Consider the following 144,179-nt stretch of genomic DNA (forward strand, 5'->3'; position numbering starts at 1 on the left):
AACCTTTCACATTGCTATAGTGACTTTGCACAGAGCTCAGGGGTGATTCTAGCCTCTCTGCTGCCCGGTCAATCCGCCCACATTATAATCCAAAACTGCCCCCCCCCCCCAATGCTGTCCCCAGTAAACATAATGTTTGGTCCCTTGCTGCACAGAGGATGTCAGGAGAGGAAGGGGTCTGATCTTATAGGGGAGGTCACAGCAGCACAGAGGAGGTCAGGAGAGGAGGGTGCTGATCTTATAGGGGAGGTCACAGCAGCACAGAGGAGGTCATGAGAGGAGGGTGCTGATCTTATAGGGGAGGTCACAGCAGCACAGAGGAGGTCAGGAGAGGAGGGTGCTAATCCTATAGGATAGGTCCCAGCAGCACAGAGGATTTCAGGAGAGGAGGGTGCTAATCCTATAGAAGTCCCAGCAGCACAGAGGATGTCAGGAGAGGAGGGTGCTGATCTTTTAGGAGATGGTCCCCCTCTTCCCCCCTTATAGATGGTCCCCCTCTTCCCCCCTTATAGATGGTCCCCTCTCCCTTATAGATGGTCCCCCTCTCCCCCCCCCCCTTATAGATGGTCCCCATCTCCCCCCTCCCTTATAGATGGTCCCCCCCTCCCCCCTCCCTTATAGATGGTCCCCCTCTCCCCCCTCCCTTATAGATGGTCCCCCTCTTCCCTCTCCCCCCTTATAGATGGTCCCCCTCTCCCCCCTCCCTTATAGATGGTCCCCCTCTCCCCCCTCCCTTATAGATGGTCCCCCTCTCCCCCCTCCCTTATAGATGGTCCCCTCTCCCCCCTCCCTTATAGATGGTCCCCTCTCCCCCCTCCCTTATAGATGGTCCCCCTCTCCCCCCTCCCTTATAGATGGTCCCCCTCTTCCACTCATTTAAAGATGGTCCCCCTCTTCCCCCCTCCCTTATAGATGGTCCCCCTCTCCCCCCCCCCTTTTTGATGGTCCCCCTCTTCCCCCCTTATAGATGGTCCCCCCTCTCCCCCCCCCTTATAGATGGTCCCCCTCTCCCCCCCCCTTATAGATGGTCCCCCTCTCCCCCCCCTTATAAATGGTCCCCCTCTCCCCCCCCCTTATAGATGGTCCCCCTCTTTCCCCCCCCCTTATAGATGGCCCCCCCTCTTCCCCCCCCCCCTTATAGATGGTCCCCCTCTTCCCTCTCCCCCCTCCCTTATAGATGCCCCCCCCCCCCTGCACAGCAGATAAAACAAAAACAAAAAACAGCACACAACTCACCTGCCATCCATTCCCCCATCGAGCCTCTCTGGTCTGGTCCCCGGCTGATGCGCGGCTGCCGGAGGTGTCCCGTCCTGTCCCCGGCAGCACGCGCGTCGGAGAGCTCCCCGTGCGCCTGCAGCTGTGACTTCCGGCGCACGGGGAGCTCTCTGATGTGCGAGCTGCCGGGGACAGGATGGGACACCTCCGGCAGCCGCGCATCACCCGGGGGACTAAGGCTGCATTCCCACGTTCCGTGAACCTCACAGATGACGGACGTGGAATGCCGGTATCGGAGACCCCCGCGCCCGGACAGCATCTGTAATTAGATGCTAGGATTCATAAGTGCCGCGCTGTAGTATCAGCACCGCGCGGCTGATTCAGTACAGCGCGGCGCTTATGAATACAGTCTCCCCCGCTCCCAGCATCTAATTACAGATACTGCCCGGGCGCGGGGGGACTCCGATACATGCATACCGGGAATGCAGCTAATCAGTGGCAGATTATAATGTGGGCGGTGGGGCATGGGCCCTCCGGAGCCTCGGGCGGCCGCCCAAACCGCCCATGTTATAATCCGCCATATGCCGCCCCCATGATGACAGCTGGTGGCGCCGCCTGAGGAAGACGACTCAGGTCGCCTCATCATTGCGGCGTCACTGACAGAGCTGTGTATGTGACCATTAATGCTAGCTCACTACTAGTAACTTGTCAGTCACTCTATGCAAACAGTATAACGTGCCACATAAGTTTCTTGAAAGGAGAAGTCCCGTTAAACTGATAAATCTCAGGCAGGCAGGGGTGTGTGGGAACATAATAACAAAAGTATACTTTCAATTTTCATTTTTCATTTACCGCCAAATACCGCCTGGAAAATGGGGATACAGCCTATTACTTAGAATGTATCCTTGTTTTCCAGGCAGTACTCGGGCTGTCTCCACCTTCCCCACGGAACGGGAAGGAGGCGGGAGTCAAATGCCGATGGTTCGGGTTTGTACGAACCTGAACATCTGCCCTGTTCGATCATCTCTAGTAGCTCATCCCCATAGAAAACCTCTTCTGCTCTGGACAGTTCATGTCATGAACAGAGGTAGCAGCAGAGAGCACTGTGTCAGACTGGAAAGAATACACCACTTCCTGCAGGACATACAGCAGCTGATAAGTACTGGATTTTTAAATAAAAGTGAAATACAAATCTTTATAACTTTCGGACACCAGCTGATTTGAAAGAAAAAAATTCGCCGGAGTACCCATTTAATTTACTATAAATCTGAACCAAGAATAAGACTGTTGCACATTTTCTTGCTGTTTGGTGTTTTTTCAGGCACTTTTTTCCCATTTTAGTGTAAATTACTATTAGCGTAAATTACTCTGTTTTTTGTTTTTGTTTTTTTCAGTACAAGTCATGTGATTCTTTATCATGTGATTCCAGGTTTGCTGTCGAAGAACTGGGGAAAAATACAATAATTTCAATATAGACATGACAATAGTCCCCCCTATAGAAGTCTGTGTAAAATTTAGACTGGTGCAAACTGCCCCCAGCAACCAATCACAGCTCAGCTTTAAGCTCTGCTGGAAGGAAAGAGGAGCTGTGATTGGTTGCTGTGGGCATTTTGCACCAGTCTAAATTTTACACCCTTTGATAAATCTCCCCCATAGCCTGCTATGATTTCACAAAAAAAACCAACCCAAAACGTAGCAGAAAAATGTCCTATGGGTATTGCGTTTAGCTTTTCCCCATCAGCTAACATCTGTTCTCTGCGTTTTTGAACCCCAAAAAATGCCATATGCCATATTTCTGAAGAAAAGCCTAGACTGGGTCCAGCCGTATACTACATGAGAACCTACCCCTCTCCCAAAATTATTCACAGGATAAGGGAAAACAAGACCTATAAAGAATTAATGGAGCCCTGTCCCTACTGTTTATTTGAGGGGGACACGTTCCCCACATTCTGGTGACCACTGGGACCCCTACCAATCAGCTTAATATCCCCTATCCTATGGATTTTGCAGGGGGAGGGGGCAGCTACCTAGCCCACACCTGGATGTATGGTTGTGGGGGCGCAATACTTTGCCTTGCCCCTCATGCTGTCCACACATAAGAGCCACTAGGTTGTGTATATATGATGTATATGTACAGTTGTGTCCATGTTGCTATGATTGGTGTGACCCTGTTTTTTCTTGAGTGAGTTGAGTGTTCCTTCAAATTAGGGATATGCACATACATGCAGTTCTACTATCTACTGCTCCATCCTACTTGCTCTCATTGTGCAGCTTTATGACTCTGCTATATGTGATGGATCCCCAACTGCCAAGCAAAATAAGTTAAACCAAAGAACGCAAAATAAAGACACAACACATTGTAATCAGATGTCAAAGGGGCCCAATTTTATTTAAAATTACATTACTCTGAAAATGGCAGACCCCCGACTCACAAAGAGTCACTCTCCAGCACTCAGGCGAGGAAAAACCCCCTGTGGGGGAAACCTCGAGGGAGCTATGGCTGGAGAGTTGCCCCTCCCCTGGGCTTAGAGGGTAAAACCATATTATAAATATAATAAACTGGATGTGAGAGAGATCTGGCTGCAATATCTGTCACCTTATCGATGGCGGCTGTATCCTTTCTCCTTCACAGATCCAGGTCCACTTCTCAAGAAGGTGTAGACTTGATAAAGGAGTAGTCTAAAGCAGACCACCCCTTTTCCCCTGCTAGAACCTCCAAATTACATCAAGAGTAGGGGGCAGTAAAGTATACAAGCTCAAGGTCCTCTGGCGCATCCAAGATGGCACTGATCAGGGCGCAGTGCTATTGCTTTATGGAACCTTCTTTATGACATAAGCGCTTGTCATCACAGTGCACGGTTGCCATGGTTACTGAAGGTAAACACAATGTGAAGCATTAACCCATTAATGACTGGTGATGCGCTTTACTGCAGAGGTCACTAAACATACTTGTGACCAAGCAAAGAGCTTATGGTTAGGCCACACTAAGAACACTAAATAATATGGTTTCATGTGGCCCATAGCAACAAATCACAGCTCAGCTTTCATTTCTCAAATTACTCTGGTAAAATAAAAGCTGAACTGTGATTGGTTGCCATACACAATTTAGACAGTCTAACTTGCCCATAGCAACCAATCAAATATCAGCTTTAATTTTATAAGAGCTTGTTAAGATATGAAAGGTGAGCTGTGATTGGTTGCTAGGGGCAAATTAGACCGTGTTTTGTCTCTGGCAGATTGATAAAGCTGCTCCATTACTGTAAAGCTTATGGTGATGATGATGATGATGATGATGATGACTGAAAACACATGACATCCCCTATAATGCTTTGCAGTCAGTCCTTCCTTCATTCATACCTCCCAACTTCACAGATATTTCTATACACTACAGTTCCCAGCATTTCCAGTCAGTTTAGAATCCACTGGTATACGGTTATATACGGCGGATTTGTTTACATGAAGGAGACTGCTGACAATCTGATGTAACTGTATGTGGAAAGGGCGGCCAAAGAGTATTATACATCAAGCTGCTGAAAAGAATAGAGAAGGAGGGAATCCCTACCTGGAAATCCTCTAGAGTAAAGACAGTATGGGTGCCATGTAAAAGTATATTATCCAGGCTTTTATAGGAAATCGGTCATCACCTGATTAGTTAATCAACGGAGAAACTGCATTGACTGTACAAAAGGGGTGATGAAGCTGTTTAAGGGTGCGTTCACACGTACAGGATCTGTAGCAGATCTGCAGCATATTTGATGCTGCAGATTTGATGCTGTGTTCAATTATTTAGATAAAATCTGCTGCGGATCTGCAGCAGTAAATCCGCTGCGATATGGTGTGTGTGAAGCTACCCTAAAAGTAAAATAGTCCACAGTATTAAAGGGGTACTGCAGAAAAAAAATTATTTCAAATAAACTGGTGACAAATTTGTAATTTACTTCTATCAAAAAAATCTCCAGTCTCCAGCCTCACAGATATCACGGTGTCAGACTGAAAAGAATACACCACTTCCTGCAGGGACATACAGCTGCTGATAAGTACTGGAAAGCTTGAGGGTTTTTAATAGAAGTAAATTAAGAATCTATATAACTTTCTGACACCAGTTGATTTAAAATAATTTTTTTTAGCTTGATATCCCCTATCCTATGGATTTTAGGGGAAGCACCAGCTGGCCAGTGTCAGACTGAGGAACCTTGGGCCCACCTGGGAATGTGATTCTTGGGCCCACCTTACTTACACCAGATATAACAAGCACCAAACCTTTCACATTACTATAGTGACTTTGCACAGCGCTGTGTATGTGACCAGCAATGCTAGCTCACTACTAGTAACTTGTCAGTCACTCTATGTAAACAGCATAACATGGCACTTAAAGGGAACCATTCACCCCGTGGCCCCCGGCAGAAACTGACATACAGTGACATAAAGGTCAATATACTTACCACATCGCTCCCGGTCCCGTCCCGAAGCCCGTTGTTGACACGGAGAAATCGACGATTCTTCTTCTCGCGCCCATTATGGTAATGAGCGCCGCCGGGTCCGAAGTCCAGCCTACTCCCCGCCTCCGACACTTGATTGACGCCAGGTCCTCTTCCTCCTCGTCTTCTTTCTTCTCGCCGGATCCCGCGCAGGCGCCGTGACAGTCGTTTTCGGCGCATGCGCAGTTCACAATTGAAGCCGCTCCGCAGCTTCACTGTTTACTGCGCGAGCGCCGATTTGCTCGAACACCGTATCCTGTTTACCGCGCAGGCGCAGAAGAGGTGACGAGACCATCACAGCGGCGCCTGCGCGGGAATTCGGCAGAAGACTGAAGACTGAAGACGTCAATCAAGTTCCAGGAGGCGTGGATGGGCGGCGACGAGAAGAGGACCTCATGAATAAGTTGGACTCGTCCGTCGTTTCCTATGGACGTTGGACTCATCTCAGCTCATTACCATAATGGGCGGGAGAAGAAGAATCGGCGATTTCTCCGTGTCAACAACGGGATCCGGGACGGGACCGGGAGCGATGTGGTAAGTATATTGACCTTTATGTCACTGTATGTCAGTTTCTGCCGGGGGCCACAGGGTGAATGGTTCCCTTTAAGTTTCTTGAAAGAAGAAGTCCCATGAAACTAACAAATCTCAGGTAGGCTGGGAGGTGCAGGAACATAATAAAGGAAATATACTTACCCATCCCTCTGCCCCCAAAGCTCTACCTTAATGATATCCAGTAGTCACCAGCCCCCTACAGCTCCTTCATCTAGAACATCACATACTTGGCTGATGGATCGCCCTGCTCAGCCAATCACTGACTGAGGATGGACACTGCTGCAGTCACTGACTGGCTGAGCAGGCAATCCATCAGCCAAGTATGTGACATTGAGCTGGGGCCATGACATACACGGGACCCCGTCAAAAATGACTGAAAATGACTTCCAGCGGCTGAGGGAGAGAGCGATCCAGGGGCACGGGGACTGGTGAGTATAGTTTCTTTATTATCTTCCCTCACTCCACTGCCTGCCTATCATTTGTTACGAGACTTCTGTCAGCTGTAATTCGGTGTTCCAAACTACTGACACTATTAGATGCTGTTAGGTCAAGAAGAGTCAGACTAGGAGGCCCATCTCCTGCCAAGGGCCCACCAAGGGGTAGGGCCCACAGGGGGATTCCCCTGTTCCCCTGTGGGCCAGTCCGAGCCTGACCTATGGCTGTATCCATGTTTTCCAGGCAGCCCTAGGGCTGCATCCACCTTCTTCAGCCACCGGTAATCAAATACCGAGAGTCCAGACGAACCCAAACATACTCCAACTTAGCTTATCTCTATTGGTGACTTATCTCCATGAGAACAAAATGACTAGGCATTTAAAATGCAACATTCCTGGTCCTTCCCTACCCTGACATCTGCTATTGAACAAATTAGGTGTCCAGTCCCACCATTTCTGTGATCTGAGAGGGTCTCCTCCGGGGCGAATGAAATACCAGCATTGCCACCCCTTCACTTCAGTATGGGCACAGTGACACACTTAGCCATAGAGCTGTGGCTGGTACTACAAACCAGCCCCATCCACTGATAATACAATGAGGGGGTGCACCTCTGAGTTTCCCTGCCACTTGTTCTGCTGGCCATTAAGGTTATCAAGGTCACACAAGTCGTTAAATCATGAAATAACCCTAGTTAAGATATAATAAATGTAATCTGATTATATTTAATATTTGTATTAATCTACTAAAGGTAACTCCAGCAATACTGCATTATAAAATACACATATACTATATAATCACAATTACTGTATAATGTACAGTTATTTTAAACACAGAAAATAAAATAGTACACGGTAACTATATCAATGCTATATGAACACTTGCCATAAACTAGCTTATACACAGGATGTAAGCCACATGTCGAACTAAAGAAAGCAGAAGTCCTATCTGCTGTAGCCAATTATAACATGTGTGGTTCCGCATCGTAATCAATAATCACAACTTACACACTGATTTCATGCTTTAGGTTCGTAGGGGATATGTCACATGTATAAATGCCATATAGATATTTATACGTCATATAAAACCTAACACTAAAAAAAGCAAAAAAAAAACATTCTACAAACAGCAAACTATGGCTTAAAGAGGTATTCCAGGAAAAATTCACTTGTGGATAGGGGAAAAGTAGGAGATAACAGGGGGTCCAACCTCTGTTCATCACAACGCCCCCCTCCCCCCGCGCGCTGATATCCATATCAGGCCCCAATGGCTCTGTTCATTCCTATGGAACTGATGGAAAGAGCCGAGTACAGCACTCAACATACTCGCCCTTTCCGTCACTGCATAGGAATGAATGGAGCCAGTAGGGCCTGATATGGAGATCGGCAGGGGGTACAGAGGTTGGACTCCCTGTGGATCTCCAACTGTGAATAAAAATGGGACATGCCAACAGGGTCAGAGGAAAAAATAACAATCAAGCATTGCTTACCTCTCCCTGTGCTCGCGATGCACCACATGACAGGCCCCGGGACCCCTGCTGGAAGGCATTTTTCCCTGAATTGTGATGATGTCACGACTCGGGGGAAATTGTCCATCCCGGCTAATGGAGTGCATGCTCAGCCAATCCGTGACTGCAGCAGCATCCATCCCATCACTGACTGGCTGAGCGGGCAGTCCATCAGCCAGGTTGTGATGTCGGCTCTGAAGAGGCTGTGATCCAGTGCTGAAAAGGCACGGGGAGAGGTGACTTAGTATAGATTTCTAAGTTCCCGCCTGCAGTTTGGAAAAAATTCCTGTGGCCGAACTTCTTTAGTAAACTGTCCCTAACCTTAAAAAGTAACACTGTTCCTAACCATTATATAATTGTGTAATATATCTATCTAAACATTTATAAAGGCCTGTTGCAGTTGCTGAAAGTTCTAGAAAATGAAGCAGCTAGAACTAGATAAGAGATAGGGCTGCATATGTTTCTACACATTTCCCAAGCACCTTGTCATCACAAACCCATTCCCGCTCCACATTCCAACCACACAACCTCCTCTTCATCATCTTCTTGCTCCCCTTCTCTCGGCCTTAGCTCCTGCATACTTTATCAATCATAATAAGCCATTTCTAGGAATATGAATTTGCTCACGTGCAACATCTTTCATAAAGAGAAAGGATCCGAGGATCTAGATAGACTCTTTCACCCAAACTATTTTTCACCTTTTTTTTTTACTTTATGAACATTGCCTCATAAATAACTCAGCGGTATATTCCCTGACCTACAAAATCCCATCGTGCTGTAACTGGGTCACTGTAGTTACTGCTTATGTGTAAAGTTCGGGCCAGGATACGGAAGAAATACTTGAGAAATACTGGCTAATTGTTAAGCTCCAGAAGTGCAACTTTGAGAGTCAGATGCATTTAAGCGCAGCCTTCCATAGCCCGCTTAATCCCTGGATCCATTTACTTAGTCTTGGTAAATGTGTGAAATTTTCAAACCGGGGAACAAACTGGTGATAGTCAGACAAGTGTTCACAGCTGCTCATTGGTGAGTTGCAGCTGTCTGGAAAAAAGTAAACCTAGTTACAAGTATTGCAATGAGCTGTTGACTGTATCCGTCACTATTGCACTTAGAGATAGAGTTCTTATGTACGTCACATATTAGCTTCATGGACTTTAATATTGACTTTTTTGTCATCACTGCAATATCTGCACGCCTTTCCAAGATACAGTTTTCCTTCGTATATTTGCCACTCTAACATTAGTATTATGTGCACACCTATTAATTCATTTAATAGCAAACTCTTGTGTGTTACTCAGTAACAATCCCCACAGGACCACAGTGGGCTGACAGTCATCAATGTCTTTATTATGTTATAACTGCCTGCTAGATAAGGGCTGGATTAGAATTACAAGCTGATATGGTGCACACTTCAACAAGAATAAAAAGTGACAATAATTCTCTATATCCCGATTTACATGATGTGTGCGTTTAAGAGTTTAGGTCAAATTGGTGGATTAAAGCAAAACAGATAAATCCCAGCACTCACCAAGAAAATTATGCTTCTTTATTTAGTGCAATTCAAGCAGATATATAAAGAACGCGTTTCGGCCCATAGCCTTCATCAGCTGCTGTTTATCAGTTGGGTTGATGAAGTCTATAGGCCGAAACACATCTTCTGTATACCTGCTTGACTTGCATTAAATAAAGAAGCATAATCTAGCTGGTGAGTGCCGGGATTTATCTGTTCTATTGTCTGCTATACCATATACCTGGTGGATTTAAGCAAACCTGTCAAATAGAAAATGCAGACATCATGTTATAGAGCAAAAAGGACCAAGTAGAATGATATATAGTTTTGTTATAAGTATGATGTAATTTAGAGCTTTGGAGTCTGGTGGGTGGTCCTATCAGTGATAGCTATTTCTGTATGTATAGTCATATAGGGAAGCCTGTCAATCACTGAGTAGGACAGCCCACTGGACTTCTAAGCCCAAATGAGCATTTAAGTGACTAAAGGACAAGTTCTAATAAAACGCGTTTAACAAAACTATATGGAATTTCCCTCAGGATCAGTAAAGTGTTTGGTATTGTATATATCAATCTGCTTACACTGTGCAGACTGGACTGCTTTTTCAACATGAAAGGTTATTTAAAATGGGTTATCCAGCATTTGAAAAACATGTCCACTTTCTTCCAGAGACAGCCCCATTCTTGTCTTCATTTTGCAGTGTTTTTGCAACTCAGATCTAATGAAGTGAATGGAGCTTAATTGCAAACCACACCGGAACTGGAGAAAAGAGTGGTGCTGTCACTGAAAGAAAGTTGTCATGTTTTCCTAACGCTGGATAACCCCTTTAATGCCACAATCTTCAACTATCAAGTCGTTTTGTCCAGAGTCCTGGTGCCAAAGACTGATGTCAAAACCCCTACTATTGTATTCACCAGTCTCTTACCAGAACATTATGGGGGGCTGTCCCAGTGAGCCCCCAATATTGGTAAAGAGCTTTACTCTACATGGCTGCTTACCCTGCTCTATGCCATTCTGGGCAAGGTTCTAACAGCAATGTGATATCTCACTATTTTCTAGTCTTTCGCTGGGAATGATTTCCCTTTGTCGATAATTGTATGTTTGAATGTTTAGGCTTCAGCACAGAACACTGGAAGCTACAGAAACACCTTTGTCATTCTCCCAGATTCTATATTTTGCATTGCACCATAAAGTAGTGTAGGTAACACATAATGAAAAGCTTTAGAACATATATACCCAGTGGTTTCTCAGCAGTTTGTACAAACCAACAAAGAGAGGACTTTGTTCTCAGCTCCTATTTGTTTGCCTGGTGTAGTCCTTATGTACAGCTCATTTACTTACATCATTCTATGGTGGTTTGTTTGTTAATATTTTCCCATAGATTCTTTACAAAACTCTGTTCTTCACACTTTGCACTTCTTTCACAAATTATAAAAAAAAGTCCTAAGCATGCCTATTGTTGGTAAGTTGTGGAAACGAAATGTGATCCCACAAGTATAGGCATGCGTCCATTCACCAGGCTAACTGTTTTACCCTCAAGAAGTGTTCATTTATATTAATGTACTTTTTATTTGGCTTTATATTGAGCATTCTATGTAATCTATCATTTTATTAATTCTCTTTAACTATCCAGCTGTTGTGAAGCCACAACTCATAGCATTAGGAATTTTAAGTAGAATCTGTGCTTAATTTCCTGCGGATTCCGCTTGAAATTCTGCTTGTGTTGAATGGGATTTTCACTCTGTTGTTCACACGGCAGAATTTTTAAGCAGAATGTTCTGCCGTGGATCCGCTTTCCACCCTAAGGGCCGGTTCACACTAAGCAAACACGGCTCAATTCCGCGGCGGGGCTCTCCGCCGTGGAATCCCGCCATGCTCAGTGTGCTGCTTTGAGCGAATGGGATAGCACGCGCCTGTCCGCTCCCTCTCCTCTCCACTCAAAGAATGAACATGTTCATTCTCTGAGCGGAGAGCAGCGGCAGCGGACAGGCGCGCGCTCTCCCATTTACTTTAAGCAGCACACTGAGCGCGGCGGGATTCCGCAAATTGCGCCATGTTTGCTCAGTGTGAACCGGCCCTAAGGGTGGGTTCACACTGAGGAATTTGCGTGGATTTCCTTGCTCGCCCCAGCTCGCACCTGTGCGATTCTCCATTCTATGCACAGGCGGATTCCGCCATAAGAATTGACATGCAATTCTTTCAGTGGATGGCGGAATTTGCCCAACCATAGAATGGAGTCTATAGGACGGGTGGAAAAGAGCACAGGCACGAGCGGGGGCGAACAAGGGAATCCGCGGGAACTTCTTAGTGCGGATTCCTCAGTGTGAACCCACCCAAAGGATTGACATATCAATTCTTTGAACGGATTCCGCTAGAGAAATCTTCAATGGGGCTTTAATTCTGCTTGAATTCTGCTCGAATTCAGCACCTATTTTGCCAGAGCTGAATATTCAAGAAATTTCAAGCAAAAACCTTCCTTTTCAATTCCTTGCCTATTCATCATTCTGAACATACCGTAACATAGGACTTCTACAATCCTTCTGGAATCAATACACTTAGAGGACAGTCACCCAGCTTTACAGATATGACATAATATCATAATAGTATACTATGCTGGCTTCATGAAACCTCTCCCAAACAAATAAAAATAAATCACTTTAATAAATGGATATGTTTATCCTAGTTAAATAAAGGAGGAAAATATGGAATCCCTCAAGGTTGTGAAAAAGAGGAGGGCATCACATTGTAATTTTCATTTCTAAAAATCTAAAACCAGGACATGTCTAAAAACGTGGAAAGGAAAAGTACTTACAGGCCTTTCCAAATAGTTGGACAGGGATAATTGAAAGGAAACAACAAGAGAGCTGTCAGTTTAAGCAATGGATAGCATTAGAAGATGTCTTCAAGATAGAAAACCAACTAAAGATATAGCAAAAGATATAAGTTGTTCCCAGTCAGCAAATGTGAAATGTAAAATTTGATGCAAGTAAAACCAAAGGAAAGCAAATGAGAAGTCCTAGGAAGTCCATGGGAGCATTTCATTTTTGAGCTCTTTAATACCCCTTTAATTGTGCAGACTACTATACGTCTACATGGCCATAGCTCCATTCATTGGGTTGAGTTCAGCTCTCAGAAACACTAGGGGGCACTTAGATGCATTATTCATTTTAAGGACAAGTATTTTCTCATGATCGTCAGGAGTCCCAGCAGTCAGACTCCCAATGATCTGCTTGTTATCGCCTATCCAACGGGATAGGGGATAGCTTACTATGATGGGAATACCCCTATAAGAAGTCGGCTAAGGTTCCTCAGGAACGATGTTAGAAGCTGGTGTCTGGCTATGTATCCCGTTTGCAGCAGGTTATAACAGCAAAAGGGTAATCAACTAAGTGCTAAAGACCCTAGTCATGAAGAGGATGAATGCAGTGGCGAGTAAAAGTGACATTTTGGGTTGAAGTTGAAAGAATCACTTGTTATATTAGTTGTGTATCACTTGTTATATTAGTTGTGTGTGTATCACTTGTTATATTAGTTGTGTATCACTTGTTATATTAGTTGTGTGTGTATCACTTGTTATATTAGTTGTGTATAACTTATTATATTAGTTGTGTGTGTATCACTTGTTATATTAGTTGTGTATAACTTGTTATATTAGGTGTGTGTGTGTGTGTGTATCATTTGTTATATTAGTTGTGTATCACTTGTTATATTAGTTGTGTGTCTATTACTTGTTATTAGTTGTGTGTGTATCACTTGTTATATTAGTTGTGTGTGTATCACTTGTTATTAGTTGTGTCTGTATCACTTGTTATATTAGTTGTGTGTGTATCATTTGTTATATTAGTTGTGTGTGTGCGTGTGTGTGTATCACTTGTTATATTAGTTGTGTGTATCACTTATTAGTTGTGTGTGTATCACTTGTTATATTAGTTGTGTGTGTGTATCATTTGTTATATTAGTTGTGTGTGTGTATCACTTGTTATATTAGTTGTATCACTTGTTATATTAGTTGTGTGTGTATAACTTATTAGTTGTGTGTGTATCATTTGTTATATTAGTTGTGTGTGTGTATCACTTGTTATATTAGTTGTATCACTTGTTATATTAGTTGTGTGTGTATAACTTATTAGTTGTGTGTGTATCTCTTGTTATATTAGTTGTGTGTGTGTATCATTTGTTATATTAGTTGTGTGTGTATCACTTGTTATATTAGTTGTGTGTGTGCGTGTGTGTGTGTGTGTGTGTATCATTGTTATATTAGTTGTATTGATTGACTTAAATTATTCTTGTTTATTTGTTGTTTTTATTTATTTGGAAAATAAGACTAATTTGTAATGGGGGGTTAATTTTCAATGCAAGTGTGTGTGTGTGTCTGTTTGTGTGTTAAGCAACAGGATCCATAACCTATTGTTGACCTACATATGAGTTTGCAGCTACACTGAACTATTTTCTTGAGAATTTTCCTGGTATCTGTTTTTGTGTGCGTTCAACAAAGTTCATTACTGGTGTTAGTATAATAAAGTCATTGATCATCTTTAGGGCTAAAGTTTCTCCATCCCTGATAAAAATGGTGTCAATGGTGGAGCTGTCATCATGCCGATCAGCACCCCATGATGCAACGCTGAGTAACAAATGGTTGCCATGACAGCCACAAGTCTTCTGAAGGCCTCCATAGCTGCCATGTCAGCTCTATTATTATAGCCTGGGGGGAGTAAAAAGGTGTGAAAAAAAAAAGCTGAAAGCAGAAGAAGAACTCTAATATTACTGCCTATAGAAATGCCTAAACTGTTAAAATCTAATATTATAGATTCCACAACATAATACTAGTAAAAACTTCCCCACACAACTTCCATAGCTGAAAGGAGTCATAGGAGTCAGAATATGGTGATGCAGAGCATTTTAATTCTTTATGTATATAATAATGAATACTTCTTTTATTTATAGAGTGCCAACTTATTCCCCCATTTTGTCGTAACTTGTCGTAACTCCCTGACCCCTTTAGGGCTCACAATCTAAGTTGACCTACTTGTATGTTTTGGAGTATGAGGGGAAACCGGAGTACCCGGAAGAAACCCACGTAAACACAGGGAGAACATACATATTTTGGGTATTTTTTGCAGCTCTTTAGATGACAACAAAAAAGACTTGTGGATCTTAGAAGGCCAGGAGGTAAAAGACAGAACACAAAAATGAACATTTTCTTGATTCCATCATTCCTGAATGTGAACAACTCAAAGTATTGAGAATCACCTTTTAACCTGTGCATTCCCTTAAGTGAGCCCCTGCAATATAGGACTAGAAGTACAAAGGTAAGAGTTCATCTTCATGTGACAACAAGCCTCCCAACGTTTTGGATGGCCAAAGAGGGACACTTATGGATCAGCTTAGAAAAATTTTATAGACAGTTCTCTACTTCAAGTTCTTTAGTTCTATATTTCTAGGATGCATTCACATATTCAGGATCTGCTGCAGATTGATGCATGCCTTCAGTTATATTGATATCTGCAAATCTGCAGCAGGTGACAAAGTCCCTTTAATCATTTCTTGCGGCACGGATCATGGCCCCAAAACGGATCTGTAACACCTACAGATCTGTGGATGGGGCCATATGGACTGCATGTGTGAAATGGGCCATAATGTAACATGATTCATCTCAATATAACAATTTTTAGGATCTGACTAGCACCACATGATGGAATAATGTGCACGTTTGGGTCTATTATACAGTAAGAAACCAGACACTTTCTAGAGCAACATAGAAAGTTTATTAATGCAAATCTAATTCCTAGGTCAAAAAGAACGACATATAAAGGGCAAAGAGGGACAGAGGGACGGGGGTCAAAAGTAGGGACTGTCCCTCCAAAAGAGGGCCCCTTGGGAGGTATGTGTAATGATTCTTGTAATACCAAAAAAGATATACACTGCACATCTGTAAGTTGTTCTCTATGTGTGTCTATAAGGCTGGGACTGCATACTTGATTGGTGTGACTTGCTGTTGATTTTCTGTGCAAACTAGATAAATTTAAAATACAGCCAAGTTTAAAAATACAGCCATGTTTCCAGCAGGTCATTTTTTTAGGTCAATGCCGGCCAAATTGCAACTTACGACCAATGATACATCTGGCCTTGACTTCTGTGACAATGCTACAATTACATTAGGCCAGGGGTGAGGAACCTCTGGGCCGCGGGCCACATCAGGCCCCTGAGACCTCCAGATGCGTCCCGCAGCTCTCCTGTGACGTGCGCTGCTCTGGTGGGGCCCGAGCCAGCATACATAGCATCCTCCTGGGATAGGGGGGTTAACTATGACCAGCAGAGACATCGCTGGGGGTTAACTATGACCAGCAGGGACATCGCTGGAGAGTTAACTATCACTAGCAGGGGCATCACTGTGGGGTTAACAATGACTAGCAGGGGCATCACTAGGGGGTTGACAATGACTACCAGGGGCATCACTGGGGGTTAACTATGATTACCAGGGCATCATTGGGGTTACCTATGACTACCAGGGGCATCACTGGGGGTTTAACTAGACTACCAGGGGCATCACTGGGGGGGGTTAACTAGACTACCAGGGGCATCACTGGGGGGTTAACTAGACTACCAGGGGCATCACTTGGGGGTTAACTAGACTACCAGGGGCATCACTGGGGGGTTAACTAGACTACCAGGGGCATCACTTGGGGGTTAACTAGACTACCAGGGGCATCACTGGGTGGTTAACTAAACTATCAGGGGCATCACTTGGGGGTTAACTAGACTACCAGGGGTATCACTTGGGGGTCTAGACTACCAGGGACATCAATAAGGGGTTATCTACAGCTACCAGGGGCATCACTGGGGGTTAACTCTGGCTACGGGGCATCACTAAGGATTCACATCAGGTACAAGTGGCATCACAGAGGGTTAACTACAATAGCAGGGGCATTAGGGAAACAATACTTTGCCTTGCCCCGGGTGCTGTGCACCCACGCTACCCCGCTGCCACGCACAGTATAACATTGAGTGCGGCCTTCAAATGATTTTATTAATTCCCGAATGGCCCTCGACAGGAAAAAGGTTCCCCACCCCTGCATTAGGCCAAGGGTTGCATTGTGATGGTGGTGACAATCATTAGATGCAATGTTGCAATGTGACATTGGGATCTTCATGTTGTACATTCAAAGTTACTGGATAGCACTAGCTTAAATAGAAATACATAGTCAAACCGTAGACATTAAATAGAGAGAAAAGAATTATTTAAAATCTATAACAGATCTGTAAATTACTTCTATTAGAAAAAAAATTCAAGTCTTTCAGTACCTTTCAGCTGCAGGAAGTGATGTATTCTTTCCAGTCTGACACAGCGCTCTCTGCTGCCACCTCTGTCCCTGTCTGGAACTGTTTAGAGTAGTAGAGGTTTTCTATGGAGATTTGCTACTGCTCTGGACAGTTTCTGACATGGACAAAGGTGGCAGCAGAGAGCACTGTGTCAGACTGGACAGAACACACCACTTACCACAGGACATACAGCAGCTGATAAGTACTGGAAGACTGGGTATTTTTAAATACAAGTAACTTAAAAAGTAACAAGTAATTAAAAAAATCTATATATCTTTCTGACACGAGTAGATTTGGAATTCACCATTTCACAATATCTGTTGTTCAAGGAATTCATTGTAGATTTTTAACTAATCCATAGCAGAAACCAGCAGCTGCAGATTGACTAGTTGATCGTCCAACCTCTGTGACCCTCACCTATTAGATATTGTTGTCTTATCCTGTGGCTGCACCATAAATGTCCAGATAGGAATAATGGGTCTTATAGAGAATCTTATGGATAAAAGAGCAAAAAAAACAACAACATATCCAGAGCATACTACATTGGAAAATAATATTCTGTTATAGACTTCTGAATACTTTTTTTTACTTTTTATATGTCGATTTTTTCCCCCAATGGCTGTGTTCACACAATGTTTTTTCAGCTCTGTTTAAAATGAAGTCCGTTATTTTGAGTCTAAAATAACAGACGTCATTTAGCTGTCTGGCCTCCCCTTAGTGCAATGACGGCTGTTAGTACATTATTTTAGTCTGGAGTTACTAATTTCCCTTTGGGTGTGGCTAAATTGAAACGTCCATTGAATTTAATAGTAAAAACGGAGAAAGAACGGTGACAAAAGAAAAACTGTGTGTGAACAACTAATAAAAAACGTCCGCTGTTTGAAAAAGGTGTCCAAAAAGAATTGTCATGATCATTATTTTGATGACCACCGCGAAAACATCCGTTATTCAATACATTGTGTGCATTGGACATCCGTCTTTCCATTGACTTCAACACATTGCCATTGCAGTCAGTTAAATTGCGGCAATAACGGATGTTATTTTAAATTCCAAAAGCGGACGCCTTTTCTCTATTTTTGACATTGTGTGAACATAGCCAATCCAAGATCTTGAAGACTGCTGGGTATGGACATCTGTGTTCTTTACACATAGACAACAGTACAATGATTTTATTAGGGCCTATATTTTAGGTATTCACACTAATAATATTACAGTCATTACTGTATTTTACCCTATTAATCTGATGTGTTTTATTTCATAGCACTGTTGAGTTTTAGATCTGAACTCACCAACTGTTGTTTATACTGATCACAATTTTACAGCTGTTTATTTTACAATTTTCATAATAAAAACAACATTAAACATAGGAGATTTCTCAAAGGGTGTGAATATACACTGGTGTAAACCGCCCACAGCAACCAATCACAACTCAGCTTTCAACTCTGGTAAAATGAAAGCTGAGCTGTGATTGGTTGTTGTCGGCACCGGTGTATATTTTATACCCTTTAAAAATCTGGGCCTATGGAGTATATTGTCACATATATACTAGAAAACACCACATCCATATTGAGTCTAGGTGTGTAAATGCAGGAGCATGATCCAATTCTAGGAACTGAGAATCCAAACATAATAACAGAAGGTCATCCATTATCTCAAGATGACCAAGAAAAAAGGGAAACCAGTTCAACCCACTCGTGCATAGACATCAACCCCTTTGGTCAAATCAAGACCCCCGTCAGTAATCTATATAGGGGATACTGATCTCATCTTTATAGAGGTGAATATGGAATATTGTGAACCTACATAAATCTGACAGATTATTCTGCACATCTTATTTCTGTGTTTTTTTCTTTCAAATAGAAATCATCACCACCTGGTTCACCATCCCTTTTTTATTTATTTATTCAGAATTAGATCTATTTTATAGACTATTTCCCTCTTGCTTCATCAGCTTCCCACTATGGTGCAGTGGTAAGTGACAGGTTTACCATGCACACTGACCAGGGTTCACATCCCATCAGTGAACTTTTTTTTTTTTTTTTCCAATTATGACTTGTGCTAGATATTATGGTGATTGTAGTTCCTCTGCAAACAAGAAACACTGAGGGTAATATACAAACAAGATGAATTCTCAAGTCTTCCCATCCTTATAAGCTACTATATATCTTGCAGGAAGTGGTGTTTGTTTACATTCAGAAACAGTGCTCTCTACTGACATCTCTGGCGGAGTCAGGAACTGTCTAGAGCAGCAGCAAGTGCCCATAGAAAACCTCTCCTGCTCAGGACAGTTCCTGACTCCGCCAGAGATGTCAGTAGAGAAAATAATCAGGGATTTCAAAATGATTAATATTTTGGACTATACACTGATGAGTCATAAAAGAAAATCCATAGATATCATTGACACGTGCAACTACCCAAACCTGTTGGTTTGGATATGAATTTCTTCTGTGACATTTCGAGGCTGCAAGATGTTTACACCTTAATGTATGTGTAAGGTCAATATTTAATTTTTTTCACTTTTCATTGGATAAAAGGGGGGGGGGGGGGTTAACAATTTACAGTACTGGACCTCAGCGGTTGGTTCAAACTGACCATTACATTGTTCCAAAAGAATCAAGCCCAGAAACACGATAGTACAGCTGTTGTTCCATAAGTAAAGCTAAGTTGACATCTGAAAAGTAGTCTATGTTTAGAGTACATGTTGGCATACCAACAAGGCACTATTCTTTAAATTGATCCAATGCAGTGTACTAGTCACTACATTCTGTCAATCTATGAATAAGCAAAAAAAAAGGAGCCTGTGGAGCTTCATTTAAGAGTCTCAAAACACAGGACTAGCCAGATATCCCCCTGGGAAGGACTCAGCCAAGGGGTGGCTCCTGTAGGGAAACCACCAAAGCCAAAATATTAAGTGGCCCTATAAGTCAATGTAATGACAGGGGAAAAACCAAGGCTGGGTATCCATCCACAGACAGCTGTTTCGAGGTGTTGCCCCTCATCAGTGTGGAGCAGGATTCTGGCTAGGTGAGAGCAATGTCTAGTAGAGCCATAAGAGAAACAGATCACTGATCTCAGGGAGATCAGCCAAAGATAACACTCGACTGCTAGTTAAAGCGCTCAATGTGGTGAAAGTCTTAAACAACGCCCCGAAACAGCTGTCTGTGGATGGATCCCTGGCCTTGTCATTACATTGACTTATAGGGCCACTTAATATTTTGGCTTTGGTGGTTTCCCTACAGAAGCAACCCCGTGGCTGAGTCCTTCCCGGAGGGATATCCGGCTAGTCCTATGTTTCGAGACTCTTAAATGAGGCTCCATGGGCTCCCTTTTTTTGTATATTTGTATTTCCCAGGGAGCAATGCACCTAGAATTTTACTGCATTGAGCACTTTAAACAGCAGCCGGCAGTGTTATCTTTGGCTGGTCTCCCTGAGATCAGTGATCTGTTTCATCTATGAATGTATCTTGTTTTCTTATAGGACACCAAAGAACAAGCAGCCACACTTTTGATTTCCACAAAAAATAGCATATACTTGGAAAGTGACCAAGCATAGTCACTTGAAGACCCCATTTGGTTCACCGAATTTAATGGACTCAGAATACGTATCTTGTAGTATACATCAGCATATTATTTTACCAGGATGCTATCTTTATACCATGTAACATGGCCCTGAAAAAGCTGTTCCTATCTGAGGGTTGTCATAGAAATTATAAATAATAAGTAATCTCACTGAGGAGCTGAGAGGATATCGAGAAGACCCTGTCATAAGAAATGGTGATCTATTAGACAGGTACCATTAGTTTTACAATACTGATTTGTATACTGTTTGCACGAAACACCCAGATCATGTTTTCGCTGCTACCCTGACCGCCATTAGTGCAAAACAGTTTCTATTAATTTCCCCCACTACTCTATACAGTGCCATACGCATCCTCATAGCCAGGGCCGTATTACCAGCTGCTGCTGCCCTAGGCACTGAACCTGGAGATGCCTCATCCTCACTCACCAATTAGCATCAAGATTTTCAAGTTTCTGAACATGATATTGATATCTGACCAGTCGTAGGCCGCGTTTGCACATTTACTGTACGTCACCACATGCAGCCGAAACCAGACCCTGATGTGGTAATCAATAGTTGTATGGCCAATAATCCGGGTAACAGCACAGGACTACTGGGGAAGAAATGGGAGAGTGGTTTCGGCCACATGCATTTCTCTACATGGAGAAACATTGTCTGAATCGAATTTTTCATGGTTTTTAATGGTTTAAAACATAAACAAATTTCCACATTGAATCAATGATTAGAGAAGTCTGCATATTGTCTGAGGGAATTCTCACCACAGGATTGATAGATTGGAACGTAATAGCTCCAGGCGTCACATTTACCACCGCCACAAAGGACCTGACCAATACAGCCATACTGTGACTGGATAACACCACCATACCATACCTGACCAATACCGCCATACTGTGACTGGATAACACTAACATACCAGAACTGACCAATACCGCCATACTGTGACTGGATATCACTGCCATACCATACCTGACCAATACCGCCATACTGTGACTGGATAACACCAACATACCAGAACTGACCAATACAGCCATACTGTGACTGGATAACACCACCATACCATACCTGACCAATACCGCCATACTGTGACTGGATAACACCGCCATACCATACCTGACCAATACAGCCATACTGTGACTGGATAACACCACCATACCATACCTGACCAATACCGCCATACTGTGACTGGATAACACTGCCATACCATACCTGACCAATACCGCCATACTGTGACTGGATATCACTGCCACACCAGACCTGACCAATACCGCCATACTGTGACTGGATAACACCACCATACCATACCTGACCAATACCGCCATACTGTGACTGGATAACACCGCCATACCAGAACTGACCAATACAGCCATACTGTGACTGGATATCACTGCCACACCAGACCTGAACAGCACCATATTTTGCTAATTTTTAAGAATACTGTAATTTTCCAGGCATCTTATAGAAATGGGAGGTCATACTACTGCTCTGATTTGAGTCACTGTTGTATATATAGCACCACTGTCAGATTTTTTCATCTCTCCCTTTATAAAGTCATCTGCACTCTCATGCAATCTGCACCTAAAAAACACTGTCCTTTTATTATGTGGAAAAAATCTTCTTGTTGCTGTAAGGGTGAAAACACACAATGAGGTTGTGTGTATCGTGTCAGTTTCCACTTGTAAGTAATGGAAGAATTTCACTTCAGCAACGCAATGGCAACACAACCTGATCATGAAGCCGCCAGTCTCATCTTTATGTCCGGCCACTAATCTAACCATACCAGACCTGACCAATATCACTATACCCCCTCTTGAAAAGACACCATATTTACTGGCAAGTCTGAATGGGAGGTGGGAGACTAAAAAAATAACAAAAAAAGTGTTTCCTTCCCTCTGCTCCCTGGTGCTGCCCCCTGCAAGGTGCTGCCCCAGGCACCAGACCACGGGTGCCTAGTGGTAAATATGGCCTTGATCATAGGCCATATCTCTTCTTCTTCTGTATTTTCCAGCACTAACATTATGCTACATTTTACATTAAAGCCAAAAAGCTGTCTCTAAGAAAAGAACATAAATTGCGAAAGTAATAAGTATATCGCCTATCTGTCATTGCTCAGCTTTTTAATTTAACACTATTTCCTTATCTTTTTGCTGTGGAATGTTCCATGGTTTCCCAATCCACTATCCATAAAATTGCATTCCAGGATAGCTATCTAGCGTGCCTCACACGCATAAACACGCCAGTAGTCCACATAGATGGCATTCATATGTGTTCATCAGTACCAGATGGATATAAAATATGAAATGTGCACGGAACTGACAGTAAAACTCATGTCTAAGTCCTTTCAATATGATTTATAGTCAAAGATTTTAAGCCAGCAAATATATATTACTTATTTTTATGTTGTAGCTGCACCCACTTATTGTATATTGCTACTTTTTATTTGACAAAAAAATGTCGGTGTAGCTTTAGGGTACGTTCACACTTACCGGATCCGCAGCGTATTTTCTGCTGAGGATCCGCAGCAGATCCACAGCAGATTTCATTTAAATAACTGAACACAGCATCAAATCTGCACCATCAAATCTGCTGCGGATCCTGTAAGTGTGAACGCACCCTAAGTCTGGGTTCATACTACGTATATTTCAGTCAGTATTGTGGTCCTCATATTGCAACCAAAACCAGGAGTGGATTGAAAACACAGAAAAGCTCTGTTGAAATTGAGTGGATGGCCGCCATATAACAGTAAATAACGGCTATTATTTCAATATAACAGCCGTTGTTTTAAAATACCAGCAAATATTTGCCATTAAATGGCGGCCATCCACTTAATTTCAACATTCTGTGAACAGAGCCTTTCTGTGTTTTCAATCCACTCCTGGTTTTGGTTGCAATATGAGGACCACAATACTGACTGAAATATACGTAGTGTGAACCCAGCTAAGGGTGCGTTCACACCTACAGGATCTGCAGCAGATCTGCAGCAGATTTGATGCTGTGTTCAGTTATTTAAATGAAATCTGCTGCAGAAAATCAGCTGCAGATCCTGTAGGTGTGAACGCACCATTAAAGTGTTTTCTGGTATGAATAATTTGTGCCCATAACTACTTCATTCCTTCAGCTAGCCCAATATATTTCCATAATCCGCTATCTGAATAATCCATCAGTCAGCGTTTTTCTTATAAACTGAAAATGTATCTTAACAGGAGGAAGATAAGATTAGGCTAAACAACAGTTCTGCATTGCATACATTATTCTAACATGGTGGTAGACACCGACTTCTCACAACCCTTGAAGGACATCCACTTTTAAGATGTCATTTTTTGAAGTTCATTGTAACATGTTCCTGTGTTCCTGGGCATACATTTCCTCCAATCCCTTTGATACGTTTCTCGACATCCTCACTTCTTTTAGAATGACGTTCTACCTTTCATCATGAGTTTCCTTACATCCATTGATATCTTTAGGGACACGACCTCTCCTACCCCCTGCCATCTACCTTCTCATTTCAGAGGATACAATACTGTCTTGGTGTGATAGGTGTAGTTATGCTTTGTATTGTCCTTCGTAAACCTGTTTCCTTTTGTTTGCAACACTTCACATACAAGCCGCTCATCAAAAGAGTCATTCTAATAACTGGAGTCACTATTCACATTTGAATGGGATTTGATCTAACAGTTTGTTTAGAACTTTGGTAAATGTTCCTCTCCGATGTCATCGCAACATCTCTGAGTAAATGGAAAACTGAGCGGGAATACTGTCTCTGAATCATTGTTTTTCTTTGGAGATCTTGTCACATGGGTTAGGGCTGCTTTAAAATCCAGCGATCTCTTGCGGATTCCCCACCAATAGTTGGACACGTTTCCCACTTCTCTATGCTGCTCCTAGCCCCAGATTAATTTTTTTTTAAAATGATCTCAGTTTTAGGGTACAAACACACAAACCGGATCCGCAAAGCATTTCATGATGGAAATTTACAGAAAAATTCGCTGCGGACCCCATTTGGAATGAGAAGACGAATGAGAAGAGTATGTAAGTGGCAGCCCCATTAACCCCCCTGCCAGCCAGAGCATACATTACCTGCTCTACGCCCTGGCTTGCTTCGGGGGTTCCGGGTGTCTGGACGTCCTGTTCAGCCAATCAGTGGCTGCGGTGGGGCAACGCACTGATTGGTTAAGCACCAGGAGCCCCTGAAGCAAGGCGGAGCAGGGACCCAGTAAAGTATGTACCTGCCGGAGTAGGGACGCAGTGAATTATGTAGCTCCCAGTATGACATCATCCAGTTCCCCGCTAGACACTGCCCCTTCTTGCTTCTGTGATAAGCAGTCTGGGCAGGAACCCTCAGGAAGGGGAGCTCTTGTATAGTTGTATAATTTATTAGGTGTAGATTACCAAAAAAAATCCTTAAGAATTATTTGGCCTTACTTTATCATTTTTCCATGTTGGATAAATAAACATGACCTAAGGAGGAGAGTCGGAAATGACTTCTCAGTGCTGTCCATGGTTCCCCTCTGTTCGGCTTGTGCTAGCCATCTGTCTGTGTCTCTTTTGCATCACCACACTTTATCGGTGCTATGCAGAAAACCAAGTATTATACAGCAGATAGCCATTATTTCCTTTTTAATCTACGCTATTATCCCCTAAAAATCTTAGTAGGTGTGAAGGGTCGTAAATGCTATGTTAGGTTATTATCACAGTTTATTTTAACAGTAGGGATAATCATTTCTCACAAGGTTATAGTTTCCAGTCCAAGTGTAACGAAGAAGCGAGAGGATGGGGGGGGGGGGGGAGGTAGCCCCATATTTTGCAAATTTTAAGAATACTGTAATTTCCCAGGCATTTTATAGAAATGGGAGGTCATACTACTGCTCTGGTTTGAGTCACTGTTGTATATATAGCACCACTGTCAGATTTCTTCATTTCTCCCTTTATAAAGTCACCTGCACTCTCATGCAATCTGCACCTAAAAAACACTGCTCTTTTCTTATGTGGAAAAAAATTTCTTGTTGCTGTAAGGGTGAAAACACACAATCAGGTTGTGTTGAAGTTGATTTGATGTTTGTGACTGTATCGTGTCAGTTTCCAAACTTGTAGTAATGGAAGAATTTCACTTCAGCAACGCAACGGCAACACAACCTGATCATGAAGCAGCCAGTCTCATCTATATGTCCGTCCACTATTCTAATATTGGCCTCTCTACCCTGCGGCAGTAACTGCACTGGTTCTCTACAGCACAGCACCTCCCTACATCTACCACCCTTTTCTAGCACTGCATTCTGCCAGGGAAACTGCTGCAAGATACAAGCACCAATCTAACAGATCAGCTCTCAATAAAAGGAGCCTTTACACGGTTCAGTTAAAGGGGTTTTCCAGCGCTACAAAAACATGGCCACTTTTCCCCCTACTGTTGTCTCCATTTCAGGTGCAGTTTGCAATTAAGCTCCATTTACTTCAATGGAACTGAGTTTCAAAACCCCACCCAAACTGGAGACAACAGTAGGGGGAAAGTGGCCATGATTTTGTAGCACTGGATAACCCCTTTAATGGCAATGCAGGAATTGATCATGCGACCCTTCACTTCCATCACTGTCTGCCACATATCCCCTGTATACTAACAATAAATTTAACCCCTTCCCACATATGAAAGTGTCGGGACGTCCATTTTAACCCCCATTCCTGCATATGGGCGTGCCGGATGTGGACATGTCAGTATAACGCTCACAGACATAATACACTGCAGTGTAATAAATATGTCATCAGACAATCAAATTAAGTCCCCCTAGTGGGACAGTAAAATAAGATGTAACAGTAAAAAATACGTTAAAAAAAAGTAAATAAATGTGCAACAACACTGGCAGTAAAATTATCACGATTTAACCCCGAGGTGACGCCCAAAATTCAAAGTTAGAAGAATGTTCATTTTGCCATTTTTGAATTACATGTGGGTGTTTTTAACAAGAAAATTGTAAGGATATCAGCCAAAATTTACCAGTAACCTAAAGCACAATATATCACGAAAAGCAATCTCAGATTGGTTTGGAAAAGTTAAAGCATCATGGAGCTATTACCACATAAAGTGAGACAGGTCAGATTTAAAAAAAAACTACCACTCTTCTCAATCTACATATTTGCTTTATCAATGCAGATTAGGGCCCATTCACACTACGGAATTGGTGGCGAAATTCCGTATTGGAACCCCCCTGCATGGACTCGGTGCCAATTCCTGCCTTCTATCTGTGTGAATGGGAGGGCTCGTGCGCCTCCACTCCCGCTCAATGAATTGACATGTCAATTCTTTGAGAGGAGAGGTGCAGAGAGTAGAGACGCGCAAGCCCACCCATTCAAACAGATAGAAGGCAGGATTAGGCGCTGAATCCGTGCGGGGGGGGGGGGGGGGGGGTCCACACAGAATTTCGGTGCTGATTCTGTAGTCTGAACAGTTCCTTATGGTTTAGGAGATTTGAACATCTTTCCCTTTTGTTTCCCTTTTTTCCCAATGTTTCCAGAGTTAGCCAATCTATCAAAAAGCATGTGATATTACTTTGCTGTCAGTTTCTGTACATGTTCTGTTATATACAATAAGAACATGTGATATTGACAAATATAATGCAGACAGATAGTCTATTGCTTCTTCGAAATCTGAGATCAGGCCCTCCAGGAGTCACATGCATACAGTTAGTGTAATGGATGCAAAAAAACAACATAATCAGTAAAGTAAAACATTGTGAAAATTATTATTCAGACATTATAGTCAAAAATATGTGCAGAAGAGCAATATGGGAAATCTTGTCTGTATAAAAGCCAGTGTGTCTGCCCACATTTATGTAGTCAAACAATAAAGTAAAGTCTGTTTTAATGAAGATCCACAGCATGGATCTTTAAAGTGACTCTGTACCCACAATCTGAACCCCCCAAACCACTTGTACCTTCAGATAACTGCTTTTAATCTAGGATCTGTCCTGGGGTCCGTTCGGGAGGTGATGCAGTTATTTTCATACGGGCGTATCTGTGCCCTAACTTTGCACCACCCCCTCCGTCCCTCCTCCCCACCCTCTTCATCATTAGGAATGCCACTGAAACATTTACTTCTGTTTAAACATTGCACAGGTGTCTTAATGATCCAGCCCATGTGCTGTGGTAACACAGGTGGTGAATAATAGGCAATCTGCCTGGAGCATTCCTATTGATGAGGAGGGCGGGGAGGAGGGACGGAGGGGTGGTGCAAAGTTAGGGCACAGATACGCCCATAGGGCACGGAGCTGCAATTTTAAAATTTATTTTTTATGACAATAACTGCATCACCTGCCAAACGGACCGCAGGACAGATCTTGGATTAAAAGTAGCTATCTGAAGGGATAAGTGGTTTGGGGGGGGGGTGCAGATTGTGGGTACAGAGTCGCTTTAAAGGGGTAACTTTCCATATGTTGCTGCCCATGGTGAGACTAACAATTGATTCCATACTTATCTATTTAGTTTCCTTACCCCAGTTTTGAGCTACTGCTTTCTGCTGAAGACACAAAAACTGTATCTGAGCTGTTCAGTCCATCTCTTCTCTAACCCCCCCCCCCCCCCCTTCCAAGACATGTAAACAAGTCTCTATCTGCAACTTAGTAACAACTTTGTAATGATGGAAGGGATAATCAAAGTGAGTTCATCAGTAACTTGACCTCAGTTTAACCCTCCCAGTATTCTAGACCAAAATAACTTAAATGCATATGTATAGAACCTATCACCCCTCCACCTTCCCTGTATCTATCCCCTCCCTGGTTGAACTTGATGGACATGTGCCTTTTTTCAGCCGTATTAACTATGTAACTATGTAAGTATTACAAAGAAGCTATAAAGTTGCAGATACAGCCTGCCAGAGACTTGTTTACATCAGCTATGTCAGACGGTAGGGAGGAGAAGGGGAAGACGGAGAAAAAAAAGCTCACAGTTTTTGTGTCTTCAGCAGAAAGCAGCAGCTCAGAACTGGGGGAAGGAGACTAAATGGATAATAACAAGTATGAAATGAATTGTTAGTCTCACCATGGGCAGCAACATAAAAAAAGTTATGTTTGAGTGGAAAACCCTTTTTATGCTAAGTTCACACAACATATATTTTCAAGTAATCACAGCCTTTGTTGCTAATTGCAACAACAGACGTGATTAATTGAAAATACTGTATACACTGCATTAAAGTCTATAGAATCCTGGCCGAAGTGTATACACATAGTATACACACTGGCCAGGATTCCTTCCTACCGCACAAAAAACTGACATGTGAGTTTTGTGCGTCCGCTATTCATTGAATAGTGGCCGCACAAAACTGACAGAGCAGACAATGTAAAGTGCGGCTCCAGCCACACTTTACATTGTCGGCTATAGTGAATATGAATGCGGGCACACCTGGATGCGCCCGCATTTCAATTTAAAATAAATGAAGTTCATCCGGCCGAACCAACCAATCATACTGTAAGTGTGACTCTGGCTATGAGATTTTGGAGCTAAATAATGTAGTCAGTTAAGGAGTTGTCTGGTTTAGAAAGCCTACTCCACACACTCTGCTATAAAACTATCAGTTATAAAGGGGAGTCCCCTAGTTTGTATACTGACGCCTGTATACTGACTCCTTTTGGAAATCATGGGGTGGTCTCAGTGGTCTTACCCCCACAATAAGATATTTATATTCTATTCTCTAGATAGAGGGAAAGTGCCTATGGTGATAAAAAAAGATGTGTTACCAATACAGTGGTACCTTGCTTTAAGAGTAACTTGGATTGAGAGTGTTTTGCAAGAAGAGCTCACAGTTTTTCAAAATTGTAACTTGGATTAAGAGCATTGCTTTGGTTTAAGAGCTCCCTGTACTGGGTGGGAGGGGGAGTGAGGGAGGGGCATGGACTGCATAGCGGGGTCTACAGCACTGTACCCAGAAAGTCTCCCTCCCCTTCCAAATCATAGCAGATCCACCTCAGGCTGGGACTTGCATCAGGGGACTGTGGAGGTAATCTCTCCATAGCTGTAACCCCTCTCTCCCCGGACAGTGAGTGCTGCTATAATGTGCCCACATATGCCCTGCTAATTCTTCCATACTCACTGCAGGTTCTGTCAGCCCTTCTGTTTCCCATCCTCTCCATTCCTGCTATAATGTGCCTGCACTTACACTCAGATATATACACTGCCGCTATAATGTGCCTGCACTTACACTCAGCTAATTACACAGCCGCTACAATGTGCCTGCACTTACACTCAGCCATTCACACTGCTGTATAGAAAAGTTTCTGTCACTGTCCTCCTTCCTGATTGGTCCTTGCTGACCACACCCCTCTTCCCCATTGCTGTCATGTGACCACACAGCCCTTTGGCAGCAGCCCTGCTTCTCAATTCTAGCTTGTTGTACTACGCTACTGCATTATGGGGAATCTGCAGCTCCATCCTGTATCTTTAGGCTATGTTCACACTGCGTATGAGTCCGGCCACATTTCACACGCCGCCGTACATGTGCGGCTGAAACTACGGGCGTGGGAAAAGTAGACATGCGGCCGGATGCGTACGAACCGCGAACATACGCCCGTAGTACAGTTATGCTTCCCTAGCTTGTTTCGAAGCGATCTGAAGCAGGTAATTTACTTGGAAATCTTCGCCCAGCCCCGTAAACCATACAGAACCTTTTGGATCGAAAAATCAAGTTCAATTTGGCTGAAATAAGTACTTCGAACGGCCGTGAGTTTCAACATTTCCGTCCTCAAACAATGGTCTTGTTCGTTTTTCACGGCGCCGTATACGATCCGGCCGTAAGCTCATACGTAGTGTGCACTGTGCGGGCGTATATCGTATACTTTCAAGCGAACGCATCAACCTCAAAACTACGTGCGTATATTCGCGCTTCGCACTACGGACGGATTCATACGCAGTGTAAACATAGCCTAAAATTGCTGCTGTTTTTTCATTCTTATGTACTTACTATACATTATACACCACATGCTGAGTGCTATAATGTACAGAAAATTATAATATCACATATTCAGCTGTTTCTCATTGTTTGATTCATCTGTTCTACATGTTATTCAGAACATAAATTCATTATTTTGGGGTGTGGAACCAATTGTCTGCATTTCTGTGATTTCTTATGGGAAAATTTGCTTTGGTTTAAGAGTGGATTTGGATTACAAGCATGGTCCCGGAATGAATTATGCTCGTAATCCAAGGCACCACTGTATATGGATGACATGTCATGATGTACTGACACACAAAGGACCATTTAGGTTCTACTGTCAGCATTTACTGTGGCAGCTGACAAGTTTACAGGTCACGTTAAGCCTGTAACGGCCCAAGCCGTGCTGTAAATGCGGGCCGGTCTCCTAGAGCATGTTTACAGAGCCTATTACATGACTTTATGATCATGCAGCCACAGTTGTTTGATTTGACAGATAGTCATCCCATGTAATAGGGCCTATACATATTAGGAGGGGAAGGGTTAATATCCTGTATACAAAGCAAATGGAAGTGGGTAGACAAGTAATATATATTTTTCTAACAATATATTCTGCTACCCTATTCCTGCCACTGTGATTGTGTAATTAACACTGGGAGGGCCACCCCCACCCTAAATGCCAGGTGATCCCACCTGGAAAATAAGCTATTGTTTGTATCAAACATACTTTTAAGAATGAAAAAAAATCATGTAGTTTTTTTTAATATATTACGCTGAAACTTCCTGTTTTGTAAAGAAAACGCCTCCACAGTGATCTTCTTACTCATAGACCAGATTGCTATGCTACATATCTAGATGGCACAGGATCCACTTTTCACTCCTACCCCTCAGTAAGGTAAATACAGAGCATACCTGGGAGATAACTATAGAAGTTGATAAGTCAGATCCAAACAATTGTGTCTGTATGGTTTAAGCGGCTGCTGTACAGCATATCACTGAATGCTGTTAGGCAGCTTAAAACAATAAAGGAAGCCAGTCCATACGTGACGTGTGCAGTGCCGGAGATCTCAGAGCCTGGTGGGGGTCCCAGAGCGGCGATCTGGCACTGGAGAGGCACAGGGTCAGGTGAGTTATAATAGTTTATGTTCCTTCCCTGACTTAAAAAAATAGTTTCTAGCGCCGGACTTCTCCTTTAAAGTGTACCTGTCATCATAGTCAGAATGATGCTTCCCCCCCCCCCCCCCATATTCTTCAAACTGTGAAGGGAAATTCCCATCCCATTTAGTGTAGGCATCACTAGGATCTGCCATCATTTACGAGTGGTGGAGGTCCTCACAGATCCTGAGAATGAAGGGAATGCAGCACAAATTAAAGGGAATCTGTCAGCTGTAATTCACATTCCAAGCTGCATACACTATTAGATAGCTGTTAGGACAAGGAGACACATGGTACCTTTCATATATCCATCTGTGCTTCCAAAAGGTAGAAAAAAAATGTCATTCTCTGGTACAAAAAGTGAAAGAGGCTTTCCTAAGCTCGGGACTAGCTGTAAGCTGAAATGCCTCCTCTCTCCCCTCCCTGCTTCAGCTGAGTCCCAGGCCGGGTCAGGGATGGGAGGGGGAGTAAGGAGGAGTTACAGCTTGCTGCACTTCAGGAGCTCAGGAACGCCTCTTGGACTATTAGTACCAGAGAATAAAAAGCATTTTGTTAATGTTCTGATATATGAAAGGTACCCTGTGTCTCCTTGTCCTAAGAGCATCTAACAGTGTCAGCAGTTTGGAGTGTGAATTGCAGCTTACAGATTATTTTGTGCATCTTCATGTTGGCGCTTCTTTGCAGGCGTCACCTAAAGTGATACTGTCACCGTCCCTGACTCTCTCTTCATTTCATGGGTTAACAATGTCGACTAGGCGGGGCTTCATGGCAGTTGGCCCCCACCTCCTGGCCGGGTAGAGGCATGGGCGTATTTGCCACTAGGCACCCGTGGTCCGGTGCCTAGGGCGGCGTCCTGCGGGGGTCGGCACCCGCAGGGAACACTTTTTTATTATTAAAAAAAAAAAACAACCTCCGTAGGCACCGGCCCACGGGTGCCTAGTCCGCGGCAAGGGAGAAGGAGCAGGATGGGCAGGCAGGCTGGTTCCCTCACCCCCCAGCCTCTCTCCTGCCCCCCCAGCCTCTCCCCATGCCCCCCAGCCTCTCCCCCTGCCCCCCAGCCTCTCCCCCTGCCCCCCAGCCTCTCCCCTGCCCCCCAGCCTCTCCCCTGCCCGCCAGACTCTCCCCCACCCCCCAGACTCTCCCCTGCCCCCCCAGCCTCCACAGATCTATGTTTACTGATCTCCCACAAAGCCTCCAGTGTATAATGCACCTAGGACCCAACTACAACAGCTGCAGGTACTACAACACCCAGCATGTACTGACAGTCTGCAGCCCTCAGCATATGCTGGGAGTTGTAGTACAGTGTAGACAGATGTATTGCTGGACCTTCAGGGCTGATGGTTGTCACCCACAGATTGCAGCCACCAGGAGCCTCTGCACACAGTGATTTATTACAGGGTTGTCCTCTCAGAGACTACAACTCCCAGCATACCCTGAGAGCTGTATAAATGGAGGGTGTTCTGAGATTTGTCACAGATACAGATGAATTCAGGAAAGGAGCGGGTCAGCATGTCGTGTCTCACTGGTTGTATATTGGTGAGCCCCAGGTACCCCAGTCCAACACTGGACAGAACCAGTCCCCAAACTAAGACGTCCCCGGCCTCCTTCCTTCCTCCATCACGTCTGTTTAATGAGAACAGCGGGCATCAAGCAGAGCGACACCCAAGTGCCAGGGTATATACCATGCATGTACAGTAACGGGGGGGGGGGGGGGCGCGCCTCAGCGTGCAAAGTGCCTAGGGCAGCATAAACTCTAAATACAGGCCTGGGTAGAGGGCCCAAGTGTCATGAAGCCCCGCCTAGGTGACACTGTCCACTGATGAAATGAAGCGATTTTAGAGCAGAAAGATGACACAGACAAGTTTTATACAGGTATATGTCACATGTGCAGCATCTAAGCTTGTTGATGGTGCGGAGAACAGCACATAGAATAACTGGGGGTGACACTTTAAAAGAAGCTGTTCTGCAGAAGTCTAGCACAATAGGTGGATGAGTGCAAATGTGGAGGAGCTGCAGCACTGAACCAATGCTGTGGCCTCTTCATTCTCAGGATCTCAGTTTTGACCACAACTGATATGGAGGCTTCCCACTATCTCTTAATGTGACAGGAGTATACTTTTAAATCAATAAAAAATGAAAGCATATATGTACCACTAAATGGTATATCAGGTATAGAAACTACAAACTGCTCTGCAAAAGTCAAGACTTTCATATTGCTGCATAGAGTTGTTATCTATGGAAAATCTAGTGTATTCCAGAAGGCCAAAAATGTCCTTGATGGGTTAATAGCTGACAGTAAAATTGCTTCCCGTTACTACTTCATTAGTCATTACTCCACTGTAATGGTCCTTACTGCGCCTGTCAGCTTTAGAGGGTAGTTTGATGCTTGGATCAGTCATACAGCTCCCAACATTGACAGTCACCCCCCCTGCAGCCGCAGTCCTCACAATCACCTCTCAGGGTTACATCTTAATAGGAACTAAAATAATATTTATGTGATATACGTTGGTTTATTTCATACAGATTTGGTCTTGGATTATACTGGGGACAGTCCAGGGGATTTTTGTTCTCCAGTTTATAATGCCCCTAATGGGGGTACGGCCTTGGTTCTGGAAATACCCAGGTTGTGACCTGTGATGGTGACGGCTGCTGGTGTTTCCAGAGCTGGCTACCACAGTATTGGTTGTGTAAACCCTGGCTCAGTACACATTTCCTGGATTCTAGTAACATCTGACTATTTCGCAGCTTGTTAGGGTTGGACGTGACTGGAGATTTGGCGGGTCACACTGCACACTTCTCTCGTAATGGCACAATCCGTTCCAGGACTCTTCACGCATCACTTCTCCTTTCATTATTCCTCCTTTACAGACAGTCCTGGCATAATATTTCTCATTCTCCCTCCTTTTTGGTAGTGACTGGTTCTTTGCTGAGAGTTGGCTACTCTCTTGTGTACAGTATCCACAGGAAGGTGTTTTCTGATTGGGATAAGATAGTAAAGGGGGTTCGGCTTTTCTGTGTATGTAGAGATATCTGTATGTGGTTAGAATGATAACACTGGTTTATATCAGGATGATAAAAGCTGTAGAGACAGTATACAGTACTTTGTTGATAAAAGCTGTAGAGACAGTATACAGTACTTTGTTGATAAAAGCTGTAGAGACAGTATACAGTACTTTGTTGATAAAAGCTGTAGAGACAGTATACAGTACTTTGTTGATAAAAGCTGTAGAGACAGTATACAGTACTTTGTTGATAAAAGCTGTAGAGACAGTATACAGTACTTTGTTGATAAAAGCTGTAGAGACAGTATACAGTACTTTTTAGAGCTCAGGCTTGTGATCAGTCATATTAATTCTCTTTAAGCTAAAATGTGGTGAATCAAGGCTGATATATCTTACCTGTATTCTGTTGTTTCCCATTTAGGGTGCGTTCACACCTACAGGATCTGCAGCAGATCTGCAGCAGATTTGATGCTGTGTTCAGTTATTTAAATGAAATCTGCTGCAGAAAATCAGCTGCAGATCCTGTAGGTGTGAACGCACCATTAGGGTACATTAACATGCACTGAGAAAAAAGCACTGAAATCTGTTGCGTTCTCAAAAATTGGCGTACTCCCTTTGCCGATTTTCTGGCATTTCCTGCAGTGATGTTTCTTTGGTCCCCCCTTCTCTCTGTATACTAGCTCCCAGTGATACTATGTCATCCCATGAGACAACTCCGGCCATGATTGGCTGCAGCAGTCACTGCTGGATGCAATGGTAGATTAAAATGTGGACAGCTTGGGTGGCTGCCTGGAGCCCGAGGCTCCTGGGGGGCCGGTAGCTGTCTAAACCGCCCACATCATCAAACAAGGAGCAGCAATAGGGGAATGTGTGGGTGAGTCATCATGGGGGCCATCTACTATAGGGGGATTACTCACTGGGGGCAGCAGCACAGGGGGCGATTTACTATAGGGGGGGCTACTCAGTGGGGGAAGCAGCACAGGGGGGCCATCTACTATAGGGGATTACTCATTGTGGCAGCGGCACAGGGGGGCCATCTACTATAAGGGGACTACTCACAGGGGGCAGCAGCACAGGGGGACATCTACTATAGGGGAACTACTCACGGGGGGCAGCAGCACAGGGGGCCATCTACTATAGGGGATTACTCATTGTGGCAGCGGCACAGGGGGGCCATCTACTATAAGGGCACTACTCACAGGGGGCAGCAGCACAGGGGGACATCTATTATAGGGGGACTACTCACGGGGGGCAGCAGCACAGGTGGCAATCTACTATAGGGGGACTACTAACGGGGGGCAGCAGCACAGGGGGCACCTACTATAGGGGGACTACTCACAGGGGGAAGCAGAACGGGGGGCATCTACTATAGGGGGACTAGGGACTACTCACTGGGGGCAGCAGCACAGGGGGCATTTACTATAGGGGTACTACTAACGGGGCAGCAGCACAGGGGGGCCATCTACTATAGGGGGACAGCTCAAAGAGGGCAGCAACATGGGGCCATCTACTATAGGGGGACTACTCACAGGTGGACATCTACTATGGGGGGACTACTCACAGGGGAAGCAGTACAGGGGGACATCTACTATAGGGGGACTACTCACAGGGGGCATCTACTATAGGGGGACTACTCACAGGGGAAGCAGCACGGGGGGCATCTACTATAGGGTTGGGGGATAGGTGGTTGCAGTTTTCCTATCCTGGTACATGAGATGTCACTGGAAGAGTCTGCGATGTTCCAGGGTATGAAGAACATGCAGAATTTTGGGAGTGTAAATAAATGACCTATTTGATGTGTGCAAGGGAGGAGGGATTACTAATCCCCCCATATGGCTATACACTGCAACAACAGAAAAATCTCACTGCTTTCAAACTGCCCTTGGCAAATGAGAGCAGGAATCTAATAGGTTGCTCTAAGGACACTGCTATTTTTTAAGGGGCTGTCCATATTAATTATCTTTAAAGTTATGCTGTCATGGTGCCGTACACGGTGAGGCAGTGAAATCGCTGTCACTCTTCCCTCACCGCTGGGCCAGGTTGGGATGGGGCCATTGTAAACCATGGGCCAAGTTGGGATGGGGTGTGCACAAATCTCAAAAAGCCCCGCCTCCATGACACTGTCCCTAACATATAAACTGATTTATATTTCGTAGATAAAAAGACACAGAGGCCAGGTTGAGTCTGGTATTTTTTACATATATTTTATTACCAGCAATTTGATCCTGCAGAGAGAGAGAGACAGTATCACTTTTAAAATAATTAATATAGACAGCCCCTTTAAAAAGTTCAGTGTCCTTATGGCAACCAATCACATTCTCGCTCTCATTTGCCAAGGGCAGTTGGAGAAATGAAAGCAGGCAGCTGATTGGTCGCTGTATTCTTCACGTTAGTGCAGCGTACACCTGTATAACCATGGGGTTACGGAGGAGACCCGGCTCCTATACGGATGGGGGCACATTCCAGCAGTGTGCGGGATGTATAGGATTGTGAGCCCTTTGTGGCTGCTGTCTCCTCCCCGGCCGCTCGGAGCTCCCCTCCCCCCTCCTCCTCCATGTGACAGCCCCTCCCCCTCCTCAGCGCTGCTGCTGCTGGTGATGAGCCCGTGCTCCTCCATACTGCAGCCCGCACGGAGCGGACATCTCCCCGCGGCCACACGAGCAGGTAAGAGGCTGATGGAGCCGCTTCTCCTCCGCCCGCCCGCCCGCAGCTTCCTCTTTCTCAGCACTTCCCCCGTACACCGCAGAGCTGTGAGGGGGCGGGAGGTGAGCAGCTCCCGGTGCAGGGCGCTGCTGCCAGGTGCTATAGTGCACGGGGTACGGGGCTCAGCGATCGTTACACTGACCCCGGGGGCGTCACGTGACATCAGGTGCCGGGGGCCCGCCGTGTAGTGTCTGCTCCCCGGGCTGCGGCTGTTACACCTGTGTGAGAGGAAGAGCCGCTGCGGTCCCTGCACTGGCTGATAGCAGAGAACAATAGAGCACTGCAGGACGTTAGGTTTGAATTTCAGCCCCTTTAAGAGAGTCTGCTTCTGCTGAGTGTCCCTTTGGATCTGTTCACACAAGACTGTAATATCGCGTGTTTTGTTACAGATTTCACAACATCAGTAGGAAAGGCGCAACATTCACTGCAACAGTGTGAACATACCCCTAGTATACATTACCTTACACAGAACTACAACTCCCATCATGCCTTGACAGCTTTTCACTGACAAGACAGGGGGAGGGGGAGTCAGGGCTCTGCAACAGCTGGAGCGCCACAGGTTGGGCACTAATATATATATTGTATGTGTGTGTGTAATAATGATATCTATATAGCTATTCACATTATACAGCGGATATACCTATGTGTATATAGAAACACAAAGGGTCACAGTATATTGTGTACAGTATATCTGTGTGTGTATATAGGGCAATACACTATGGACATCTATGTGTGTATATATACTGGGTGCACTATACATGTGTGTATACTATGTGTGTCTGTGTGTATATATTATCTATGTGTATATATACAGGGTGCACTATACATAGTCACTGTACACTGGGAATATCTGTGTGTGTGTGTATATATATATATATATATATATATATATATATATATATATATATATGTGTGTGTATATATATATATATATATATATATATATATATATAAAACACACACTAAACATAGTAACTATACACTGGGAATATCTATGTGTGTATATACAGGGTGTACTATACACTGGGAATATCTGTGTGTATGTGTGTATATATATATATATATATATATATATACACACTATACATAGTAAGTATACACTGGGAATATCTATGTGTATATATATGCAGGGCTTAATATACATAGTCACTATACACTGGGAATTTGTGTGTGTATATACAGAGGGTGCACTATACATTTGGGATATCTCTCTCTCTCTCTCTCTCTCTCTCTCTCTCTCTATATATATCTATCTATATATATATATATATATATATATATATATATATATATATATATATATATATATATGAACCCTAGACAGTCACCATACACAGGGGCTATGTTCCTTGAGTTGTATACCCAGTATATAGGGTATTATTGCTGTATGCAGTGACTGTATGTTTGTGTAGCACTTGCCCTCCTTCCCACTCCTCCTTCCTTCATTGTCACTGGGGGGGTTAGCATATCTCCCTGCACTTTGTCGCCCACCTGATTCATTTGCCTATCTATTAGCAGTCAGCCCCCCTCCCTGCCTGGTGTTGTATTGTGAGATGCCCACTCCCCACCCTCCACAGTGGGGTACTGGTGAGAGCTCCTAGGCTAATCCTGCGGCAGGCGGGCTGGATTTTCTGGGTCTAGACTTCCATGCGGTTCTCAGCTGATGCTGCAGCAATATGCGGACCCACCAGTGACCTTCCAGCACATAATTGGTTACTGTAAATTACTTAATGGAATAATGGCATGGAGCAGAGCGCTGCCCGGCCGCCTCATGGACGACCTCTCCTGTCACCCAGGGCTGTGTGGCAGCCGGAGCCACAATCATAGTGAAGAATAATAACTAGTATTGTCTCTTATATAAGATCATGGGTTGTGGAGATAGATACGCCATTGGTTTTGCTAGACTCGCTCTGATTTATCAAGTATAAAATAAGCAAAGACTGTATTGTTGTATTGTGGTGTAGATGTGGCCTGCCGACAGATCCCATAGAAAGAGTCTGGGAAGTGGTGTCAGACTGACACGGTCCGGCAACGTTCTCCTAACTGAAGCGCTCAACGATTGATTCCCCGCGGCTGTAGAGGTTGGATGACACCCTAGGGAGTCCAGGAAAGCATGGATATAACTGGCAGCCCTATGGCTGCATCTGACTTCTCCAACCACAGGAATTCAAAGGTTGCCATACCCGAACCGCTTCCCAGCTACACTCAACCCTACTCAGAAGGAACCACCTAAACCACCTGGTTTCAAAAAGTTATATGGGTTTATAATTTACTTTGATTTAAAAATCTCCAGTCTTCCAGTACGTATCAACGGCTGTATGTCCTGCAGGAAGTGTTGTTTTTCTTTTTAGTCTGACACAGTGCTCTCTGCTGACATCTCTGGTTGAGACCAGAACTGTCCTGATCAGAGCAAATCCCCATAGAAAACCTCTCCTGCTCTGGACAGTTCCTGTTTGGGAAAGAGATGCCAGCAGAGAGCACTGTGTCAGACTGGAAAGAAAACACTTCCTGCAGGACATACAGCAGCTGATAAGTATGGAAAGACAAGAGATTTTCAAATAGAGGTAAATTTCAAATCTATATAACTTTCTGAAACCAGTTGATTTCAACGAAAAAGATTTTCACTGGATAACCCCTTTAAGCAGTCTAAAGCTGTCTTTACTCAATGTAAAATTATACCACAATACAGCTGTATTTTTGATATAGTAATGCACTCCATTAAAGTCAATGGGAAATTGGCCGGCAGTGCACACACCGTATACAGTATTGGACATCCCAACAATGAACATGCTTGTTATTTACCACCTACTTTTACAAAATACGGCTGTTTATTGTTCGTCTTTTGGTATTTTACTGTGTACATCCATAGCCTTATAGTAAGGTTCTCTTTGTGGCCTAGTGGCACAGTTCCTGTTGGGTTATGTGGGCACATCACAGGAAGCAGCATACTCACCTGTTCGTGACCGATTGCAGGAACTTTGTACCTGTGCTGTGTCTTTTTAATGGTGCTCAAGCCCAGACCCTCACAATAAACATGTATATGGTCATATTACACACAAAAAACAGTCATCAGGATTTTTATTTAGTAATTTCATATCTTGTAATAAGATAAAATCCACAACAAAAACCACATGTAATATGGTAAAAAAAAGGCGCGAAAACTCATAAAGAAAAGTGCCTGAAGTCGTAGTAATGCTCATATTACTGTACTACACTCAGCTTTTTTTTTTTTTTTTTTACACAACAATTTTCTAACTTATTTTGTACCCAAGAAATTTTTGATAACCGTAACGTAACTGCACCAGGCAGTAGTATACTGGTATGTTCACACAGGGCAGGTTATACTGCAAGTTTTCTGCACCAAAATTCACAGCAAAAAGTGTACATTTTTGTAAATTGGTGTGGAAAAATTATAAATTTTATTTTAAAAAAATCCTCAGCGTGAACAAACCCCAACTTGGAATCTGAATTGTTCATTAGGATTTGAGGACTATGGAAGACTTCAGTTTTTTCATGACTCGATATAGCAAATGATATACAAATGTGTTTGAAGGAAATGTTTGTTCACCAGTGTAATATGTAAGGGTGGGGGAATATTTATATGTAGATTTTATTCCACTGTAGGTTTGACACCTGCGGCACATGGTGTGGGTGAGATGCAGCTGGGGCTGTGCCAGCGTTGGCACAGTTTTCAGATTGGCAGCTTGTCAGTCACTGCCCAGTATTGGAGGTTAGAGAGTCACACCTGGGGCATTTGGGGTGAAAAATCAGTAGCTGCCAAGTGGATGAGAGTCTGATGGTGCGTTTACACAGGCAGATTTATCTGACAGATTTTTGAAGCCAAAGCCAGGAACAGACCATAAACGGGGAACGGGTCATAAAGGAAAGACTGAGATTTCTGGTTTTGGCTTTCAAAATCTGTCAGATAAATCTGTCTGTCTAAACGCACCATAAGGCAGCGTTCACACTACGTATATTTCAGTCAGTATTGTGGTCTTCATATTGCAACCAAAACCAGGAGTGGATTAAAAACACAGAAAGGATCTTTTCACACAATGTTGAAATTGAGTGGATGGCCGCCATTTAATGGCAAATATTTGCTGTTATTTTAAAACAGCTGTTATATTGAAATAATGGCCGTTATTTACTGTTATATGGCGGCCATCCACTCAATTTCAACATTGTGTGAAAAGATCCTTTCTGTGTTTTTAATCCACTCCTGGTTTTGGTTGCAATATGAGGACCACAATACTGACTGAAATATACGTAGTGTGAACCCAGCCTTTTGGTGCATTTACACAGACAGATTTATCTGACAGATTTTTGAAGCCAAAACCAGGAACAGACTATAAACAGAGAACAGGCCATATAGGAAAGATTGTGATTTCTCCTCTTTTCAAATCCATTCCTGGCTTTGGCTTCCGAAATTGGTCAGATAAATCTCTGTGTAAACGCACAATAAGAATAATCTTTTCATGCTGCAGAGAACAGATCTGTGTGGACATCATCCCGCAGTGTGAATTAGCAGTCTGTAACGTGTTAAATATCGTGTCATAAACACTGTAGATTTCGGGGGGGGGGGGGGGGGGGGGGGATCCACAATGGCAGATAGTGCTAGAAAACAATTAGCATAATAACACCAACATCTGCAACACAATCTCCACAATGTGGTGCGAATATTCCCGTGTAGAAATGCTGCAGATTTCCCTGTTTCACAAGTCTGCAGTTGTGGATCCGCAATTATGGATAGAAAATAGGGTCAATGTATTTCAATGGCCCCATTCACACATCTGTAGGGGTGTACAGGGTTGTGATCCATGCAGCACAAAAAAAGATAGGCCCTAGTGCGGGCTGAAATTCTCTGCCACGGAATCCCGCCTGCCGTCTGTTTCAATAGGAGGGCGACGTGTCAATTCTTTGAGCAGAGAGCTGCAGAAGCAGAGGCGTCCAGCCGTCCCATCGAAACAGATGGCAGGCAAGATTCCGCAGTGGAATTCCGCTGATTTTACTCTGTGTGAACTGGCCCTAAGGAGTCACAGAAAGAATTGTAAATATGTAAGAAAAAAACTCTTTTTGACCGGAGCAATGTGAAATATTCATGAAAAATGTTTGTAACACTGTACGTTTTTATAAAACCGCTTTAGGCCCTAGCTGACCTGCAATATATTAGCGTTTATAGGGACAGGAGTGGTGCTGGTGACCAGTGTAATGTTTCATGACTAGTGATAGAGGTGTCTTATACGCAGGCCTTATTCACACCTTCAGTAACTTTTCAGGACTGTTTATCATGTGCTCAATCTGCCAAAAATGTTTGCATCTACAATCTGTATTTTTTGCAGATCTGCAGAAAATGGGAAGGTGAGGGTTTAATGCAGGTTATGATTTGTTGCGCCCTAGAATGCGTCCATTTTTTTGCGGAATGTATTGCGGATCCGTGAAACTATTGTGTGAAAAAAATCTGTCAGATAATCTGTGTGTGTAAAAGGACCCTTAGGTGTCATAACTTTTGAAATGTAAGTCAGAGAGAAATAGATAAGTCTTCAATTGTAATGATTTTACTATTGACTTTAGCTAAAAGTAGTGTGAATGCTAAAGTTGTTCTTCGATTTAATTAAAAAGGGTGTGTTCACACTACGGAATCGGGGCAAATAACCCACCACGGATTCCGCAGCTTGCCCGCGCACATCTCTGCGCCCAAAGAATTGACTGGTCAATTCTTTGGGTGGACGGTGGAATCTGCCCGACCATAGAATGCAGTCTATGGCATGGGCGGAAATGCATGCAGCGGGTTATCCGCTCGGATTCCGTAGTGTGAACACATCCTTAGAGTGTAAAATTACAAATCAGAGCATTTACGTTTTTTTTTACCCGGTCTAATGTTGGTGACTGCCCCCATGTGTGTATGTATGTATGTACATATCTCCGTAGATCACATCCAGTGTCTCTTTTCTGTGTTTTCCATGAGAAATGCGCTGGGTCCTAAGGCTTAGTAGCAGCTCTGCACCTGTTAGATGTCCGGCGGAGTTTAGCATTTTGGGTCTGTGCCATTGTAAACTTGTCAGGACTGTTTGTCCTGGGCGACTCCATTATATTACACAGAATGCACTGGTTTTACTGGGGATGTAATCCAACTCCAAAAAATGGGACAAATGCTAACGTTCTCTAAACTTGTGGATTTCTATTACAGCAGGTGGATATACACAAATAACATACATCCATATACCAGCTGGTAGAGTTTACTGAAAAATAAGTTCTTTGTGTTCTATCAGTATTTATTACACATGTATTCTGATGGGTAATCTCACATTGCAGAGCTGATATTCTGAAAGCCCGCTAATCCACACAAAACTGGTATGGCACTACCGATTTTAAAGTGTCGCCTTATAATTTTATGCTGCAGATTTTTTCATTGACTTCTTTCTGAAATGTTGGATAAAGGAACAGTGGATTCTTCAAACTACCCAGCAAATGTCCATAGGACTGTGTGTAGATTTATGGGCACTGTCATTAAAGAAACACTTCTCATATGTCCGGTAGATGTGTCAAACGTTTTGATCACTTGGGGTCTGAGTGTTTAGACCCGTATCGATCGTGAGAATGAGCCAGGAGAAGTCTGCATGCAGTGTAACCAACCTTAAGAGGGTCCAACAGCATCTATACAGATTTACTGCATGATATGTGCACAGAATACAGCAACGTTTCAACCAACAAGTGGTCTTTGTCGTTAAACGTGGACTTTCAATATAAGCCTGTAGGGTCCGTCTAGGTCGCAGACACGTAGCGGGGAAAAGCAGGTGCCTCTCTACTTGTTCTACGGATCAGTCAGGGTCACTTAGACCCTGACCGATTTAAGAACTTCTGACGCGTCTATCTGACATATCAAAAGTTGTTGGTTTTTTTTAATTGACAGATACTCTTTAACTTAAAAACGTCATAGGAAGCTAAGTGGGGTTTAGTAGAGTTGTGAGAAATGGAGGGCTTGTGGTTGTAATAGAAACGGTAAAATATATTTTTATAACAGCTGTCAGAGGTATACATAAGCTGCCCTGTCTAAATATACTCATCGGGAAAGTTATCAAAACTCTTTATAAACAAACAATAGTCTTTGTTGTCCATAGCAACAAATCAGAACGTAGGGCTAATTCCTTACATTGCCTTATATTTAAAATTTTGATTGGTTGGAGTACGAGACCCTGACTGTTAGAACCAGTGTGGGGAGAAGCGATCAGATGAGGGCTTCCCTCCTCGCTACAATGGACTGTTTCTATAGTAAGTCAGTGGAGCCCATCTTAGGGTGCTAACACACACGACCGATGCGTAGTAGATCAGCAGCAGATTTGATGCTGTGTTCAGTTATTTACATCAAATCTGCTGCGTATCACAGCAGAAAATTCACTGCGATACGATGTGTATACAGAGAAGGGGGGGTCTCTGCACCCTAACAAGGACCAGTCAAATGTTTTTTTTTTTTTAATAGTAACATTTCTTAAACTAACATTTGGCAAGATCTGACCCAAGCTGCTTTTCTGCTGCTGGAAAGTATAACTTCCTCAGGCTGGTGTCTCGCTCGGTGATTAACAGAAAAAATATAGCAACACGTCCTACACTGTTTCGACAACGCCCATTAACCTCTATGGGTGTTGCAGAAACGGGGTTAAGCAGCCCCCTCAGCTGTTTTTGAGGTTCACACATTGGAACCAGGCCAGATGGGGGGTGTCCCAGAGATAGATGTGGGTCGGAACTTTTTTGACCTGTACTTATCCGATGTTATCTTGCAGACGTGCCATAAATGTTTAGGATAGGAGTACCACTTTAAGAATGCAGTCTATTTTATCCTTTTAAGTACAGCAAATTTTTGCACATTTAATCACCATTTTCCAAGCCCTATAGCTTTACTGTTCCAATGTACCTCCAATGCCGATTCTTTCAAAGTGCCAGACTAAATGGCGCAGCAATCAGTGGTAACATGATGGACACTGTGATAGAAATCTGACATTATCATTATATTCAGTGTGTTCTGCTGGGCACCATTGTTGTCCAGTGTGACCCATCCAGCATTGCCGTTAGGTAACAAGGGGTTTGTTATCAGACCCCTTCTTTATGTAGGGTGATAGATTCGGATAAAGGGTGTGTGGGAGAGGGCTACAGGCTGGGCGGTGGGCTACACAGCCATATTTTCTTTATTATAGTTGAAGGTTATGTGTTATGCCAGTTCCGTGCTGTCCTCCTGCATGTATACTTGGCCTGAGCTGTGATGCTTTCTCTGATGTCCTGGAGCCTGGCGCATTCATCCCTGTGGAGACTTGCTAGGAAAACATTAGCTGTTTGCATATTAGCTCTAATACAATCTCTCCATTGTTGACATGTTGTAATGGGATGATGTAGCCGCTCTCCAGAGCTTTAGCCTGGAATTATACCAGATACTGGGAGAAGTGTACACTGACACACGCTGACTTCTGTACTGTTTTGTACGGGACGCTGACTTGTGTGGGTGACAGTGGATTTCTGCTATTGCAATGTGTAACGTATATTTTTAGTTAATAATGAACCCGATCCTTGAGTCATGCTGTGCAGCCATGAAGCAAGACGCAGGGTAATCTCATAGCAACCTTCTACCTCCATTGTTGGAGGCATACAGTAACTACATGTTGTCCTTGCTGATGTCACAATAAATAACCTTGTAAATACATTGCTTTACCTTAAAGTGATTCTGTGCATAGTTCCATTCAGGTAAAAGAAATGTTATGTGACATTTTAATGCATTGTGCCACAAATTACATTACAGATCTATATAACTTTCTGAAACCAGTTGACTTGAATTTTTTTTTTTTTTTTTTGGGAATACCCCTTTAAGTTCAATAGTTGTAGGTTAGACCTATGTGGCCCTGGCCCTGTTATCAGCCAAGCATATGCCAGAGGGAAGTATTTTATGGATATTTGTAAGCCAAAAGCAGGATTGGAACAGACCCTGGGAAAAAGCTAGTTTGGAAAGAAGTGCACCTTTTCCATGTGTTGGACCTATTTCTGGTTGTGGCTTAAGCCCCTATTACACAGGCCGACGGAGAGGTGCAAACGAGCGTTATCAGCGCTCGTTTGCTCCTCCTTCCTGCTCGCTGCCTTCGCTATTCCGCGCTGCAGCAGCGACTCTGGGGGGGGGGGGGGGGGCGGGGAGCTGCCTGGATGATCGCTAGATCGTCCGGGCAGCCCATAGAGGATAGTGGTGGTCTGCTGCCGCCGCTCCTATTCCACGGAGCAACGGCAGCAAATCGCTGCTATATCAGTTGCTTGTTTTTCAACATGTTTGAAAAACAAGCGACGCAACGATCAGCCGACATGAACAAAATTCCACAGGACGATTGTCGCCCATATTGGCCGATAATCGTTCCGTGGAATAGGGCCTTTACAGTTACTAAATTAGATCTAGGCGTGTGGAAGTGGCCTTAGGCTACATTTACACATCAGTTGTTCTGTTCGCAATGGCGGACAGCACATAGAACCAATGTTATTCAATGGACCCATTCACACGTCCATACACTTTGGTACCGTGATCTGCGCCGCAAAAAATAGGACCTGCTGTTTGAGGACCGCTTTATGCGACACAGATCGCTGTGTTAATAAAGAGGCAATGTAGTGCTCCATGCTAGACTGGGCTCACATGCAGTACTGCGGTCAGTATGTGACCCCAGATATAAGACTTGTTTGTTTCTCACCTTTTAAAATAGAACCTAGAGGAAGTCTGTGGTGAGTGACCAGTGGAAAGTTGTTATTAATGGCTATATTGTTGCAGGAAGGTTTATATGTATAGTATATGAGGTTTTATAGCTTCTGCAATGGTTTGTATTCTAAGGTTGTGTGTTCAAAGTCTATATTGTCCGTGTAGCATTTTATGGTCAGAAAAACCTTGAGACAGAAGCGTTAAACCTTTCTTTCCTCGACATGCTATAGATAGTGACTGTACTCTATAAGATAAAAGAAAAAAATGCAGCTCCTTTCATGTAGAGCCGTTTAGGAGGTGTGCAGAGGTTGGCTTCCTTTGTTCGCTCAGTAGTGCACTAGTGTGAACAAAGTGTAAATGACAATTCCTCCCCCCACCCTTCTCAGCTTTTGATCCTGATGCTCCTGGCCCTACATTTGCTGGTTTGCTCTCATGGGTAGGTATTGTATACCTTGGGTAAGACTTCTGAAGTATTGAAGTTACCTTTGGCAGCATAAAAAGGCTGGCTTATTCTCGATTTATATTTGTGAAAGAAACAATGAACTCCTTAGTGATATTATGGAAGAAAAGAAAATTGAGCCAGTCATATTTTATGTGATCTGAAAAGGAAAATTTGTGGCAGTAAAACCTCAGCACATAAACGTTTTAGTCTCTCGTGAAAGGATTTGTCCATAGGAAAAGCAATTGCTCCATGGAGGGGAGATTATGTAAAAATAATAATCTATAACCCCCTCCCCCCCCCTGTTCCCGCAGCCGATCCTTCCATTTCTTTGCTGGTCTCCTGTGACATCCCCAACCTTCGAGGAATCTGCCTGCTCAGCCAATCACTGACTGAGGTAGGACAACGCTCCAGCAACTGATTGGCTGAGCAGACCAGTTCCTGTGGCGTCAGGACATCACAGGAACCTCAAAGAAGCAGTGACCAGGGAAGGACCGGAAGTGGTAGCAGCTGGGGCCAAAAAGGGTGAGTATAGTTTATACTCCTTTTAATAAGAAAAAAAAAAAACTGGAAGTACTACAGTGATGTCATGGACATTGTGTGCAAACTCCTAGCATGAGTGGTCACATGACATATACAGTATGTAGCAAGAGACTGCTGTAGAAACTATACATATTTTAAGTATGTATAGTTTTAAGTATGTATATGTATGACATATGGCTATATAAAATTTGGAAGGGAATTTAAAGGGGCTAACCCAGATTAGAAAAAGCACAGCTACTTTCTGGAAAACTGCATCACCCCTGTCCTCGGGTTGTGTGTAGTATTACAGTACAGCTCTATTCACTTCAATGGACCCAAGCTGCAAAAGGAAACCCAAATGGAGGACAAGAGTAGTGCTGTTTTTGGGTGAAAACATCCATGCTTTTCTAACCCTGCGTAATCCTCTTCACACAAACTTTACATTGGGCAGGAAATATATTAAGGAAATACTGACCATTTTATGTCATAAAAGTTCCTGTCTTCAAACCTTTTTGTGTGTGTTATGGTTCTGCTCAGAGGCTTCTGTTGAGTTAGGTAACTAGGCAAACAGCACATGGCTCTGGCCTGATCCTCTTAAAGCCCTGTAATTTAAAAGGGTTTAGGAGCTGTGTCGTGTAGAGTGCCTTTTGGCGTCATGCGAGGCCAAGCCAAATGAGCAGCATTCGGCCTAATCACTTGATCTTTTTCTCATTGTTGTTTTTGTCTTAGTAAGTAATAGAGCAGCACGCTATAGTATTCACGTTCTACATACGAGTATCTGTGGTTATAAACCTTCTGTACAGGTCCTATGAATTGTATAATAGATCATGTATTGCTGGATGTGTAATGTGGTTTCATTACAAGACAAAGATGGATGCAACCAGCTCACCTGGATAGTGCACGGTTGAGGGACTTCTCAATCCTAAAGACTTGGAATGGAGACAAACTGTAGAGGTCAACACTTTCTCCAATTAAAATTTATTTATTAATAATTCCACAAAATAGTAGCAAAACGTCCAAAAACAGACAAAATGCAAGACACACTGTCGTGTTTCTGGCCTACTGGTCTGCCACATGTGAATCCACCCAAAAACATGCACAGCCAAACCCTTTGGGATGGAGAGCAAAACACTCTGATCAGGGTAGCACCATTAGGCCATATTCACACATCCATAGTTCTGTCAGCAATTGTGGACAGAACATAGAACAAATGTTTTTTAATGGCCCTCTTAACATGGGACGGGATATGTGGCGCAAAAATCTGCTTTTCCTAACTGCTTGTACCTTCAGATAGCTGCTTTTAATCCAAGATCTGTCCTGGGGTCCGTTCGGCAGGTGATGCAGTTATTGTCCTAAAAAACTACTTTTAAACTTGTAGCCCTGTGTCAAATGGTGTGGCCTAGAGTGTCTGTACCGCAGCCTTGCACCGCCTCCCTGCGCCTCCTCCCCACCCTCTTCACCATTAAGAATGCCTCTGGGCAGGCTTTTTTATTCCTCACCTGTCTGAACACTGAATGATCTAGCACCTGTGCAGTGTTTAGACAGGTGACGAATAGGAAAAATCCTGCCTGGGGCATTCCTAATGGTGAAGAGGGCTGGGAGGAGGGACAGAGGGGCGGTGCAAGTCTAATCCACAGATACTCCAAGCCACGACAATTTGACACAGGGCTGCAAGTTTAAAAGTTGTTTTTCAGGACAATAACTGCATCACCTGCTGAACGGACCCCAGGACAGATCTTGGATTAAAAGCAGCTATCTGAAGGTACAAGAGGTTTGTGGGGGGTCAGATTGTGGGTTCGGTGTCACTTTAATGTAGTGCCAATGTAGTGCTCTGTGAAGCACAAAGCATTACTGATGCGCATGTGCAGAGTGCTTTGCGGCCGCAGAATGTGTCCTTAGAGCGGCACATGCAGTCAGTGGCATGTGTTGTGCTGGCACCCTGAGCACTTTTACATATAAAAATACTTTGACAACAACCCTTGTCATATGCCCTAGTAGAGCCTGGTAGTTAGTGGTTGCTAGTAAAGCATTTGGACTTCATAGAGAGGGGACCCTTTGTCCTAGAAAGAGACATGATCTTTGAAGAGGTCTTCTGGGTGAAGGGGGGGGGGGGGGGGAGGGAATGTTATAGGTAATTTACCTTTTTTTTTTTTTTTTGTGAAATAGAAGAAAAGCATATACCAGCTTTCCTCTTTCGCCCGATCCCGTTGTTCAAGAAAGCAGTGCACCGCAGGCCTGGTTTGTTGAGAGTAGTGATGGTGAGGCAGTGAAATGAGGTATCGGGCCCGGCCCTTTTTTGAGCTGTTTATGGTGCAAAATAAAAAAATGTAACAGAAATCTGGTTTAGTAACATCTCATATAGCGGTTGTGTGGACTGTAGAACGTAAAGTAAATGGTTTCTTCAAATAAGTTCTTGCGTCATTTTCTCCTGAGCCTTAATGTTTGGTAAGGCTAGGTTCACACTGCGTTTTCAGCATCCGTTTAACGGATCCGTTTTTTTTAACGTCCAGAAAAATAGGGTCAGCAACGTTTTTTGGTCAGTTTTGGTCAGCCAAAAAAAAACGGATCCGTTTTTTTTTATAATGGAAGTCAATAGAAAAACGGATGCACACAAATGAATCAGTTTTTTGCAATCCGTTTTTCATACGTTTTTTTGCAAAAAACGGATGCGTTAAACGGATGCTGAAAACGCAGTGTGAACCTAGCCTAACATCTTTATTTGGTGTGAACCTTGCAAAAATTCTGAAGTAGAGATGAGCGAACTTACAGTAATAACAAAGTGCTTCATTATCTCTGCAATCTGCTCATAAGCGTTTTAACTCACTGCCTCTCTGTGCCGCTCCTCCCCGGGGGGGGGCTGGGAAATGCTGGATTCAGTCTTAGGAAACTGGGAGAAGTTACCTAGGACTGGATCCAGCTTTTCTTAGCTCCCGGGGCGGCACAGAACAGCAGTCAGATGGCAGCAGGACGATGAGCGGATTGCAGAGATACCCAATCACTTCAGTTCGTTGTTACTGTAAATTCGCTCTTCTCTAGCCTGAAGCGATGTAATGCCTTCCAGACTCGCATCTCACATCTTACATGCAGTGGTGAAATCTAATTACAAGGTTCAGGTTTCCTTCTCAGAACGGAGGTGCAATCAAATATTAATGTGTAAAGCACTAGGCTTGTCATGACACATTACACTTTCACTGCTACCAACGCATATCAGAAGATGGCATGTTATTCAAATTAGGCTTTTACTGGAAATCTTTTTATAACGTTTGATGCTGTTTTGTTTCCAGTTTTCGCAGAGGTTAGTAGATTAGTTGCAATAGAGTGACTGACCGTAGATCACTTTTCAGCTTTGCCACATAGGCTGAGGTGATATGAGCGGAGTCATCTCACCTTAGAGGGTGGTTACTTTAATGACAGCTGCATAGTACTGCAGGATGCCTGGATACCATAGGATAGATGCTAGCTGTGTGTGCAGGTTTCCTGCCAGTCACTAATATCTTAGGCAGTGCAGGGATTTTACAAATTAAATAATAAATGGCTTTAACAATAAAACCTGTTGTGGAAGGTTTGTTATTATTTCCCTAATAGATGAGATAAAAGCGGACCAGACAAGCAGAAACTGCACCAGCCTTATCCCAGTACATTGTATAATAAATTTGCCATGTCTTACTAGATCTATAAGTTTCCCTTTCCTAATTTCCTTAAAGGGAATGTGTCATTAGAAAATGACCTAGTGTTGAAATCACGTTTTTATGCTCAACTTTTATGTTTTAAGAATTTTTAGTTGTGTGTTTGTTTTTTTTAAATATTTTCCATTTTATTGTGTGTGTGCAGGGGCTGCATGGGCATTGTCAGTGATGTCTGTTCAGCCCTTGCTTTATATAAAAAAAAATAATGAAGATTATACTTACCTGGTCACACTCCCCTGGTGTCCTCCTGGCTTGTTCCTGTCTTCCCCACTGACCCCAGCCGCTGAAGCTTCTGAATTTGCCTCTGCAGTGACAGGCTGCTCAGCCAATCACTGACAGAGACTAGACAGCCCTGCGGCCTGTCACTGCAGAGACTGGTTTAGAAGTGTTAGCGGGTAGGGGGAACGTGGACTGGTAAGCATACATCTTAATCATTTTCTGTACACTTTTATTAGCTGCCAACTGACGAAGTTCCGGTGGAACGTAACGCGTAGGGTTATCATAGGCCGCAACGAGTCGCTCCTCTCCCTCTGTGTTTGGTGATGTGTATCATTTGATTTATTGTTCATTTTTTATGTCCCAGTCACCTTCATATCACACATGTACACTGTTGGTTTTGATTTGTACACCTTTTGTTTATTGTTTATGGTGTTTATCTAGCCTGCATTTGTGTGAGGGTTGATGGAGCTATATTAGATGACCGTATGCTGGCCTGGGGGTCCCCTATACCGTGTGGGTCCCACCGTGTTTTTCCCTCTTTTGGGGATTTTTAAATGTTTTTAATGTGCAGGGATTTGTTTTTCCTTTGCTATTCTATTTTGTTTTGTGTAATTGTCTGATTTATATCAATAAAACATATTTGTGTATTTTTTCTATATTTGCTGGTGTGCTCCTACTTGTGACATATCTCTGCTCTCTTTAAGTGATTAGTTGCCAACTGCGCATCACCATTACAGTGATGCATGGCTCAGCCAATGATTTTTTTTAAACATGTTGAAAGTCAATGATCAGCTGATTGGTTCCTCGGCTGATCATTGTCTTTATTACACAGTGATATCTGCCTGATTTCTTGTTCTATCTTTGGTGATCAGAGAAGGATTCTGTAAAGTAATCTGTTCAGCATTGCAGCAGTAGGTGATGCCAGTAGATAGCACCAGTAGATAGCACCAGTATTATAAGACAACAGCAGTTCCCTGTGGAATGACCTCTTCAAAGGTCACAGAGTATGGTCAGTAATGTTTCACATTCCTCTAGCGCTGCCAGAAATGCTCTTTTGGTGTATAATTTGTCCGTGTAAAAGTGACAATGATTAGCCAAGGAGCGGGCCCAATCCTTAGCTGATCATATCTTTTGTGTGGGCTTTAAGATCTAAATGTGCGATAGACCGCAATACATTTAAATGGCTGCTTTGTAAAGGCACTGGAAACGACTGCCTATCTCGCTATCTTGTTTGCATCCGCAGGCTGTCTGAGATCTATAGGTGTAAAAGGAGACTTACTGTAAAGCATATCACTAAATGCTGTTAAAGTGTCACTGTCATCTGGAAAAAATTTTGACATCCTAGAGACGTGAAAACTTTTGATCGGTCTGTGTTTGAGTGTTCAGACTCTTACCATTTGTGAGAACGAGACAGGGAAAGACCGTGCCAAATGCTTTCCTCTCCTAGCCTTGTGTCATGTGATGAATCGGGCTCCTAATATACATCTGTGGAGGCCGACTCTTTCAGTGACGCAGAGCAGCGGACCGCCCAGCAGTGTGGCCCTGTCCCCACTCGTTCTAAGGATCAATGCAGGTCTGAACACTCACATTGATCAAACCTTTTTTACGTGTCTCTTTGTCATGTCAAATGTTTTTCCAAACAACAGATGGAAGCCCCCATAACAATTAGTCAGAAAAGAGAAACTGATTAGGAAAAACATTTTTTTAGTATCAGGCATACATAGCCTGGAGTTACCATTACTGATTAGGCACAGATACTGAAACTTATTCTTTTTTCTCTACTCTTTCTATTTTCGGATTGTAATTTTTCCTGCATTTCCATAGGGGCTTCCATCTTGCCTGGGCTATTTTTAACAGCATTTAGTTCTATGCTTTTCAGGCCTCATGGACATAGGCGACCTAGACCCGACCTTTCTCATTGGGGTGAGTACAGATGCTGTTACAGCATCCTACTCTTATCATCACAGACAGAACAAGAAGTCTGCTTTATTTTTTATCTTACACTTTTTATCTTGGCCACAACCTTTTTCTAGATACTTGAAATCGGAGATTAAAAAACTACAGCGGATTTGATGCAACCTGTGCACAGCATATTTGTTTGCTCAGTAAACCTCCCTGATTCCTCCCATCATATTTTTACAAATGTAATGAATAAAACCAATATAATCCATACATACAAGTACAATACATTCACTTTGAGAAGCAATCACTCTCTGAGCAGCCATCAAACGGATCTGAATGGTGAAGTTGGGGCTTAGCGGTTTAGTGTACATGGCGCAGACTGTTTTTATTGCCGAAAGGAGATTGATGTCTCTGTGTGGCTGACTATAGAGCTAATATTATCAAGGGCAGCGCTTCCCTATAAATACAGCCTCATTTTATACTCTAGTAAAGTAATTTCTGATCCTCTTGACGTATGGGAAGAATGTCATTAGGAAGCTCCCCAGAGACCCATTAGTGTATGTAGTACAGCCATCCCAGCATATGCCTAATATAACACATTGTATGTATGCAACATCTGGAGTTTAATGGAATAATTCCCCCCCCCCCCTTGAGATGATCAAATACATATTCTTTTTAATAAATTAAGGTACCTAATTTTACAATTCTTCCTATGAAATCCACGTGGGCACAGATAATGGTTGGAGTCGGCTTCATACAGCTTTACTGTTGTGTACCTGAAGAAAGTGAAGAAAAAAAGATGCATCAAAAATGCATTGTTTGTAGTGTATATTGTATTTTGCTGTTGGCTTTCAGCAAACGTCTGGCTGCAATGTTTAGTCTTTTTCTGGAAACATTGCGACACAATCGTGTACCGTATACATGTAGAGTCTTTGCAGCAGAGTAAGTTGGGTAGACTTGGCACCGCACAAGCTAGACCACTTGTAAGCCAATTTAATTATTTTAGTAGTGTCTGTTTTATTACTGCTTATTACTTTTTTTTTTTTTTTTTTTTAGATATTTTATGCATGCATTTTTTGGCAATATTCATGCAGGTTTAACTTTCTATTTTCTTTGTAAATAGGGACTTAGCCTAAATGAAGCAAATGGGTATTGCATGAACCCACCCTTACCAGTATAATGTGTGTGGAGGCTCATAGGAGAGTCATACTGAAACCTTACCTTTCCCGGAGATTGGGAGCTCTGCCTTAATCCTTGTAGAAACCAAACAGGATTTTAACTTTAAAGCTAAAGCTCGGTTTTAAGTTCAGTTTATAGGTATCTTCAAGACAGCCTTTGTTATTCCTGAATTTCTAGTTAAATCCCTGTAATCCGACAGCTAAGGCTATAGCTATGTAACAACTTTGGTTGCACATGCATCTTTTGTAACTTTGTATTTGTTTTAGTGGTTCATCCTTTCTCCTTGTTTTTTTTTTTTTTTCTTAATAGTAGTCTCATGACTTTTTGAATCCGGAAAGTTGGCAAATGTTTCCCACCGATATGTGACCGCTTTAGTGTGGTCAGACGGAGATTGTGCTTTTGAGTGAAAGCTTTAGTTGTAAGAGCCTGATGTCTAGGTCCTATAGTAGGTATAGTAGGTATGGATCCTGTCATTTCTAATTTTCTTTTACATGAAGACATGAAGAGTACTGAGACAATGTGACTTTTCACTACAGCTCCGTACATGACCTTTTCTCATGATCATTAGAAAACAATAGAAGACTCCTTCCCATTCATAACAGCCAGATCTGGATTACCAGGAAACAGACTTACGTCCTGGCTGACAGCTGCCTGTAACAAGCTATGGATCCGATTCTATGGATGGATATCATTTGCCAACACTATTAATCTCAACAAGGAAGCTGAGGAAGTAGTGAAAACTGGGGCTGGAATTCTGCCCTGAATATTACATACAATGTTGTAAAACACAGTGACTGTACTATGAACATCACGTTGTCTGGGATTCTATCGAGTTACAGCTAGTTCTTATGTAAGTTCCTGCATAATCGTACATAATCGTAATACATACATACATACATACATGCACTGCGCGTGGGAACCCTGACTGGCTGCTATGTGTTTCATTTAATCAGAAAATCAGTTGTCAAAGGGAAAATGTCATAAGGGTACAAACACACACGGCATATACGCTGCGTATTTACTGCTGCGATACGCAGATTAGATCTAAATAACTGAACACATTATCAAATCTGCTGCATATCTGCTGTGTGTGTTTGTACCCTGAGCGTGAGACTGATGACTGGTTCCCCTAAATAGGAAGCACTATAATCTGAGCAAATGGGCATACATAGAGAAGTGAAGTGAAGAAGTCAAGGAAATGTTGCAATAGAAGAAAATTGCGGCCAGACATGACGCAGCATATAATCTTTGACTGTTTCCTTAATGTGGTCACCTGACAAAGCAGACTGTCTCAGACAGCAATCCTGCCATTTTAGCGTGCCATGCAAGCAAGTCTTATCTCCTCAGTCTTTACCGAGGTAAGGATTATTCAGTGTGATTGCCGAAGCACCTGCACCCCATGTTATCAGATTACTGAAGAAGTAGTCATTGAAGGTTGCAACTGCAGAGAGGTCGGCTTTCCAGCTGATCGCTCCCCATGCCTCTCCTCCTTTATCCTGTTTTATTAGTTTGTTTGCAGTATACTGTGGAAAATGAGTATTCATCCAGAAGTTTCTTTCCAGACAGTAAGCACATACACCAGGAACCTTTTTTTTTTTTTTTTTTGTCATATGTGTTCAGAGGGGTTGCAGCAGGATTGTTTATGCGGGTAAAGTGGTACTCTACCCACAACTGATGGGAGGGGGGGGGTAAAGTAGGGACAGATGTGCTGGGAAATAATCCACTGCTAGAGGTGTCTGGCAGAGGCCTAGGCTGCGTTCACGTCTGTGTCATCTTCTTAGTGTCTCTGTTCTATCATGGGAACAGAATGATGGAAGTGACAGACAGATGATGATGGAATTTTTGAAACAAATGTACGTGTGAACAAACAGCTGTTTTATTATTGGTTTCAGCAGAACTCCATGGTTAACAAAAAAAAAAAAAGAAAAAAAACCATCCGTGTGAGAACATGGCCTTAGGCTTTGTGGTGAATTGTGTTCTTTTTTTGTCTGTGTTCTTCTATGCATGTAGGCTTACCGCGTGGTTACAGGCCACATGTTCTGATGTTCTGACCAGAGAAGTTCCCTATAACTACATGACCATTACATGACTAGGATAGACAGTCATCTGGTGCACTTTTGCACTTTTTTCTTTTTAATACAATGAATAAGCTTTATTGGCTGAAACCTTAAAGGGAACCTGTAACCAAGACAATGCTAACTAATCTACATACATCATGTTATAGAGCAGGAGGAGATGAAACAGATCCATATGTAACTTTGTGGGGGAAAAAATCTGTATAACTTGTAAGATGTTGATTGAAATCCCTGATCATTCTGTGTTAAAGGGGAACTATCAGCAGGTTCAATGAAGCTAACCCACTGATGGCTTTCGATTGCTCACAGGGCAATGAGGGTGAAGGTAAGTCTTGTACCTCCATCCTTTGCACTGTTTGTAGTGAAGTAAAGCAATTGAGCACTGTGGCTGGGGTCCAGCCCGCTCCACTAATAATCATTAGAAAGGGCTGGCTGGGGGCGGATCAGTGTTCTGGGTTGCTGTAGCCCCGCCTCCAGTGCTCCAAGTGGCCCTACTAGACGCTGAATTAAACTGCACGGAACTGTGCCGAGGGTGATGGTAAGAGACCTCAGCCCGTGTGCAATAGGAAACTATCAGCAGGTTAGATTAGAATAACCTGCTGATAGTTTCCCTTCTAGGAGTCTAGCGACTGATTCCACTGTCCACTAGACGTGGAAAGATCAGAGATTTAAATCAATAAATTGCAAGTTATACAGAATATATTTCCAATAAGGATATATATCAATCTTCTCAGCTTCTGCTTTATAACATGATGGCAATAGCTTAGGTAGAATTTCTTGGTGACTGCTTCCTTTAATAGTTGCTGCCTCAGACTTCATTCTTTCTGTTTGTTGGCCTTGCTTCCCCCGTTATAGTTTGCTAAGTTATAGTGGATTGTAATATTTTTGTGTGATAACATGCAGGTTATTTTTGTGTAGAGATGTGATCTGTCTGGCTCTCTGGAGTACACTGTGTCTTGTTACTAGTTCAGGCTGACAGCCGCTCTGCCCTCTGAATGCTGTCACTACACGAGCTGGGTTGTCTGCAATAATTCTATAAAGTGGGATGTGAACATTTGGCGTGTCCTAGCACGATGCAAAGCAGAAGAAATGGCATTGGCATGCTTTGTTGTTATTGCTCACCTGTATGGCTGCAGATTTCTCTCCGCTCCTCTGAGCCTGATAATCGCTTCCAGGAAAAGACATGTTCTATGGAGTATTTTGAAGTGTTTACGTGAATACTCAGCCGGTGAGTGTGTTCCATATGCAGGAGAAACCATATAAGAATTCTCTAATGTGGCAAGGCACAGGAGGGTGGGCACTGGCTGCCATGATGTCGTCTGCAGAACATTATCACAAGATATTCATTGTTCACACATCACCTGTCAGTGGTTTTATTGATGTGGCTGATCCTTGTATAATGCGTATTTAGTTATCAGCTTTGTATGGTTGAGCGTACTTTACATTTAAACTGTGGATTATCCGTCCATCTGACAGCTGTAAGTGACTTAGGGACAAATCGGATGATAATTTCTGTATGGTGTAGCAGGTCGGCGTGATACTACTGCATGTCTGCTCTCAGTATACCCAATAAAAGTTTGACTACTTCAACACTTTCTGTGGATTAGAGCCATTAGTAAAGATTTGAAGAAGTTTAACGGTGCCAGGTAATAGAATGCCTACTTAGTGTAGGGCTAGATGGGGATTTTGATGGTGCGGTGTTAGAGGTAAGGCCAGTGGATAGGGTCATGTGGCTACAATTGCATTCTGGCAGTCTCAACATCTTGGATGGCCGTCATGTGACTGTTAGGTCATGGAGATGTAGGCACTTGTAGGTCGCAAACCCCAGTTAGTTATTTAGCCGTGATGTAGCGAAATCCATAAAGAGCAACACAATATTTTTGGTCATGTGACCTCTATTGCAGCCAGAATCAATGTGTAGCCCTGGGCAAATCCTCAGTGTCCCTGGACAACTGTTAAATAGATTGTGTTACAGTAACAAGGGATCTGTCACCCAGATCTTTGCTATTATATCATAGAGTAGCATAAACCTGTTGGCGGACACCTCAATAATTTCTTTATTTTTTTTTAAAGAAAAGTATTTATTAGCTGGGAGTACAGTGCAAGCTTGTAGTCTCCAATATTTATTAGGTGACCCCCCTCCCCCGATAGGGCAGCATAAACCTGGTGACAGATTCCCTGAATGATTCTTATAAGTATAATATGCATTGGATACAATATAGATTTATTCGTACAGCACTTTCTTTGATAAATTCTTTTATATATTATTGGTTTCCTGAATATTCACCATCAGCTAGAAAGCCACTGAACAGCATTAATGTGTACATGTCCTCTAAAAGGTTCAAATTAAGTTTCACTTTGAGAAAGCTGATCCCGGCGGCTCCCTCTCTGGTTACACTAAGTGCTGGTGCATGTGACTATTAGATGTTTGACTGCAAATGGAGATCAGCAGTACCTCTGTCTATCCCTGATCTTCTGTGGCATTCCATAGGAAATAGCCAGAAATAAAGGCCATAGCATATTCAGTTCGAAAGCCATCATGGAGCTATGCTCTGCTTGAGGAGTAGAATGCCTGTAGTATGGTAGCAAAGAGATGTAGTGGACCTGTAATACAGTGCCTGTAATATGAGAGCTGGTGTAGATTTTGCATTAGCCTCAGGTTAACTGAATTTACTTATAGTGGGACTTAAGGGACTATCTTTCAGGGTGGTGTGGTGCACTACCCATCATGCAGGCACCCTGTGGCAACAGGCTAGCGATATCTGGCTATCCCGTGTTTTGAGACTCGCAACCGAGGCTCCACGGACTCTTGTTTTGCATATTCAAGATGAAAATGTGTCAGATTTTCGTCTCGCACAGGTTAAAAAAATCTGGGCCCTTATCTTTGCTTATAGTACGCTAAATTTTAAATGAAAGCCAAACCTCTGGCTACATAAAGTCATAAAATAATACCAATAATTTGTGGTGATGTATAGATAACACTTGGCTGTACGTGACCACATTAGAAAATGTGAGAGCATCTTCTTTTGTAGAGAAACAGGAACCAAATAGTATGGTCGCCTACGAGTCTGTTGAAATGTTGGGAACCCATTTATAATGATGATGCTGATCTGTATGGGTGATAATTAGAGATGAGTGAACCGGGTTCGGGTTAAAGTCCATCCGAACCCGAACGTTCGGCGTTTGATTAGCGGTGGCTGCTGAACTTGGATAAAGCTCTAAGGTTGTCTGGAAAACATGGATGCAGCCAATGACTATATCCATGTTTTCCACATAGCCTTAGGGCTTTATCCAACTTCAGCAGCCACTGCTAATCAAATGCCGAACGTTTGGGTTCGGATGAACTTGAACATGCTCCAGGTTCGCTCATTTGTAGTGATAATACATTACTCCATATGACTGCAACACCACCACCAAAATATGTAATATGTCCCTGTATGCCATCAGTGAAAGCAAAGCAGCTGATATCCTACTGTATTACGACACCTGATTGACTGTTAGTAGCATTTTAGGAGCATTGATTGAATAATCCAACACAACATACTATACTGCATGGAACAAGGGAATTTTACAGTAAAAGTAGCATGGTGGGCAGCTATAGTTATCTATGGGCTGCTTACACCTCATGTACGGTTCTTTCTTTATCTCAGATGCGGTAGACTTCTGTTGGCTTGTATGTTTATTTTTAGCACTAAGATGTGCTGGGAAGTACTTAAAAGTGTAGCCTGCGGTGCGATTTTGCCCGGCGTGTCTGCAGCGACATGGAATGCATTTCTCCTAGAGGAGCTGGTGAAAGATTGGGCCACACTCATTTTACCATCAGCTGATCCTCCCGGCCTACGGCTCACTTGTCACGGTCCTTATATTAAATTTATTTTTAAAACAAATGATCCTTAATCCTTACAGGTTTACGTAAAATACAGCTCTGTTACTATCGCCTCTTCACAAAGGTGTTGAGCAACATTTGGACGGAGCTGTTGTGTGGGTCATCTGACTCTTCTGTAAGGTTTTTATTGCACAGGATAAATTGATGAAGGGTATGTGCACACTGAGGGAATCGGGGTGGATCACCCACCGTGGATTCCGCCGCTCACCATAGACTCCATTCTGTGGTCGGGCGGATTCCGCCGTCCGCCCAGTGAATGAACAGGTTCATTCTTTGGGCAGATGGTGGAATCTGTCTGACCATAGAATGGAGTCTATGGTGAGTGGCGAAATCCGCAGTGGGTGATTTGCCCTGATTCCTCAGTGTGCACATACCATCACATGACATGGAAATCCTTGTCAAAATTATATATCAAATTTGCTTCAAATTAAGCATTAGGGTGCGTTCACACCTACAGGATCCGCAGCAGATCCGCAGCAGATTTGATGGTGCAGATTTGGTGCTGTGTTCAATTATTTAAATGAAATCTGCTGCGGATCCGGTAAGTGTGAACGTACCCTTAGAGCGGATTTGGAGCAGTTTTCATGTGCCCTGGACTTCAATTAAACATTTCCACATGGAGTTCATGTCCGGAATCAACAGATCAGTTTTTGATGTGCATTTCAGATCTGTATTGGAGTTCAATGGGACTCATTTTGACATAAAACACATGTGGAGTCAGACTCAAAATAGCTTTCTTAACCCGTAAAGGTGCCCATATACCTCCAGTGTGTGTCATCCAAACATGGGTTCACCTTTATACACTAGAACGTATTCTAGCAGCAGATGAAGTCCTACCTGCCTGATGAGTGTCTGACATCATCTCTTGAGAGAGTTGGGAGACCTCCATACACATTAGATCAGCCACTTTTGCCAAAATCTGAGGGGCCAGATAAAACTTTAGGGCTGCCTTTACACTTCTGACAGACACATACATTGAATATACCCATATGGTGGCATACGTCACCCAGAGCCATCAATGTCAAAAAAATGTAGAGCCAAGCAAATTGCTATTTGCAGGGTGGGGGGATACATCTAGCAGTTCATTGTAGGTTACTGAGCAGTGGGACTTGGTTCATGGAAACTAATAACCATTTTATTATAGCGCCACACTTGCAACCTAGTCTGGTTTCTGTCAGTGGAGCTGTGTGCTGAGCTCTGGTAAAGTGATTTTACTAGTCCTGTATATAGTGTAGTAGTAGGCAGCTGTAGCCCAGCACAGTGTTATTGGTGCGTGCATATGTGCCTGTAAACGCTTGGAATCATTTGCCGCTCCCAGGCGCGGTCTGTTCACTGCTCCTTTCACCTTGCCTCCAGATATGTCTGACTGCTTGTACATCATGCTGTGCCAAGTCCTCAACCATCACGTCCTGTTGGCTTCATCTCCTAACCAATGATGTATTAACTATGCGTCTGACATTAGCTGCAAGGTTGAATAAGACATTGGGCCAGATTTCTCAATCTACCTGGGACCGAATCTGTTCGGTTCTGTCCATAGTGACCAATCACAGCTTAACTTTGATATCTTAACAAGCTCTGATAAAATGTAAACTAAGCTGGGATTGGTCGATCTGTAGCAAACATGGAATATAGCTGGAATGGTGGATTGTTTCTGGCATAGGATTCGATCAGTATATGTATAGCACTACAACTCCTATCATGCCTGGACAACCAAAGCTAGGGCTTTGGCTGTCCAGGCATGATAGGAGTTGTAGTCTTGCAACAGCTGGAGAGCCAAGGTTCTCTACCCCTGATGTATTAAAGAACAGTAAGAAGGAGCGCTCCCGAGTGCCATAACCCCTTAACCAGAATAGGGTTCTGGAGGCACTCTGACCTCAAGGATTATCTCCTTACCTTCCAGGGTTGTGCGTGGGCAGGCACCACACTGGAAAAGGGCATCAAGAAACAGAGAGAGGGGGCGCTGCTCTCCTCCGCTCCTGAATAGTGATGAGCGAGCATCCCAATGGTTGGTTCGGATCCCAAACATAAAAAACATGTGTTTAAATGTGTTCGATTGGAATGGTTATAAAGATCATTTTCAAACAAATTATTCGCGATCGGTGAACACGAACAATTAGCGGCATGTCCGTACGAACATGTTCTCTTACCACCACCGCTCCTGAACAGGTCAGATGTGGATAGACTTGAAATTTGCGGGAATAGCGTTTTTCAAACCTGTCCACCTCTACCCCGATGTATGGAGTGGGCTGCTACGTTTGGAGTCTGTATGTATTTGTATTTTCTTTTGACTACAGCCACACTTTTTTTAATTTTATTACATTTCTGGGAAAAATTCAGACACGATCACATGAGGATTGTGTAAGAGAGCGGGTACTCTGTGGTAACCCTACAAGAGACGTCGCTGAGAGGCATTTTAGTTCACAGCTCTGCCTTTCATGGGTAACACATGATATCATATCTCTGGTGTAGAGAATGATGTCATTTGTTGTGCCGATCTCCTGCTCGCCTCACGGATCAGTCGATATAACCTTTACCCATGGCTGCCTGGTTGCTAGGAGACGGCCATTTAACCTGTGCATTGTCTCTGCTAATCGATAAGTGCGGCAGTGCGAGGCATTAGCCCACAGCAGAATCTCATCTCGGTGCCACCGTGACCTCCTTTTAGCTAGTGGTCCATAAATTCTTGTTCCCTTTAATGGATGTGATTTTTAGACATAGTGTAGGTTTCTCTGCGTGTCCTCTGCACTTCTGACTATGGAGTTTAGCTCTGTAGCTGACCCAGCCTTAGGAAACGTATCTGCACATAGATTCACTCATCTGTGTGATTGCAATGTAGAATCCCCTTCACAGGATGAAAGGTTTGCATGTCTGTGGCACACTTTGCAGTGTATTGCACAGAGCACGCACCATAGGGGTCTCTGTAGTGAGTAAATAGCACTGCGCTGTTTGTTAGCTTTGCTATGTTACTTTTCTGTGTGGTTTAGGAAAGATTGTTAAAGTCACTTCTATGTTGCGTGTGGGATGGCTCGCTTAATTACTTATCCTATTTACAGGCTAAAGTGCACACAGGCGGCCATCTGCTAACAGAACGGGGCCTATTTATATACAGCAGTATCTATACCAGCCCTTACCAATAGCTGGACCTTAGTAGGGTAACGGCTATCAAACGGTTAACTCTGTGTAGTTTGGGGACAGTCTGACAGGTTATTGCATGCAGACAAAGCCATATACTGTACCACATGTGGTGCCCAATGGCTGCTTAGCTGTAACACTACGCAGCTATGGTCCACTGCCTGTGCATGGCTTCAGTGGTGTGTAGTAACATACTCCTCAATGTTATACCTCATACTGGGAAGAACGGTCACTGCGATTGTCACTAGAATGTTAAATGTATTCAATATTCACAAAGATTCAAAATATTACAACTAGAGATGAGCAAATTTATCATTATCACTGCTGATTTTTAACTCATTGCCACTCCTCCCCGGGTGCTGGGAAAAGCTGGATCCAGTCTTGGGAAACTGGGAGAAGTACCAGCACCTGGGCAGGCGCAGCACTGAGCGGCAGTGAGTTAAAAGGCAGACGGCTGATGAGCGGCTTGCAGAGAAAATAAAGAGCTTTCCTTCATTATTACTATAAATTAGCTCACCTCTAATCACATCGTGTAAAATTGCAATCCAACATTTATCCCCAAAAGGACCTGATAACTCTCAAAAACTGGGTCAGGAGTCTTAACAGGTGAAGAGCACAAATGCTAAAAAAGGACCACTACAAAAGACAGATTGTCCCAACAACGGTATACAACACGTGTGATATTAGGGGGTCTCAACGTGGCGGCTCATCCTAAACGTTGTGATGTCTTTCTGTTGTATACATTTTTGGCACGCAGGCTTGATATAGGTAAGATTGTCTGCACATTTGTTTACGATGACTACTGAATTTGTCATACTTAAAGTGCCCCGAGAATGCCTGGTTCTCAGATTGTAGCTCTGCACAATTACATAGAGATCTCAAAGCCTGGACGTCCAGCTTTAGATCTGTATTCACTTGTCTTTACTTTACAATGTCTTTTGGTATCAGTAAGGTACAATACGTCTCGTAATGGCTTCAATTATCCCAAACACATTGACATAGTTTCTATCCATAAAAGGATTACATCAAAGAAAACAAGCTGTTAAGTACAGAGGCTATTTAGGAGGCGCTTTAGGTATGCAATGTATCCATTCCGCTCGGACTACTTTGCTCCCGGCAAAGATTATTTTTTGGCATCACCCCAAGGCATGTAACGCAGCAATGTCACTTCTATCAGACGCTTAACACATCGGCTCCCAGACCGTCATATGCTTCTGCATGTTACTTTCCAGGTTTACGTTAAAGCGCCATACTTACACAACATCTTCTTGTTGTCTTTTCACATTGCAGGTCAAGATAAATGAGCTAGGAGTCCACGCTCTGTATCCCATTGAACATGTGCAAGTAAAGGAGCAGGTTTGTGTTTTTTTTTGTTTTGTTTTTTTCCCCTTCCAGCTAAAAAATGTAAATTGTCTGTTACAGTGCTATGTGTGCGTGTTACCTTTGTGTTATTTACTGTCACTACGTATCTTCTATAAGGTAACAGCAAGTGGCTGTCATCGCAATGACATTCATTTTTCCACATCAATAGTTGTTAGCATATGTGAATTACATCCATGCACAGATGTCACTTGGCAGGTGCAGCGGGCAGAATGGGACAAAGCTTCTCCCAGGGACCCCAGAAAAATCTGACGACTATATGGTAAAGGGGTTCCAAGCAAATCAAGACAGTTAAATATTATAGTGGCTGGTTGAGTATATTATAAGCTCTATTAATAATCTATGGGTATTGAGATGAAGGCGACATAGTTTATCCCACAACTGCGGGGATGACAAGTTGCTGACATTGACTTCAGTACAACCGGTTCTCTGTTTATAGCCTCCAGGTTAAAGCTACTAGGTTTGAATGCAGTGTAACCAATGTGACCTTCGTGGTGCTTTGGAGCAGGAGTGAATTTTCAGACTATATAGGAGTATTGAATAAATGGTAATTCCCAGACAAGTGATCTGAAAATACTGTACAGCTAATGCCTATGGGCAGTCTTCAGCTATGGTCCAAATATACATAGACACATGCTCATGGGCTCAGCTTCTATAATGTACGTCCTCTAAAGCTGGCTGTTCATTAGGCTTTTCTGCACTATTTTTGTTCATGGTTGGTTTTTGGAAGTTGTTGTTTTGAATGACAATGCCTTAAATTAAACCAACAAACCAAGTTCACTGCAATCAGATTTTTTTTTTTTTTTTTTCAGTTTAAGGCTGCATTCACATGGTGCAGAACACGGACGTGACGTGGAATGCCTTTAACGGACTACCCCTTATCTCTCTCACCCGACCCGCTGGAATCTGTGATAATATGCTGGGAGTGGGGGAACTGTACAGATATGCAGGGCTCTGTCATTACAGCGCAGCACATATCTGTACAGTTCCCCCGCTCCCAGCATCTTATCACAGATGCTGCCGGGTGGGGGGAGTTTCCGTTAGAGGCATTACACTTCCGTGTTCCGGGTTGAACACGGAACGTGTGAATGCAGCCTAACTGCAGTCACTTTTTGTTTTTTTATGTAGTATCACATAAAAAATTCCATCGACCATATAATTGCCTACACAGCAGAGTTATAGGTTGAAGGACTTTTGTCTTTTTTTCAACCCTTATCAGCTATGTAACTGTATAGGTCTTTTAAGTGGTCACTTTCTTTTCAAACAACTTCCAGCCATTTGAAGCCTATGCGATTTCTAATATATTTGTAAACCACTTAATATTCCAACAATACCCCAAAAGCTCTTTAACCTTGGCCACTAGGGGCTCTTTTCCATGCTATTTGCTATTTACTCCTTGTTATGGTCCTTATTATGGTCAGTACCCTCTAGTTCTAGTACCCGAGGGTTCTTTCTGTGCCTGTAATCAAGGCTTATGTGTCATCTCTCACCACCAATAAAGTTCTGTGCCTTGTGTAAATACCAGTGCTCCTACTATGCACACAGTGATGCCTCCTGAGTGTAATCTCCCCCAGCCTTTTGTTGTCATCAGCAGCAGCAGCAGTAGCTTACTTTCTGTGCTTCTGCTGTTTCATCCCTTTATGCTCAAATAACACCTTGCAAACCTATTTAATCAATAACCCCATATGGCACTGTAGTACTGTAATGTATAAATACCCCAGCACAGTGCCACCCTGTTCTGTCCATTACACTTTCATCAGCACTATGGCATGATATAACAAAGAGGAGTAAGTGCTGTTCTGTGATTGGCCAGACACATAAGGGGAAGGAAGTGTCTGTGTGAGTATTGCCGGTATTCAGTCCTGATCTGGTCCTGCCTCCTGAAGTTGAGACACATAGTTGTGCATCATGGAGGTAGAGTTCATTCGCTCAATAACATAGCAGTAAGATCACTATAATTCCTTTGTCACTATTCTGAAGGGTTAATTTAAAAATAAAATGCAGCTTTAGGGTACGTTCACACTTACCGGATCCGCAGCGTATTTTCTGCAGCGGATCCGCAGCAGATTTCATTTGAATAACTGAACACAGCATCAAATCTGCACCATCAAATCTGCTGGGATCCTGTAGGTGTGAACGCACCCTTAAAGAATTTTTTGAAAGTGCAGGAACGCTTTCTACATGGCAGCCTCTATATATACGCTTCATCTGTTTTGTGGTGCAGTAGCTGTGTGTCTTTGTGCTGCTTCCTTAGCCTTTGTATAGCTGACATGGTGCAGTTACTACTTCTTCTTTTCATGAATAATGCAGTTTCCCAATAAACCGGAAGTACTGAACATCAGAAAGTCGGTGTCTTTCTCCTTTGGGCAGGTGTGGCAGGTACACTCCCACCTATTGGAGTACATTAGCGCTGCGTTTATTTGCCCGGTCCCTTTCTCCGCTCCTCGCGGTTTAATAAATGATGAGCATCAACAAGCTGCTTAAGAGTTGAAAGGTTTCCTAGCAACAAGCCGTACGAGAGATGGCAGCCTAGATTTAGCCAGCTTTTGTCTTCTCGTACTTGTTGGTATCGGAATACAATTGTTCTGTAAAGAGAATGATAAATGTCCTGCCAAATGGATGCTGGGGAAATGTGAGACGTTGACCTGCTTAGCAATTCCGAACAAAGAGCAACTCTCCCGGCTAGTGTTTAATATGCGTGTACCAGATTTCATTCACGCTGGTAAGCGGCAGACACAGGCACATTTTCTTCCCATTTAGAATACGGAAAGTAAAATGAAAATTGGGCAGGATCATTCAACAGCGATTATTCTGCCCCGAAAAGAACAAAGTGCTGCAGTTCTCCGAACAGGGAGCGAGGCTGGTCTCCTAGAAGGATGCATTAACACTCAGGCTGCCTAGGATTTTCATTACAACGGGAGTCCTATGTGAGATCCTGCCCTGGCTCCATCGTCGCCTCCACCCCCCATCACCCATCACATTCAAGTTTCCAGGGCAACTAACAGCGATTAACATTTAGTGCCAACGGCATCTAGTATGGCTCCGGTAGTGCTATGCAGCTGTATATAGTATGTAGGACAAGAGATCATATACTGTACTGTATTTTGTGCACCTGTTGTCATTCATTCTTTTTTATTTTTTTTAATTCCCGATATGAATGTGTAGGAAGTCCTTTTTATAGCTATGCAACTGTTTGCAAGATACTTCCTATACTGCTCTTTCATATGAAGCATTGACCTGTGATCAGTCACATTGTGGCGTACTGCAGGAAGTGTTTTTTTTTTTTTTGTTTTTTTTTAAACCTTAATATAATGTTTGGGATTTATTTGTAGCTTTTTTTTTTTTAAGCCTTATGCCAGTTCATAAAATAAATTATGATGATGAATTTGTTCAGTCAATATGTGGTTTGTACATCAAGTCTTGATACTCCAAGCAAGGGGTATAGACCCCCAGATTGTAAGGCCGTGTTTACACAGTAGAAATCACCTTCAGATCTGCAGTGTTTGTATTGGTTACAAGTCTACATTTGATAATTGTTCTGCCGTGTGTGAATGTGGCTTTGGAAAATGCTTTTCTTTTACTACAGTAAAGTTTTAAGCTGCAGTCCTATTCATTTTCTGACTCTGTGTATGCGGTTTCCTACATGCACCTATTTTCAGACTTGGCTCATGTGTCCCAGTAATACACGCTGGACATGTCTTCTGGGAATCCAGAACACACTGGCTGCACTATCCGTCATGTACTAGCACAGCAAAGCTGCCTATCTTGCATCGAGGCAACCAATGAACAATACAGATCTGTGCAGAGGTAGCCATAGCCTTTAGAGGAAAAATAATAGGCAGTCATTAAATTGTACAAGGACTAATGCATACAATTGCAGCGGTACTCTTCCATCACTGAAGTATATACAGTACTGTTTTTGTGCACTTTTCATGCATACTTTTTTTCCCCTTGTACAGTAAGTGTAGGAAGTCCTTTTTATAGCTATGTAACCATTCGTTACTCACTTCCTATATTTCTCTTTCAGATGAAGCATAAAGGAGGACCTGTGATCGCAGTCACATTGTGGTGTACTCCAGGCTGTGCTTTCTACCTAGACATCATGGGCTCTCCATTGGTGTGACCTGGCGTGCACTTCTCCTCCATTACACCTGCTGGGCTATAACCCGTATTTGCTACATTTGAAGAAGTAACCTGGAGATGGCTGGGTACCTTCTGGTCGCTCTTCTGTGCTGTCTACTAAGAGCTGAAGCCTTTGCTCCAGAGTCGAGACTCACGTGGCAAGAAACAGGTAAAAGACTGCTTTGCTCTCACATTAGTCACGCTTGGTAGTTGTTTGCGGCTCTGGTTTCTCAGCGATGTGCCACCTCTTAAACGTATTATTTTTACTGTGATTGGTAAACTCTCTTCCCCACACAGCTGTTCAAGTAAATCCGAGGCGTAATTATAGCTTTCAGCTTTGTTTTTAACCTCTTCCTTGCAGCGTCTATCGAAGTTAGAGACACTTGTAATTGTGTGCCGCTACTTTCTGGTGGATTACACTTTAACTTTTCTCAGCCACCGAAAAGAAACCCTGAAAATAATCCCTGTCACATTTATTTTACCCCGGTGACAGTATACGCTTCACCACAGAGACTACAAAGTTCGCTTCATCTCTTAATGTCATTCTCTCCAGCTGTTATGCCAGAAGTTTGGAATAAAATGTTACATGGCATGACCTAAATTAAAATTCCATCTATGTCAATGGAGCCTAACAAATAAGTAATGCAATCATGATGTGCTCCAGCATTGTGTACACACATGAAGTCTCTGCTATAAAGCAATAAATATATATATTTTTTTCCATTCATCCGGCAGATATTAGCCTTATTCGTTTTCAAGTGCAAGAAGTATATAACTATTCCACGTTGTTGCTAAGTGAGGACAAGGATATTCTATATATCGGGGCTCGGGAAGTAATTTTTGCAGTGAATGCGCAGAATATATCGGAGCAGAAGCAGGAGGTAAATAATTTTTTTATGATTAATACGTTTGCATTTAAAGACACAACTAGGAAGGATTGCTAAGAAAAAGGTGTCGGGATAATTGGTACCAATATAAAAAAACTAAAAAAATCATGCAGTGTACCCGCATATGTGTTACACATCTAACATAGAAACATAGATTGTCAGCAGTAAAAAACCACTGGGTCCATCTAGTCTGCCCTTTTTAGTATTTCCTCCTTATCTTAGGATAGATATATGTTTATCCCAGGCAGGTTTACATTCTGTTGTTGTAGATTTACCTACCATGTCTGATGGAGGTTTGTTCCAAGCATCTACTACTCTTTCAGTAAGTTAAGATTTTCTCACGTTGCTTCTGATCTTTCCCCCTGATAACCTCTCACTGTGTCTGGAGTTCAGTTTTATTCTAAAAACACTTCCCTCCTGAACCTTATTTAGTCCTTTAACATATTTAAGCTAAGCTAAATACCTGGACCCAAAAGATGACATTAGTTCTCACCAAGATGATCAAACCCTTGATTTGTTATGTCCTTACATCTCCATTAAGAGGAATTTCAGGGACATCTGTTATGCTGGTGTCACAAGTAATGTAGTTACATCCAGAAAGTCTGATTATCTGGCGCATCTACAGGAGGAAATAAAATTTCACAAGAGCAGCAGCAGAGGGGTCTGGGTGTTCAGATCACAATCAGTAGAATGAGCAGGGAGAAGCATTCAGCTGAGGCTGCTCTCCTAGTCTTGCTGCAGAAGACCGGCTCTGTAGACTTATTATACAATCGCCTCCTGCAATGAGCTGGGGAGGGAAGCACTCGCTGGAGTGCTTTTTCTGGCTTGTACTATCAGTGTTCGAGCAACAAATTTAGGTAGCAGATCTTGTGATATAATTTCATTTTTGCCTGTTTCTTAAAGGTTTTCTGCCCTAGATTTGCTTCGCCTGCACTCTAATGCAGGATATATAATCTGATGCCTATGCAGCCCAATAATACTGCACATTGTTTTATGGTTATAATTAGTTTCACAAATTCTGTTTGTATATGCCATTTGTATTGTATTTGTAAGCATGTTACTTTTACCTTTCCGCTCTAGGTTTACTGGAAGGTGGCTGAAGTTAAAAGTGAGGAGTGTTCTCGTAAAGGAAAATCCAAACAGGTACTTTGTAATTTTCAGTATAACGCCATGTTCACGAACAGTGCTTAATTGAATGGCAGTCAAAGGGACAACGGCCGTAGTGTATATACATTGTATACTCTAAGGCCGTTGTTCACTCTGGCCACAGAAAATAATTGACATGTCTATTTTCTATGACCGCAGTTCACCCACAGAAAATAGTCTGTGCTCACAATGTAAAGTACAGTTCTTGGTCGTACTTTGACCATTATCCTCAGTGTAATGTTCCCGCATTCCAATTAAAATAAAATTATGTTCATACGGCCGATACTGCATTGAACATGTAAAACAGCAGCCAATGTTCTTACACAGTGTGAACATGGCCTAAAAGTGATTTATACATATTTTGTAAAATACACAATGATACAATTTTTTTTTTGTTTCTTTTGTGCTGTTTCTTGCATTTGTGGTGGACTTTTTTTTGCCCATTGGAGTCCTACGGAGAAAATTTTTAATATACTGATTTTGATAAAACCTGGTGTATTACAGTCTTAGATGTGGTGGTGGTACAGCTATCTGCCATGTGATTGTTTTCTTATTTAATTTTCAATTTTGTTTCACTTTACATTTAATTTTTGTCCTTGTAACTGGGGCTGACATTGCACCCATGCTGCATTAAAGTTGGTGAAATCCGCAAAAAAATGAGCATGCCACTGCAGAGTGCGGGTGAAATGTTATATAAACTTATCCACTCCTGAGCAGCAAATATTGTGCTGCAAGTGGGTGGGAATGTACATACAACACTTTCCTTATTGTACTTATCTATCTTCCTTAGACGGAGTGCCTGAACTACATTCGTGTGCTGCAGCCGTTTAATGAAACTGCTTTGTTCGTGTGTGGAACCAATGCATTTCAGCCGATGTGCGACATTCTGGTCAGTCCCGTTAAGGCAGCTGCCGACTTTCATATGTGGGCATTTTACATGGGGAAGTGAGATTCCCATTTGCTACTAGGAAATAACATTGTCATTTAGTACTTACTCTATATATCAACTAAGGCAGTAATGCAATATGTAGACTACTGATATTTCACATTTTTGTACCAAGAATATTGTTTTATTTAGACAATTTTGTTAAAAAGTAATCTGATTTACCGATTTTTATGCCGTTCATAGGAATTAAACAGTTTTAAGCTGATGGGCAAAAATGAAGATGGTAGAGGACGATGTCCATTTGATCCTGCACAAACTTATACTTCAGTGATGGTTGGTAAGTGGCCATTATTGTGAAATGTACATTTTCAGTATTAGGAGGAATAAATAAAAACTATAATTCTTAGACTGTGTAAGCTTGTTCTCCAGGCTGCCAAAGCCTAGCTCAGTACAGCCCATCCGTCCCCAAACACCACTCTTTCAGCCCTTGTAACTGGCCACCATTTTTCTTTTCCAAGGAAGTCTCCCATTAGCATTGTCAGAGCGGCACCTGTGAATGATAGCTGTCTTCTCCTGCAAGTGCTGAGCAAGCTCTGAGACTGAAGACAGCATTTACATGAGACTTCCCTACACAAGTAAAAGGGCCAGAATAAGTGTGTTTGGGGATTTGATAGGCCATACTGGGCTGGATTCTTATGGCCTAGGGAACGCTTCCTGGGCACTTCCAGCTTATTTGCACATGAATAAAAACAGCTATATCTTGGCACTGGAGCAAGACAGTAAATGGGAAAAGGTATTCTCCAAATCCTGCTTAGGTGACCTATGTGCACGGGGACTGATTTTAGTAGGAAAATCCATGCTGACAGGTCCTCCTTAAGGCACTGCACAACATGCTGTTCTTATTACTTACTGTGAATAGGCTGACGATCTTTGCATAATTCTTCCTAAAACTGCAGCCTTTTTTCCCCCATATATTTTTAATTCCCATATTTCTGTCAGAATTAGAAAAGGGGACAATGAAATAGTTCTGTTATTTGTTTAAATGGCATTAGTTTGAGAGTAAGATTGGGAATTCAGAGCTTCTTATGCTGGTGCACAATGACAGATCAAGGGACACCTTGTTTTCCCAACTAGTAACCATTTTTTCCTTATTGTAATATCTACATATTTTACCACTGCTGCTATTTAATACAATAATAAAAAAAATATTTTTTTTTTTTCTGTAAAAGATGGAGATTTGTACTCTGGAACTTCCTATACCTTCCTTGGTAGTGAGCCAATCATATGTAGACACTCCCAGCACCTAAGCTACTTAAGGACAGAGTATGCGGTACCTTGGCTCAATGGTAAGTCAATTACTCTGCCATCTTTAGCCTGTATTTTTTAGGCTGTATTCAAAATTGGACTGTATATCACCATGCATCACTCTATGGAATCTTTAGTGGAACACCAGCGAACAGTAGACAGTAGTGATCCAACGGTTAGCCTTTGGATTATACATAGAGGGAACCTGTCGCAGCATTATTGGCCCTAGTTAAGAACTGAGCCTGCGACTCCTGTGTGAACAAAGCCTTGGGAAATCCAAAAGATCTGTGTGATATCTTCTGATTAGAAAACTGTGTTGACACCAACTTTTGTTTACGGTGGAATCATACTGTAATATTTGCCAAAAAAGCTTTTCAGTATCATGTTCTGCAAAGCTTGGCTTTTATTTTTGCTTTCTAGTTAGAACAGTCCTAGGGGGAGATTTATCAAAGGGTGTAAAATTTAGACTGGTGTAAACTGCCCACAGCAACCAATCACAGCTTAGCTCTCAGCTCTAATGAAAGGAAAGCTGAGCTGTGATTGGTTGCTGTGGGCAGTTTGCACCAGTCTAAATTTTACACCCTTTGATAAATCTCCCTCCTATTGTTCCCTTAACTAAAGGTGGCAATAGACCCCCAAAACTGTAAGATCTGCCATTATCTCCCTGTTATCCACCAGTATTGAACAAAAAATTTATTCTGCAGGGAAAATGAATCCTGCAGAGCAAAATCACAACAACCTGACAAGCTTTCTAGTATGAGTACTGCACCAGATGCTTCTGTCTCAGTATACAGTGATCTCTAAAACGTTCAGTATTTTTGTTAGGATTCAGACACAAAGTCTTAAAATGGTTCCAAATATGCGGTTTGATCCATTCATGCATAATCGTGAAAGAAAAACTTGCTGACTACACATGGCTCCATTCCTGGGTTGATTCTCTCCTGCAATGAGCCATATCGGGGCTGTGTGCTTAATGTAGATTGCATGACTGACAATGGTGAAGATCTATTTGAAAGCCTTTTGTGGGATGTCTAGGAAAACATAGCCAAGAAGTACAAATAATCCCAAACAGCTGTATCTCTTAGCTATTAGCCCAAACTGTATATCAATTTGCTTTTCTGCACTTAAGTTTTCTTTTAAATTCATCTGGATTGCTTTCTTATCACTACTCATCAGTATCTTATTGTTTCCGTTCTAGAACCCAGATTTGTGCACGCTGACGTTATCAGAGCACCTGTGAATAACCCAGAGGGGGACGATGACAAGATCTATTTTTTCTTCACTGAAGTGTCTGTAGAGTATGAATTTTTCAACAAGCTTTTAATACCAAGAATAGCCAGAGTTTGCAAGGTGGGTTGACTATCATTGCTCTGTATAAAGGGAATCTTTAAAACTACATCATAACAAGGAGAAGGTCCAGTGCAGAATGATGGGAATTGTATGATTTGCTTAAAATCATAAGAATATAAATAACCAGCTACCACTATTGAAGGATGATGGGAGGTTTAAATGTCTTGTACATTAAAGCCTAATTTTGGGTCATATAAATGCCATGGTACATTATATGGAAGTTTGTTCAATGGCTGTTCATATGCAAACTTTTATTAATGTGATGATATCTAATGTTTATTATATGATTTAACTAGTTTACAGCTGCTACTAAGGATCACTGGTTACCTGTCAAAGAGCTGCTGAAGATCACTGGCTCATTTTGATCATGTTTATATTTGTTTTAGTTTACTCATGAACGACACTTTATATCTTCTTGTGTCAAAGTTATTTTTATGTTGCTGGCAAGGAGGCCAATGCTTTAAGAGGGATCATCTCTGAGATCCACACTAAAAGCCACTGCTCAATTTTGTTGGGCCTTTGCTACGAAAAAAACCCTTTCTGTGACAATTTTTCCCAGCTAACATTGTTTATGTATATGTGTGTGTATGTATGAATGTATGTATATATATATATATATATATATATATATATATATATATATATATATATATATATATATATATATATATATAATTTTGACCGCACGTTCGTTCTTTAAATGTAAAAAAAAAAAGATACGTGCCATCTCCAGAACTTATGTACCGTCCCTGCACCAATATATTTTGTATGTCAGCCAGGATTACTTTTTGGGATAAGTTCATGGGGTATTGAGGTATGTTGGTATTAGCCTGTTTACCCTGTTTTTGAGCATACTGTCTAAAAAGCAGTATATAGTTACATCTTTCTCCTTAATGAGGTCATCTGGATCAGAAAACCCATTGTCATATACTATAAAGGCAATTGTGTTTTAATAAGGAGGAATTCCCTTTTTAATGAACCTCATTTCTGGGCCACAATTTAGAGGGGGTAAAGAGTGTCTGTCCTCCACCCTGCCCTGAACAGCTAATCTGATGATTTAAATAGAGATTACATAATGTTTGTTTCCTGTGGGGGGTGCTGCAGAGGAATTGAACATTTGCTGCTAAGTTTTTACAGTGGACCCTCTGTGATTGTTGTCAAGGGACCCCTTAAAATAGCAGAGAGCCCCTTAAAAATAGGTTTCAGCATACAAAATATTCCAAGTGTGTTATTTGCAGATTTATTTGATCCCATAAACATTAATTGTAGTTTTGGGAATGAGTTATGTTGGAAATTTATAAGAGCTCTCCTTTCACATATTTTCTTTAAGTGTTATGAGATGCTTCTGACAGGCTGTGTTTTGTCCTAACCAGCGATGACAGGTGGAAATTCATGCTAAGCTGTCATCACTCAACCCAAAAACTTAGCCCAGCTGCCTGCTTCTATCACTTAGTGCTAAAGAAGGCTGGCAAAGTTTCATAATGGCCAATTTTAATTGTGCACGGAGATAACTTATTGGCGTTCATGCACATCTTTAGCTGTGGTCAGAATACTGAAATCCAGGCTTCAGTAGATGGGACTTTATCACTTTTTTTTTTTGTACTACTTTATAATCAAAAAACTTGGTTTACGACATAAGTTCAGAAAATTCTGCACATAACAATACCATGACCTCCTGTGTATACTTTATATTTCCCTCCCGCCTCTGTAGTTCTTCCCCTATACTGTATACATCTCCCCTCTGCAGTAAGTCCCCCCATATTTTATACCTTCCCCTCCCCCTTTGTAGTTCCCCCATACTGCTAACGGTATAAGAACCTTGTGGGCACCACAAATATCCTGTCAACTGTGTGCTAGCCCCAAAAATTTACAACATACAAGAAAAAGGGGGGCTTAATAATAACAGAATGCACCTCAAAGTAATGTACTAAAGTATCCAAATTTATTTTTATGCACAACCAAAAAATGACAAAACATTTAGAAGCGTTTTAAAAACTATACAAGACAAATACACAGAGCCTTATAAGGCTCCATAAACACCAGGCCATCCCATGAAAGAGTAAGATGAGAGCGACAGGTACCAAAGTGTTGCCAAAAAGTGTCCTAAGGTGTATCATGCACTACCTGCAGATATAGGAGTGCAAAAAGTGAGAAACAAAAAGTATATCACATAATGTAGCTCTCAGGTGGATGGATCCATCTTCAAGACTTCATCAGTAAGGTAAGTAACTAGCTCTAAACATTCACTATCTATAGGCAAAATACAGGTTATGCAATCTGTGCCCAGTAAAAACCAAGATCTGAATCAGGGGAATAATGGATGCAGTGCTCACCATAGCATGCATGTGTAGATGGTGACGCCATAGCCTTCCGTGTGTGAGATAATCACATGACCAAATCATATGATGCTGTCTAAGTCAATGTGGTAGTAATGTGACCAAATGCCGATCACATGAGGCCGTCCAAGTTTTGTAAGAGCCTACCCATAGAGAGGTTCCAAGTTAAGCAAACACCGAGTGGAAACAGATACTGTCTTTCACTGGTAACAAGGTAATCAAATCACATAGTGCCTTAATGAACGTATATCAGCATATTACATTGCGCTGGTGCACAAAGATCGAACTTTGTCACCCGCACCTATAGGAATAAAAATCGTGATTAGAGATAGAGATAACACTCCTGGTGCCCCTCTGTATGCCCCTGCCTAGCCCGTTAATTAATGGGTGCTGTGGTAGCTTTACATTGGTAAAAAGTAGTTTTAATAGGTATGCGAGGCCGGGAGAGGGGCAGCAACTAGTCATCTGAGAAGGGAGCCGCCTGTGACTAGTAATAGCTCTCTGCCTGTCAGCAGGCAGTGCAAGGAAGATTGACTGGCAGGGAGGCCAATAACTGGTCTCTCTGCCTGTCAGTCATCCTCACCCAGATGACTAGCTGCCACCCCTTTCCCAACCTTGCACGCCCGATTAAAACTACTTTTAACCCCAATGTAAAGCTGCGGCTGCTGACGTGGCTGGTAGCCTCGGGGAGCTCCACGGTAGATCCATACTCTGCAGCTGAACTATGTTGTGCTCTTCCTTTATTCTTTCAACCGATTTTTTTTTAAACAAATTGACAACAGGGAGAGATGAGTTGGGGAGGTGTTCACTTGTACAGTGCTATTTAATGTCGCTGTGTGAGGATATGCCCCCGTGATATAAGAAATAGTAACACCAAGTTGTCAGTTTATTCATACATTTTTGGTAAGACTAAGACAAATATGGTACACACTAAAGCCATAAGAAAGGTGGCTGCGCAGGATTGATAACCTAGGATAGTTACTAAAACTGACAGGTCAGGAGAGACAGGTCTTTTTTAATTTACAGAGAATGACAGATTCTGCTGAAATCTTGCAGATGGAGGAGCTCTGGTATATATACTGTGCCCTGCTGAATATAGCGGCGGTCTCAAGCTGAAAATGTCTACTCTAATCCTGGAAGTTTCCACGGCAACCTGAGGCCCTAAGAGATCTGGCAGGCCCGCTCCACGTTTCAGCTGAGATCTAGTGAATTCATTACTGAGCTTAGGAAAAAAAAAAACCTAACAAAAAAAACCTTCAAAACCACAGTCCCTCATCTCTATAAGTAATAAGTAAAGTAATGTAGTGTTATCGCAAACCATAACTAACATTTAGGCTTTAGTTTAGGCAGGAGTTGTATCTCAGACTCACTTTTCCATCACTCTGACTCACTCAGCCATCACTCAGCCTGAGTCTTATCTCCTCTGACATCATCTATCAGTTGACAGTCGGGAAAGCCCCATACACCCTATACTGAAGGCTGAACCCTCTGCGAGAGGCCGACAAAAGTATACAGTGTATCGAGACCTTAAAGGGAATCTGTCAGTGTGTCTGTCAGTCAGTGTGATATGGATAACAGCGCCCTAGCATACTGTTTTTTTGCATATCTGTCCATGGATGAGGTTCAGCACAATCTTTTCTTTGTTTTTTTACAGTAGTCGTGGCTCAGCGTTTGTACCACACTCTGGCATGCCTAACCACTCCTCCTCCTCCCTTCTCTTCTATATAAATAAATATTCCTGTATCATACTGTTAGCACCCTGGGACGGGTCTAAGTGCTGACAGATTCCCTTTAAGGCCCCCAGTATATACTCTTGCTAATCTCTAGTGGCAGATCCCAGCTCTGCTGTAATCGAGTGGAGCTAAAAAAAAAACAGCCAAGGATCATTGGAAAATAAGTAGCAGGTAATCACCTGGTACTGACTTAGGGTCCTAAAACACTGAGCGATTTTTAACAATTAACGATAAACTGTCGCAAATGAGATTATTTATCATTAACCTGAAATCGTTCACCATATTACACAGAACGATGGTCGTTAGATACGATCGTTATTACGATTGTTACTGCGATCGTTACTATGATAGTTTATTCCTTCTGACCCCAGCAAAACAATGAGCAATTTATACTGAACGATTAGTGAAAAAATGTGGAATTACAGCAAACGGTTAACGATAATTTTGGGTTCAGATCTAAATCAACGACACACAAACGATTTTTCGATCATTTCCTGCAATTACACAGAAAGGTTATCGTTTAAATTCGAACGATATAACGATTTTTCACAGGATAATCATACCGCGTAATAGGGCCCTTAGTCTTGTCTGGACAGTCGCTTTAATGTTTAGCAGTGCCAATATAAATGCTTATGTTATCGTGATTATTGAAATGTCTGTCTAGAGATGTCATGTACCTTGGTCTTCCTTTATTCTAATGGAGAGTCTAGGCCAAAATGCAATTATACTATTGCAGCAAGTGGTCAGAGAAGCGTATCTCACACCATTGTTCCCTATATAATTCTTGTTTGTGCCAGTCTGTTTCTTTTCTGACTATAAAGGCCCTATTCACATATGTAGAATACATCAAGTTGCGGAGAAGACCAGTTCATTAAAATGCTTCATATACAGTATCTCACATGACCCTAGTTAGGAAATATGGTGTCATACCTATCATTGTAAATATCCACAGGAAATGTATATTGTCTGACTGTCCTCATAGAGCCTTTGTAGATTCTTCATATCTCATGCATTCTCTCTGTTATATCTCAGGGCGATCAGGGAGGTCTACGAACACTACAGAAGAAATGGACAACTTTTCTCAAAGCCAGACTGATTTGTCACTCGCCAGAAAATAATTTGATTTTCAATGTTGTCAATGATGTTTTTATCTTGAAATCACCAACATTGAAAGAACCCATCATCTATGGAGTGTTCACGTCTCATCTGTAAGTGGAAATGATAATGACTACACAATATTCTTACTTTCCTTATGAGCTGTATAGGAATACATTTTCAGAATGTGTCACACTAGCTAATGAACTTGTACAATACAACTTGTACAATACAATATATCCATGTATGTATGTCAGGGCTCCAGATGGCGACCAAAATGGTCGCCAATGCGACTGACATTTTGCAAATGGCGGCCAGATTTATTAATCTGGGCGCCATTTGCGACTGGCCCCGGCGGCGCGCTGTCTCTTTAAGATGCGCGGCTGCCGGGGGTGTCCCATCCTATCCCCGGCAGCGCGGCGCATCAGTGAGCTGCCTGGGGCCCTGACTTCCGGCACAGGAAGCGCACGTCAGAGACGCTTCCTGTGTCAGAAGTCACAGCCCCGCCGTACAGGGAGCTCACTGACGCGCCGCGCTGCTGGGGATAGGACGGGACACCCCCGGCAGCCGCGCATCAGCCGGGGACAGCGCCTGAAGAAGAAGAGGATCGCCGGGGGAGCGGGTTGTCAGGTGAGTTTGTGTGTGTGTTTTTTTTAAATATTGCTTAGCATAGAGGAAAGGGGGGGGGGCATCTATAATGGGGGGAAGAGAAGGGGGGGGCATCTATAATGGGGGGAGAAGAGGGGCCATCTTCAAGGGGGGGAGAAGGGGCCATCTATAAGGGGAGGGGGTATCTATAAGGGGGGGAGAAGAGGGGCCATCTTCAAGGGGGGGAGAGGGGGCCATCTATAAGGGGAGGGGGTATCTATAAGGGGGGGAGAAGAGGGGGCATTTATAATGGGGGGGGGGGGAGAGGGGGCATCTATAAGGGGAGGGGGTATCTATAAGGGGGGGAGAAGAGGGGGCATCTATAATGGGGGGGAGAGGGGGCATCTATAATGGGGGGGAGGAGGGGGCATCTATAATGGGGGGGGAGGAGGGGGCATCTATAAGGGGAGGGGCCATCTATAAGTGTAGGACAAACTGGCTGCAGACACTGGGAGATAGATATATGCACAATTATTATTATCAGGGCCCCTCAGGTGTCTGTATTGTAGGGGGTCACTTGCATTAGTCACTAGGTGAGAGATATATCTATCTATATACACATCTTGTGGGGGGTCACTATGGCTGCAGTCATAAGTCTAGCTCAGTATGTATAGACTGTTGCAAGCTTTTAAAGGGAACCTGTCACCCCCGGTGACGGGGTGACAGGCTCCCAACCCCCCGTTAGAAGCCCCTATACTCACCTCATCGCGCCGGGTCCCGCTTCTGAAGATGGTCGGGTCACGGAGATCTCAGCCCGACGCGCACACTGAGAGATGAGTCCAACGCTCATAGAGAATGACGGAGTGCTGGACTCTCCCGTCATTCTCTATGAGCGTTGGACTCATCTCTCAGCGCACGCCGGGCTGCAGCGGCTGAGATCTCTGTGACCCGACCATCTTCAGAAGCGGGACCCGGCGCGATGAGGTGAGTATAGGGGGTTCTAACGGGGGGTTAAGAGCCTGTCACCCCGGCACAGGGGTCGACAGGTTCCCTTTAAGTTCAAGTTCAGAAGAGTAAGCCTCATTAAAAGGCTAGCCAAGTGAAGCTGAAGTACTGAGTCAGACTGTATATGGTTGTCAAGTTGCAAGTTTCCATGTTGAACGTTTTCAAACTAAAAAAAGAAAGGATCTAAAGGAGGATGCTGCCGTGGCCTCTGCACACAGTAAGTCCCATTTAACATAACATTAATTTTACATGGTTTAAAATGTTGGCGACCAAATATTCTATTTGGCGCCTAAATTTTTCAGGTTAGGAGCCAATGGCTCCTAGGTAAATTTTTTAGTCTGGAGCCCTCTATGTGTATATAATTGTTTTTTTTTATAGTTGGCTTGTATATTTGGTTTGTGAAATTTTCTATTTTTCATTTTCTAAAACCCATTCAAATATTTTAACATATTTCCTTCTGTTTAAAGAAACAACGTTGGCATGTCAGCCATATGTTCATACAGTTTGTCTACTGTGGAAGACGTCTTCTCTAAGGGGAAGTACATGCAGAGCGCCACTGTGGAACAAGCGCACACAAAGTGGGTGCAGTTTAATGGGGAAATACCTAAGCCACGTCCAGGAGCAGTAAGTATCTCTTTTACTAAGGAAGTCTTCATTTGAGAATCCTGTGATGATTAAGACCCATGATGATTTATAAAAGGGTTTTTCCCTATTTGTCACACCAAGTTCTAGTTTTATGTTAAGCCACTACGGAAATTGATAAGTGACAGCGGCGGCTAGTATAGATTATATTGTTCAAGGTTTTCTTATTATTTAATTTGGAAGCTTTTTTTTTTTTTTTTTCTTTCCAGTAATTTCTTTTGATTTATTAGTCATCTTCTATAATTTATTTTTATTTTTTTTAATCATACTATATTTTTGCTTAAAAATAACAATTGGGATGATTTACTAAATCACCAGAAATTGTGCAGTAAATAGTTACCTAGAATAATTATGCGTTTAGTGCTTGTTATGACTGCACTATTATTATTGCTGTAAAACATTAGTGTATGATGAAACTGTGTAGCATGCTCAGGAAGGTTATCTTTCTCCACGCAAGCCTTTGTTAAGGTTGGCCTAATTTTTGTAGTTGCAGTCAATGATTTTTATTATTGCTATTATTCTGTATTGAAAAGTAATATTTCATCTTAAATCCTGAACTTTTTCTTTTTGTTTTCAGTGTATAAACAGGGAAGCTAAAGAAATGAACTACACTAGCTCACTGAACCTACCAGACAAGACATTGCAATTTGTGAAAGATCACCCCCTAATGGATGAGACTGTCACTCCCATAGGAAAGAGACCCAAGCTTGTGCATCAAAATGTGACCTATACGCAGATAGTTGTAGACCAGGTCAAAGCATTGGATGGCAGCTCTTATGATGTCATGTTTATTAGTACAGGTAAACCGATTTGCTGTCATTGTTTTGTCTGCATTTCTTTATTTTGTAATGAAAGGGGTGATGCCAGTAATAACCTACCCCATTAAAAGTCCCAGGGACTAAGGGCCCTATTCCACCGGACGATTATCGTTAGCATAATCGTTAACGATTAACGATCTCAAACGACCGCTATTGCGAAAGACCTGAAAACGTTCACTCATTTCCATGGAACGATAATCGTTACTTATGATCGTAATTGCGATCGTTTCTTCTTCCGTATTTCTTCGCTATTGCGTTCGTATCTATTGGGAACGACCGATGTCTTATTCAATGCGAACGATTTGCGAACGTTTTGCGAACGAGCAACGATAAAAATAGGTCCAGGTCTTATAAAGCGATCAACGATTTCTCGTTCGGTCGTTAATCGTTACTGCATTTCAACCGAACGATTATCGTTTAGATTCGAACGATTTAACGATAATCTGAACGATAATCGTCCTGTGGAATAGGGCCCTAAGGGTCCACACAGAAAGAGTATCTGGCAGATTATCTGCCAAAGATTTGAAGCCAAAGCCAGGAATGGATGTGAAAAAAGTAGAAATCTCAGGCTTTCCTTTATGACCTGATCTGTTTATAGTCTGTTTCTGGCTTTGGCTTCAAATCTTTGGCAGATAATCTGTCAGATAATCTTTCTATGTAAATGGACCCTAAGTTGGCGAGTTTAGCATCTACTAACAAATGCCGACATGGCTTATTAAATTTTCTCTTGTGTAAAGTGAAATAGAGACACCATTACATATGGCTTTTGCAATCCTTTTCATTATTTGAGATTGCTGATACATTAATCCTAAAATAATGATTTTATTAAGTGTTTTTTTTCATTTGCATTACTTTTATACTGATTATATATATATATATATATATATATATATATATAATATTATTATTATGTGTGTGTGTGTTTAAGGCCATACACAGTTTTTCTTTTGTCTGTGAATCAGAATTCTGATTCATGGACAGAAAAAGGCCCTGTGTGGTTTGGGTGGTCATCCATGCATCTTTTTGAAAACGGATCCATTTTTGACCACTGACTCGTTCTGCAAATAAGTAGGACCTGCACTTATACGGTCCATTTTTGCAGAACAGACGCTCCAATAGAGGTCATTTGGTCTGTTTTTATTGGAAGACACAAGGATGCAACATCTGTGTGCTGTCCATTTTTCACTGAATTGCCTAGCAAGCCCTTGGTGGCTCCTCTCTCCTTTTAATCTGACAATTTACTTGCTGGGAGTGTGAATATATGTTTTGTGGGAATTTGGAAAAGAGCCCGATGAAGCTGGTCCTGAATGCCATTCGTTGTGTTAACCGTAATGACCAGTAGCAGCTATTAAAAGGGCAAATGTGAAAGAAGGAACTATGTTAATGTAAAAGCTATGATCCAGTTGTTTAAATGCAGTCAGCAGTTTAGTGTATGCCATGGCTAGACCCAGGGTCAGGTACTTGTATATCCTTCTTTATTTTACTTGTATACAAGATAAAGCATGTTTTCCTGGATACATTCAAGTTGCATCACTCTCTTTACATTAAATGTAGGATTTATGCATATATTGCTCTGAGATTTTCTGGTGACCAATATAAGCACACAAATACATATGAAAAATCTCTTTTGCAGATAAAGGTATATTGCACAAAGCAATCAGCAATGATCTGGAGATGCGTATTATTGAAGAAATAGTCCTATTCCCGGATCATCAGTCAGTCCAGACTTTACTGCTTGCAGACAAACAGGTAAGCCTCACTGCTTTAAACAATGTAAATACTACTCTATAATGCTCAAATATTTATTATTTTAACCCAGGCTTGTTATAAGGTGTGTGTGTGTGTGTGTGTGTGTGTGTGTGTGTGTGTGTGTTTGTGTGTCTCATTTGACCATTCATCTGACTATAGTACTTCTAAAATTCTTTTAACTCAGAGCAAAAGATACATTTATGCTGGATCCAACACTGAGGTGGTGCAGTCTCCTGTTGCCTTCTGTGAGAAGCTCACTTCTTGCACAGAGTGCATATTGACAAGAGATCCTTATTGTGCTTGGCACCCAGTCAAGAATTCTTGTGTTCATATCCTTGAAGAGAGTAACACTGACAGGTATGAAACCGTTCATAAAAAGTCATAAGAAAGCTGTAAAACCAAATTACCAAAGAAGCTTTATTTATTTAACAAAGCAAGACCTTGTTGCCGTAGAAAAGATTGATTAAAGGCTGTAGACACTTTTTACACTGAAAAGTTTTTTGTTCCTTTTGTTTCCTACATGAAAAATTGAAAAACTTTCTAAATAGTCTTCATTTCAAATTCTTTACCATTTTGTTGTTGTGGCTTGTATAAGTGCATCACATAGCAGGCTGTCCTGCTGAATCTCACAGCTCACTACAGTGAGACAAAACTAGAAGTGGATCTCAAACATAAAAAAGATGCAGATCTTTCCTTTTATAGTTTTACTGTGTCAGTTCCACTTCTTGTCTTGGATAAAAAATACTGTCCAAAATGGTCTCCAAATAATGACCATAATAGAACATGTGAATCAAGCTCTTAGAGCAGCAGGGAGTTGGAGGAGGCTGTAAATTGCAGGGCAGTGTGTGTAGAAGTGGTAATAATAATATTTTTTATTTATATAGCGCCAACAGATTCAGCAGCACTTTACAATTCTGGGGGTACATACATAGACAAAAATCTGAAATTACAGAGATCTACATATAATTACCCATACATGAGAAATGAGGGCCCTGCTCGCATGCATGAGCTTACAGACTATTAGGAGGGGGTGCGAGACAAAATGGCAGGGGGGCAAAGAGGAAAGCAACCAAGTGTTCAGGAAAGGCAGATCACACAAGCTGAATTGTATCAGTTTAGATAGGGAGTAAAGCACATACAATGCAGTCTGAAGGTGGAGGGGTGAATTGCATATCTCCTTTTAAGATTAAAGGGGTTATAAAAGATTAGAAAAAGCACAGCTTTTTTTTCCTGCAAAAACAGCACAACTCCTGTCCCCCAGGTTGTGTGCGCGCCACATCATCTTTCATTTAAAATAAAAAGTTGCATCAACACATGAGTAAATCAAATATCCTGTTGTTAGTCCAACTAATATACATAAGCATATGTAAATGAGTCATACATACATTGTCATTATCTATTCTAGGCTTTTGATCCAGGAATTAAATGGAGATGCATCTCGCTGCCCAGGTATGTTTTCTCATGTTAAAGCCTTACTGTCATTTGGAGAAACTTTTTACATGTCCAAAGTTACTGATTGCAACAGGTTTTACTCCAGCTGCCATCCTTTGATACGGCTAGTGGGATTTGATTGAAAGCCTGGTAGAGATGCACTGCCTCTTGCTGTATTTCAGGATCACAGCGCGTCAGTTTGAAGACATATCAGAAGTTATTATACGTGACAGTATCGCTTAGTACACTATTATTGCATTATCAACATCTTTGGGTGATTTTAGCATAATTGGCCTTTTCTCATAATAAAGACAACCTATGTGGTGTCTCTGTACATTACTTTACTAGCCAGGCTTTTTATATATCCTGTGAACTTAACTATGATCTAAACAATGTTAATGTTCATCAAAGCAAATGATTTTTGTTTCGAAGAAGCGTGTAGGGATTAAAACGAAGCATGGTGCAAGGTGGTAAGGCCTTCCATCAGTTCTTTAGAAGTAAAAGCCTTGTAATGTAGACTCGCTTAACAGAATGGTTGTTGACATGTACCCACTTTTTTAGATTCTGCTGATAAAGGAATCCGGGAAAGTATGAGGTACAAGGTGAAGGCAGGAAGCACGGTAGAGCTGAAATGCTCTTGCAAGTCTAAGTTGGCTTCAGTGTTTTGGACATTCAATGATGAAACCTTGAATATAAACCCACCTAAATATCTTCTGCACGGTACTTTAATGATAATCAACGTGACCGAGAGGGATGCGGGCACTTATCAGTGCTGGTCACAAGAGAGTGTAATGGACAAAGTGTTTTCTCAGCTGGTCATGAAACACGTTTTGGAGATTGAAAAGACACCACTCCCTCTGACAAGCACAACGCAGTCAACAACCCGAAGGGAAGAACCCTTGGAGACCACTCGCTTTCATACAGTCTCAAAGGAGACCACAACCAAAATGTCAACGACCCAAGCTGCCACAGCATTTGTTGGTGTCACCCAATTAAACAACAAAATAACACCCACCATATCCCAGATGGAGGTATACAGCTCCATGTCTGATGTCGGAGTGGGAAAGGCTTTGTACTTGACCAACAACAATGATTGCTCTCTCCTTATCATCTTGGTCATCATATTTTTCTTTCTTTTCTTGTTGTTGTTGACGTACAATTGTTACAAGGGATTTCTTCCGACCCCTTGTTTAAAGTTCCGTGATGCCATGATGCATGGCAAGAAAAAGACTCCTCTAAATCTGAAAGACTGTGAGCAAGGTGTGAAAGAGACCTTGGTGGAGAAAGTGTGCACCGAGAACCAATGTGGTGGAGCTCAGAAAGCACCTCATGACACCGGTTATGAGACAGAGCCAGACTGTGGCAATGGGAACATCACACATAAAGATGATGACACAACAGCCGAAAATGAGACGGACCAACCCTTCGATGTCAAGTGTGAAATAAAATACGCAGATTCTGATGGTGATTGAAAGACAGACTTCTTGAAACTAAAGGGAACTTGCCAACTACACTTCTGTGAGTGCAGCACACTGTAGTGACAGATAGTGTATGCTATGTGTGACTATGCTGTAGAATGGCAAATGAACAATATTTGTTGCCAGGAGTCCCTTATTCATGAGCTGCGGGGCCCGCTCCTAACTGCTGATTGACAGATTTTTCACCATGCACAGTAAGAGGGAGAAAGCCGTCAACCAGTGGTCGGTGGGTGGGTCCTTCTGTCTCCCAAAATGCAGCATATTCATACAACACAGACATACTGTTGAAATCGGTGTGCCTGTTACTACACCATGCAGCTTCCACAGATGACAGTATAAAGGGTTGGCAGGTTCCCTTTAAAGCATTCTGAGCCATAAGCAATAGGGCTATTTTGCAGTCCACTTCCCAGCTTTACTTCATTTTGTAAAAGGATATGTGGATACTGGGATATTCCTTTTTCTCGAAGCCCTGAGAGACACTGGTTTCTATGATTTTTATTTACATTCCTTTTAGCGGTTTTCACTTTTTGTTTTTCTTCTTCTTCCCTCACCGCAGACTGATAAAGTGTATTCAGTCATTGCACAGTACCGAATTATGAAGTTAATTCCAAATTGGAAGTTAATTGTTTTATCAGATTGGTAAGGATGTGCTTAACTGGGCCCACGCAGGTCCTATCTATTCTTTTTAGTACTTGAAGGTGTAAATTTTTAACAACAACATGCTGTACATATGTTCGGTGTTTTCATTTGCCTATAGTTTTGTGACATATATTTTAAGTCTATATGCTTTCTCAGGGAGAAAAAAAAAGCAATTTTTGGGTGTCCTTCCTTTTACAATATTCAACAGAAAACGGACATTTCACAAGTTTTGTCTCACAGTATTGACTGGAACCAGAGTATGAATAGTAAAAAAAAAAATGGGAAAGATGCAACTAAATCCTACCCTCCACAGTGACACCATGGGGCAGGAAATCACATGTGACTACTTATATAAGCCATTGCTTGTTTGGACAATGAGGGAAAAAAGTGAACTGTTCAGCAAAGACTTATAATATATTTTAGCAGTCGGAACACTGGAGTGAAACTGCAGAATCTTCTAAACTTGGGTTGAAATAAAAAAAAAACACTGGAATCTGAAAGCATTCTAGCAGTAATTTATTTAGGGCGTACTCTCTATATACTATATATAAGACTGTAGGGGAGAATACACTGTGATTCTTGCTGTTTATATTTCTGAAAATGATTGTCTATTTTTCTATACCAGTTCTGTATAAATGTAAATTCAAAAAGCCCTAAAATTAAAAGTATTATTTTATTGTTTTAAGAGAATTGGCCAGTGTTGTGACTCATTGACCTTCGTACCTTTTATGTTCCATATGACTACCTTCCCTCAACTCTTTGGTGCATGAATTTCATTTGCTCATGTTCTACTTCTTTATTGCCTTTATTTTCTTAGTTCCCTTTTCTCTCTTCTGTCCCTGTCTGTCACACAGCCTCATCTCCCATACTCTTTCCTCCTTCCGTCACTTCCTTTGTATCCTCTATGGCTTCCGAACTGCATCCTTCATTATCCAGCATGCCACTTGAAGCTCTCTCTAGTACAGACACAGATGTTCTTAAATTACTCCCTCCTTTCCTAAGTGATCAGGGTCAGCTGGTTCAGGTCCATGGAACTTTCCACCTCTTTTGTCATGGAACTGGTGAGTATGAAACTTGAACATCAGTTAGGAAGCGTATATTGATTGTAAGTACATTATTACATTTTCCTTAAAAAAGTACATTCAACTATACTATTCCCTAGTTCTGACCTTGAAGGGCTCTTGCTGCACCAGTGTTGTTGACACCTCTGTCTGTATCGGTGCATGCATAGAACACGTTCAGCTATTCAGTGCCTGCACAGAAGTGGATAAATCACTTGACTACTGACCTTATGTCCTGTAGCTGGAAATTGGCAGTATTCAGTATTGACATCCGGGCAGCAATGGCCTTCCGTTTTAGAGCTGGGAAAAAAGTATAGTCACTTGTCTGTTTATGGCCCTTTTTTATAAATTTTAATGTGAAGTCATCAACTCCTATAAGTCAGGACAAACACCTGCAACACTAAAATACCCCCCCCCCCCCCCCACACACACACACACACTACTTCAGCAGGAAGATCAATGCTAATGTTAAAATTTACATTTTACATTATTGTGTAGTACACGGCTACTTGTTCTTTTACACCTCAGTTTGTGGTTATTACTAATTTGTTAAATTTATATTTTTTCATTGTGTTCATTTTATGCAACCTCTGTTGGACTGACAAAAGTAAGTATTGGCTTTTCAAAATGTACAGTAAGGGTTTTTGGTTGACATTTTTCCACTTTAAATGAATGAAATGTGTGTTCTGCATGTGCAGCCAAGCTGAAAGCAAACCTTTTTTTTCTGGTACATAGAGCTGTGCATTCACATGTTAATTCCAACAACAACCTGTCCTTTCCAGATTATAATTTGCATTGAAATACAGTGCCTTGAGCTACACTAAGACACTGAATGGAATCCTTTAAAATTACTATGGTAGCATTAAAAGCCTTACAGTATTTAATTCCTGGGCTATGTAGATAGTGTGCTTTACTTTTACTTAGTTTGCTAGGGTTTTGTATAGAGATATCCAGAAGTAACCACACTTTTTGCAGATTTATTATTCATACCCTGGTACACATAATGAATCAGAAGATGTTCACAGCATTTTTCTTACATTTTTTCATTTTTACATAAGCTGGAAAATACACATTACACACGTTAATTATAAGACGCAAGATGAAAAAAATATTTTGACCCAAAAAGTGGGCATATTGTTAGCATTATTTGGAAAAGGTCATCCTACTTTTTAGGATGTTTAAGTTTTGCGTACAGTAACAGTGGTAACAATCAGGTACAGTAAAACTGGTGACAAGTAGGTACAGTAACAGTGGCAACAAAACAAGCCCTTACATGGCCCTGTAGATAGAAAAATGAGTGCTAGAGCTCTTAGAAGGAGAGGAGGAAAAAACGAAAGCGAAAAAAAATTAAAATTGGTGCGGTCCGCTGGATCATTTTGGGCTTGGTCCTCAAAGGGTTAAAGGAGAAGTCCGGCGAAACTTTTTTATTAAAGTGTTGTACTGTTCCCCATAGGTTATACAAGTCACCAATATACACTTATTACAGAAAATGCTTATAAAGTGCTTTTTTCCTGCACTTACTACTGCATCCAGGCTTTACTTCCTGGATAAAATGGTGATGTCACGACCCGACTCCCAGAGCTGTGTGGGCTGTAGCTGCTGGAGAGGATGATGGCAGGGGGACACTGAGGGACACAGGGCACCGGAGGGACACTGAGCATCCCTCTGCCATGATCCTCTCCAGCAGCCACAGCCCGCACAGCTCTGGGAGTTGGGTCGTGACATCACCATTTTATCCAGGAAGTGACATCACCATGTTATCCAGGAAGTGAAGCCTTGATGCAGTAGTAAGTGCAGGAAAAAAACACGTTATGTGCATTTCCTGTAATAAGTGTATATTGGTGATTTGTATAACTTTTGGGGGGCAATACAATACATTAATAAATATTTTCGCCAGACTTCTCCTTTAAATCTGGACTTTGGACTGCAGCTGTAGTTAACCAATCATTAGTGCATTTATTTTACAGAGAAAATAGTAGATGCCAGGAACAAACTTCCAGCAGATGTGGTTAGAAAGTCCTCAGTAACTGGATGTAAACATGCCTGGGATAATCCTGTATCTATCCCGGGATGAGGATAAAGGAAATAAGCACAGACTAGATGGACTGGGTGGCCTTTCTGCTGACAATGTTCTATGTACACTATGGGGGAGATTTATCAAAGTGGTGTAAAGTAGAATTGTCTTAGTTGCCTAGTTAGTTGCTTAGGGACAACTAAGACAATTCTACCTTGCACCAGTTTGATAAGTCCTTCCCCTATGTACTTATATCCTAACCTGTATAAGTCATAAGACTTTTTTTTGTACTTCAGGACCAAAAGATGCACGTTTTATATGGGAAAAAGATGGTGTGAAAATGGAGAGTTGTGCCAAGGAAGGTGTGCTGCCTCTTGGTGAAGGGAATGTGCACATCCTCAGCTGGGTGAGAGATATTGCCACTAAGGAGGCAGAGTATCATTGCACCATTGAATCGGAAGCAGGGCGAAAGTCTTCAAAAGTATTTATCAGAGTTACAGGTAATTTCCTATGACAGGTTCCTTCTTGTTTCCATTTCCTCAAAGCTACGATGCAACATTCCCAAAAGATTTATTAAGTCATGCCATGATTTTCTGCATGATACTGAAAACTTTCGTTTAGGGTTCTTTGTTTCCTTGACAACAGACTACAATCGCTAGAGATGAGTTAATTCTTCCACTTGATTTGGATTTTGCATATCATGTGTCATTCAGAACTTCAATTTTTTAGATATGAGTTGTCTGGCAAATTTAAAGTCACTGTCCTTTTAACCTTTGACATGTCAACAGGTGTTTCAAAAGTTGTTAATCACAGCAGGTCTCCCTGCTTAAACCCTCCGTAATCAGGAGATATAGCCTGGGAGAGAGCCCAGCAGAGGCGTGAGCCACGCCCCAGCTGCTTACTAATTCTGACAATGTAGCCTCTTAGACTTGCATTGTCAGGGTTAACTATTACGGAGATATGGCCAGGGAGTGGACGTGCTGTGGTCAATAACTTTCAATTTGCCCGATGATGTTTCAGGTTATTTGCACTCTGCTGTGATAATATAGTAACAGCCTTGTTTAACCCTTAGGGGACACAGACAGTTTTCATTTTTGCGTTTTCGTTTTTCCCTCCTCGTGTCTATAAGGCCATAGCACCTGCATTTTTCCACCTAGAGACCCAAATGAGCCCTTATTTTTTGCGCAACTAATTGTACTTTGCTATGGCAGATGTAATTTTTGCCTAAAATGTGCCGGGAAACCAGAAAAAAATTATGTGTGGTGAAATTGAAAAAAAAAAATTTTTTTTTTTATTTGAGGGGGTTTGTTTTTACTCCGTTCGCCCTAGGGTAAAACTGACTTGTTATATATGTTCCTTAAGTTGTTACAATTACAACGATATGTAACATGTATAACTTTTATTTGATTTGATGGCTTGTAAAAAATTAAAACCTTTTAAAGAAAATATATGTTCCTTAAAATCGCTCTATTCCCATGCTTATAGCGCTTTTATCCTTTGGTCTATGGGTCTGTGTGAGGTGTCATTTTTTGCGCCATGATGTGATCTTTCTATCGGTACCTTGATTGCGCATATACGACTTTTTGATCGCTTTTTATTACAATTATTCTGGATTTGATGCGATCAAAAATGCGCAATTTTGCACTTTGGGATTTTTTTGCGCTGACGCCGTTTACCGTGTGAGATCAGGAATGTGATTAATTAATAGTTCGGGCGATTACGCACGGGCGATAGCAAACATGTTTGTTTATTTATTTATTTTTATAAAATGGGGAAAGGGGGGTGATTCAGACTTTTATTAGGGGAGGGGATTTTGTGTTATTAAAAACATTTTTCTTTTACTTTACACATATACTAGAAGCCCCCCTGGGGGACTTCTAGTATATGCACTCTGATCTCTCATAGAGATCCATGCAGTATAGTTATACTGCATGAATCCATGAGATCGGTGTTCTATTGCTTTTGGCTGCTGCAGCCAAAAGCAATAGAATGCCGAGCCGGGATCAGCGCCATTACGGCGCAGACCCCGGCCCGGGATGGATGCGGGGATCGCCCCCCCGCAATCGCGCCGCAGGGGGGCGATCCCCCCACTAGACCACCAGGTATGGAGATTAGCAAGTATTTAGAAGCAGCTGTCAACTTTGACAGCTGCTTCTAAGTACTTAATTAGCGGGCACGGCGATCGGACCGTGCCCGCTAATAGCCGCGATCCCGGGCTACATGCGGCACCCGGGATTGCGGCAGTTCAGAGGGGGGTCGCCGCGCGACCCCCCTCTGAACTCCCATAGCGGCACGAGGACGTTCAGTAACGTCCTGGTGCAGCTATGGGTTAACTACTTAGCTGCCACAATGTTAACAACAATAAACAACTTACCTGCCTGTGCTCCCCTGGCGCGCTCCAGCTTGAGTCTCCGGGTCCCAGCTCACTGACAGCCTGCTTAGCAAATCACTGGCTGTAGTTGTACAATGCACCAATCGGCTGAGCGGGCTCTCAGTGAGCCGGGACCTGGAGAAGCAGACAGGAGCACGGGCAGGTAAGCATTGGCTCTTTATTATTTTTAACGTTACAACAGCTAGTTAAACAAGGTTTTTAATACATTCTCACAAAATCCGCTACAAGAATGGAGGTCCATAGACTATAACAGTGCTGAGTATCACAGCAGATTTCACTGGTAAGGGGAAAAACAACCTGCCTAGAAATTGCAGTCTTGCAGCATAGACCAGGAATACCGTAATATGAAATTCAGCCATTTTTTTTGTTTATAGTACAAAAAATATACATGATGGAGTTTGACTGCAAGAGTAGTGAAAGCTCTCTTGGACAAGACTATTTTGCCACATATTACAATTTTTATATTGCTAAGACCTACAAAAAGTTTATATTTTGGGCAGAAAGGGAAAAAGTTTGAGTGATTTGTACCAAGTTTATTTTGTTTCTGCATTGCCTTGTTTTTGGGTGTTTTTTCCCCTATGTATTTTAACTGCAGTTTTTAAGTGCAAATGTGGAGACTGATTTCCACAAAGAATCTGCCACACTATTAAGTAACTTTTATCTTACTAATGTAGTCACGCTGTATTTTCTTTTCTTTAGGTTCACTAAGTCATGGGTGGTCAAATGAACTAGCAAGATGGAAGAGTGCAGTCAGCGATCACAGTAACATTATGGAGAGCTGGAAAAAGAACTGGGTATAGTGATTATGTGATTTCTTTGGGGGGGTTATTTATTATTAAACACTTGTTATTATATAATATATATATATATATTTTTATTTTTTGGGGGGGGGGTCTGCTTTTGGTTCTCTGCATTTAATATTTTTGATGGAATAATTTTATAAATTTAAATGCAACCCAAACCAGGAGTGGATTGAAAACACAGAAAAGCTATGTTCACACACTGTTGAAAATAAGTGGATGGCCGCCATTTATTGGAAAACAATGGGCATTATATTAGCAAACAGCACAGCAAAAATACTGCTGGGAACATAGCCGGAAGGGGTATTCTGGGGACAACTTTCATTTACAATTCAGCTGAGGCTAGGATAAAAAGAAAAAATATAAAATTGTAAAGATTAAAAAAAAAACATTGATTGGCACCATCAGGACAGCGACAAAAGGGGTATCAGGGTAGGTGAGTATAGTTCATTTTATCACCAGCTTGAGCAGAATTACGTTTGTGTAAAAAAAAAAAATGGTGTATGGGCCCATTTTTAGGCTTGGGCGCAGCTTTATTTGCCTCCTAGAATTCAGCATGAAGAAATAACAGGGAGTCTTCCTAAACTGATAAAGGGCACACAAAGCTGAGAGGGTTATTATAGTTGTATAATGGGGACAATATTTTAGCCTACATGAGAATTATTTTGCACCCCGTTATAATAATTTACTGAGCTTACCAGGTAAGCTTTCCTACAGATACACTTTCGGATAAGTTTTTTTTTTTTTTTTTTGTTTTGTTAAACAATGTAACCTTTGTCTCCGTAACATTATAGGAGCTTTTCTCCACCAACATTTATGAACATGTTTACTTCTGCAGAATGTTGTGTCGGGCAGTTGTGACTCTTGACCTGATTATAGCTGTACCCAGGAATGTGCTGAAACAGTTTTCTATTATTGTAGGAGAGCTGCAACAAGAAAGCCGTCAATTAAACAAAATGGCAAAATGCAAAAAGACAAATTCCTGGAATAAGCAGCCGGCCCTTCATGAACAGAGTTATTATGGGGACTGCAAAGTATATGAACTTGGTCTCATTGTATTTTGGAGAGCACTTGCCTTTTGAGTTCTTCTGTATATGTCGCTAAACATAATTTGGAGTTTTGGAATTGTCTTGGATCGATTTTAAAGACCATAACGACTTCCATCCTTTAATAAGAAGAGTGACTGGCTATAGGTTTAGTATTGTAAGATCATCTGCACTTATAGATTAGTTTCTTTTTTGAAAAATGTGAAAACCTTCAGAATTTGCACTTCATTTTATTGATGTATAACCAATATAATGTCTAATATTATTGCTAATCTATATACGTTATTCAGACCTGAAAGAAAATACTTACGAAGTTTACGAGTTTACGAAGTGGTGAATATATTTTGACCATTCCCAATTGAATAAAAGTGATTTGTATCTGTATTCATGTGTCTTGTGTCTTTCATTTTGTACTTTTTTTTTTTTACTTTTCACAAAAAATCTGCTAGCCCTATGGTTAAAACTAGGGATGATTGCATTTACAGTAATAACAAATGGACAGATTACGGAGATAATGAAGAGATTCACTTTATTAGGGCCCTATTACACCAACAGATTATCCGACAGTTTTCTTTGAGCCAAAGCCAGGAATGGACTATAAACAGAACAGGTCATAAAGGAAAGACTGAGATTTCTCCTCTTTTCAAATCCATTCCTGGCTTTGGCTTAAAAAAAATCTGTCAGATAATCTGTTGGTGTAAGAGGGCCCTTACTGTAAATTCACCCATCTCTATTGAAAACTAATTTCTAAGTGATTTCTACATGAGTCTTAGGATCCATTTACACAGAAAGATTATCTGACAGATTATTTGCCAAAGATTTAAAGCCAAAGCCAGAAACAGACTATAAACAGATCAGGTCATAAAGGAAAGCCTGAGATTTCTCCTCTGTTCAAATCCATTCCTGGCTTTGGCTTCAAATCTTTGGCAGATAATCTTTCTGTGAAAAATGGACCCTTAGATGTTCCAGTCTTCCAGTTGTACACATGGGGGGAGATTCATCAAACATGGTGTAAAGTGAAACTGGCTCAGTTGCCCCTAGCAACCAATCAGATTCCACTTTTCATTTTTGAAAGAGTCTGTGAGGAATTTAAGGTGGAATCTGATTGGTTGCTATGTGCAACTGAGCCAGTTTCCCTTTACGCCAGGTTTATAAATCTCCCCCATTGAGTTAGGGAAATGTCTTTTTCTGAATGTGCTGGTTTGACAGTCTTATTCTGTGATTAGACTGCACAAGTCTAATGGTACAACTTATTTTTTACACATTTTACTTGTAAAAAGCAGTTTATGGTGGAACATACAGTTTTGTTGCACAAGACATTTACTAGCCAGTGTGAATACACTCTGAAACCCTGAAACACATTAAAGTTGATTGTTAAACTGAGCGTTTTGCGTTCATGTAACTAGCCCGTCCTCACAGCTGTGTACAGGGGCTGCGGATTAAGCCATTCTAGCCTCCTACGCTCAGCAGAATTGTAATGGGGATTATATTGCAGACGCTGAGTAATAAAAGTGCTGACTCAGTTTAGCAATTAACTTTGTTTTAAGAGACTTGAGGGGAGATTTCTCCAACCAGTCATATTCTCACTAAAAGAATCTCCCCCTGTGTTAATGGCCCTATTACACCAACAGATCTGACGACAGATTATCTGCCAAAGATTTGAAGCCAAACCCAGGAGTGGATTTGAAAAGAGGAGAAATCCAGTCTTTCCTTTAGGACCTGTTCTCTGTTTATAGTCTGTTCCAGGGTTTGGCTTCAAATCTTTGGCAGATCTGTTGGTGTAATAGGGCCTTAAATCTGCCCATGAAATTCAAATAAGATTTCCTCCCACACACTGATTCCACGTCATAACTATTCCCCTTCAATAATAGTTTTTGGCAGTCTCTGACATTTTAGGGTGCACCAGGTGTGGATCATAATAAAATGACATCATATACAGAACATAGGTTTCTTTTACTCTTCTTGTTAATCATCTTCTGGCGTGGATTCTATATGGTTGTGTAACCATAAATTGCTGTGTCGCAGTGCAGTGATCTTGTTGTTTTGGGGTACTTATACAAACTAGGGTCACGTTTCGCCCCAACTTACAACAATTCCATTTTGGATTTCTTTGTCCTCTACCTATCACAGCCCAATCTAAGGGTATGTGCTCACTGAGGAATAGATGAGGAATTGAAGAGGAATCCGCTCTTAAAGGGATTATCCAGCGCTACAAAAACATGGCCACTTTCTTCTAGAGAGCCCCACTATTGTCTCCAGCTTGGGCGAGGTTTTGCTGCTTAGCTCCGTTGAAGTGAATGGAGCTTAATTGCAAACCGCACCTGAACTGGAGACAACAGTTGTGTTGTCTCTGAAAGAAAGTGGCCATGTTTTTGTAGCACTGGATAACCCCTTTAATTTCTGCTTGAAATTTCTCCTGTAAAATATGAACAGAGCAATGTCCCATTGTGTTTAATGGAATCTCCACTCTGCTGTTCACACTGCAGAATTTTTTGCCACAGATCCGCTTTCCGCTCAAAAAACTGACATGTCAATTCTTTGGGAGGATTCTGCTACAGGAATCCTATAGAAGTCAATGGCGGCTTAAACTCTGCTTTAATTCCGCTTGTTTACCACTCGATTTCCGCTCCTAGGGCCGGTTCACACTGAGCAAACACGGAGCAATTCCGCCGCAGAATCCCTGCTGCTTTGAGCGAATGGGAGAGCACGCGCCTGTCCGCCGCTCTCCGCTCGAAGAATGAACATGTGCATTCTTTGAAAGGAGAGGGAGTGGACAGGCGCGCACTCTCCCATTCGCTCAAAGCAGCACACTGAGCACAGCGGGAATTGCGCCGTGTTTGCTCAGTGTGAACCGGCCCCTATTCTGTCAGAGCTGAATAGGCGAGGAATTTCAAGCAGAAAACTTTCCTCTTCAATTCCTCGATGAATACTTGCCTATTCCTCAGTGTGAACATACCCTAACTGATGATGCAATTATTCGCCATTGCCTGTGAGTGTGGCTTTGCCACATGCAGTGCTCGCAACGTGTACCTGTCCCCCTCTAGTCTTGGACTTATCATCTGAGAGAACTGATTGAACCTTTTCTGCTCTCTGGATAGCCCTTTAAAAGGTCAGGTTTAGAGATGAGCGAACCTCAAGCATGCTCGAGTCCATCCGAACCTGATCGCTAGGCATTTGATTAGTGGTGGCTGCTGAAGTTGGATAAAGCCTTAAGGTTGTCTGGAAAACATGGATACAGCCAATGACTATATCCATGTTGTAACCCCTTAAGGTCAAAGCCAATTTTCGTTTTTGCGCTTTTGCCACTTTGTTTAAAAGGCCATAGCACTTGCATTTTTTCACCTAGAAACCCACATGAGCGCTTATTTTTTGCGACACTAATTGTACTTTGCAATGACAGACTTTATTTTCCCATAAAATATGCTGCGAGACCGAAAAAAAATATTTGCGCTGTCAAATTGAAAAAAAAAAGGAATTTGTTTTCATTTCAGGGAGTTTTGTGTTAACACCGTTCGCCCTGGGGTAAAACTGACTTGTTATGTATTTTCCTTAAGTCGTTACGATTACAACGATATATAACATGTATAACTTTTATATTATGTGATGGCTTGTAAAAAATTCAAACCATTGTTAACAAATATATGTTCCTTAAAGGGGTTATCCAGCCCTACAAAAACATGGCCACTTTCCCCCTACTGTTGTCTCCAGTTTGGGTGGGGTTTTGAAACTCCGTTCCATTGAAGTAAATGGAGCCTAATTGCAAACTGCACCTGAACTGGAGACAACAGTAGGGGGAAAAGTGGCCATGTTTTTGTAGCGCTGGATAACCCCTTTAAAATCGCTCTATTCCCAGGCTTATAGAGCTTTTATCCTTTGGTCTATGGGGCTGTATGAGGTGTCATTTTTTGCGCCATGATGTTTACTTTCTATCGGTACTTTGTTTGTGCATATGTGGCTTTTTTATCGCTTTTTATTACATTTTCTTCTGGATTTGATGCAACCAAAAAAGCGCAACTTTGCACTTTGGAATTTTTTTGCGCTGATGCCGTTTACCGTGCGAGATCAGGAATGTGATAATTTAATAGTTCAGGCTATTACGCACGCAGCGATACCAAATATGTTTGTTTATTTATAAAATGGGAAAAGGGGTGATTTTGACTTTTATTAGGGGAGGGGATTTTTTTTTATTAATAAAAAAAATGTAACTTTTTTTTTTATACACCTTAACTAGAAGTCCCCCTGGGGGACTTGTATATACACAGCACTGATCTCTCATAGAGATCAATGCTTTGTATATACACAGCAATGATCAGTGAGATTGGTGATACATTGCTTTGGCCTGCTCCAGGCCAGTGCAATGTATTGCCGAGAGAGATGATGTCGGGAGATCCGTTCTTCTGGCCGGGCCTCAGCGTCGCAATTACGCTCATCCCTGGCCAGAAGAATGGATCTCCCGACATCCGCCACATTTAGCACAACTACTAAATACAAACATTTAAAAACTCTAATAACCACATAGGTAACAAGCACAGAACCTGATAGGGTTCCATGTACAACCACACACCTCTCCAACCACAATAATGGTACTGAGAGCTGTCTATGGAAGATTAACAATAACCATGATGTAAATTCTCATGGTATAACAAAAATCGTTATACGATACACCACCAATTGATCACTGATGACAAAATTGTTAATAATTAAATAAACAAAATATCTCAAACAGCGAATATGACAACTAGATTTGCATTTCCAGGGAAATACATAGTGCTTGAAAAGAGCGCCCCTTTAACAGTGACTTCCCTTTAAGAGAAACTTTACCCCTTGATACCCTCCCTTTAAGAGCGACTTTGGTACAGATCCCTTAAGGAGCAATTGGTGCCAACGCTTTGAGTGACCTATATACCGTCCCTCAAAGACCAGCTTAACTACTGTCCCTTTAAAAGAGACTTAAGTACCTTCCTTTGAAAACCAGCTTAAGTACTGAGCCTTTAAGAGTGACTTGGGTGCCGTCCCTTAAAGAGTGACTTGATTACCGTCCCTTTAAAAGCGCCTTAGGTAGCGTCCCTTTAAGAGCGGCTTGCGTATTGCCCCTTTAAGAGTTGCTTGGGTACCGTCCCTGCTACATGGCTGGCTCCGCTCTGCTACTTTACTGTCTGAACTCTGCTACTTATAATAACCTAATCAATGACATCATCGATGACCTCACGGATGACAAGGATTGACAACAATGATAACTCGAAAACATCATTGTTGACCTCACTGATGACATCACTAATGACATCATCATCGAATAGTGATGACATAATCCATGACATCTTCGACTACATCATTGATGACATCATCAATGACATCACTGATGATAATCATTCACAACAATGATAACTTTATGGACATCATCGTTGACATCACTGATGATCATCAAAAAGTAGCTTTGGTACAGTCCCTTTGAGAGTGACTTGGGTACCATCCCCTCTACTTTGCTACTTTACTGACTGACCTCTGCTACGTCATGCGGGTATCAGCTCTACTAAATCACTGACTGACCTCTGCTACTTATGGGTATGTGCACACTGAGGAAAAGGCAAGGAATTCAGCTTGAAATTCAGCTTGAAATTCCTCCCGTAAAAAATGTACAGAGCAAAGTCCCATTGTGTTCAATGGGTTTTCTGCTCTGTTGTTCACACTGCAGAATTTCCGAGCAGAATTTTCTGCTGTAGATCTGCTAGAGGAATCCTATAGAAGTCAATGGGGGGCTTAAATTCTGCTTGAATTCTGCCTCAAAACTTTCAGCTACAATTCCTCGAGAATTGCTCAGTGTGCACATAGCCTATAATGGTAAAGATCATTGCTCTGTTACCATGACAATCTTACTCATGTCAGTGAGACAAAATTGTTAAGGACCTTCCATCTTCTACATCTTCTATTGGCCAATAGTGGACATGTGACTGTGTGGATGTTGTGAGGCATTGACTGACAAGACCTTACAATTTCTATTGGCTGCTATCTTTCAGCTATTTGCATATGTGCTGTGATTGGCTGTTAGCGTATACAGTGTGGCCATTATTTCCAATGGGAAATTAGGGGTCTTTAAATGTAAATTTGTTAAAACAACGAATCCGATCTAAACCAAAAATAGATAACATACCTGTCACCGCCGAAGGCTTCGAAGCGCTGTTTAAACAGAGTCTGTGCCCAAAGCGGTTCGGGCTGTATTAATTGCAGAACAACGGCTGGAAGAAGAAGAATACAGATTACAAAATAGTGCTTTTTTAAAGAGAACCTATTACCTAAAATTCACTATCCCTATTATAAAAGGTCATCTCTCCCTAAGTCTATCTATGAAGATACAGACTGCCTTTGCAGTCTGTATCTTATACTTTACCTAATCCTCTTCTTCAGTGCAGTAACGCCGGGCGCCGCCATCTTGATGACGTCATGTGCGCTCCAGCAGTGTGTTCCGGCGTGACGTCATGAAGAAGATGGCAGGCAGCATTACTGCACCGGAACAAAGGAGAAGGTAAAGCATAATGCAAATACAGTCTGTATCTTCATAAATAGACTTCATAAAGATACAGACTGCATTTTCAGTCTGTAACTTATACTTTACCCAATCCTCTTGTTCCGTGCAGCATCATCAAGATAGCGGCGCCCGGCCCTGCCACTCTGCATGACGGGAGCTTCCTGTCTCGCTCCGGCTCTTTTGCCGGTGCGATACAGGAAAGTAAAAAGTAAATATTTTAAAAACGCAGCATTTAAAATAATGCATTATATTTACAAATATTAATAAAATCATTATTTACATATAATTAGGGGAAAAAAATGTTTTGATTTTCGTCTATGATTGGTTCTCTTTAAGCACTATAATGACATCATCAATAGTATAATCGTAGACATCATTGACGACATCACTGATAATCTTTGACAACAATGATAACTTTTTCGACAACATCACCGTTGACATCATCGATAACATCCTCGAATAGTGATGACATAATCGATGACATCATCAATGACATAATTGATGACAATGATTGACAACAAATATAACTTTATCAACAACATCATCGATGACCGCTTCAAATAGTTAGAATGTACAAAAAGAAGAAAGAACCATAGGGTATACGAGAGAGGCGCACACCTGTATGAATTATAAAATAGCTTTATTGTTACCGGCTACAAAAATTAAAAACATTTAAAATCTAGAAACGGCAGCCTCCTACAATACAGGAGGTTGCCGACGGCTACAACCCAGCTAAATAAGCAAATATGGGACTACACACAAAAGTATTACCTGGTTCACTGCTACACAGGGACATCATATTGTGGGGTAGTATACTTTTATATCCTCTCTATCAGGCTTTTGCATTATATTATGTATATGGCATTGTTGTTCTCTTTTCTTTTTCTCCATTTTTGCAAATACTTTTGTGTGTAGTCCCATATTTGCTTATTTAGCTGGGTTGTAGCCGTCCGCAAACTCATGTATTGTAGGAGGCTGCCTTTTCTAGATTTTAAATGTTTTTCATTTTTGTAGCTGGTAACAATAAAGCTATTTTATAATTCATACAGGTGTGCGCCTCTCTCGTATACCCTATGGTTCTTTCTTCTTTTTGTACATTCTGAGTTTTTTTCATAGGGGAGAGGGCGGCACCCTATCTTTTGCATATTTTGTTACTTACTACATACTGGTTTGGTGGTTCCCACCTGTTTCATTTGAATAGCATCAAATAGTAATGACATCATCCATGACATCACTGATGACAATGATTGCCAACAATGATAACTTTATGGACATCATCAATAACATTACTGATTACATCATTGATGACATCATCAATTACATCATTGATTACATCACTGATGACATCATCAATGACATCATTGATGACAATGATTGACAACAATAACTATTGACAACGTCATTGTCAATTGATGACATCATCAATGACATCACTAAGGACAATGATTGACAACAATAACTTTATCAACATCATCGTTGACATCGCTGAATACATCATTTATGACATCATCGATGACATCATTGATGACATCTCCGATGACAATGATCGACAACAATGATAACTTTATCGACATCATCATTGACATCACTGATGACATCAGCAATGACATAACTGATGACAATGATTGACAACAATGATAACTTTATCGACAACATCGTTGACATCATCGAATAGTGATGATATCATCAATGACATCATTGATGACAATGATTGAAAATAACTATCGACAACGTCATCATTGACATAATCGATGGCATCATCGAATAATGATGACATCTTCGATGACATCATCAATGACATGACTGATGACATCATCAATTACATCATTGATGACAATGATTGACAATAAATATTGATAACGTCATCGTTGACAATTGATGACGTCATCGTTGACAATTGATGACATCATCTGATAGTGATGACATCATTGATGACATCATCAATGACATCACTGATGACAATGATTGACAACAATAACTTTATCAACATCATCGCTGACATCACTGATGACATCATTGAATAGTGAGTAATGATGACATCAGCAATGACATCACTGATGACAATGATTGACAACAATAACTTTATCGACAAGATCATCGCTGACATCATCGAATAGTGATGACATAATCAATGACCTCATCGATGACATCATCTATGACATCATCAATGACCATCTGTGACATTATCAATGACATCATCAATGACATCACTGATGACATCATCAATGACATCACTGATGGTAATGATTGACAACAATGATAACTTTATCGACAACTTCATCGTTGACATTATCGAATAGTAATGACATTATCTATGACATCATCGATGACATAACTGATGACATAATCAATAACATCATCGATGACATAACTGATGACATCATCAATTACATCATTGATGACAATGATTAAAAACAATGATAACTTTATCGAGAACGTCATCGTTGCTATCTTCAATGACATCTTCGATGACATCACTGATGACAGTGATTGACAACAATAATAACTTTATTGACATCATCAATGACATCATCGTTGACATCATCTATGACATCACTGATGTCATCACTGATGACATCATCAATGATGACAATGATTGACAACAATAGCTTTATCGACATCATCGTTAACATCATTGAATAGTGATGACATCTTCGATGACATCTTCAATGACATCATTGATGACATCTTCGATGACATCAATGACATCACTGATGACCTAATCAATTACATCACTGATGACATCATTAATGACATCATCAATTACATCACTGATGACAATGATTGACAACAATGATAACTTTATCAACAACATCATTGTTGACATCACTGATGACATCATCATGGAACAGTAATGACATAAATCGATGACATCATTGATTACATCTCCGATGACAATGATCGACAACATCATCATTGACATCACTGATGACATCGAGTAATGATGACATCACAGATGACATCATCAATGACATCTCTGATGACATCATCAATGACATCACTGATGACAATGATTGACAACAATGATAACTTTATCAACAACATCATCGAATAGTGACGACATCACTGATGGTATCATCAATGACATCATCAATGACCTCACTGATGACCTCATCAATGACATCACTGATGACCTCATCGATGATATCACTAATGACATCACTGATGACATCATTAATGATTGGTAATGATAACTTTATCGAAATCACTATCGTTGACATCATCAAATAGTGATGACATCATCGATGACATCACTGATGATAATCATTAACAACAATGATAACTTTATGGACATCATCATTGGCATCACTGATGACATCATCAATAACATCATTGATGACATCACTGATGACAATGATTGACAACAATGATAACTTTATCGACAATATCATCGTTGACATCATTGAATAGTTATGACATCATCGATGACATTATTGATCACATAACTGATGACATCATCGATGACATAACTGATGACATAATCGATAACATCATCGATGACATCATCAATGACATCGTTGATGACAATGATTAACAACAATAACTTTATTGACGTCTTTGTTAACATAATTGATGTAATCTCGAATAGTGATGACATCATCGATGACATCACTGATTGATCCATTGATTTTAAAGGAGCCGCGTCATAGAGGGGAGGGAATTCCCTCTCACTGTGGGCGGGGCAGGTCGCCTCCTGTGCTTCAACACCGGCCCGGGACCCGTGGATAGAACGGCGCCGTACACAGGAATCGGGCTGCAGTTCCAAAAACGGACGAGGGCATCGGCTTCCCCATGATGGCGCCGTTCGATCCATGAGTCCGATACAAGAGGGTGTACCTGATGGTACATCCTCTTTAAGTGTTGCTATAAGGCTGACACAGCTTAGGGTGTGTTCACACAGTCAGGCTTTCAATTGCAAATATTGAAGTTAAAGTGACACTGTCACCACAGTTTTCATTTTTTCATCATTTATAAGGTTTAATTTACTAATATCCAGACGGAACACCCGCCACAGATTGCACAGCTCGCGGCCGGGCATATCTCCGCTACTCCCATAGACTTCTATAGTTTACTAGATTCCGCTGTCCACCTGAAAAATGAGCTGGTTCATTCTTCAGGCAAACAGTGATATCTGCCAAAATATACAATGAAGCCTATTGGAGAAGCGGAGATGCGCGTGGCCGCGAGATGCCGAATCCGCAGGGGGTGTTCCATTGGGATTCCGTAGTGTGCACATACCCTCACTATTTTATTTATTTTTGTACTTTCAAACAGTGCGAACTGAAACATTTTCATACAATCCCTTAAGTTAAAAAAATAAATTAATAAAAAAAAATTATGCCTGCTGAAATGAACAGAGGTGGAAAAAAAAAAAACTGTCATTAGTGCTGGCTTCTTACTGCCTTAAAATTTTGGGGAAATGCCAGTGGCCAGATGTCAGCTAGAAGCCAATGGGCATTCATGATCTGCCTAACACACAGGTTTTTTTTTTTTTTGTGGTGTCTTCTCTCCTGGCGTTTTTGAGGCTCTTTGGCAGTTTTTCCAAAATGCAGCATGATGAGGGTATGGTGTTTTTGTTGCAAACAGTGGTGTTTTCTTCCCATAGAGTTCTATGGAAATCTCCTGGTCACCTAAAAATGCGCGGTTTTTTTTTTCTGGCCTTTTTGTACCCTTTTGGTCCAGCAACTATGTCATGAGATGGCAGAGAAAACGGAAGTTCAGCCATATTGGTGCACACAAAAACCTAAACCACAAAAAAAAATATTTACACAAAGTCAAAAATGCCAGAAAAAGTCAATGTACTGTATTTAGTATTGTGCAATTTTGAAAGCCAAAATGCAAAATGGATGATTTTTGATCACGTCAAATCTGGAAAAATTGTAATAAAAGGTGATCAAAAAGGCACTCCTGTGGGGAAAAAAATTACATCAACTGTGCCAGAAAGTTATACAGATCTCCAGTACTTGTATGAACTGCAGGAAGTGCTGTATTCTTTCCAGTCTGACACAGTGCTCTCTGCTGCTACCTCTGTCCATGTCAGGAACCAGAGCAGGAGAGGTTTTCTATGGGCATTTGCTACTGCTCTGAACAGTTCCGGTCATGAAAAGAGGTGGCAGCAGAGAGCACTGTGTCAGACTGGAAAGAATACAAAACTTCCAGCAGGGCATACAGCAAATGATAAGTACTGGTAGGAATGAGATTTTTAAATAGAAGTCATTTAGAAATCTAAACAACTTTCTGGGACAAGTTGACTTGAAAAAAAGAAATTCACAGGAGTGCCCCTTTAAGAAGGTAAAAAGATGTAAACTTAAAGTGTCACTGTCGTGAATTTTTTTTTTTTTTTTGCAGAAATCAATAGTCCAGGCGATTTTAAGAAACTTTGTAATTGGGTTTATTATCCGAAAAATGCATTTTTATCATGAAAAAGCAGTTTGAAGCTCTCCCCCCTGTCTTCATTGTTCTCCTATGGAGAGAGCTAAAGAAAAGACCAAAACAGGACAACAAAGAGTTAATCTACAAATCCCTCACGGGATTTCTCCTGTGACAGTCACCAGTGACCTGTCTGAGCTCTGATTACAGCTGTCACCCAGCTCCGTGCCTGTAATCCTCTGTTATCTGCTTTCTGCTGCCGGCTAACTCCCTCCTTCCTCCTCCCCCCTCCCCTCTCCCTAGAGCAGACTGGGGACGTCTCCTGCAACAAGTCACAATTTTCAGATTTTTCAGAGTGGATGAAAAAGAGGAAGGAGGGGGGGACCTGGGAAAAGGCTTTTTACATGCAGATAATGGCAGATTTGGCTAATAAACCCAATTACAAAGTTTCTTAAAATCGCCTGGACTATTGATTTCTGCAAAAAAAAAAAAAAAATACGACTGACTCTTTAAATGTAAAAAAAAACAAAAAACAAAAACGCAGTGTGAACCTAGCCTTAGCATACAGCTGTGTGGGGCAGCAGGCTTCAGTACTTTTGCACAATACCACCACCCCAATACTTTTGTTTACTTTTGTCTATTTGTATTTTTGTGCTCTACTGATTATTTTCTTACTGCTCTCTGGATGTCATTCATTGAAATACCACTTGTATGGAATTAGTGTGATAATTTTCATGTTGTTTTTTAAACTTAGCAAGGATACTAAAGCTGCACCATCTTGCATTCTGTATGTGTGAGTCTAGTTAGAGTGAGAGTCTAGGTATTTGTTTCTTTAGCTGTGATATGCATTGATGGTTAGCGCCACCTGCTGGACACTGCAGAAAGCCAATCTTGTTTGTTGTGTTCTGCTAACTCCAGGCTGTGCTATTTATTTTGTCAAGGTAAAAGTTACTTTAGGGTGACATTATTTTTGTAACCAAGAAATGTTTTTTGCAATATGATGTTATGATGTTGCAGGTAAAAAGACGACCAATGCTAGGGTGACACTGCATTTGTACATTCACCATTTTATAACATTCGTAAAATAGATCCTGCTGTATGTTACGCAGCTGAATCCATTTCCCATTGACTTACATTATGAAAAAATACACTGCAATGTAAGCTTTTGCTGTAAATAGCATAGATGACTATTTTTGGGCTTCAAGTAGCTATAGCATGTCTCAGACCACATTCACACTTGCATAATAGGGACTATGATCCTTTTAGTTTGAGCCCTTAAACCCTATGGGAGGGCTCGCTCGCCTCAGCTCTAAGAATTGACATCAGAATCAGTGACGGACCAGATTTTTGCCAGTCTGACACAGTGCCTTTTGCTGCCACCTCTGTCCAGTGACAGGAACTGTCCAGAGCAGGAGAGGTTTCCTATGGGGATTTGCTGCTGATCTGGATGTTCCTGACATAGACAGAGGTGGCAGCACTGTGTCAGACTGGAAAGAAAATGTCAGTGGCATTCCTAATGATGAAGAGGGTGGGGAGGAGGGACGAAGGGGTGGTGCAAAGTTACGGCGCAGATACTTCCAAGCCACGGCCATTTGACTCAGGGCTGCAAGTTTAAATGGACTGTACCATCAGGCCTGGGCTAAAGCACTGAAGGCGGGCTGACCCACCCCCAATGGGAGGAAACCCCAGTTCCTCTATGATACAGTTTCATTGATTCTAATGGAGCCGCGTCATAGAGGGGTGGAGGTTACCTCCCACTGGGGGTGGGTCAGCCCGCCTTCAGTGCTTCAGCCCAGGCCTGATGGTACAGTCCTTTTAAAAGTTGATTTTTAGGACAATAACTGCATCACCTGCCGAACAGACCCCAGGACAGATCTTGGATTAAAAGCAGCTATCTGAAGGTACAAGCAGTTGGGGGGGGGGGGGGGGAAACAGATTGTGGGTACAGAGTCACTTTAAACAGAATAATTCACAAATCTATATAACTTTCTGGTACAAGTTGATTTAATTTTTTTCCCCACCAGAGTACCCCTTTAAGCTTTTTCCTCACATTGGCGTCTCAGGTATATTGGTATATAGGTACTCTAAGGGCTCCCCTACGACTGCTCTATTTAAATAAAAAATGGTCTCTTTAGCAGCACATTATACATTGAGGGACAATAAAAATAACAAACAGGGCAGAGCTTGGTGGAGACGGGTATAAACTGAAAGAAGGGTTTAATAGGTCGTTTTGATTTGTTTCTCCATTGACTTCCATAGTAAAAAAACTGATCAAAATCATTCTTTTTTTTTTAATGTACAGAAAGCCGTACTTGACCTTTTTTTTATTAAAACATCTGCATCCGTTTTTTATCTATTTTTTGCAAAAACATATGAACAAAAAAAAAAAAAACGGATGAAAAAAAAAAAAAAAAAAAAAAAAAACATAGCGAGAAACCAGCCTTAGCATTACATTAGTGACTGTATCTTCCCACATACTTTTTGAATTTGAAATCAGCATACCTTCTTATAAATTCACAATGTTAACCATTTCCAGCAGCACCAGGTTTCACACATCCAGTGTCGCTGCTCAAGGTAAACTGACTTACATATCTTTTCACTTTTTGATATATTATTTAATTATGTTGTTCTACAACAGAAATTAAAGAATTTTTCCATGACTTCATGAATTCAGTGGCTTAACAATAATAGTCCAAATCAAAAAGTAACAAAAAAAAACCAACACAGCAGTCCAACAGTAAGAGTGTTTGTATAGGTCGGCCAAACACCTTATAACCTGCTGTGTAATACAAAGCCAGTGGTTATTCCTGTTTTTCCGGAGCTTGTACTCTTCTCCCATCTCTTGAAGCTTTCTGACTGGCGGGTGATGTCCGCAGATACTGAAAAAGTACATTCCTCTTGTTGTGAAATCCAGAAACATGAAGGTCTTACGGGCAGTCTACTTTTATATGCCTGGTTAGGGAACGTTTAACTTCTAGAGACGGAAGCCTTCTACTCCGCAAAACTCATCAAACTCTTGCCTCAGGAAGACCACAGGGGCCCATGGCCAATACCTGTCCTCGGTGCAGCGGCCCAAAGGCATTTCTATGTATAAGGTACATTCTCTTCGGCTCTCGGGTGAGAATTGGTCCAGTGAATGACCGCTATCACAGATGGAAATTAAACATGTCATTTGTGACAGAGTCTTCAAGGCTCATGGCATAGGGGGTGTATTTCTCTTCTAGCATTCGTTTCCATACTTTTACTATAAAAAAAGATATAGAAAATAGGGTTAGGTTTGTAACTTTCAATAACTGTTACGCACTGAATAAATAATGGTCCCTATGATCACAGCAAAGCAGGAAGGCGTCCTGACCACTAGGGGGATTAGGTATTAACCTCTTAAATGGGCACAGTCATGAAAATTAACTTTTGACAAGTCATTGGACATACAAATATACAAAGAGAGTCCATGGAGCCTCATTTAAAGGGGTTATCCAGCGCTCCAAACACATGGCTAATTTCTTTCAGAGACAGCACCACTCGTCTTCAGTTTGGGTGCAGGTTTTGTAACTCAGCTCCATTGAAGTGAATAGAGCTTAATTACAAACCACATGGTGGTTTAGCTACGTGATTTCCTGGTGGGATATCTGGCTATGTCCATGTTTTCAGATTCTTAAATGAGGCTCCACAGACTCTTTTAGCATATATGTCATCAGACATCTCAAAAGTTATTGATCAGAGCAGGTCTCACTAATGACACCCGCTCTGATTAAGAGATATAGCCGGGGAAAGGTTGTGGCCAGTGGCTCAAAGTCAAAATTCCCCATAGATTCCTATGCTTAATGTTGACGGGCAATGATGATGTCTGATTGGGGCCCCCAGTTGCCGCATAAGTGTGTAAGGATCGGGCAACCTGATCTCCAGCCCCAATGGGGGTTTGGAAAACTTGATAGGTTGAAAATCTAGCAGGTGGAACGGATCTGGCAGGTGGAAATGATATGACTGTATAGTTTGTTGGATGGGTGTGGTCATGGGTTCATTATCCGTGGTGGACGCTGGCTGGCTCTGTTTCAGTCAGACTAATTGTGGGGGGTCCCTTTTTTTTTATTCCCTTCTCTCTCTTTCTATAGATTGTTGAGGTCAAACTTTGACCTGTATTGGAAGGTTTAGTTCGTTTTTTTGCAGGGATCAGCAAATATTTGTGGATGGAGGGGAAGCAGGACAAAATTTAGAATATTGAAGAACAAAAGTGAGTATATAACATCTGTCCTCTGAAGCATTCTCTGGGACACCAGCCTCAAAAGTTAGCATGGATGTATATTTCTTCACTTTTTTTTTTACTCTTTAAGTTATTCTAGCCAGAGTGTTAAAAGTGACTCTGTACCCACAATCTGCCCCCCCCCCCCCCCAAACCGCTTGTACCTTCAGATAGCTGCTTTTTAGAGATGTGCGAACCTGGAGCATGCTCGAGTCGATCCGAACCCGAACTTTCGGCATTTGATTAGCGGTGGCTGCTGAAGTTGGATAAAGCCCTAAGGCTATGTGGAAAACATGGATATAGTCATTGGCTGTATCCATGTTTTCCAGACAACCTTAGAGCTTTATCCAAGTTCAGCAGCCACCGCTAATCAAATGCCGAACGTTCGGGTTCGGATCGACTCGAACCTGAACCCGGTTCGCTAATCTCTATTGCTTTTAATTCAAGATCTGTCCTGGGGTAAGTTCGGCAGGTAATGCAGTTATTGTCCTAAAAAACAACTTTTAAACTTGCAGCTCTGTGTCAAATGGCCATGGCCTAGATTGTGTATGCATTAGGCTGGCACAACCTCTCTGTCCCTCCTCCCCACCCTCTTCATCATTAGGAATACTCCAGGCAGATTTTCTACTATTCATCAGCTGTGTGAACACTGCACATGGGCTGGATCATTAAGGCACCTGTGCAATGTTCACTGCAGAGGAATAGGAAAAATGATGAAGAGGGTGGGGAGGAAGAACGGAGGGGTGCTGCAAAGTTAGGGCACAGATACTCTAAGCCCTGGCCGTTTGGCACAGGCTGCCAGTTTAAAAGTTGTTTTTTAGGACAATAACTGCATCACCTGCCAAACGGACCCCAGGACAGATCTTGGATTAAAAGCAGCTATTCAAAAGGTACAAGTGGTTTGGGGGGCAGATTGTGGGTACAGAGTCACTTTAAATGTAACCTTCCCGATTCTATACGATTTTAAAAGTATTTTTTTTTTAAAGCAAAAATGTATAAATTAAAAAAAAAAAAAAAAAAGAAAAAGAAAAAAAAAAAAGATGTTACAGTCTTCGCTGCTGGCCGGTGATTGCTCCACACTGCTGCAATCTTTCCTCAGCTATATCTCTTGATCAGAGTGGGTGTCATCAGTGAGACCTGCTGTGATCAATAACTTTTGATATGTAGTTAGTTTAGGGATAGGTAGAGATGAGCGAACTTGCCCGATTTCTGGTTGGTATGAACCAGAAATCTCGGCGTCTGACTCCTGCTGTTTGCTCGCTCCGTGCAGCGGGTGGATACAGCGTAAGGAACGCCTAGAAAACTGGGATACAGCCAATGCCAATGCAAAAGCACGGAGCGAGCAGACAGCGGGAATCAGACGCCGAGATTTTTGGTTCATACGAACCAGAAATCTGGCAATTCGCTCATCTCTAGTGATAGGTAGCTTTTAATTAACCTAGACCACCTAGTTTTTGGTAAAACATACTTCTATAAGACAAATATCATTTATTTATGCCTCACCCATCAAGCAGAACACTTACTGGTTGCTACACTAAAAGGTATATAGGCATATAAGTCTATTACTGTTCAGTTTGAGCCAATCAGGTACATTGATGTATGCATAGGTAACACAATGTGATGCAGCTGCAGTTTCTGTGCAGCCCAACTGTTTGCTATGGGAGCCGCTAAAAATCTAAATACATACCCAGTAACCTAATAACCAGATATGGTAAAAGGACCATGCGCCTGGAAGAAAGGCCCCCCAAAAAAGAACGCTAAACCACTAGCTTGTGAGGGAATACAAAAGCCCTTGATAACATGTATAAATACCAAATGGATAAGAGACCAGAATCTAAGCAACATACTTACAAACAACTTCACATTGTAGCAATGAGTCAGCCTTACATAATGGTGTAATAAACTGCAATGGGGACAAGAGGCAATACTTTTTTTTTTTTAAGGGGGGGGAGAGATCTTTGGGGCTGTATGACAGTATACAGGCTGAACAAGAGGTACATGAAATGTAACTAGAGCTTCAGATTGTCACCTATGTCTTTGCAACATTGAAATGTTTCTACAATGCAAAGCTAAAGGATAGATGATAACTAGTTAATCATTTGTGGTCTGACCTCTGGGATCCCACTTGATCATGAGAATGGAGGGTCCTTGTCCCTTAAGTTAATAAAGCAGCAGCATATATCTTTAGCCTCCACTCTGTATGGGACTTCCAAACATAGCCAAGCACTGTACTTGGCTATTGTCAAAAGTTTCAGAGAGTGTGAATGGAGCAACAACAATTGCACGGCTGCTCCTTTCACCCATTGATAAAGGACCCGTTTTTAGGGAGTATCCCAGTGGTCTGGGCATAACCACACAGCTATCCTATGGAAGAACTTAAGGGGCACTCTGGCGAAAAAGGTCTTCAAATCAACTGGTTTCAGAAAGTTAAATAGATGTGTACATTACTTCTATTTAAAAATCTCAAGTCTTTCAGTATTTATCAGCTGCTGTATGTCCTGTAGGAAGAGAGGTTTTCTTTCAAGTCTGACACAGTGCTCTCTGCTGCCACCCCTGTCCTTAATAGGAACTGTCCAAAGCAGGAGAGGGTTTCTATGGGGATTTGATACTACTTTGGACAGTTCATATCACAGACAGAGGTGGAAGCAGAGAGCACAGTGTTAGGGTACGTGCACACTACGTGCTTGCGAACTCTTGCAGCCAGGGCCGGACTGGCCATAGGGCAACTCTGGCAAATGCCAGAGGGGCTGGCCCCTCCGTGGGCCGGTCCGGCCCCGTCCATGCTGGCTACATCCTTGCCATCTGCCCCCCCCCCTGCATATGCCCCCCCGGGTGGGTCCCCCTCAAGGCAGTTACGGGGCCGGGGGCCGCTGGATGTCTTACATGCTCGGTGAGCTTCCGGCACAGACAGCTTACCACACACTGTCCCGGAAGCTCACTGCTCCAGCCCCGCAGTGCCCGAACTCCTCTCATTTCCTGCTCGGCTGCGGACACATGACAGGAGCCGCAATGACGTCACGCGCCGGCTGCCGAGCAGGAGATGAAAGGAGATTGGACGCCGCGGGGCTGGAGCAGTGAGCTTCCGGGACAGTGTGTGGTAAGCTGGAAGCTGGTCCCTGACGAAGTCGCACTGTGCGACGCAACGCGTTGGGCATTCCTCTCTCTTGTCCACTTGGCATCGGCTGCGGTACAGGTTGTATTCTTTAGTCCCCTCTTTGTAGGGCTGGTATCTGATTGTACTTCAGCCTGTCTGTTCATAGGGGAAGGTGGCAGCTCATTATGCATTTGTGAACCTTATTTTGCACTGTCTGCACTTTGCCTCTATATACAGCTATTTATTATTATTTCTTTCTTCTCCTTTATTGTGGGAGTCGGGCAGCTCATTGGCTGCGTTTTAGTGGACATAGAATTTTAGTGTTACTTATCATGGCATGCACTAAATGTATTTGTTTTTAAATGTTTTTATGTTTGTTCTGTACTCTAAATAAAATTTGATTCTTTTGATATACCGTATTGGGTGTGCTGGTTCAGTACTTTCTCTTTTTCTTTTTGATATTTATAGTTCCATTTTTAGTACTGTAGCACCCCTTTCTCTCTCATTATTGTTTGTGGTGCCCTCCCTTTCTGTTTACTATATGGTAAGCTGGAAGCTCACTGAGCATGTAACATCAGCTGCCATTTCGGAGGGAGACGCTGCTGCTGGATCCAGGAGAAGTGAGTGTATTTTATTATTTTTCCCATGCTGCAATGTGGGGGGGCTACAAAGGGGCTTATTCTATGGGGGAAGGGGGGGCTACATGAGGAGGGCTATACTTTGTGGGGGCTACATGAGGAGGGCTATACTTTGTGGGGGCTATACTATGTGGGGGCTACATGGGAGGGTATACTATGTGGGTCTGCAATTGGGCCTAAACTATGGGGGCTACACAGGGACCTTTTATCCTTTGGTCTATGGGGCTGTGTGAGGTGTCATTTTTTGACCACTTTTTATTACAAGTTTTCTGGATTTGAGTGGGCCTGTGTACTTTGAAATGCCAGGGCCGATTTTCAGTCCCAGTCTGGCCCTGCTTGCAGCTACGCCCACGTCAGACTCCATTCTATGCAAAGGTGGATTCTTCCATCTGTCCAAAGAATGAACCTGTTCATTCTTTGGATGGACGGCGGAATCTGCCCTTGCATAAAATGGAGTCTATGGCACAGTCGGAAATACGCGCGTCCGCCAGAGTCTGCGAGCGGGTTCGAGCTGCGGAATACGCAATGGGTTTTCCATTGTGATCCCGTAGTGTGCACCTTCCTTTAGGTTTGAAAGAATACACCACTTCCTGCAGAAAATACAGCAGCTAAAAAGTACTGGAAGACTTGAGAGTTTTAAAAAGAAGTAAATTACAAATCTGTATAACTTTCTGAAACCAGTTGATTTAAAAGAAGGGAAAAAATTTAAAATTTTGCCAGAGTACCATTTTAAGTTCACATAGGGAAGTGTGATGTGTGATCAGGAAGATGGAGACACTCACTGTAGTTTGGCTCATCTGTCACATCTGTTGCAACTTCCAGATGTTCTTCCTGTTCTTCTTGGACTATTTCCTCATCATTTTCTTCCCCCTCATCCTCTTTCTGTTGCTTTTGTAAAGAGTGAATCATGTCCTTATAGTCTTGTCTAGCCTTCATTGTAAGATCATACAATTTGTGAAAATGATCCTGCAACATATATCAGACACAAAATATTAAAGGGGTTGTCCAGGATTAGAAAAAGCACTGCTACTTTCTTGAAAAAAACAACCCCACCCCATTCAATTCAATGGAACTTGGCTATAAAACCACACTTAAACTGAGGACAAGAGCGAGAGCAGTTATGTGGATAACCCCTTTAATCGGATTATTCCAAATTATTCTTATAGGCGCAAAACATTCCGTTGATGCATTAACCCCTAGTGACAAAGTCAACTTTCTTTTTCAATTCTAAAAGCCATACCTTATATCAATTCATATACAGATTAATTTAAGGGCTTGTTTTTTGTGGGGCTAATTGTGCTTTTTAACAGCATCCTTTATTTCACTATAAATTGTAAATTTGTTTGTGCAATTAAATAGGGGAAAAAAATGCTATACTTAACTTTTGGGGGGCTCCTTTTTATATTTGGTCTGTTTGGTAAAAAGTCCAAGTTATCTTTATTTTTCTAGTCAGTATGATTAAAGCGATACCCAATTTATGTAGTTTTTGTTATGTTTTACTACTATACACTAAAATAAAACCTGCCATATCTTCACGCTTAAAAAGTCTTCATTCTGCATGCAGTGATACCCAGTATGTTAATTTCTTGGAGCTTCCATTTTTATATCTCAAAAACTGGAAAAGGAGTAGATTTAAATTTCATCTATGGGTATTTACGTACTTATTTTCTTAAATTAATAGATTTGCCATGGCAGCCACAGAGGCCTAGAGGTGGTCTCCGGATGACTGATCAGTGACTCCCTGAACCACCAATGCTGCTCTATATTATTATATAGATGCCACCATTGCCCTTCTCTGCGGCATCTAATTAGGCCAATATCAAACAAATCTCCGATTTTAGCCATTAATGGCTGGTGTCAGCTGCAGATAGCATCTGTATGGTGTAGGCTCACCTCCCAAGCCTGCTCTGTACTTCTCCCACTCAACCTATGACTGTAGGATACTATATATGACTGTAGGATACAATATTATATATATATATATATTATATATATATATATATATATATATATATATATATATATATATATATATATATATATATATATAGCGAGAGAGAGAGAGAGAGAGAGAGATATAATTAACTTCACATCTGTCTCCAACACAGATTCCATTTAGTGCACAAAAAGTGACTTAGACAGCCTGTTGCAAAAATTAATGCTTGTTTTTGTCTGGTCAGAATCTGCAACCGAGCCCCCTGAGCACAGCTCTGAGGCACATGTGAGCCTAGCCTAGGAAATAGAACAAGCAAAAAAAAAAAAAAAAAAAAAAACTACGAAAGAGAGAAGTCCTTAGGGTGAAGAGCCAAGTCATTGACCTTACACACAGATGAGATCGATGAATATAATAGAAACTTTTTCTATTTAAAAACACATTTGTTCTTAAGAGATTTTTTTCTTAGATTCCTCAGAGGCACAGTACACTCTGATACATAATATTGCAGTGTGTTCTACAAAAGTCCCCATAATCTTGATTTTGATAAATCCTCACTTTCCAAAACCTCATCAATAGAATTTTATAAGCTCTTATTCTCTTGCGGGACATGTTGAAATCCAATATACATTACATGACATTTCTGTCTCTATCACTTTTACTTCGTCTTTTACCAGCAAACAACAGTTAAAAGCGGCCTCACCTGAGCTCCATCATAGCTGAATATGCCGACCACGCTAACAGGTACAGCTTTGTTCACACAACGACCCAGGGCTTTACGATTGAGAGCAAACACAAAGGGGACATTCTGTTCACAGGCACAGCTAATGATTGTTTGCAGAGTGTCATCCAAACCCCCTGAAGAAAGAGACATACATGAAAAGACATTCTGTATTTCAGCATTGCTCTGAATTGTACCCACCTTGCAACTACAACTGTATTATTCTCCACGCTATATATTCATCCATCGAACTTACAACACTCAGATCGCTAACCATTATTTGAATCTTATAAGATATTCCTCACTCTTGCATAGTACATGCTAAGGCTGTAAACTGTGAGGCAAAGGTAACTTTTTGATTTGGTAAGTGCTGTGAATTGCTCTTTATGGTTATTCATGAGCAAAATAGTTTAAAGGCGAGACAGTTCTTGTCGCTGCCACTCTCTATCGGCCACAGACAACGAGTGGGCAATGAGGAAGAAGCGATCGCTGAGCTGACAGATCAGTGCTTGCTTGCTCCTCAATATTTGGCCGTGTAATAAGGTCCTAACTGTGCCACTCAAGGGATTACCATGGCCCTTTTGGTCTGCGGATGGACTGAATGATAACAAATAAGAAATAGGTTAAACCTTTTGTTACTGCCCAAGGAAATGGGTATTCTCAGACATTTTTCAGTTTTAAATACCTTTAGACTGTATCTTCTCACAGTTAGGAGAAATGATTATACATTTGAGTTTCTTCAGTTTCAAATGTTTCAGCACTTCTCGCAAACCCATCACCAAACGCCTCTTGGTTTTTGCCTTCACTGGGTCTTTAAGGTACAATCGATCCTGGAAGCGTACTAGCTCCTTGAGGAGTTCTGTCACACAGCTATCCACCTCTTTGCTGAGCACCTGACTACAGTACCTGAAAAACACAAAGAAATAGGCATACATGTGTAAGTATGATACCATGAGTTGCATCTAAGGCTGGGTTCACAATAGCATAATATGAATACATTTTTTACGCCAGCAAGTCTTGGTCGGACTATATGGCTGATGAGGGTCAGTAGACCCTCAGAAGGGCTGGGACTTGGGGGCCATAAAACTGATGGAAAAATGCATCTGCATTATGCTAGTATGATCTCAGCCTTAGGGCCCTATTACACGGGACGATAATCGTGCGAAAAATCGTAATATTGTTTTAATTTAAACGATAATCGTTCTGTGTAATTGCAGGCAACGATCGAAAAATCGTTTGTATGTCGTTGATTTAGAGCGGAACCTAAAATTATCGTTAATCGTTCGCTGTAATTCCACATTCGTTCGCTCAAGTTCCTAATCGTTCAGTGTAATTGCACATTGTTCATTGTTTTGCTGGGATCCAAAGGAATAAACAATCATAGTAACGATCGTAACCAACGACCATCGTTCTGTGTAATATGGTGAACGATTTCAGGTTGACAATAAACAAATCTCGTTTGCGATTGTTTATCATTAGTCGTTAATCGCTCTGTGTAATAGGACCCTTAGTGTCCTCCACCCCTGATCTAGAACCACAGGGGTGGACAGAAAGCATGCAGATAAAATGAAAGAGAATTTGAATTTACTTACTCACGAAACCGCCGACTATGAATTTTGGGGAGGTTTGAACTAGGTTGTGGACCAGGAATAGAACCTTCTGTGGCATCAGAAACATCAGAAGATGGTTCATTAAGAGGAGATGTACAAACATCAGCCGACTCTGTTTCCTCTTCTGCTGATAGGAGAAGACACTTATTAGTCTACAAGCTTCTTCTAAATTATTTTATTATATTTTTTTTATTATTTAAACAAAATAAAATCACTGAAGGGGCAGTCTACCATGTGTGCTAGACTTAATCTTGGGGGCCCAAAACTTTTTTCTTTTGTTTCAATTGGCTTTATAGAATAATAATTTTTATTTATACAGCACTTAACAATTCTGTGGGTACATATATCAGACATATATATGTAGCCATCAAGTTAAACATAAGTGAGGGCCCTGCTCGTACTAGCTTACAGACTAAAAGAAGAGGGTTGGAGACGAAAGGCAGAGAGGCAAAGTGCTTCATTGCTACAATGGACCATCTAATGCAGGTAACAAAGCGGTCTACAGCCCTGTACTCTGGCCCAAGAAGACTCCCTCACCTTCCAAATCATAGCAGATCCACTTCAGGCTGGGGCTTGCATCAGGACTGTGGAGGTAATCTCTCCATAGCTGTAACCCTTCTCTCCCTGGAGAGACAGTGCTGCATGTATGTGCCCACATCTGCCCTGCTCCTTCCTTCATACTCCCTGCAGTCTCTGTCCGCCCTGTTTCAACTCCTCTCCATTACTGTACAGTAACTTATAATAGCACATATATTCTGCTGTTTCTAAATGTTTGTTTCATTTGTGTTACATGTTATTTAGAATAAGAAATCATTATTTGGGGCGTGGAACCAATTGTCTGCATTTCAATTATTTCTTATGTTAAAATTTGCTTTGGTTTGAGAGTGATTTGGATTAAAAGCACGGTCCCGGAACGAATTATGCTCGTAATCCAAGGCACCACTGTATTCTAGTGATATGTGATCCCATCCTATAGCAGAATGCACACAGATGATTTTAACACACATTTATTAAATTAAAAAAAAAAAAAATTACCAATATCATTGTGATCTGGAGATGGTGGAGGCTGCTCACTTGGGGACAGACTTTCCCCAACAATAGGATCTGTACTATGAGGAAATATCACTGGCTGGGTTGCTTCTTGGGAAGGCGACGTATTGAGCTGCTTGCGTTGTTCCCGCTCTTTTAAAATAATCTATAAAAAAAAGTATACTTTTTGCACACTAAAAATACTTATGAACGATTTGAAAAAGAACTGCATTTGGTTTAGTCGGCATTTTTTTCTGTGGTTCTTAAAAACCTCATAGTGATAAGTAACATAATAGAGTAGAGTATGGTCATGTGGTAGAGCCGTATACTAAGCCAATAAAGTAACAGTAGCCATCAGTTGCAAAGAAGTTGATCTGATAGAAACAATCAATATGGCCGCACTCTCCGTTACTGTCACTTTTACAATAGCCGACACAACAAAACACAAAAGCAGTCATGGCTCAGGTTTATTCAGCTACTTAAAACAAAAACTGGTGGAAACTACCCACAAAGCAACCAATCACAGCTCAGCCGTCAGCTCTGGTAAAATGAAAGCTGAGTTGTGATTGGTTGCTGTGGGCAGTTCACAACCCGAGCCAACTGTGTTTACAGATTCATAAAAAACGACATACCTTTTTAAGTGAAGTTGGTTTTTTGGCTTTGGGCACCTCTCTTTGCTTTCCTTTCTTGACAAGAGGAGCACTGGAATCAAGCGGGTTGTGAGGTGCCAAACTTTGTTTTGCTTGCATGTTCTTTCCTACATTCGCTTGCTCTCTGGGTTTCACAGGAACACCACTTCCAACTAAAATTAACAAAAAAAAAAAATCATATTCTTAGTAAAGCCCAAGGAAGCCAACCGATACAAAATAGTCGAGTGCACTCTACAGAAACTCTAAAGGAAATGTCACATCAGAAAACCACCTCTCGCTTAAATTAGGTTTCTATCTTAAAGGGGTGGTGTCACGAAAAAGTGTTTCCTCTCAGTACTGTGACCCCGATGTCACCATGCAACAGTGCAGACGCTTTCCCACAATCCCCCTTGCTTACACGTTCGGTGAAAACCAACTGTCATCACTAATGGGACAGATCACATGACCGCAATTGAACTGAGCACATGCAACACAAGAAAGTGTCTAGAGGGCCTCAAGCAAGGGCAACAGGTTGTCAAAGCAGCACATGGGGGGGCTAGTAAGTCTATATATCTCAAATAATACATTCTAAGAAATGCTTGTAAATTTAAAATATGTCTCAATTAACATAATACATCACTATAGACCTAGTTTTCTTTGTCCAAAACAAGAAAAAAAAGGATTTAAAAAGAAATAGACTGCACCTCACAGATTACTCAAAATCAAACACAATGGGTGAGATTTATCAAACATGGTGTAAAGTGAAACTGGCTCAGTTGCCCCTAGCAACCAATCAGATTCCACCTTTCATTCCTCACAGACTCTTTGGAAAATGAAAGGTGGAATCTGATTGGTTGCTAGGGGCAACTGAGACAGTTTCACTTTACATGTTTGATAACTCTCTCCCAATATTTATGTAACATAAATGTTTGATTTTGAGTAATCTGTAAGGTGCAGTCTATTTCTTTTTCAATCCTTTTTTTCTTGTTTTGGATGTCTGTACTTTGGATTGTTAGGGCTTGCACTCACCACTACATGGTTTAACATGGTGCCAGTCCAACTGTAATACTAGTTTTCTTTGTGACACCACCTCTAAGCATAATTTTGATGGGGAACTTTAGACAAATCTAACCCCCTGATGGCTCCCTATTGTGCATAAGGCGCTGAGACAGAAGGTATGTCCCATGCAGTTTCAAAGTAGTCCTCTGTGGCTTAAGCCCCGTTTGGAGCACTACCCCACCCTCAGAGCACCGGTCTACCCCTTCTAATGATTATCAGTGGAGCGCACCGGCCGGGGGTAGTGCAGTGCTCCAAATAGCCTTACGGGACAGAGCACTATATTAAAACAGGAATGGATCAGTGCTGAGGATGAAGGTATTTGACATATCATCCTCAGCGCCTTGTGGGCAATAGGCAGCTATCAGCAGGTTTCTGTGGGGGTAACCCTAGAATACCCTTTTAAAGAAAAATAGTGTTTATGTATAATAACTGAACACTCAGTACTGAAAATATACAATAAGTATTTTGGCTTAAAGGGTAAAAGTTATAAAAACATAGACAGTTTACACTACAGTGATATAGCATGAAAGTAGGGCATTTAAGTAGAAACAGGCAATGGTAATTTCCTCATCTCAAACAATTTATCGAAAAAAGACTAAAAACTGTGGTGGGAAGGCCCCAACCAAAAATGACAGTGTCTCAATAACTTGTCATGTGCTCTTGAGAAACAATTACAGCTTGACAACCATGTCTCATGCTGTTTAAAGTCCCCTATTGTCTGCTAAGGCATGCCATTTCACTCATTTTGAAGGGTGGCCCTCAGGTCATTGAGGTTCTGGGGTACAGAGTTACGAGCCTCTACGGCTCGATGAGCTGGAGGATTGTCATCCATGAAGATGAAATTAGGCTTATCTTGTCACTGTTCCATTGTCAGACTTGTCAAAGTATAGGGCAGTCCTGCATTGACTTGACACACCTGCCTGAAACACTAAGCACCACCTAATAAGCTTCTGGTTAGAGAACAGCAAGTTCTGAACAGCAGGACACGTGCATTCAAAAGTTTCGAGGTCACATTAAGTTGACCAGTAAATGTCAGAGTGCGTTTTAGGTTTGTCCTGAAATTTAACCTGCAGGCCAACTATCCATAACTTTTTGTGAGTAGTATATATACATATCTTTTGTGAAACATGCTGATGTGAATGGAGTATAAGAAGTGGTTGCCACTTACCAGATAAGACTAATGGTTTGGTAATCTGCTTGCTCTTCTCCGTAGTTTGTCTCTGTTCCAATGCAGCCAGCATGCCTCCTAAATCCAGCTGCACCGGTTTCTTGCTTTTTTTGCCACCATTTTTATGTTTTTTATCTGCATCCTAAAAGTATAAACATTCAAAGACACTATATCTGAAATTATGTCAATACTGATAGATCACCTTAGAATGAACAGCACTTTATGTATTCTTTTTTTTATAATCTCTCTAAAAGCATTTACTGCCACCCCTTATAATTCACCTGTTCTGTCCCATCCATATTAACTTCTGACAACATATGACAACACCGTATGAAGGCCCGGAATAGGGCCAAATATACTCTACCCAATCTCCAGAGATATTAAAATGACCAGATAAAGTCACATTTCTTACATAAATAGGAGAAACGGCAACCGGCACTACTTTAAATGAATGGTTAATCCAGTGTAATAATTCCAGGTATGTGATTTTGCAAACAATTTTGTTACACGGTGATGCTCACTCTAGTTATAGTTCATCAATTGTCTCAATGTAGAAAAGAAAGAAAAAACTTTGAGGGCACTCACCGTTAAAACTTAGCTTTATTTTATCTTCTTAAAAATTAGACATAGCACAAGTGCAGGACGAGCATGATGTGGCCTCCAAATTATTGGGGGAGCGTGACAGCTGTTTCGCGTATCGGAACTACGCTTCTACAGACGCTGAAGCTGCTAGTAAGTCAGGGTTTAAATAACCATAGACATACATAACTACGTTAACAATTCACAAAAGTGAAAAAACACATAGGGCTGTATTTGAATGAAAAAACAAATCTTTTACCGTTACATTCCTGTCTTTTATTTGCATTCTTCCTTTAAATAGTAGCTCTTCTCTTTTCATTTTTTGGGCTCTTTTATTTGCTTTTTCCAGAATATTTTAGTTCATTAGCTTGTTCCACATAGTCAGTAACTATGTGTATACTGTTACATTGGACAATTATGTAACATATATGATTTTAACTATATGTGCCACATTATATGCCACATCATGCTCGTCCTGCACTTGTACTATGTCTAATTTTTTGGAAGATAAAATAAAGAAAAGTTTTAACGGTGAGTGCTCTCAAAAAGTTTTTCTTTCTTTTGTACAAGACAAAGACAAATTTCTTACAGAATTAATTTCTGAATTGTGAAATGAAATGGGACAGTGTCACCATAAAATTATTATTGTTTAAATAACGTTTTTATGTTACACATAAAATAAAACATTATTTAAGACTTTTTGGTGACATTTTTTCTAATTTATATTATAAAATAATCCTGGAATTTTACAGTTTGCATTCTCACCACTGATGCTAAAACTAAGCTGAAACTTCCTGTTCTGTCTGTAGTGATAAGAGGAGGCTGCTGTGAAGTGATCTGTACTGCATTGCAGCAACATGTGACACCATATAATAGAGTAGGCAGTAGTAGCTCCCTGTGGAATTACCTCTTCCAAGGTCACAGAGCACACTCAGTAATATTTTACATTCATCTCATGGGGACAGAATCTGTCTATTGTGGTCTATGTCTATGAGTCTTGCTGTAAAGCATGTCACTAAATGTTGTTAAAAACAGCCCAGGCAAGATGGCAGTCCCCCATAGAAATGAACAAAAAATGAAATAAAATTACAGTCAGAAAATAGAAACAGTTTAGAGTAAAATAACTTTTAGTATCTGACTCTAAATCAGTAAAAGAAAGTTTAGGAGACACAAGAGAACTCAAGAGAAAATAAAGACATTTTCAATGGCATGCTTTATTAGAGAGGTATTCTCCCCTAGAAGCACATAAGGTGGTTCATTAACATGGAAGTGTAGGGACTGTGTGTGCTGCTGTAAAGGTTCACTGCACATAGCTTCCATCTGAGCGTGACGTCTAAAGGTAATAAACACCATGGGCCAAACCACAATTAATCTGCAATTACATATTACCAAAAAATGCTAATAATACACCTTACTCCTTACCGCTGACCCTCTAGGTCCCCAGCTGTAGCTATAGTTGCTTTTATTTTCAAACTTAACACCTGCAGAAGAGGAGACCAGATCCGGGAATTCTTCATTGTCCTGTGTGGAAGAAGCATTGCAAATTTTACAAGGTGGTTTCATTTACAGAAAATGAAATCGTAAAAAAGAATGCACTATGGTAACGTTTGGGGAGTTCCTGTATCTACGTAATGCACTATACGGTAAAAGCGACATGATACTATTATTCTATAGGTCAGCCCGAACACAACCATATGCAGGTTACACAGATTCTCTAATGTTATATATATATTTTTTTAATGAAATCCTTTTTTTTTGGCAAGTTTTAATAAAATGGGCCTATTGTGACGCTTATAACGGTTTTATTTTTTCACCTATGGTGCTGTATGGGGTGTCATTTTTTCCGCCATGATCTCTAGTTTTTATTAATACCATATTTGTGAAGATCGGACGTTTTGATCACTTTTTATAATTTTTTTTTTTATATATATAATGTAACATAAAATCGGTAATCCGCGCATTTTTCCCTCTTTTCGTGTACGCCGTTCGCCATGACGCTTGTTATATTTTAATAGATCAGACAATTACGCACGCTATGGTATATTATATGTTTATTTATTTATTTTTATATGTTTCATTTATATAATGGGAAATGGGGGTGATTTCAACTTTTATTGGGGGAGGGGCTTTGGGGTAGTGTGTTGGTGATTTTAACTTTCTTTTTTAACACATTTTAAGTCTCTTTGGGGGACTTGTACATACATAACTTTTATTATTCACACTGATCATTGCTATGCCATAGGCATAGCATTGATCAGTGTTATGGGCGCTCTGCTCATTGAGCCTGCCTGTGCAGGCTCAGTGACCAGAGCGCCGATCGGACCGCACGGAGGAAGGTGAGAGACCTCCGGCGGTCCGTTTTAACGATCGGTAAATGATCGGTAAATGACAGGGGACTCCCCCTGTCACTTACACTTAAACGCCGCGGCGCGATCTCAGTTATTGTCACGCTGCAGCCGGCTGATTGCAGCCAGCCCCCACCTGCTATGAGCTCTGGAGCGCGCTTCATAGCTCAGGACGTACCGGTACGTCCAGGGTCGTCTGGGGACAGACTTCCAGGACGTACCGGTACGTCCTAGGTCGTCTAGGGGTTAACATGACTACATAACATTGTAAATAATAATAAATAAATAATAAATAGTCTTCTAGAGGCATGGGCTCAAAGTTGATGGTCAATATACAAATAATATAAGCAAACAAACCTACTGTATACAGTCATCAGCCATACCTCAAATTTTGGAGGCTCCTGATAGACAATGTTCTCATTTGTAGACTTCACAGTTTCTGGTACTTCACTGTTATTTTTCTTTTTTCGCTTTCTCTTTTTCTTTGCTACAACTTTTTCACTTTCTGGTTCTGTGGCTATGTGTACCGGTGTTGGAGACAGCTGCAAAAGTGAACCAATCAATTTGTTTTAACAAGTTGAAGGGGTATTCCGATCAAAAATACTTTTAATATGTTGCTACCCATGGGGATAACATAACAAAAGCGTCAGCGATTGGCTGAGCGGGCTGTAACTTCCAAGACAAGACCGTCTCAGTGGGACACCAGAGACCGGTAGCTAAATATACTGCTTTAATAAAATTGGGGTAAACATGGTGTAAAGTGAAACTGGCTCAGTTGCCCCTAGCAACCAATCAGATTCCACTTTTCATTCCTCGCAGACTCTTTGGAAAATGAAAGATTAGAAAAAAAATGTATTGTATGGTACAGTGTTAACCAGAAAAATCCATATCGTGGTAAATACTTGTAATCAAGGTATTTTAGGAGTGATACCTTTATTGGCCAACAAAAAACTGTTAGAGCTGTGAGCTTTCGGGATTCACAAGATCCCTACGTCAGACAAGTTCACAAATGAATGGCTTACAGAAACAGCACAACATTTTAGGTATGTTTCAAACAATAAAGGTATCACTCCTAAAATACTTTGATTACAAGTATTTACCACGATACAGAAAATGAAAGATAAAATCCAATTGGTTGCTAGGGGCAACTGAGCCAGTTTCACTTTATACCATGTTTGATAAATCTCTCCCATTGTGTTTAGTCTTTTTTTTAGCTGCCATCCTGTAGGTACCTTTGTCTTGTCTGGGATCCCAGACCTTTATTCCACAGTCAGTGTGTCATATAGGTGGGTCCGTGACATTGTTTGTGCCCGTACTGCTTCCCGGCCACCTCTCTGTTTTCAGGCCACCACGCCTCCTCCAGGATAATTGACATACGGCTCATCCTTGGCTGTGTGGGATGCAAGTGGGCTGTCAATCATTCTGAAGGAGACAGGGGCTGCCTAAGGACAGACCAGTGGTCAGAGTGGGCGAGCGCAGACAATGTCACAGACTCGCCTCCGTGAAACTGTCAGTAACGATTTTTCCAAAAACTCTGGCATCCATTGACAAGACAAAGGTTCATACGGAATGCCCGCAAAGTAGGTAACTAGAAACTGCCAGCAGAGATATACACCTATGTGTGCTAACTAAAAAACAAAAAATGCAGCAGCAACCTACAGGTGCAGGCTTACCGCATATACTCCTCCCAGCGTACACACGATAAACACCTGCTCTGTAGATATTAAAAATTGAGGATCTTAGCAAACTATTTGATCAAACAGAGTGTACCATGTCACCACGTTAAGGCGTCCTCGAGACACAGCCCCTACTCTAGCATTTTCACACTAGCAATGGCCTCTACTGGGCTTTAATAAGCCTACAACTGGGCAGATAGGAGCCAAATGATCTCTTTTATAGCAGCCTTGGGACATGGGCGGAGTGCAGGCCAACAGGAGGTAGCCACACACCCCACACGCAGCGTGCAACCAGCAACCTGCAGTGTGAACAGAGTCATAGATGTGCTGCCAAATTGTGGGGGGTGGGGCTACCTCCTGTTGGCTTGCACTCCACAGTGAAAATGACTTAGGCTTCTGGTCCATAACTTGACACTGAAGCACTACTAAAGAAAACTTTCAGCTGTGTGTGTGAATGTACATAATTATTATATTCTATTAATTAGAATTAGGAATAATTTTGGGAACATATCAGTTGCCTCTTTGTACAGCCATTCATATGCCTGCATGTAACCAATTCATTAAACAGTCGCAGAATGTTTAGTGAATTGGCTGTGAGTACATACTTTCCAAGCCTATAAGAGCAACAAGAGCATGAATGTTCCTATTGACTGTAAATGTGCTCCAAGGTAAAGTCACAGGAAAAAATGTTGTCCTATGGAAATTATCCACAATTAAACCATGTGTAGATGCAGCAGATACCAGGCCTTACCTTATTGTAGCCTTGTAATGTTAGATCCTTGGGGTTGCTTGGTGCACAGAATGAAGTCTTTACTGAGGTAGGTGAAAAGATCACATTTTTTGGAGGTTGCTTTACTTTGCTGGCCCAAGACAGGGTCTGGGAGGGTCTTTCAGAAGACAAGTGGGCCACATCTAGAGAAGACAAAAACACATGAAAGTTTTGGAGATCAGTCAAATTATTAAAAATTTTTTTTAACTGCATGGAAAAACCTTGTACACATAAGCATATGCTCAGCTCTGTAAGGCCCTGAACATAAAGTCAATTGTTAGTGATTTTCATATCTGTATTGGGTTTATGTCTTGCCATTAGTAGTAAGCTGTTGCATTTTTTTGTATGTTTTTATGACATATGAAAAGTTTTTTGAAACAATAGATACACTTGAAGGTCAGTTTCACACATACTGCACAGCAGCGGATTTCATGCTGAGAATTCCGCTGCGATGCTCTGTAATGTTATTTCCTATAAATCTACGTAGGAATCTCCCAGCGGATTTTCATTCTGCTGCAAGAACGTATTCCCTGCCGGGCTAATACACTACCTGTCCGTGCTCCCGCCTGCTTATCCGGCTCCCTGGCGTCTTGCTAAGTCAATCAATGCTCTGTCCGGCCGCAGCCACTGAGCCTGAGAAGCAGGCGGGAGCACAGACTGGTAATGTGTTAGCACAGCAGCGGTGGGTTAAAAGGGTTATCCAGCGCTACAAAAACAAGGCCACTTTTTCCCTCTCTTGTCTCCAGATTGGGTGGGGTTTCATGGCGCATGAGGAAGGAGGAGCCTATCCTCCGAAACGTCCGCCGCGAGGTTGGATGGTTTGGACTGAGAGGAGAACACGCCAGCCAGTGAGCATTTGATTTTGTCCTGTACGAGATAACGATTAAAAAGATATAAGTATAAGTAAAGCCTGCATCTGTGTGAGTATACGTTCTTGCGACTTCTGGGAGCGAGTACTGAAGAGCTGCAATACAAAGGTATTTCTCGTACGTTGCACACATCTTATTATAAAGTATTGCTGAAATATTGCGGATTAAGTGGGATCCGTTGCGATGTGGATGGACTTATATGCTGCCTAGAGAGTGCGGTGTTGGTTATTTATTGTTAGACACTTTCTTTCAGATACAGCACCGCTCTTGTCTCCAGCTTGGGCGGGGTTTTGCTGCTCAGTTCTATTGAGGTGAATGGAGCTTAATTGCAAACCGCACCTGAACTGGAGACGAGTCGTGTTGTCTCTGAAAGAATATGGCCATGTTTTTGTAGCGCTGGATAACCCCTTTAAGTGGGCAATGGCTACATTCTCAATGTGGAGTCATAGGAAATGACAGTACAGAACATAGCAACGAATTAATCTAGTAGTTTCTCATGCAGTACGCATGAAACTGGCCTAAAGCTATGCTGATGTTAGTGTATGGACATAGTATTGCAGCACTCCTGTGGATCAGTGAATCAAGAGGTGATGTATTCCATAAAACTCAACAAATACATGCAATGTTTCTGTTCCATCAACAAATACATGCAATGTTTCTGCTCCATCTTTCTCAAGCAACTAAGGGAGTCTCTATGCTGGAGCAGAAACATCCCATGTTTTATGGAATAAATCACCGCTTGATTCCCGGATCTACAGGAGTGCTGCAATATGTCCATATGCCACTTAGAGGGTGGACGGACTGGACCGAGCCCTCATTCTCCAATGCAAGTACCTACGCATCAGAGGTTTCCTACATGGACTTCAATAACTTATTTGCTTCTGAGAGCCTCAAGATTAGCCCCACTAATGTGAATGGGTGCCCTCTGTATTCCGTATGCAGGTAGCAAGCTGCAGGTGTGGAGGTGGATAACTCCCATTCAGCAGAGATAATGTGCAGTCTACCTCACACTAGGGCTGGGCGATTAATCGAATTAATTCGATTAATCGTCCAGAACGTTGAAATCGATTTGATTTTTTGTGAAAATCGTAAATTCGATTTTCACAAAAAATCATTTCGGGCTGCTGTGCCGGAGAGGAGCTGAGAGGAAGGTGGGTTGCGGTGCGGGCCGGCGGGAGAGAAGCCGTAGAGGGGCGGTGTGGGTGAGCGGGGAGAAGATGCTGGGTGGCCAGGCTGGAGAGGGGCGGTGCGGTGCGGTGCGGGCCGGCGGGAGAGCCGTAGAGGGGCGGTGTGGGTGAGCGGGGAGAAGATGCTGGGTGGCCAGGCTGGAGAGGGGCGGTGCGGTGCGGGCCGGCGGGAGAGCCATAGAGGGGCGGTGTGGGTGAGTGGGGAGAAGACGCTGGGTGGCCAGGCTTTAGAGGGGCGGTGCCGCCGCTCTCCAGCCACTGACAGCGCCGCCGCTGACCTGCCCCCGCCCCCTCCACTGAGCGTCCCGCTCTCCTTCCGGCCAGACATGGAGGTCCCGGGTCTGTGGAGGAGGAGGCCGCAGGGCTTACAGTAGGTGGTGATCGCAGCGCTGCAGGTCCTGGAGCTATGCAGCGGGATGGGGGGGGGGCTCAGTGCAGATCCCCATTCCCGCTGTATAGCTCCGTGACCCGCAGCGCCGCGATCACCACCTACTGTAAGCCCTGCGGCCTCCTCCTCCACAGACCCGGGACCTCCATGTCTGGCCGGGAGGAGAGCATGTGTGCGGAGGTGAGAGGAGGAGGAGATGTATGTGCCCTCCTGCTCCAATCACCCCCAGCTGCACCAGTCACCCCTCAGTGTCCCCCCCCCCAGTCCCCTCAGTGTCCCCCCAATCACCTCAGTGTCCCCCAGTCCCCAAATGCCCTCAGTGTCCCCTCCCAGTCCCCTCAGTGTCCCCCCAGTCCCCAAATCCCCTCAGTGTCCCCCCCAGTCCCGTCAGTGTCACCCCAATCCCCTCAGTGTCCCCCCAGTTCCCCCATCCCCTCAGTGTCCCCCCAGTCCCCTTCAGTGTCCCCCCAGTCCCCCAATCCCCTCAGTGTCCCCCCCCATCCCCTCAGTGTCCCCCCCAATCCCCTCAGTGTCCCCCATCCCCTCAGTGTCCCCCCAGTCCCCCAATCCCCTCAGTGTCCCCCCCAGTCCCCTTCAGTGTCACCCCAGTCGCCTTCAGTGTCCCCCAGTGTCACCCCATTCCCCCTCAGTCTCCCCAGTCACCCCTCATCTATACCTCCACTACTACACCCCTTATCCACTAGACCTCCACTACTACACCCTACGTAGATGGAGGCACAAACATGATTTCCTATACTATATGGGGGCTCTGTTACACTGGAAAGCAATACAGTTGTTGTCTGAAATATCAGACCAGCCCTATTCTGCATGGAGACAAGCTGAAAATTACAATTCAGAGTAAAAAAAACTAAACAATGGGAGCTGAAAATGCCCATGTGACCACAGCCTGAAGGGGCAGACACGAAGCTGCAGTTACTTCCGCGTGGCAGCGCCTCCTGGTGCCAGAAGCTGGTACTACACCAGGTACAGTACACCTGGATACAAACATGAAGACATAATAATATGAAGAGCTCCCATACTGTCAGAGCAGCAGAAAGTCCCACTACATAGACACACAGCCTGAGGAGAACACACAGCCTGAGCACACTGACAGGGACAACGCAACTTGTACCTACCCCGGGGCTGCACGGCTGCCATGTTTACAACATGGGCCGCTAGCGCTATTAGTTCTCGTGCTACAAGCCAAGCACTCGTTCACTTGCACACGTCATCCTCATTCCCGGGAAACGTACAAACCGGAAAAACAAGCATCATGTGGTGCAAAACAGTGACATGCCGTGACGTCAGTGCGGGCTGTAAACTGTGACGGAAGAGAAGCGCACCCTGTTGTCTGCAGACGGGCGGCCATCTTTGTGAAGCCCAGCCATAGACTGTCCTATAGCACTCAGGCTCCGGAAATATGGCAGCTAGTGAGAGCTACAGTGCTGATAAACGTCCACGGCTCCACTTTCCCCTTGTCTTGTAGGGTGTCATATATAGACAGATGATGAGGTTATACAGAGGCTGTGTGTGTCTTGTCAGGACTAAATCGTGGTTTCTGTTTAACCCCTTCCAATCCTGGCCTATTACCACTTTCCTGACCAGTTTTTATTTGTTTTAAGTTTATGTGGATTTAAAGCTATAGTCACACTATTATGTCACACACTGGGCTAAATGACTTAATTAAAAACATATATAAAAAAAGTGATTTTATTTTTTTTAATATTAATAGCACAAAGTGACAATACCAATGAATAAGACACCTGTCCTTTTTTTTGGTAGTCTACATTTTTATATTGAGGATTAGAGATGAGTGAACCAGGTTCGGGTTCGAGTCGATCCGAACCCGAACGTTCGGTATTTGATTTTTAGTTGGATAAAGCTCTAAGGTTGCCTGGAAAACATGGATACAGCCAATGACTATATCCATGATTTCCACATAGCCTTAGGGCTTTATCCAACTTCAGCAGCCACCGCTAATCAAATGCCGAAAGTTCGGGTTCGGATCGACTAGAGCATGCTCCAGGTTCGCTCATCTCTATTGGGGATGTATATTGGGGGCAGGAAAGCATCATTTGGGCAGTTTTTTTTATATTTCATCATTAAAAAATAAATTGTCATATTATTAAAAAAAAAAAAAGGAAAGAAATGGGGAAGAACAAACAGAATGTAATGTACCTGACATGGGGGTGAGCTTTATTCTGTGGCTTAGTATAACACCGGGTCAACATACCATTTTAGAGCATCATATACTAGAAGTAGACTGTCACCATGTGTATAAAAAAAAAAAAACCACAACAACCAGGAAATGCTGGCTAATGGAGCCACATGAATAGTACGGCATAGCGGCCCTTTTTTTTTAACTCGCCCGCAGTGGTAGGAAACCCCTGCCCCTCTATGTCTTCAGCTAATGGAGCTACATCAGGGACGGCCCTACTCCATTGCTTCAGCCAGGGCCGGTGCTAGGTAACAGACTGGCGCCCTGTGTGGGAACCGGTCCGTGGTTAAAAAAAAATAAAAAATAAAGGACCATTGCGCCATTCTTCTCATGTATAAAACTGAAATGGAATGTATTGATTGTACATTCGCTTAAGGGGTGGGTTCAGACTACGGAATTCTCGCGGATAAATTCCGCCGAATTCCGTTGCCTGTACGGGCTCACAGCCGCGTGCCTTTCCGCTGGCTCCATAGACACCATTCTATGAGCCGGCTGATTCCGCTATCCGCCAGAAGAATTGACGTGTCATGCCTGAACGTGCATAGAATGGTGTCTATGACATGGGCAGAGCACAGCCGTGAGCGCTTACAGGCAATGGAATTCGCCCTAATGCTTGCCTTATGTATGTTGTCAGGTTTGATCCTAAACTGGTGGGCCGCCCTTAGATCAGTCAGTTTACTCAGCTGCAGTAGTGCACAGGGGCGTGTACGGCTGCTGGCCAATCAGTTGTCATCCTGGCTGGACCAGACTGTGCAGAGTAGAGGAACAACTGACATCACTTCCTGCATTTGGTCTCTTTTTTGTTTTGCTAATTTAACCCCTTAAAAAGTTCTAGTAAAGTTTTAATAAATGTCCCAAAGCTCCTCCCCCAATAAAAGGGAAAATCACCCCCCCTTCCCATTTTATACATAAAACACAGAAAAATGATTAAGTTAAACATATAATATACCGTAGCGTGCGTAATTGTCCAATCTAATTAAATAAACATTATTCCTGTACAGTGAACGGCGTGAACAAAAAGCAGTAAAAAAAAAAAAAACACACAGGGATTGCTGTTTTTAAATTACATTTTATGTATAAAAAAATGTATTAAAAGTGATCAATTTTGTTTGATCTAGAAAAAACTAGATATCATGACGCAAAAAATGACACCCCATATGACCCAGCAGGTGAAAAAATATTAGAGTCACAATAGGGCCATTTTAAATATATCTATTTGCCAAAAAAGTTTAATTGCTAATAAAAATAGTAAATGTTAGAAAACCTAGTAAACGTGCATATCGCTGTGTTCTGACTGACCTATAGAATAAAGAAAAAATGCCAATTTTACTGTAAAGTGTATTACGTAAACATGGAACCCCCCCCCCAAAAAAAAATATTGCGGAATCACATTTTTGGACCCAAATTCACCCCATAAATGATATTTTTGGGATTCCGTCATTCGTTTTATAGCAGATTGAAATATGCCAGTACAAAGTACACCCGTTCCTGAAAAAAAACAATACTTCACATGGCCCGGTAGATGGAAAAATGAAAGAGTTATGGGTCTTTGAAGGTGAGGAGAAAAAAAACACGAAAACGAAAAAGTGACAATTGGCCCGGTCATTACAGGGTTAAGGAGATATCCAGCATTTAATTTTGCACTCTTGCTGCTTACTGCTGCACTCTTGATAAACATCTTATGCTTACACCCTCTCCCCCCCCCCACACATGTTAATTATTTTTACCAAGAGTGCATCAATATACTGTGTGTACACATACATACATTATATATATATATATATATATATATATATATATATATATATATATATATAAAAAACATAAATTTTAAATGCTGGATAACCCAATAGTTGTAGCGACAGCTTTCATTGTAGTTTTCCAATGAGTGAGACACCTAGTGGACAAATATGTAGCATTATATTTCACATTAAAAAAAAAGAAAATAATAATTGGCAAGATGTATTCTATCAGCACCCCTGCTTATTTAACATTTATTGTAATAACAGTGCCCATTTAAGATGTCTGGACGAATTTGTGTGGCTGATGTAATTTCTTACTACAGTGCAACTTATATTGACTTATATAGTTTGAATTGTGCATTACTATTAAGGATAGATTGACACTGTACATATCCGCAGCGGATTTCACAATGCAAGTTTGCAGCGAAATCTGCAGCGGATACCTCTACTGTCAGTGTCAATGTGATTACATATTCGCAGCGGGTTGTCATACCCCCCGCTGCCGGGAACATACTTTACCTGCTCTATGCTCTGGCCGCATCTGAGGCTCCTGGAGGTCCCACGCAGCCAATCAGTGCACAGCCCTGCCACAGTCACTGATTGGCTGCGTGGGACCTCCGGGAGCCTTAGATGCGGCCAGAGCATAGAGCAGGTAAAATATCTTCCTGCCATGGAGGGTAATGGGGGCGGCAGTTACATAGTCGCAGCAGGATTTTCATCCCGCCCCGGGTATGTAATCACATTGACATTGGATTTCTTGCATCGTGAAATCTGCTGCGGATTCGTGCAGTGTGAATCTAGCCTAAGGCTGTAGTTACACACAACAGCTTATTGTAAACTGCCACAACAGTTTTTGAGCCAAAACCATAAAAGGATTCAGCGGGAAGCATATGTCCACATAGAGTAAAATAAATGCAAAATGCGATTTAGCCTTTGTTTAGGCTTTTGTATCCACAACTGTGCTGCAGTGTATAAACTTAGGCTGGGTTCACACTGCAAAAATGCTGCGTGCACTCAGCCTTATATATAAAATACTTCAAGGACATTTTGGAACTTTGGATAAAGTATAAAACAGCAAAAAAGGTTAATCCACACATGGCAGATTTGTTTCAGAAATTTCTGCGACTGAATCCAAATTAGATTGTGTCACATGGATCGCTGCACCACTCCCAGATTTATGGGACAGCAGTAGGGGTTACTACACAAAATCTGCCAAGTGTGCAAAGTGAAAGTTATTACACCAGTTCCTTCTTGTAAGTCACTGTGCCCATATACATAAAGAATCTTAACCATGTAGTGTAAAACAACAAAAAGGGCTTTCAGTTTTATTGAGATGCAACACAAAGATAATACATTCAGATTCAAGCAGTCATTGGCATCCATATTATGGAGTATTGCCTTTTGCTTTTTAGGGTACTTTCACACAATTGGCCCAGATTGATTTGTCTCAGAGAGATAGCAAGCAATGACATCTCTAAAGACACGTTCCGATTGGCTGCTGTCAGAGTATTAAAAAAATCTGGGCCGTTAGATAAAAGTCTGCAGTATATTACGGTACCCGCTATGTGAATGGGATGTTTGGGAATGTTTCCCATGCTGCAAAATTAGAGATGAGCCAATTTAACCAAGCGCTTTGCTTATACTGTAGCTTGGCTTGTCGGCTTATCATCCTGTCCTGGGAACCCTCTTCCAGTTTCCTTGGACTGTATCAAGCTTTTCAAGGCACCCGAAGCTGATTTCAAAAGGCAGCAGGATGATATGTCAACCGCCGAGCTAACGAAATGCTTTGCTTATACCGTAAATTCACTCATCTCTATGCAAAATCCGTACAAAAACCGACCTGTAGTGTGGATATTAAAGCGACTCTGTACCCACAATCTGCCCAGACCCCCCCCCCCACAAACCACTTGTACCTTCAGATAGCTGCTTTTAATCCAAGATCTGTCCTGGGGTCAGTTTAGCAGGTGATGCAGTTATTGTCCTAAAAAACAACTTTTAAATTTGCAGCCCTGTGCCAAATGGCCGTGGCATAGAATAAGTATGCATTAGGCTGGCACAACCTCTCTGTTCCTCCTCCCCGCCATCCTTAGCATAAGAAATTAGCAAGTTTGGGTCCATTTACAAAGAAAGATTATCTGACAGATTACACAGAGAGACACAGATTGTGAGTACAGAGTCGGTTTAAATCTGCAGCATATCAATTTAGCCTGTGGACACACTGCAGATTTCCACCCAGCAATTTTCAATGTACAAAGCTAAAACCTTCAGCAAAGGTTTGGTTTGTTTTAAACTCTATATTTTCTGCCCAGAAAATCCTGAATGACAAGTCTGTGCCAAAATCCAGCTTGGATTTACAGCAGCATTACAGCAGTCCCATTCATAAAAAGATTTAGCAACAATGCTTGTGAAGGCAACATTCAAAACAGAGACTTGCAGACATTAATAGGCAATACTTTATAACTTTTAAAAGTAACTTCATTTGGACACAAACAGAAGTATTCTCCTAGATCTAGAAAGGTGTTTTCCCACAGCAAGTGGCAATTTCTATAAACTAGGGTGCTTTGGGTCTACATTAACATAACAAGTCATAATAACAAAAATACAAAACATGTTGAACATTTATGGCACATGAAACATTGGCCTAGAATGTATCCTCACACTTGGAGAGGAACATTGAAACTTTATTTAACAGTGATGTACGAAAGAAAATTCACATAGATGTGACAGTAAAAAAAAACAAAAAAAAAAATTTAAGGAAAAAAAAGTGAATAGCAGCTCCATCAAGTAGACGTATAAACTGAGCTCTTGTGCTGTTAAGAATACAGCTCTTGCACAGCTGTGGTTGCTATGGCCATAGTCATTGTATTCATTGAATATTACAATATATACAGATTGTCCCAAAAAGGTAGAAGTGACGAGCAGTTCATTTCTGTTGGTCTTTTGGTAGTGGTCTCCTGAAAAGCAGTATGTGAGGCTCTGGCAAGGAAAAAGGGTCAAAAGATTAGAAAACTGATAAAACTATTAAGGTCAATACAGAAAACGGCCCAAGAGGGTTATACCTAGAGACGAGCCTAACTGAAGCATGCTCCAGTTTGGTCATTCGGCATTTGAATACTGGTGGCTGAAGTTGGATGTAGCCCTAGGGAGTCCAGAAAAACATGTTTCCAGGCAGCCATAGGGCTCCATCCAACTTCTTCAGCCACTGGTATACAAATACAGAACGATCAGACTCGAGCATGCTTGAGATGCTGTCATCCCTAGTTATGCCTTGATCTGGTTTCTTCCCCAAAAAAAGCACTACAACTATCCATAGGTCATACTTTGTGCTACAATTCTACAAATGTTCTTTATCCAGGGCTGACAGTGTCACAGAGGCGGATCTGTCCTGCTGCTGTATCTTCCAGCTGTCAATCATTCTGGAAGCAACAGAGCAGTGGCCTAAAGAATCAGTGGCCGCAGAAGATAGTGTTGCAGACTCTCCTAAGCAACACAACGAATCACACAACACTGGTGGTCATGGTAAGCATGCACTGTTCATGTGATCGGCAATGGGAAACTGACAATACAAATAATTGCATGGTTAACCTTTAATCTATTTACTGATTTACATGAGGTTTATTTTGGAGGTGAGAGTCTTTGATGTAGCCCCATAGAAGATAAAGGGAGCACTGGCTGACCATGCAAGTGAGCAGACACTCTACTCATTTGGGAGAACAATTCAGTCACAAGCCTGTCTGCAATCACTGCAAATCAGACCATTTGTTTTCCATTATTGCTGCAGTTCTATAACAAGTCAGGGGAGATACTATACACATCTGCCGGATTAGCAGGGGCCCAGAAGCAAGACCCCCTAGTGATCATCTATTCTGAAGACAATACTTTGTTATAGGAAAAACCCTTCAAGGTTATTCTATTGCTTACCAGGTTCATGGATCATATAATGAACCCAGCCAAGACTTTGTTGAACGCCAAGCCTTCTCCACTCCTCTTCAGACATCAAATGTGTTCTTGGCACTTGTTTTGCCATCTCTTTTGGCAACATCACATGCCTAATACACACAAAAAAAAAAAAATTAAAAATTAGCAAAAAGATGTGGGAGAAAATCACCACATGGTGTACAATACAGGATACATGCAGACATCATTAGAATGCAGTCAATACACAAAATACAAGCACTTTTTTTTTTCCTTCAGACACATAACAAATGTATTCACAAACCCCAAACTAACGCCAAAAGTCAAAAGGTGGTTTTCATTGGGGTTCACTTTTTTTTTTTTTTTTTAAACATAGGAGTCTATGTACAACAGACACCACAAAGTGGCATCTATTGTAGCTAAGGTACTCAGGTATACAGCAAAAGGTATCTGTCGCTGAGGTAACAATGGCAATTCTGCTTTCTAAGGCCCCATTCACACGTCCGTGTCAGTTTTTACCGTCAGGAAATCCTGATCAGGAGACCTCAAATGCCATCAGGAAAGTATCAGGATTTCCTGACAGTAATCCGTTTTTACGTTCAGGAAACCATCAGGAAAATCCTTCAGGATTTCCTGATCAGAAGAAAAAAAAAAAAATAGGACATGATGGGAGATGACCTGCCCGGCTGACAGGTCATGATGGGAGTTGTACTTCTGCCACCTGGATGGCCACAAGCTGCAGAAGTACAACTCCCATCATGGCCTGTCAGCAGGGGGTCAGCGGGGGTGCCGCGAGTGGCCGCGGGGGGTGGGTGGGGGGGTTGGGGGTGTGTGTTTGCGGTGCCGCGAGTGGCTGCCGGGGGTACCTGTGGATGAAGAGGCAGGGAAGAGGCAGCAGGAGCAGAGGCGGAAGGTGAGTGGAACTCCGGACGCTTTCCTGATGTGCATCAGGAAAGCGTCCGGGGCCCGGGCGCTCCCATAGACTCCTATGGGGGCGTCCGGGCCGGATTTCCGGACGAAAATAGGACCGGTTCTAAAAAATCCAGTCCTATTTTCCGGAACGGACAGCCCTCCGGAAAATTCCGGAAGGGTGTCCGTGTCCAATGAAAGTCTATGCGTCCGGAAACCCGGGCGGTTTTTCCGGACGTGTGAAGGGGGCCTCACTGACCACAGCTGTGACCAGCTCCCATCCAGATGGTGGTAACCGGTAGCACGAGTACCCCACGGGAGAAGCCCCGTACCCAGGCTGGCAATCAGGCCTGACTGGAAGAAGGGAGGGTGGCATCAGAGGGAAAAAAAAAAAGTAGATTTTCTTCCCTCTGCAGAGAGCCAAGGTTGTGTTCACACACATTGCAGTTTCATTATGATACTGCAATTTCACTGCAATAGCATCACCGAAATTATGCAATGAGTGTGAACACAACCTGAGAAGAACAGTGTTTGAATGCTGTTCTCCTTATGTCCTACTTGTAATCTATCACATGCTCACGCATGGACGTCTGTACAAGAGATCATTGGATCATTTCTGCCATCCCTTCCTGCCATCATTTGCCAGCTGCAGGGCAGCCAAATACGGGGGTGATGTGTGGCTAACGGGTGGCGATTACTTAACAGGTCAAAACAACCCAGTGACATGACGAATAAGCGATTGATCATTCATGATCTGATCACGCAGGGTAATAAGTCTGTTCAACCAACGATCACCCCATACAATAGGTTAAAGGGAACTAGAATTTTGCTGTTTAAGCTACTAACAGCACCTGGTAGATGTGCTAACACACTCCCTTACCATGTCTTCTGTAGCAACGTTATCTGCTGAAACTCAAGTCTTTTATTCTGGCGTGAAGCAGGGCAACTATTCACTGGGGCAAACGTCGGGCCATGACCAGTCACGCCTCTTTGCCTGACAACGCGCTCAGCTGGGGGGTGGGGATTGACAGGAAAAGACCTGATAGAAGCCTGTCAATCACCCCCGCAGAGAGCCATTACTAGTCACAGCCAGGCCTCTGCGCGGATAACTCATCCCCCCGCCACCAAAATAAATAGTTTCAGCAGATAACTAGTACAGACGACGTGGTAAGGGAGTGTGTTAGCACATCTATCAGGCGCTGCTAGTAGCTTCAGCAGCAACATCATAGTGATTGGTTCACTTTAAAGGGAACCTGTCACCCCCCGTGCCGGGGTGACAGGCTCCCGACCCCCCGTTAGAGCCCCCTATACTCACCTAATCCCGCCGGGTCCCGCTTCTGGAGGTGGTCGGGTGATGAAGATCTCAGCCGCTGCAGCCCGGCACGCGCGCTTAGAGATGAGTCCAATGCTCAGAGAATGACGAAGAATGCTGGACTCTCCTGTCATTCTCTATGAGCATTGGACTCATCTCTCAACGCACGCGCTGGGCTGCAGCGGCTGAGATCTTCATCACCCGACCACCTCCAGAACCGGGACCCGGCGGGATTAGGTAAGTATAGGGGGCTCTAACGGGGGGTCGGGAGCCTGTCACCCGGGCACAGGGGGTGACAGGTTCACTTTTAGGGCCCAATTACACAGAGTGAGCATCAGGTAAACAAACCTGTGTAAAAGAACCTTAAAAAAAAGTCAGGTCAGAGTCAAGTTAAAAAAAAAATATTTAAATTCTTGTTTGTTGGCAGAACATTACCCATTGGAGATGTACAACAGGGCAAAGTGCCACAGGACCAACGCAGCGATTATGTGTGCGGCCGCCCTAACCACGCTGTGTACCAGGCTCACTCACCTCCACTGGGGCTCACATGGGGGGGGGGGGGGGGGGGGGGGGGGGGGGGGGGGGGGGGCGGGGGGGAGGGGATTTATCAAACATGGTGTAAAGTGAAACTGGCCCAGTTGCCTCTAGCAACCAATCAGGTTCCACCTTTCATTCCTCACAGACTCTTTGAAAAATGAAAGGAGGAATCTGATTGGTTGCTAGGGGCACCTGAGCCAGTTTCACTTTACACCATGTTTGATAAGTCTATACCACCCCCCCTTATAACAGGCACCTGCTGCCGGCTTAACCCATTTCAGCTATAAGAACCACCCAGGACTGCTGTGCACATGACATGGGACTCCCCAGCCTGCATGTATTGTATAGTCACGTGACTACAGCAGATGTAGCACTGTATGTATACCGGCCGCTATATCTCCTTAGGGCCCCACCTCTGACTATAGGGCCACGATATGGAGAATACTTATCAGCCCGGACCATATAACATGGCTATTTATGCGGTTATAAGCAGAGCCCGGGCAGCGGGCGGTGAGGCGGAGGGCGCGGGGCCGCTCAGTTACCTCAGGCGCGGCGGCGGCTGTATTACCCGGCACATGCAGCGGCCCCTTACCTGTACTCGTACTTCTCATCCGTGTATTTGTCGGAGTAATAGATATTTTTGTACGACATGTTGCCGGTAGAGGCAGCGGACGCGACACGACCAGCAACTTAGTGATTCGGAGGAAGGCGACCGCCAAGTGAGACGGTTTACTTTACGTAACTACCTCTCACAGAGTTCGCGTTTTGAATTACGCTGCGCTCGTCTCTAATTGGTCCATCAGGTAGCTGCGCAAAGCCAATCAGTGATTACGTAGTTGTTGCTGGTTGCTGCCGGGAAATTCCAGCTGACCAATCAGATTTCTGTTGCTAGGCCATCTCTGCGCACGGAAGGCGACGCAGGTGGGCGGGGTCACTTGGGAAGTTTTTCGATGACGTTACAAGACGGATGTAGAGGAAGCCGGGGAGCTGTCTGCGCTGCTTCTAGATTATTCCGACGCGTGACGCACGTCTGCTGCTGCTGGCCGTGCAGTGTGGACGTAGAATGCAGTGTATATACCGTATAATATTAGAGGAGGACAGGTTACTGTTTATGTCGTGGGAAACGGGTCTTTTTCCCCTCAGTATTTTTGTGTGAGGGGACAAGCCTGTATGAGAGGTGTATAACACAAGTGCATTGGGGTTCTCATTCCTATATCCGTATAAACACTAACTGGTACAGAAGACACAAAAAAGAAGGCGCCATAGTAGTCCTATGATGATGACTTTTGATGTTACAGAAAAAAAAATCTAAATGAGGTTTTGAGCGATTTTAACCCTTTGAGGACCAGGCCCAAAATGACCCAGTGGACCGCGCAAATTATGATCTTAGTGTTTTCGTTTTTCCCTCCTCCCCTTCTAAGAGCTCTAGCACTCTCAGTTTTCTATCTACAGGCCATGTAAGGGCTTATTTGTTACAGGAATAGTTGTACTATGGCGTCTTTCATTTTACCATAACATGTATGACGGAATCCCAAATATATTATTTATGAAGATATAAATTGGTGAAATCGTAAAAAAGAATGCAATATGGTAACGTTTGGGGGGTTCCTGTGTCTATGTAATGCACTATATGGTAACAGTGACATGATACTATTATTCTATAGGTCAGCCCGAACACAACCATATGCAGGTTACACAGA

The 144,179-nt window shown here is 42.2% G+C and overlaps 4 protein-coding genes across 9 annotated transcripts in view; 2 read left to right on the top strand and 2 right to left on the bottom strand.

The window, feature by feature from the left end:
* Positions 1 to 37,245: 37,245 nt before the first annotated feature.
* SEMA4D (semaphorin 4D) lies at positions 37,246 to 96,403 on the top strand. Of its 5 annotated transcripts, XM_069961695.1 has the most exons (19): positions 37,246 to 37,322; positions 65,407 to 65,472; positions 69,524 to 69,787; positions 70,354 to 70,499; positions 71,586 to 71,648; positions 72,442 to 72,540; positions 72,781 to 72,874; positions 73,767 to 73,883; positions 75,041 to 75,192; positions 80,294 to 80,469; positions 82,417 to 82,573; positions 83,169 to 83,391; positions 85,043 to 85,158; positions 85,343 to 85,515; positions 86,564 to 86,607; positions 89,561 to 89,767; positions 92,078 to 92,281; positions 94,873 to 94,967; positions 95,895 to 96,403. In XM_069961695.1, exons 3-19 carry the CDS (start codon positions 69,697 to 69,699, stop codon positions 95,922 to 95,924), a joined length of 2,187 nt encoding a protein of 728 aa, XP_069817796.1. In that variant the 5' UTR covers positions 37,246 to 37,322; positions 65,407 to 65,472; positions 69,524 to 69,696; the 3' UTR covers positions 95,925 to 96,403. The 5 variants fall into 5 exon arrangements, with proteins under 5 accessions (XP_069817796.1, XP_069817792.1, XP_069817793.1 ...); XM_069961691.1 differs by lacking the exons at positions 89,561 to 89,767; positions 92,078 to 92,281; positions 94,873 to 94,967; positions 95,895 to 96,403 and adding an exon at positions 87,151 to 89,396; XM_069961692.1 differs by lacking the exons at positions 37,246 to 37,322; positions 89,561 to 89,767; positions 92,078 to 92,281; positions 94,873 to 94,967; positions 95,895 to 96,403 and adding exons at positions 37,548 to 37,655; positions 87,151 to 89,396.
* Positions 96,404 to 110,292: 13,889 nt separating this feature from the next.
* On the bottom strand, positions 110,293 to 133,143 carry SECISBP2 (SECIS binding protein 2). 2 transcript variants are annotated; one of them, XM_069961696.1, is made up of 12 exons: positions 132,983 to 133,143; positions 129,385 to 129,545; positions 127,341 to 127,499; positions 126,035 to 126,133; positions 124,034 to 124,175; positions 121,810 to 121,979; positions 121,184 to 121,343; positions 120,131 to 120,275; positions 119,224 to 119,444; positions 118,521 to 118,675; positions 116,667 to 116,850; positions 110,293 to 111,156 (listed from the first exon to the last, which is right to left on the bottom strand). In XM_069961696.1, the coding sequence occupies exons 1-12, from the start codon at positions 133,002 to 133,004 to the stop codon at positions 111,059 to 111,061; spliced, it is 1,716 nt and encodes a 571-aa protein (XP_069817797.1). In that variant the 5' UTR covers positions 133,005 to 133,143; the 3' UTR covers positions 110,293 to 111,058. The 2 variants fall into 2 exon arrangements, with proteins under 2 accessions (XP_069817797.1, XP_069817798.1); XM_069961697.1 differs by having other exon boundaries at positions 110,294 to 111,156; positions 120,131 to 120,272; positions 132,983 to 133,142.
* A 3,957-nt stretch (positions 133,144 to 137,100) lies between these two features.
* Positions 137,101 to 143,300, bottom strand: CKS2 (CDC28 protein kinase regulatory subunit 2). The gene is made up of 3 exons (XM_069961701.1): positions 143,072 to 143,300; positions 139,728 to 139,855; positions 137,101 to 138,782 (listed from the first exon to the last, which is right to left on the bottom strand). The coding sequence occupies exons 1-3, from the start codon at positions 143,128 to 143,130 to the stop codon at positions 138,730 to 138,732; spliced, it is 240 nt and encodes a 79-aa protein (XP_069817802.1). The 5' UTR covers positions 143,131 to 143,300; the 3' UTR covers positions 137,101 to 138,729.
* SHC3 (SHC adaptor protein 3) overlaps positions 139,263 to 144,179 on the top strand; it is a 99,387-nt gene continuing 94,470 nt past the window's right edge. Inside the window, exon 1 of the mRNA XM_069961699.1 lies at positions 139,263 to 139,325. The gene's annotated coding sequence lies outside the window, so the exon portion shown is untranslated. The remainder of the gene's footprint in view (positions 139,326 to 144,179) is intronic.

Source organism: Dendropsophus ebraccatus, chromosome 3 (genome assembly GCF_027789765.1).
Source record: "Dendropsophus ebraccatus isolate aDenEbr1 chromosome 3, aDenEbr1.pat, whole genome shotgun sequence".
NCBI classification, from domain to species: domain Eukaryota; kingdom Metazoa; phylum Chordata; class Amphibia; order Anura; family Hylidae; genus Dendropsophus; species Dendropsophus ebraccatus.

What these genes read in the sequence shown, in the direction of transcription:
- CKS2 (XM_069961701.1), bottom strand. Translation starts at nt 143,130, where the DNA reads ATGTCGTACAAAAATATCTATTACTCCGACAAATACACGGATGAGAAG. An exon ending in GATGAGAAGTACGAGTACAG is followed by an intron (nt 139,856 to 143,071) that starts GTAAGGGGCCGC and finishes TGTGTGTATTAG; the next exon opens with GCATGTGATGTTGCCAAAAG. An exon ending in TTATATGATCCATGAACCTG is followed by an intron (nt 138,783 to 139,727) that starts GTAAGCAATAGA and finishes TTTCCTTGCCAG; the next exon opens with AGCCTCACATACTGCTTTTC.
- SEMA4D (XM_069961691.1), top strand. Translation starts at nt 69,697, where the DNA reads ATGGCTGGGTACCTTCTGGTCGCTCTTCTGTGCTGTCTACTAAGAGCT. An exon ending in TATCGGAGCAGAAGCAGGAG is followed by an intron (nt 70,500 to 71,585) that starts GTAAATAATTTT and finishes TTTCCGCTCTAG; the next exon opens with GTTTACTGGAAGGTGGCTGA. An exon ending in GAAGAGAGTAACACTGACAG is followed by an intron (nt 85,516 to 86,563) that starts GTATGAAACCGT and finishes TATCTATTCTAG; the next exon opens with GCTTTTGATCCAGGAATTAA.
- SECISBP2 (XM_069961696.1), bottom strand. Translation starts at nt 133,004, where the DNA reads ATGGCAGCCGTGCAGCCCCGGG. An exon ending in AGGAGCCTCCAAAATTTGAG is followed by an intron (nt 126,134 to 127,340) that starts GTATGGCTGATG and finishes TCTTCCACACAG; the next exon opens with GACAATGAAGAATTCCCGGA. An exon ending in GACAGATGAGCCAAACTACA is followed by an intron (nt 111,157 to 116,666) that starts GTGAGTGTCTCC and finishes CTTTTTTTATAG; the next exon opens with TAAAAGTATGGAAACGAATG.